Genomic DNA, 144,179 nt, shown 5'->3' on the forward strand with positions numbered 1-144,179 from the left:
TTCTAAAACACCATCAGACTCATGAGCAGGAATTCAAAGATATCTGATTTATTAAAGAATAGTATACAGGATCACAGAGAAAGCTGAGAATGATGAAAGTGTGCCAAATTCAAAACTAAAAACCCTCAGTGCAAATGAAATCCCTCCCCATGTAGAGTCTTCTCAAGTTCACAATCCCAGGTGCTCCTAGCGGTTTCTGATGGTCTGTGGGAAAAGGCCTTGAACAGATAACATAACCCAAACACATTCCATTGTACTGATTTCACATACAGAGCTTGGCACAAGGTCTCACAGCAGCTCCCTCCCAAACAGAAACGCGCGTCAGCACCATGGCATGTGAAACATTACGATGTATAAACTACATTGAATCAGTGAACATGACAAAAACAAAATATCTAAAAGGGATTTTTAAAAATGTAATTTTATAGTCACTGGTATGGCATGTGGAAAACATTTAGAAATTGGAATTTACTATGATTTCAGCATAAAATCATTTCATTGCTACTTTTCTGAAGTTTTTATAAATATGGCAGAGAAAAAATGAGGCAGACCCATACATGAAAACTTGTTTTGAATATATCAGGAGTCAGATATTCAAATATTTATTTATTTGAAAATCAGAAACAAGAGAAAACCTGCTTTGAAGAATGTAGTTTTAAAAAAAAATTGATTCATTTCAAAGATATTATAGCAGATCCCATCCGAAATCTCAGTGTCCTCAATAACAGCAAATGCTGGTAACTGAAATGCAAAAAGGACAGAGCAACTGAGCTATTTATAAGCTAAGCATTCATGAACAGGTTTTTTTTTTTTTCTGCAGAAAAAAATGGCTTGGTAGAATACATTTTCGGTTACCATAGCATTTATAGAACACAGGTGAGATTCATACTAGCTGGCGAGAATGAATTCTCTTCCCTGTGATCTATGTGACACTTATTAATGCAGCTAATGGAATGGCAATTAAAGTACGGTCCAGGTACAGACAAATTTCCCATCACCTTGCATTTTCCAAGTGTGTACTTTTATGTGCAAGAAAGCACATCATTTTGATGTTAGCTTTTCAAAGGTTCAGCACATGAATTGAAATAAAGGAACAATTTGTCCCAAATGAACCTTCCATTTTATATTTAATCTTTGATCAGTTTTGGAATACCTCTGTTAAATTTCAAGGAACATACTCACTGTATTGATAAAGTGTTTCAGCTAAGGAAGCAAGTCTCCATTAAGGCTGTTTCCCCTGTCATAATGCCCCATAATATGGATGAACAGCTTTCATCTACAGAAACAGCCTGAACAAATGAGCAGAGAGAGCTGGACTAGTATTTTGATTTTGGCAGGGACAGCTCATCATCAGCATGAATAAATGGTTAGAGCAGTGTTTCTCAACCTTGGCAACTTCAAGCAGCATGGCTGGCTGGAGAATTCTGGGAGTTGAAGTCCACACAGTTTGAAGGTTGCCAAGGTTGAGAAACACTGGGCTAGAGGAGAGTATGTAAACAGATGAAAAATGAGGAAAATGTGGTGGATTTCAGTGCTGCTGCTGATTCTCAGGAAGGAGGGAGTGCATGCCAAGGAGATAAGAGGACTCACAGTCCAGACAGCATTGGTGGGAAAGTGAAGAAGTTCAGGGTGGCCCCACACTAGAGTCTCCCAGGTTATTTCCCCCTAGGTCAGTTAGAGTAGCTTTAGTCTGGCAAGATTCTGTCTGTATGGTGAGAGCAAATAAAGAACTGGAGTTTAGAATACACTGACTCATCATTGTTCCTGGGCTGGCCCTGACAGAAAATTATGAGAGTTTTCCATATTCCTGAAAAGGAAAATAGAAGAAATCTGAAAGGAAGGAGGTACCTGGGAATAGTTTAATAAAGCAAGCCTGGAAGACTTATGCTGGAGAAAAGATTTAAAAAATAACACCCTATCAAAAAAGGAGAGGAGGACAATAGGGGAGGATATAGGGGAAAAATGGCCAGCAAAATCCAATAAATAAATAATAAAAGAAAATAATAAATAAACTCAGTAAGTAAGACCGAGTTAAATGGGATTTACTCCAAGGTTATGACTATAGATACAACTTGTAGCTGAAGACCCCTTGTATTCAACAGAATAAGTTTGCCTCTCTCTTATCCTTCTCCTTCTCCTTCTCCTTCTCCTTCTCCTTCTCCTTCTTCCTGGAACAGAAAAGAAAAGTCTGGAGTGAGTGTGAAAATGCTGTGGATGTTGTTCCATGAGAATGAGGATGAGCTAACTTGAATAAAAGAGAGCTGCCCCCCACATGTTCTTTGCATCAACCTACAGATCTGTTCCAATGCAACACTGTGGGGGACTTATTTTAATCCTCTATTTCCCAATAAAAATAATTGCAAAGCAGCTTTCAAGGCTTAATGTTGAATCCTTGTCCTGATTCTTTGATTAGCTAAGTAGAAGTCAAGGCTCCTTTACTCTTCAAACTGCAAAATGTCTCCTCTTCATTCAGGTATATAGGGGCAAATAAGAAAAACATGCATGGAGGTAGAAGGAAAAAGTGATAGATGTTATGAAAAATGGTGTCCATGTACATGAGAGAGAGAGGAACAGAACTAAACAGGATATCCAACCATGTCAGGATGATGTGGAAAGCAAATATTAGCTTACATGGTACAGAAAATATTTAAGAAAAATGTAACGTGGTCAGAATTATTTAGACCTAGTTAAGATGTGTTATAAGAAGATTGACTGTCTGCATTTGAAAGTACTAATTAAGTTTCTGCTACCATTTATCTACTATTAGTGGATGTCTGAATGTCCAGCTTCCTGCATCCAGAATTCATTGCCAACGGCCACCTATTCATCAGCACCTCATGACCTCCAAGTCTAGTTTGGCAAGAAAAGGCATCTCCTTCAAGAGGGACTGCAGTGAAAGTGTTTTCAATAAGTTCATTGCCTTAAACCAAGAGTGCTGAAATACAAACTTCCCAGAGTGGCTGGGGCCAGAATTTTTTTTTAACAATTGTGAGTGTGTGTGTGTAGGTGTGCACACTTATGTTTGAAGGTGCATGTTTGTTTGAAGGTATTAGAGGAAAGGGATGAAATTATTTCCTTAAATCTTGTAGAAGGATTCATTGCTCCCCTTGAATCTCTCTATAGGGTTTTGTTTGTTTTAGTATGTTATTATTGTTAAAATTTATATGCCACTTAACGCCCAATTATTTTTATGTTATATGGGACAAATGGGTACTTTAAATCTCCAATTTTAAAGTTAAATTGTTTGGGGGGGAAAGCTAAGTCTTATTTCAGATAAATACAGTATCACATGTTTTTGCTTGACTTGGATATTTTACCAAGCTTAATAATTTATCAGAGTTGATTTTGTATAGTATGGATGTATGGATGTATTCTTGCTGTAATTATTCTAATAATTTTTTTAAAGAATAGTCTGAAGGATGCTTTAAATTATTGTCAATGTAAGTTGCTTTCAAAGTCATGGCAGATAATTATAAATCATTGTATAAAACATGCTAAATAAATGAACTCATGCAGACATGCAGCTGAAATGTAGTCTAAGTCCATGGACCAAAGTCATGTTCAGTCAAGGGTTGGGCGATATAATATTTCGGTCTATTGACCTATGCTTTATTGTGCTTTACAAAAAAAACCTACTGTAGTCTGTTTAAATACATTCATTTTCACAATGTTTTATGTGGTTATGGCTCCCTAATAAAGCTAATGAGCAGATCTTCTCTTATTCTGGATTATATACACACAGATATCCCCTCTCCTAGTGACAAGTGAAGGGTCTTTTTTCCCCCATTCCATGCTCTAAAACAGTTTATCTCAAGCTTGTCTATCCTCCGTGTCTCCATTTGTATTTCATAATAGAGAGTGACCATACTCATATCTCATCAGGTTCTACATTTGCCATCACAGTTCTCTTAAAGGACTTGATTGATTGTTTATATACATCCATTATGCATAGTAGGATTAAAATGTCAAAGCTTCTTTAATTTAGAAGATTCCCAATTTGCTGTTTTAAATTAGCCCAGTTGTCTACACTCAGACTTGAATTATGAATCCTATGACTTGCCTGGACTTGCTAAACTGGCATCTGAGAAATTATCTTGATCATGAAGCAGTCTTCAATCAGATTACCTAGAAACATTATTAATAAGTCAGTGTAGACAATGATATATACACTATCTGATAATGAAACACCAGTTACAAATGGGAACAAATAGTACACCTTTTAGGACATTTCTCAGATTTCTTACTTTAGGAAGTCAGTTATTGGATTCTAGTAGAACTTATTTACACTGCTATCATATTTAAAATTCTGCAGACAGTCTCTCAACTGATGGCTATTTTATAGTTTATATTACTGTCTGCATCCTTTTCAGATGTGTGTGTCTACTTTTAAAAAGAATCAAAGATACCAACCATGAGATATATAAGAGAAACTAAAAAAGTTATTACTATCTGCTATATTTTTCATCTGGTTTCAAAATGACCTTTCTCATATATGATGAATATGCAATATTATGTAGTGAGTATTAAGAAGGAAACAAATGTCTGATTTATTTTGTACCCAAACCCAGAGAAAGTTATGCCTGGTGCTGAATATCCATGAATATTTTCTGATGGATAAGTGAATATATGAACTGACTTAGTAAAACATTTTGCATACTGGTGTGAGTTAAAATTCTATCTTGTACTTTATATGATGGTCTGTTTGTCAATACAAGATAGTAACTACATTAATGTATGATGAATATTTATGCACAGTGATTCTTTGCAAAATGAAATAGAAGAGAGGCAGACTCGGCCAGGATATGATATGGCTGCAAAAAAGGCATAGAAATATAATTTCCATATCATGGAGAGTAATCATTCTACTTCATTCCATTTTGGTCAGATCATCACCTGAAATTCTGTGTCCAGTTCTAGGTATCACAATTAGAAGAAAAACTATTCCAAAGGTCAGAACAGGTTCAGAGAAGGGCAACAAGGGTGGTCAGGGGACTAAGACCTACTGGTCTACTTCTTATACCTGAAACAATGTCAGATAAAAGACCAAGGCCTGTTCCCTCTCTTTCCAGACTGCAGGTCACAGCACAATGAATTTAAAGTACAGGAAGGCAGATTCCAATGAAATCTTAGAAAAACCTTCTTAACAATAAAAACAGATTGGCAATTGAATTAATTATCCAGAAGGTATCCCTTCATTAGATGTGTTCAGCTGGAGGTTAGATAAGGCATTTGTCTGGGATGTCTTCATCTGGCCTCCCGTACTGAGCTGAATGTTGGACTTGATGACCTAAATGGCCCCTTTCATAACCATGATTCTATGGATGAAAGAATATTCATTACATTATGCTGTAACAATAATATAGTAGCATGCTTTCAAAACACCTATGATTTAATTATATTAACATAAGATTAATGACTTCTTCATCCTTCTGATTTCTTTTCATATAGTTTAATTCTTTTATCTGAATTGTTTGAAATACGGTATTCATGAAGAGGAATGATATCTGACTCCAAGTAATGAACAAAAGATGTTCCCTTGCAAAATCTATCCAGGGCTATTGCCCTATCAGAGGCTCAGTGCCTTTACCCAGACTTTAGAAAATCAGAGGTCAGAATCAACTTAATTCATCTAGAAATAAAGTTAGGTAATCCAGCTAGGAGATGCAGATGAAATCAGGAGCCAAAGACAAATTGGGCTGTGGGTAACAGAGCAGGAGCAATTTTGCAGTGCAAAATGTAGTTAGAAGAGTAATGCACAATTTGAAGAGCCATGGAGTCAAATTAACATGTCACAGTTTGGATCTGTATCATGACATGTTGGTCTTAGTCATGAGAGGAACACAAGCAGATATTTTTCCACTTACATTTTCTCTGGCCACTGGACTTTCTCCTCCTTTTCAACTGGTTCCAGATTAGCCAGTATTTCAAGAAGTTTGTTTACATTTGATTCCGTCTTGAAAGCCCAGACTGCAATTTTGTTCTTCGGCGCAGTTTCCTGATTTCACAAGGACATAGCATCATAGCTTCCTTTTGTAGCTTTTAGGCATGCTTGTCTGTCTAAATACTTTCCTCCTCATCAACTATTCCTCTAATTGTATGACAGTGTTTCCAGAGCCATCTTTTCTTCCTCTGAAAAGTGTAACAGTTACATTTCCAAGGGATCTAATTTACACAATTCTAGATTTCTTAAGGTTGAGTTTACCATGTTCTTGTAACTCCTCAGATGTCATCCTATTCTGCCAACAGACCGTGAGAGCTAACAATACCATACAGGCTAATATTAAAGGCAAGACTGCACAAAGAGCAACCACAGGGAATAAAGTATGTGTATATGCAGATAAATATGGGAAAAGTAGCAAATCTGTTACCATACGTGAGCTGGTACAGCTGTACTGTGCTTCAGATGTAAAGGAGAAAATGTGCTTCAGAGTCATGTTGGGTGTGCACAGAGCAGTTGCCAAAAGCAGTGCTCTTGTTTTAGACTTCACGTGGCAGGTATTTCTGCATGAGCTAGCTCTTATTCATTCCTAATGCTCATTAAGATCAAAGGCTTACATCCAAAGATAAATTGGCTTAAAGAAGCTTGTGTAAGAAAAAAAAAATCTTGTTCCTTTTTTTCTCCTTGACAACTACCACGAAATTCTCTCCACAGGATGAATAGATCCCCCTGACCAGAATAGGATGGGGTCCAACAGGAGGGAATGAGAAACTTTATATACTGGAACTTCCTTAAGCTAATATATCTCATGATTCAAGCCCAATCTCCCCTCTCCCAGCATTGACTGGGGCCCCACTGCGCATTAAAAGGAGGGCTGCAAAGAAGCTTCCAGGAAGCAACGAACACGCAAAGGGGATGACAAGCTTTCCTTCTCTTAATAACCTTGTGCTTATCTGTTTTAGGATCCAAGCCAATGGCACTTACGTTAACTGCTTTGATTTCAAGATGATTTAGGCCCAACTGCATTTGTTTAGATTAGAGCAGGAACTTTTTAGGCACATTATGACAGCCAACTTAAGCAGTACTTTGAAAAGGCAAGTTTTGAAGGCGCTCATTCATTTTGGTGACTCTGTGCTGATCAAAAGCACCAGCTGAACCCACACAATTGTTATTGTTCCTCTGAACTTCAGTGCCTTCATAGTAAATAACAAAAAATAATTATTATAGTTAAGTGTTTGCATTTTTCCAGTGCTCCCTCTTTTGTGCTGTTGTCATTCTCTGTCTTAGCACACATTGCCAATAGAAAACAGCCTCCCCTTGAGACATGAAACTTTTTAAACAGCCCTGGCATCAAGCAAATCTTACTTTGTTGAATTGTGCTTGTTGCTATGCAATGTTACATAGACCAACCTGGTTCCACAGTGAATATTCATTCTTGTTAAGCCTTTATAGCATGCTTGCAGCTCTATGCAGCTCGGAAATGTATTGTCTGGAATAAAACGAGCCATTATTTCTTCAGATTTTGTGGCATAATATCCTAGGAAACCAGCAATTATGGAATCAGAGAGGCATCAAATTGTGTAGAAAAGCGTTAGCACGTGTTATTTCTTAAATAGCAGTTACATGTACTCATAATCAAAGGGTATTATTAAATGGTAAATGTATCACAAGTAACACTTAACAATGGAGTTAGGTGAACAGTACAGGCAAAAGTTGCCACTGTGCTTATTTGTGAGCACAGCATTTGAGCAGGATAATGAATTTTGAACCTGATAGGAATCACTGGGGACATTATGTCAAAAGACAATTTATGCAAGTCAAAAAGAAAAAGGATAGAATATTAACCTGAATCCCTGTCTTCTCTTCTAAATTTCAAGCTTGTACTTGAAACTTTCGCCACTTTGTGATATGGGGAGTTTTATCCAATACTTTGGTGAAAATACTATTTAGAGTATAGACCAAATCTATACCTTAGATCAGACATATTTCTTGTTCTTTCTCTATCTCCATCTCTACTTCTACCACTATAACTATGATCTACAGCATCTATGACTACTGTATATATACAATGACAGTATATGAACATTCTGAGTTGTTTTTTCACCCAATTAACAATCACAGAGGATATGACTTCCATTTGCGCAACAAATTACAGGTTAAAGTCCTCCTCATTCCCTTTCACTATGGATAAGTTAAAATTTAAACTGTGAATAAAATTGTATTTTTACAAAATATACTTGAGTATACATATGAATGTGTGTATGTATATAAACATGCCTATATGACTGGGTACATTTGTGTTCATCTGTATACAGGCATACACATAAAATATATACATATAAAGTGAAATTTAAATTGTATAAGCCCAAATGTTTCTGTCAGATTTCAAAGCAGCAACCTACTATTTACAGGCAAGCATTACGACCATTGTGCTAATACAACATTCCTGGTAAAGCTCTAAAAGCTCTAAAAGATACTACAGTCCTTGGGCAACTACTGATTCCTGCCCCAGTGAAGTAGCCATTGAATTTGGGATCCACCCACAACAAACTCAAGTGCATTATACAAAAGAGAAAGGGGCACTCAAGGAGATATGGAAAAGTGTACTTTGGAAGTGGAGCAGAAAAATGAGTCCAGAGATTGCTTTGATGGTGCATGGGGGTTTAATTAAGAGTGACATTCTCTGTTTTTACCCTCCAAAGAGATAATAGAATTCATCTCCTCCTCCTGATTTTGTCCAATGTAGAACAGGATTAAAGCCCCTTTAATCTGCTGTTTCAGCCCCTGAAAATCTGCTGTTGTTTCATCCAGCACTGCAGAGATAATCTGTGTCTGCTACAAGCAGTGCTGAATCCAGATTGTAAACCGACAGAATCCAAGACAAAATATTTAGGGGCATGTGAAGCTTTGATTTAGGAATTTGCTTAGAAAGTAATATTTCTGGAATGATACGACTTTCTGAAATAAAGTGACCATTTGAAACATTAAACAGAACACCTCCAAATGATATTTATTCTCTGAACTGGTTAATTCAAGTCACCTCACATCACAGAAAAGAGGAGCATGCATCTAGCCTACTTCCTTCCTACCTATTTCTGCTATAAACCTAAAACATACAATTCAGGTTCTCTGTATTCTGTTTTCCTTAATAAGGCTAGGTCTGAACGTAAATGCAGGTTAAATATGTAATGTTGTGGTGAAATGTTGGCGATGAATACCTTTAAAAGCAACTTAAAAAGCAAAGACAGTGATGCTGGCCATGAGAGAGTGGGTTTCCAAAGAAGGTGTAAGCTTTCAAGTTTCCAAATATTATTCTCAAAAACATTCATGCAGTTTTGTAAACAATTATTTGACCATATAATACTATTGCATTAAAAGAAAAAGAATACACACAAAAATAATAATAACAGAAGGAAGGAAGGAAGGAAGGAAGGAAGGAAGGAAGGAAGGAAGGAAGGAAGGAAAGAAGGAAGGCCTGGAAAATCATGTTATAAGCAGAAAAACTCCCCCCAAATGTGACTATATTGCTTGGAAGTCTTCTTCCTTGCCCTCCTTTTGCAATCAGAAGTAAAAACAAACTAAATCAAATCTTGTCAAACAACTTGTATCAATAATACATTGCTGTAAATCAAATGTAGATTTCTTCTTCCAGTGTTATATGATACTCACTCATCCTAATCCTATCCCTTTAGCCAACCTTCATGACTGAAAAAGCCAGAATTTTCAATGTCTTGATAGATTACAGATATTAGGAATATAGCCAAGAGGAACATTTGAATTTTTAACATTTACCAATCAGTCCAGTATCATATTTGCACTCTTGACATCCAGAAGGATGAAGTTATCATTTTTGCAAAGGCTTTAAGTTACCAAGAAAGTTCTGTCTATTCCTCTTGATGGAGTTGTACTTTCACTGAAAGAACTGCTGTGCTATGTGAGGGTTCTCCTGAACCTGCAGCTGTTACTAGAGCAACAGATGCAGGTTGTGGCCAGGAGAGCCTTTGGCCAGTTTTAGTTGGTCCACTCATTGCAATCTCTCCTGGGTCAGGAGGGGCTGGTGACTGTGACTCATGCCTATCATCTAGCTATTCTACTGTAATTTGCTTTACATGGGGCTTCCCTTGAAGACAACCCAGAAGCTACAGCTGGTGAAGAATCTAGCTGCCTATTTACTTATTGGTAGAAATGTGTTGAGCAGAATAATACCTATGTTACACTGGTTGCCAGAGGGCTTGTGGGCACAGTTCAAGGTGTTGGTTATCACTTATAAAGCTTTTTATGGCTCAGGCTCTCATTTGTAAAAGGGAGGATGCATTTTCACTTGGCCATTCCAGGAAACATTATCAGAAAGGAAACTTTCATGAGGAAAGCCATGAATGAATGGAACTCTTCTAATGTTGGTAAACTTTTCCCCCTGTTTTCATGTGAATTTTCACAAAATTCTCCAGAAAATAGTAAATAAATTTATTCGGCCAATGACCAGCAAAATTAAAAAAAACAACAAAGTACAATCAGGAAATACAATAATAAACTACAAACTAACAAAATATATCACATAATAATATAGCATTCACTCTGCTATTACTGTATTAGTATATTTGTTACCTTATGGGGTGAGCCTAAAACATTAGAAATTATATGGTAAGAACTTATAAAATAAAAGTAAAAATATATATCCACTGACAATTTATCAATTAAAATATTTCAAATTTAAAAGTACTTTTTAAAATAGGGAGTTAGTTCTTTGTCTGGATTTGTCTTATTTTCATTGCAGCAACACAGAATTTGGCAACTGTACACATAATGTAAGGTTTTAAATCCTGAAGTAGATAGTTCATGTAAAAATTATCTGGATACCCAGGGAGTTTTTCTATTAGGGGCAAAATGTAAGTTGACCTGATATCCGTATAAAATTTACAGTACATCTAAAATGGTTTCTACTTCCTCTTCACTACATGGGCAGATCTGCTCAGCTGTGGGGACTTTGTTGTATCTGCCTTGGAGTAGTGCAGAGGGGAGAATATTGAATCTGGCTTCAAAGAATGTGATTCTCAACTTAGGAAATGTTGAATTTAGGAGATATCTTGCTGGTTCTCATACGCCCCTGTTTATCCAAATTCTGTTATGTTGTGGGAGCCTATTGAGTTCATTCTGGAACTCCATGTCCTTTATTCTTTGGATGACTATTTGTTTGGCTTGATCATAGCCTAATGATATTAAGAATAGAGGAGAGAGTCTGTACGAAGCCAGCTTATATTCTACCACCTGCTTCCAGGGTAAAGAGAAATTATCTTCTAGGACTAAAGGAGTTAAACCAACTGGGAAAAAATGGATTTTTAGCCAATAATTTGTCATCAGCTTCCAGGCCCTCACTTGGATTGACGGCATTCCTGTCTTGAGCCTTAACTGGGCATGATGTACCTTTGGGTGCAGCCAAAATTGATCGCAGGAATTTTGTTTGGACTGTTTCCTGCGGCACCTTCTTCATAGAAATTCCTATTTGTGCCCCATAAAGAATTTGAGCCAATGTTTTGGCCTCAAAAGGTTTTAGAGCTGCAGGTGCTAATTGTCCTCTACCAGTGTAAAAAAAAAGTTTAATGGCATTCATTGACCTGAGGACTGATTGCACTACATAGTTCTGATGTGCATTCCAAATACCTTTCTGGTGGAAGACCACCCCAAGGTATTTAAATACATTGACCTGTTCTAATTTATGCCCTTCAACTTTCCAGGAATGCTGCTAGCTCTCTTGGCAAAAACTAGAATTTTTGATTTGTCAAAGTTGAGAACCAAATGGTTTTGTCTGCAGTACCTTAGTGTTGCTGCAATTGCTCTTTTCAATCCAGTAGGGGTTTGCGAAATTAAAGCAGCATTGTCAGCATATAGGAGAATCGGAATTTCCAGAAAATAAAATTCCTCTTTCATGGGAAGTGAAGTATGGCTCAGATGTAAAGGATATGTTTCAGTATAGTACTATTTCTATGGACTATTTCCAATTTCAGTGAATGAAGAATTCAGCCACCAAGCTATATACCCAGAAGTACAAGAATGAAAACTTGAAGTGTGATAAGACATCTCTTAAATGAATGTTACTTCGGAGTGGGTAGTTGGGAACTGATTCTTTCACCATACCCTCCCTGCATCCCCTGTAGACTGACATTTTCTGGAGATGTCCTTTTAACCAATGTGGGAAAAGAATATAACAGAAATGTCTGCATTTTCTGCCTGGAGAAGCATCAGCAATGGTTGCATGATTGTGAAGAGAATATTTACAAGCTTCCTTTACCATTTGCTTCCTCGTAGTTTGCTTTGTTAATGCTCTCTGGATTAACGTCTGTAGGCAATCTTGCTTTTAGCAATTTGGAGCTCAACAGCAACGCAAAGATAATACATGGAGACTATAACAAAAGGTTGGGTATATAAGAATTTAAAGAATCTCCACATACTGTGGATAAAGTGTTTAAAGAGCCTGCACACAAGCCACAAAGATAAGGAATTCCCTGTGTTATAATCAAAAAGGCTTTGCAGTTCTCACACTTGATTGCAGTGCAGTGAAAGCCTGGGTATTTGCAGAGAGTGCTGTGTGAATTCCTGCATTACCTTTTTTCATTTTCTCTGGCACCAGTATTAATCATTCTTAACCTTAAAAAGGTGAAAACTCTGTAGTTGCCTCTGATGTTATCAAACTGTGCTTGCCATCAAATTTTAGAACTTTCTCTTTCTCTCTTTCTTATTCTGTTCTTGTTACAGCATCATTAATGCATATTGCACTTTAAAAACAAAGAGGAAGAAAAAGCAAAAATAGAGTCCTTGCCTAAGAGGCTCACACCATTTACATTTAGGGCATTTCACCTGGCTTGAATCTATTACTCCTATACTGTTCTTGGGATTAGAATAAGGAAACATTATCCTTCTTCAAATGTTTTTGAAATATTTAGATTCTAAAGGATGCTGATCCAGTTTCAATTACTTTCTTGCTTCTCAAATCCAAATGGGGGGGCTTTCCCCCCTTTTTACGCAGTAGCTCTATATGTATGAGGAATTAGTATATAAATAATAAAAAGAGATCAGAGAGACAATCAGAGAGAGAGAAATGTTGAATGGGAATTTGGACAATTACCTCCTATGCAATGGATTATCACAGATGTCTGGCCCCAACACCGTATGTATGTATGTATGTATGTATGTATGTATGTATGTACATATATAGTTAACCATAAGCAAAATGTGGTCAAACAGGCCCCTGAGTGCAAACATTGCTTATTGTCACTACTTTGCTTCCAATGGAAAGAGTATTTAGATGAGCAAGTCAGAACTGAAGGTAAGTCAAAATAAAGAGGCAATCTGGGATACAGGATTTTTAAAAAGGTTGGATGTTGGGCCTAATTATTAACCAAGGATACAGGAACAAACCAGGTTCAGGGGGAACTAAAAGAGAAAGAGCTCTTATATTCCTCTTCTAGCCACCAAATCCACTGGATAACATGGTTATGTGAAACACCCCAGGGCTTGAAGCTTCTTTGTTTCAAAACTGCTCCTGGCATTTCAGCTTCATATTTCCGTATGTATCCAGGAGATCCTGCGAAATATAAAATGACCATCCCGATGACTGTATTGTTTGGGGCACAGCTCATTTACCAATCACAGGATGCCAGATTAGCAGAATAATACCACATACCTTCTAACCTTGCGTTTTCCACATGTCTTGAGACCAGACTTTCAGAACTCCCAGTCCATGGGGATGCAGACATAAACTTTGCCTTTCAGGTTACCCTTTGGCTCAGGTGCTATCTATTCCTAAGTGACAGCCCACGTTAAAGGGAGGCACAGATCCCTGTCTGTAGGAATTCAGCTTGACAAAAGGGCTGTGTTCGAAATAACACACAATACAGTTCAGAGAAGAGGAAAAAGTTGTCTTCAGAGGTTTATTAGCCATACATTGAGCTCTTTTTATATAAACACTGAACATGTTTTTAAGGCTGTTAGTTGTTGCACAGATTTTACAACTTACTTTTTTCAAAAGAAGCTACACTGAGAATGAAGCTAGATGAAACAAGTCTCTGTTGAGGGAAATAAAGCAATAAATCTACCATCGGTCAGAATTCTTTAATAATTAGTACTGACAAAGAAGAGGAAGCCTATTTTTCAGCTAAACAGATTACATAATGTCTACTGTGGTGGAAATTCACAATGCTCTTAGCCTATAGGCTCAGTAAAACAAACATGTGTATTAGCTAATTAAGTAATTCCAATCTGGCATGTCATTTCTATCAAGAATGCTTACAAGATCTTTGTGTTTGGTTGTCCTTGTGGTTCACAGATGTAAAAGTGATTCTCAGCAGGTTTTTTGAGGTGAAAATCTATGATGTCTCTTCAAGGAATGAGAGGAGAATCATGCCATTGCGGATACATTCATATCTATCCAATTTAACTGCTTGTGGTCATGGCCAAGAATAAATAATGATTTTTTAGCTAGGTATTTAATTATGTGTCTTTCAGTTCACTGTCAGGATTTTATTTCTTTGATGAAGCTGGAGAGAAGTTTAACAAGTGCAAAGCATTATGAGAAAATGACAATTTGGGAATAGGGTAACTTTATATATGATGTTCTATTTAATGGAAAGATAGAACATCTCAAAAATGACAACCATTTCACATTATCAGAAAAAAGATGTGTTTTTTCACAGCCTGTATGAATAAGTTTCTTATGAGCTTGTTATTGTTAAATTTTCTGTTTTGTAGCACAGATTTTTTTTTTCAGTTAACTATTCCTGCTATCTTCCTGTCATGCCCATGGGCTAAAATATTGCCCTCAAAGAAGTTTATATTGGGAATTATAATCCCCTGTGGTAACACTTCCCGTTCTATTTTATAGACCTTTGGGAGAAAATGTAGCTGAGCTAGGAGGGAGGGCTTCAGCAAAGGATCATTACCTTGCCATGGTGCTGGAGCTTGAGCACCTCAATGATGCCATGAGCTAAACTGTGAAGGGCCACCCAAGATGGGAAGGTCATGACAGAGAGGTCAGACTAAATGTGATCCCGGGGGAAGGTAATGGCAACCCACCCCAGTATTCTTGCCTTGAAAACTAAATGGATCAGTACAACCAGAGATATGTCAGTATACCATCTGAAGATGAGACTGCCAGGTCAGAAGATGGTCAAAATGCTACTGGGGAGGAACAGAGGATGAGTTCAACTAGCCCCAGATGTGATGACGCAGCCAGCTCAAAGCCGAAAGGACGGGGAGCAGCCAACGGTGCTGGTGGTGAACGGCGAATTTGATGTTCTAAGGATCAACACACCATTGGAACCTGGAATGTAAGATCTATGAGCCAGGGCAAATTGGATGTGGTTATTGGTGAGATGTCAAGATTAAAGATAGACATTCTGGGCGTCAGTGAACTGAAATGGACTGGAATGGGCCACTTCACATCAAATGACCACCAGATCTACTACTGTGGACAAGAGGACCACAGAAGAAATGGAGTAGCCTTCATAATTAATAGTAAAGTGGCTAAAGCAGTGCTTGGGTACAATCCAAAAAACCATAGAATGACCTCAATTCGAATTCAGGGCAAGCCATCTAACATCACAGTGATCCAAATATACACCCCAACCACAGATGCTGAAGAAGCTGAAGTAGAGCAGTTCTATGAGGATCTGCAGCACCTACTGGACAACACACCTAAAAGAGATGTTATTTTCATCACAGGAGACTGGAATGCTAAGGCGGGCAATCAAATAAAACCTGGAATTACAGGTAAGCATGGCCTTGGAGAAGAAAACGTAGAAGGACATAGGCTGATAGGATTTTGCCAAGACAACTCACTTTGCATAACAAACACTCTCTTCCAACAACCTAAGAGACAGCTTTATACATGGACTTCCCCAGATGGACAACACTGAAATCAGATTGACTACATCCTTTGCAGCCAAAGGTGGCAGACATCTATACAGTCAGTAAAAACAAGACCTGGAGCTGACTGCAGTTCAGATCACGAACTTCTTCTTGCACAATTTAGGATCAGACTAAAGAGATTAGGGAAGACCCACAGATCAGCTAGATAAGAGCTCACTAATATTCCTAAGGAATATGCAGTGGAGGTGAAGAATAGATTTAAGGGACTGGACTTAGTAGATAGGGTCCCGGAAGAACTATGGACAGAAGTTCACAACGTTGTTCAGGAGGCTGCAACAAAATACATCCCAAAGAAAGAGAAAACCAAGAAGGCAAAATGGCTGTCTGCTGAGACACTAGAAGTAGCCCAAGAAAGAAGGAAAGCAGAAGGCAACAGGATAGGGGGATATGCCCAATTAAATGCAAAATCCCAAAGGTTAGCCAGAAGAGATAAGGAATTATTTTTAAACAAGCAATGCGTGGAAGTGGAAGAAGACAATAGAATAGGAAGGACAAGAGACCTCTTCCAGAAAATTAGAAACATCGGAGGTAAATTCCAGGCAAAAATGGGCATGATCAAAAACAAAGATGGCAAGGACCTAACAGAAGAAGAAGAGATCAAGAAAAGGTGGCAAGAATATACAGAAGACCTGTATAGGAAGGATAACAATATCGGGGATAGCTTTGACAGTGTGGTCAGTGAGCTAGAGCCAGACATCCTGAAGAGTGAGGTTGAATGGGCCTTAAGAAGCATTGCTAATAACAAGGCAGCAGGAGATGACGGCATCCCAGCTGAACTGTTCAAAATCTTACAAGATGATGCTGTCAAGGTAATGCATGCTATATGCCAGCAAATTTGGAAAACACAAGAATGGCCATCAGATTGGAAAAAATCAACTTATATCCCCATACCAAAAAAGGGGAACACTAAAGAATGTTCAAACTATCGAACAGTGGCACTCATTTCACATGCCAGTAAGGTAATGCTCAAGATCCTGCAAGGTAGACTTCAGCAATTCATGGAGCGAGAATTGCCAGATGCACAAGCTGGGTTTAGAACAGGCAGAGGAACTAGGGACCAAATTGCCAATATCCAATGGATAATGGAAAAAGCCAGGGAGTTTCAGAAAAACATCTATTTCTGTTTTATTGACTATTCTAAAGCCTTTGACTGTGTGGACCATAACAAATTGTGGCAAGTCCTTAGTGGTATGGGGATACCAAGTCATCTTGTCTGCCTCCTGAAGAATCTGTATAAAGACCAAGTAGCAACAGTAAGAACAGACCATGGAACAACAGACTGGTTTAAGATTGGGAAAGGAGTATGGCAGGGTTGTATACTCTCACCCTACCTATTCAACTTGTATGCAGAACACAACATGCGATGTGCTGGGCTTGAGGAATCCAAGGCTGGAGTTAAAATCTCTGGAAGAAACATTAACAATCTCAGATATGCAGATGATAACACTTGGATGGCTGAAAGTGAAGAGGAACTGAGGAGCCTTATGATGAAGGTGAAAGAAGAAAGTGCAAAAGCTGGCTTGCAGCTAAACCTCAAAAAAACCAAGATTATGGCAACCAGCTTGATTGATAACTGGCAAATAGAGGGAGAAAATGTAGAAGCAGTGAAAGACTTTGTATTTCTAGGTGCAAAGATTACTGCAGATGCTGACTGCAGTCAGGAAATCAGAAGACGCTTAATCCTTGGGAGAAGAGCAATGACAAAGCTTGATAAAATAGTGAAGAGCAGAGACATCACACTGACAACAAAGGTCCGCATAGTTAAAGCAATGGTGTTCCCTGTAGTAACATATGGCTGCGAGAGCTGGACCATAGGGAAGGCTGAGAGAAGGAAGAGAGATGCTTTTGAACTGTGGTGTTGGAGGAAAATTCTGAGAGTGCCTTGGACTGCAAGAAGATCAAACCAGTCCATCCTCCAGGAAATAAAGCCAGACTGCTCACTTGAGGGAATATTAAAGGCAAAACTGAAATACTTTGGCCATATAATGAGAAGACAGGACACCCTGTAGAAGATGCTGATGCTAGGGAGAGTGGAGGGCAAAAGGAAGAGGGGCCGACCAAGGGCAAGATGGATGGATGATATTCTAGAGGTGACGGACTCATCCCTGAGGGAGCTGGGGGTGTTGACGACCGACAGGAAGCTCTGGCGTGGGCTGGTCCACGAAGTCACGAAGAGTCGGAAGCGACTAAACGAATAAACAACAAAGGAGGGAGGGAATGGAAACACTCCCCTTTATCACAATTTAAGTGGCTTAGGAAAAAACAGTCAAAATGATGAACTGCAATCTGCAGGAAGAAGAAAAAGAAATTTCACTGGACAAACAGAAAGATTTGAACATGAATTTTCCTCATGAAATAAGAGCTGCATTCTAGCCAGCACTGGTTGAAGCTTTACTATTTAGTAAATAAGTTATCTAGCTAAACGCTTGTTAGGAATTAGGCCATCATAATTAATGATGGCCCTTTAATTCACATTAGCTTTATTTACTTTACTGATATTAAGTACTTCACTTTTTTCATCTTTGCAATTTGTACATGCCTGTTTGTGTGAGAAAGGGAGTAAAATGGATCTAATGATGAGGCACTGAAATTCCAGGAATATCCATTGAACATGTCCCTGAGATGTTTTGAAACATGCTTCATCCTTCAAAATCTAGTATTACCCACTAAATATTACTAATTTAGTGTGCCACAGATAAATACCATAAAGTGTTTTGCTAGTGCTTGTCTCTTCTTCTCCTTTCTCCCTTCCTTCCCACCAAGAACACTTTGAAGTAAAGAAGAAATTCTAGTTTTCCTGCCATCTTTATTCAATTCCTTTTACTGAATGAAATATGGCATGACATTGAAAGCTAGAATTTGCTTCAAGCTTCACTCATTTACATGGGTCCTATGATAATTTTTCAAAATTACAAAAAAAGATTGGGGACCCAATAACAGGCCATCATCTGCAACACTTCAATTGTTACAATAATGTAAGAGAGATGGTGTCCATATACATATCTGCTCAAATAAATGGTATAATTAACTATCTTCATGAAGCCCCAAGTTAGCATAGAGCATTCCTTTAAATGTTAGAAGACAAGCTTATGGAAAGTGGAGTCAAAAATGTATGCACAGATACCCAGGCACCCCTGCCATTTAATTATTATGCATTTTATACATAAAATTTATATATTCCATTTAATGCTCATATACTAAGGAGTCCTCTAATCACCGAGAGATATTTGAGAAAGTTACTTTGAGTTATGCTGAGCAAGAATCATTTAAAAGGAAGAGAACATTTTTAATGTGGCTTTAGTGCTCCCACTTGTATTTTACTTCTGTTTTGTAGCCACAATGTTGTCAGGTCATCAGCACAAGCCATATAGATCAATACAGTTCACATAGGTCTTGTACACAGTACTTGCATTGATTCAACCTCATCAACATTCTCAGCCCCTTCTGTCTGCAGGAAGCACTGCACTCAAAGTATACTTTCTCCCAAGTGTGGTATCCACAAATGTCTCACAGCCACATTTCAACTAGTACAAAATCTCATAAAACTTTCTTCAGTATTGTTAGCAATATTTTCTCACTATGTACATTTCTATCCTTGCTATAGTTTTCCCTTCATAATTATGCTGAAATAATAAAGCTTACTGTAATACAGAATGGATTTTTCTGTAAAGTCTCCTGTCTACTAGAATTATTTAATTTCATTTCCCATGAACCAGCTGACACCATCATTGATGTTTACTAGTGGGGCACCAAGATATGCAGGCTTCATATCTCTAAATTTGATTCTATCTGAATTTTAATTTATTTCTTCATTCGATTCTGTTGGTGGGAAGTCCAAGGTTCAATAGAGATGCTCACTGTTTGATCCTGTGCAGATCTACTTAAAAGTAAGACCTATCGAGTTCACTGAAACATAAAATTGCAGTCTTAGGAGGCTGCAAATTCAAAGCATACTTTTCTGAGAGTAGGCTCTGCGTAACTCAGTTGGATTTACTTCCAAATAAAAATATAAAAGTGCTGTGTTCATCATATCTCATTAACTTCAGCAGAAGTTTGCCTTCTTTTATTAAAAAGTCCTTCATTTGGGGAAAGCAGCAATTCAGTTTTAAACAACCATGAAATTGCCAGTTGAGGTGAAATGCTTTCATTAGAAACTTTATCTACTCAGTTTTGGTTTGCTGATTTTTCAGGACACTGGCTCAGAAGTATGTCCCATCATAAGTTCAGGGTTGCACTATTTATCGTGTCTGCTTACTGTTACAAATGTAATTAGCATATGCTGCTTCAAATAAAGCACCTTTGGGTTTTTTGAGACATTATTTGTTTCTCATCTGTGAATAGAGAAATAAACAAACAATAAATTAAAACAACCCATTTTTATGTAAATGAAGCAGCTTTGAAATTATCATTGTCACTTCAAACTGCCATTACATCAAACTGAATTTTAAACAATTGTTGGATATACACTTTCCGAAATCTCTTTGAAGTATTGTGTTCTGGTCAAATGCATGGGGAAAAATTAATTGCTTTTAGAAAATGATTCCTCCATGAATTCCAAGTAGGCTGCTGTTTTCAAGATAGAACAGAAAACTGGATCTTAAAATTCCATGAAACATGAATAAGAATGAATCAAGTCATTTGCTAATTTTTAAAAAAACCATACTATCTCAAATAAGAAGTAAAAGAAAAACTGGGGGACAAGGAACCAAGAAACTTTGTAACCAAAATTAAACAGAAGTAACAACAAACGTGAATATATTGATAGTCAAGGATTCCTATTTGCATTGTTGACAAATGACTATTTCTAACTGTGGATTTTGATATAGAGCTCACCCGTTCGCCTGCTGGCCTTGGTGCAAAAATACTCTACTCACATTTCTGGATGACAGGACTTCACAATGCCTCATGCATCTCATCACCAGCTCACTGCAGAAGTAAGCTAAAAATGGACCAAGGTATTCCAGGAGGAAAGTAATGTTTGCCCAGCTATTGTGGTTTGGGGTTTTGTGGGGCTTGGGTCATGCTTGGTATATTAGGCTACAAGATTACTTAGAAAATATGCGGTCAATTGAGTGGGACCCAAGAAGTAAAAATATGTAAGCAAGACCCTCAACGTGTTTGGTACCTCATGCAGATCTTCTCCAATAAACAATCTCATAATAATCTTTTTTTGAAGGATATTGTATGCTTTTCCTTGGAAAGGTCATTTGATCCCTTCAGTGGAAGAATGGCTAACTAAGCTGTGAGTGTATGCTTTGATGTCTACAAAAACTTTGCATCTTAAAAGCAAATCTTCCTAGATTACTACTAATGCATAGATTTGTACCATGTCCAAACTGTTTGTTTCTCTATGCATAGAGTCTATATTTTAACTTCACAGGATATAAAAAGCAGAAAAGATTTTTATTAATATGGATTGAATTTATTGTAGTCTATAATCTTCCTTGATGATTAATGCCATGTTGACCATCGTTTTTGATATTCTTTCTTGGTTGAGAGTTTAACAGTAATGTTTTACTTTACTCTGTTAAGGCAATATAATGCTTTCATTACTCTGTTAAGGCAATATAAAGCTTTCAGTTATTTATAGCTATGTTCTAATGGAAAATTATAACCTCCATGAATTTCTAAATACTTATTCATTCATTTGTATTTAGCTTTTTACTCCTTTTATATTTGTTTATATATCTTATATATAAAATATTTGTTTATATATATTCTTTACTGTTCAATAAAAATACCAAAAAAAAAAAGAGGGAAGACACAATCATGCAGTTTGCTACTGAAATCGCTGGCCATCCTAGTTCATAACAAGTCATTTTCCATGTACATTAGAGGGAAATTTAGGAACCATGCTATGAAGCTATTGTGCAAATATGTATTGGGTATATCAGGCCAGAAGTCAAAGTCTCCAACAAAAAGGCTGTATTTTGTTTTTCTGTTGTTGGGGGAGCTTTTATTTTCAGAACCTCTTTTATAAAATTTCAAAAGTACTCACAACAAATTCCTAGAAGTGGTCTTTTTAGGCAGTCTTTGTGTTGAGTACTTTTCAGACAGTGGCAATTCTCACTAGCAGAATCTCATTATGAGCCTGAACCATATTTCTATTTTACAGAAGGATGCTTCAAACACATGAATCCATTCAACAAAAGATTTTCACTTCTGGAATGAGCTTATTAAGGGGAAGAATAAAAGCTGGCAAGATACTAGAAGAAAAGAAATGCTACTAGTCTAACACAGCTGTGCAAAGTTTAATGAAGAGCTAATTTCCATAATTGTTTTGTTAACTATTATTCTTCCTTCCCCAATCCTGATAATGAAGTGACACTAACGGAAATTGTGATTTGCTATATTCTCTGCTACTGTATTGTGCAACTCTTAAGAGAAAGATCTTTAAATGAAATATTGTTAAGGACCTCAACTATTTCAAAATCTGTAGATAAGTTAAAATGTTCTTTTTCATAGGAAATACACAATCTGAAGAGACAAGCCACTTTTACCCTCAGCTGAAATTTGTCCCTTTGATGGAGAAGCTGGGTGCTGTAATTTGCTATAAGTATGACAGAGGAGATTTGCCTTAGTTAAATGGATAAGATAGAGTGACAAATGAACTTATTGATTACTAGTATTCTGAGGGAAAAAAGGGACATGGTGGCGCTGCGGGTTAAACTGCTGAGCTGCTGAGCTTGCCGATCGGAAGGTCAGCGGTTCGAATCCGCATGATGGGGTTAGCTCCCATTGCTAGTCCCAGCTCCTGCCAACCTAGCAGTTTGAAAACATGCAAATGTGAGTAGATTAATAGGTACCGCTTCGGCGGGCAGGTAACAGTGTTCCATTTAGTCATGCCGGCCACATGACCATGGAAGTGTCTACAGACAAACACCGGCTCTTCGGCTTTGAAATGGAGATGAGCACCGCCCCCTAGAGTCAGACACAACTGGACTTAATGTCAAGGGAAACCTTTACCTTTACCTATTCTGAGGGAAGTTTGAATTTTTGAATGCAGTGATGAGATTGCAAAAATAGGAACTGAAACAAAAATGGAAAATGCACACCTTCAGGTAGAGCATGACTATATTTAATTTTGGAATGTAAGATAAAAAAAGTGAATAGTTATATTTTGTAAATAAGAGGAATATACTGACATATTTGTATTACTGTAATGTATGTTGGTTAACTAAATGTGAGTTGATTCTAATATCAGAAGAAAAATTAAATCTTATAGATTTCTGGGTGATTTTGCAAAAGTGTCTGACTCCTATTTTATTTAAGTAGCAATAATAGAAAAGCTGGAATATAATGCTCACTTACCTAATTCATGTCCAGATTACATAATTCTGTTTCTCAGTGACCTTCAGAAATATAGTAAGGGCCTCTGTGATGGATAATGACTTTCTCTTCTGTAGTAATCAAGACATAAATCTCTATTTGGGACTGCTGATCAGTAGAAAGTGGAAGAAGTGTTTTATTAAGTATACAAATATACTGGTTATCCCAGTAAGAGATGGAGACAAACATCAAAATGAAAATTGAAATTCTCTGAAAGTTGCATTTCTCTACATTTATAGATACAGTACTTAGTTAAACCTAGTGACCTTAGTGAAAGTAAATATAAATTGGATTAGATTAGTCCATATTGTGTACAAAAATGTGAAAATTAAAAGAAATGTGAAAAAGTGTATGTGTTTTATATGAACTATTTTAATTTACAAATTAAAACTGAAGGTCAAACTAAAGTAAAGGAATGGGGGGATGAGAGACTGCCAGAAACCAAATATCAATCAATCAATCATTATCAATCAGTTATCATTATTTTTATTTTTTCTTCCCCAACCCTAATAATGAAGTGGCACTAATGGGAATTGTGATTTGCTATATTCTCTGCCACTGCTATTTTATCAATCAATTCATCATCATCAATCATCCATCATTAAACCCACCAGATGACTCAAAGAGTGGGCTAAGTTATTATCATCATCCTAGTGAGCATCCATGTTATAGCTATCTCCACTCATTATTACCATCCATCTTCTAGTGAATACTGGGACTAATTAAAAAAGCCAGAAACCTTATAAACTTGATTCTGCCCACTTCTGGTTTATTATTCGTACTACTAACTGTTTGTTTATCTCACCCAGTAGCAATGGTTCTTACATTTACACAATCTCTGATAAGTCAGAAAACAATGTATTAGTTCTATGGTTCTTCTCACAGACAGACTATCATGGCAGGTGATCACCAGATGCATTCAAATCTAAATGTGGGCAATTGCATTTCCTTTTTGTACTCCTGAATCTATTTTAATGGGTAGGCCCAATGGTGGATGAGGGAAAAGGTCTTCACACACAGTCCCTGTGACTGTCTCTCACCTGGTCTATTGTTTGCTAAATGAATCTCTGTTTCTCTCTTGAGCTCCCTCTCTTCAAGTTATTGTTTGTCTTTCTTAATAAATCCAGCTTTTACAATGAATGTCTGCTAACATTCACTGATAGCTGGGCTAAGCCCCTACACTGGATCTAAGACAAGTATATTAGGAACCTTTTTTTAATGAGATGTTCTACTACTTAATTACTCAACATTCTTTCAACATTCTGCTTTTATTCAGGAACATATATTTTTAATTCCTGCAGAATTAAAAATCTCCAATATTGAATAGGCTAAAGTATAAATAAATAGAGTTCATATCTTAATTCGATGTATAATTTACAGCACTTATTTAATGTATTGTTTACTATCTACTTCTTAAAATAACTTGAACAGTGTTAACCAAGCACTTTTAGTGTAATGTCCAACAGGGACACTTGAGTTGATTAGAAAATGGATATGAAATTTCTTATAATATCATAAGCTTCTAATGATGCATTAAAATATATTAGTTTTATAATATTTCAGATTTGTTGTTTATCTGCCTGCATTTCACAACCTGTACCTGATTCTTCTGTTTGTGTAATCTATTTCTTATATTCTTTAAAAATATATATAACAATAAAATGGGGGGAAAAAAGTTTGAATAGAACATGCATTTTTTTTTTTTTAAGAAAACATGATTGGCATAACTACTGCTGCAGTTAGAATAAAGCTGGAGTGCATCAGTCAGATGTGTTAACTATGTTACAGTTAATTGCAATGTTAATATGCCTGTCTCTGTTTCTAGAAAGAAGTCTATAAAGGATTATGACTTGACTGTTTTGTTTTGTCCTTGTTACACCGCTTCCTATTACCCAGAAGCAAATCTCATTGAGTTTAGTGGGACTTATACTAATGTTCATAGGACTGCAGCTTCAGTATGTTTTAATGCCCCTGTTTCTGAAGCATTCTATTCACTAAGAACTGAGGTTGAAAAAAAGCACACATTTTTCAGTCCTCTTACTGTCATTTTAGAAAAGCTTCATGTACTGCTTGATTGAACACAAAAGGCTTAGAGGGAGGGGAAAAAAGCAAAAAAGGGAACAGTTTGAAATATGTGAGTTAATAATGCCATTACTAATGCTTGAGATTTTTAAAAATTCTCTTTAGCTTTTCAGAGAAAAGCAGAGCTTCATGACTTTTCATCATTAAAAAAAAAAAAGAAGAAGAAGAAGTAATATGGCTTAGAAATCTGGGCTAAGCATTCTCTTATTTGGGGTGGAGGGGCCATCCCAGTTCAAAACATAATTAACGGGAAGGGAGTTTTCAGTGAGCTGATGTGCAAGAAGTGATGGTCATAACCAGATCCTACGAGCCACTACTGCAACTCAAGCTTCTCTGAGATGAATATATTTTATCAGCATGTTTGTTACATTTCAGGAATTTAAAACTTCCCTGTGAGCTGTATGGCATCCAGTGCCATTCATGTAGCAAGCAAATAACAAGCAAGCAAATGCAATAAGGTAAGGGTAAAAATGTTAAATATTTTGAACAGGCATCAACTTAGTACAGCTGATCTTCCACATTCTGGTCTAATTACACCTCAGCGGACATGGTGAAAGTGTTCCACAGAGGTCAGTGTTGCTGCAGAGGGATATTTTACAAGAAAAAAAGTACCACTCTTAAATGTTTCTTTTTGGTTTTCTTCTAATCTTTTTAAATAACATTCCTTGCAATGAAATTCATATATATTAGGGTAAAAGGCTCTAACTTTGCATGTTTCTTGCTGTGCTAATTTTCAACAGGCTTGAAAAGAGTTATTTATTAATGTGAGAAACTATTAAAATGTGATTTTCTACCAATAGCTTGAAGTGGTATAAATCCATTAAGCTATTAAGCCAATGGATTTCTCAGTCTGTGGCATGCGTAACGTTCAGCTAAGACAGAGGTGAGGCATATTACTAATTCTGTATGTATTTATTCAAGAGTGAGCCCCACTCTATTTAAAACACATAAATGATATATGATTGAAAACAAGGATGTTTGCTTTCTCCACAATTTTAGGGATTTCACCCAATAATGAATCACGACCTGATCTGAAACAGGGGAAATCATCACTTCAAGATTCCTTGCATCACTTACATTTAAGTTACCATGGTTGCAATAGTTAATATTTTGAAGTTACTCAGATTTTATACCAGAGCTAAGGTCACATAAATACCACATAGCAGAACTGTACTCAAGAAATCAGCATCCCGTGCTCTTTAGGGTAAACCAAATAATTATCAAAGTCCAGGACTGCATCTGGAGAAATGCTGGACAGCTGCTGAAGTTGCATCCAAATCCTGGGTGCATTCAGTCCTACATTGTTTCCTGTCTAGCACAGGATGCCTCCTTCTCAGTGTACATGCACAGCATTTCATTCATTGTCCCTTGTGTTTCGTGTTGCATCAGCTGTTTTGTTTATAAGAAAGCTTATGCAGCATGGAATGGAAATCTGTATGTCACTGTTGTAGTGCTGTTTCTTTCGCCACCCAAAGAAAGGGTATTTTCTTCCACAGATGGGCAAAGATGTGCATAAAAGGAAGCTTAACCATGGATTTGATCTTTGAACTTTCAGTGGATAAACTGTGAATACTACACTGAGCACACGTTGTACTCACAGTGGAGGACCAATGTTGGTAAATTTCTCTCAAGACCCATGATTAATTGGATCGTTTTGCAGGTTCTGATTTTTCTGCTGACTGTAGCGCTTTGTACTTCTTTAAATCAAATGTCCTCCGTGTCACTTATCCAGAATAAATTTCTTAGGGCCACTTGGGAAATCAGGCTAGCTGAGCTGAATGATGGATCATGAAATTCAAGTTTCTTCTTTCCCCTTCTACAAATAAATGAAACATTTATGCAATATGCCACCAAGACTTCAATTCTTGAACTACTTACTTTAAAATGCCCCCCTAAATTTCAGCTAAAGTCTCATTAGGCTGCATAAAAGCACTCAGCTGGAGAACTTCAGTGTTCTTAATTTCTTGGATGTTGATGTAGGAAAATAAAACCTTTGAGAGGAAACCAAAGGTACCTAAGATGTCATGACTTTTAATATTTTCCCAAATTCTGCAAAACTTACTGTGATTAAATATAATCTTGTAGGAATTAATGTTACAGGAATATCTATCTATCTATCTATCTATCTATCTATCTATCCATCCATCCATCCATCCATCCATCCATCCATCCATCCATCCATTCTCATCTGAAAACAATCCACAGCGGCTAACTGTACATACTATAGAAATAGCAATACAATAAACTGTTTCAGTATCTTTTATACTTGTACTTATATTATGCTTAAATCAGAACTGGTCCTGAGTTCCTAAGGCAAGGATTCATTACATATTTACAGTAAGGAAAAATGCATGTTACTTATGTGGTTTCTCAAGCTATCCACTAACTGCATTGGGCAAAAATCATCCATGTAAAAATAAGTGGTGTGCACTAATCCCAAGACTTTGTTCAGGCATGGTTTGGAGAAGCAAGGTTCAGTAATAAAAGGTTTTGTGCCTTCTATTGGCGAGCCAGTTTGGTGTAGTGGTTAAGGCATCAGGCTAGAAACCAGGACACCATGAGTTTTAGTCCCGCTTTAAGCATGAAACCAACTGGATGACCTTGGGCCAGTTTATTTATTTAATTATTGTTTATCCCGCCTTTATTTTTTTTTTATAAACAACTCAAGGCAGCGTACATACCAAATACCCCTTCCTCCTTCTATTTTCCCCACAACAACCCTGTGAGGTGAGTTGGGCTGAGAGACAGTGTCTGGCCTGAGGTCACCAGCTGGCTTTCGTGCCTAAGGCAGCACTAGAACTTGCAGTCTCCTGGTTTCTAGCCCAGCACCTTAACCACTGGACCTAACTGTTGCTCTCTATAAGCCCTAGGAAGCAGGCAAGGGCAAATCACTTCTGAAAAACCTTGCCAAGAAAACTGCAGGGACTTTTCCAGGCAGTCACCAGGAGTCAAAACTGACTCAAAGGCACCCTGCCCCCCCAAAACAACCCTTTTATTGATTGGTTAAGTATGGGAATCCACAAATGGCTGAAAACATTTTTCACGTTAACCCAATAAAATATGCAACCACAATAGGATAGGCATGTCAAAAAAGATAGCCTCTCCAGCTTCAGAGAAAGACGTACAAGGGGTTTAGCGTTGGTTTCCTCCACATGCTGCTTTTACTTTTTTCAGAAGGAAAACCAGGTGGAGGCAGCCCACCTTGAAATACCACTGTAGCCAGAGTCTGTTTCTAGTAAATTGCATACTGGAAATATATATTTTTAAAAATACCATTTTCCTGAACAATAGATTTCTGTGAAATTCTGCCCCTTGCTTTGAAAGTCAGATGACTTTGGTGACATGGCCATTTTTCACTCTTGTCAGTTCCATTGCTATTTGTAGCGTGAGCATACTGTTGGCCTGTTCCCAAAGAATGATCCCAGGCAAATTTATTAAAAGCTTGGTGGAGTTCACAGTGGCAACTAGAAATGTTAGACCCAGCTCTGAACTGCAAAAATTCTGAAAGTTAGAAAATATTGCAGCATGCTTAGTTAACATCAATAACAGCAGAACTGAATATATTAGAGACTAATTATTGGTGAATTATAGCTAATGCTTATAAGCACGAAACTAATGCATAGAAAGCCAGTACTAAGTCTGCTTTCATGAATTTCAATATTGATGCTTTTTGGGGCAGGGGGAGTTCCATTTCATGGGGAAAAAAGGGGGGAAATAGAACTCCTTTCAATTTCTAATACTGCAGTGAAAATCTGGCTCCCTGTGTTGTGACAACAAACAAAGCGTTGCAAAACCTCTTCAGCCTGATTATGCAGATGGTCTTTTGTGAGAGATACATGCAGATGGTGCAAGTGTTGGGTAAAGACATAAAAGACAGGCCACTGTTAATCAGTTAGGAGGAATTTAGCCGTGACTATACTTTGTGCCTTCAGCAAAGGATCGTTACCTTGTCGTGGTGCTGGAGCTTGAGCACCTCAATGATGCCATGAGCTAAACCGTGAAGGGCCACCCAAGACGGGAAGGTCATGACAGAGAAGCCAGACTAAATGCGATCCCTGGGGAAGGTAATGGCAACCCACCTCAGTATTCTTGCCGTGAAAACTAAATGGATCAGTACAACCAGAGATATGTCGGTATACCATCGGAAGATGAGACCCCCAGGTCGGAAGATGGTCAAAATGCTACTGGGGAGGAACAGAGGATGAGTTCAACTAGCCCCAGACGTGATGACGCAGCTAGCTCAAAGCCGAAAGGACGGCTAGCGGCCGACGGTGCTGGCGGTGAACGGCGAATCCTATGTTCTAAGGATCAACACACCATTGGAACCTGGAATGTAAGATCTATGAGCCAGGGCAAATTGGATGTGGTTATTGGTGAGATGTCCAGATTAAAGATAGACATTTTGGGAGTCAGTGAACTGAAATGGACTGGAATGGGCCACTTCACATCAAATGACCACCAGATCTACTACTGTGGACAAGAGGACCACAGAAGAAATGGAGTAGCCTTCATAATTAATAGTAAAGTGGCTAAAGCAGTGCTTGGATACAATCCAAAAAACGACAGAATGATCTCAATTCGAATTCAGGGCAAGCCATCTAACATCACAGTGATCCAAATATACGCCCCAACCACAAATGCTGAAGAAGCTGAAGTAGAGCAGTTCTATGAGGATCTGCAGCACCTACTGGACAACACACCTAAAAGAGATGTTATTTTCATCACAGGAGACTGGAATGCTAAGGTGGGCAGTCAAATGACACCTGGAATTACAGGTAAGCATGGCCTGGGAGAACAAAATGAAGCAGGACATAGGTTGATAGAATTTTGCCAAGACAATTCACTCTGCATAACAAACACTCTCTTCCAACAACCTAAGAGACGGCTTTATACATGGACTTCCCCAGATGGACAACACCGAAATCAGATTGACTACATCCTTTGTAGCCAAAGGTGGCAGATATCTGTACAGTCAGTAAAAACAAGACCTGGAGCTGACTGTAGTTCAGATCACGAACTTCTTCTTGCACAATTTAGGATCAGACTAAAGAGATTAGGGAAGACCCACAGATCAGCTAGATATGAGCTCACTAATATTCCTAAGGAATATGCAGTGGAGGTGAAGAATAGATTTAAGGGACTGGACTTAGTAGATAGGGTCCCAGAAGAACTCTGGACAGAAGTTGGCAGCATTGTTCAGGAGGCGGCAACAAAATACATCCCAAAGAAAGAGAAAACCAAGAAGGCAAAATGGCTGTCTGCTGAGACACTAGAAGTAGCCCAAGAAAGAAGGAAAGCAAAAGGCAACAGTGATAGGGGGAGATATGCCCAATTAAATGCAAAATTCCAGAGGTTAGCCAGAAGAGATAAGGAATTATTTTTAAACAAGCAATGCGCGGAAGTGGAAGAAGACAATAGAATAGGAAGGACAAGAGACTTCTTCCAAAAAATTAGAAACATCGGAGGTAAATTCCAGGCCAAAATGGGTATGATCAAAAACAAAGATGGCAAGGACCTAACAGAAGAAGAAGAGATCAAGAAAAGGTGGCAAGAATATATAGAAGACCTGTATAGGAAGGATAACAATATTGGGGATAGCTTTGACGGTGTGGTCAGTGAGCTAGAGCCAGACATCCTGAAGAGTGAGGTTGAGTGGGCCTTAAGAAGCATTGCTAATAAGAAGGCAGCAGGAGACAACAGCATCCCAGCTGAACTGTTCAAAATCTTACAAGATGATGCTGTCAAGGTAATGCATGCTATATGGCAGCAAATTTGGAAAACACAAGAATGGCCATCAGATTGGAAAAAATCAACTTATATCCCCATACCAAAAAAGGGAAACACTAAAGAATGTTCAAACTATCGAACAGTGGCACTCATTTCACATGCCAGTAAGGTAATGCTCAAGATCCTGCAAGGTAGACTTCAGCAGTTCATGGAGCGAGAATTGCCAGATGTACAAGCTGGCTTTAGAAAAGGCAGAGGAACTAGAGACCAAATTGCCAATATCCGCTGGATAATGGAAAAAGCCAGGGAGTTTCAGAAAAACATCTATTTCTGTTCCATTGACTATTCTAAAGCCTTTGACTGTGTGGGCCATAACAAATTGTGGCAAGTTCTTAGTGGTATGGGGACACCAAGTCATCTTGTATGCCTCCTGAAGAATCTGTATAACGACCAAGTAGCAACAGTAAGAACAGACCATGGAACAACGGACTGGTTTAAGATTGGGAAAGGAGTACGGCAGGGCTGTATACTCTCACCCTACCTATTCAACTTGTATGCAGAACACATCATGCGACAAGCTGGGCTTGAGGAATCCAAGGCTGGAGTTAAAATCTCTGGAAGAAACATTAAGAATCTCAGATATGCAGATGATACCACTTTGATGGCTGAAAGCCAAGAGGAACTGAGGAGCCTTATGATGAAGGTGAAAGAAGAAAGTGCAAAAGCTGGCTTGCAGTTAAACCTCAAAACAACCAAGATTATGGCAACCAACTTGATTGATAACTGGCAAATAGAGGGAGAAAATGTAGAAGCAGTGAAAGACTTTGTATTCCTAGGTGCAAAGATTACTGCAGATGCTGACTGCAGTCAGGAAATCAGAAGACGCTTAATCCTTGGGAGAAGAGCAATGACAAATCTCAATAAAATAGTTAAGAGCAGAGACATCACACTGACAACAAAGGCCTGCATAGTTAAAGCAATGGTGTTCCCCATAGTAACATATGGCTGTGAGAGCTGGACCATAAGGAAGGCTGAGAGGAGGAAGATAGATCCTTTTGAACTGTGGTGTTGGAGGAAAATTCTGAGAGTGCCTTGGACTGCCAGAAGATCAAACCAGTCCATCCTCCAGGAAATAAAGCCAGACTGCTCACTTGAGGGAATGATATTAAAGGCAAAACTGAAATACTTTGGCCACATAATGAGAAGACAGGACACCCTGGAGAAGATGCTGATGCTGGGTAGAGTGGAAGGCAAAAGGAAGAGGGGCCGACCAAAGGCAAGATGGATGGATGATATTCTAGAGGTGACGGACCTGTCCCTGGGGGAGCTGGGGGTGTTGACGACCGACAGGAAGCTCTGGCGTGGGCTGGTCCATGAAGTCACGAAGAGTCGGAAGTGACTAAACGAATAAACAACAACAATACTTTGTGCTGTTTTGACCCCAGCCCTGATCAGGAATGCTCTGAGTGCTAGTCACTGATCAGGAACGGCAATCTCAGAGCCAAGATTAGGTTTGCTCAGCCCTTCCCCAACATAATTCTCTATGTAGTCTTTGAAAATCTTATTGAGATCAGTCACCCAAGGAATATGCGACAATGGATGTGCTGCAACTCCTATTTGTTAAATGTGACAATGGATGTGCTGCAACTCCTATTTGTTCTCTGAAAATACCAACTTTCTAGGGATTTATCCCTATGACCAGATGTTGGAACATCCACTTCAGTGACAGCGTTCATAACTTCATCTCAAAATTTTGGTTTCTTCTTCTCAGTAAGGATATGGTGCTATGTTGCCCCTTTATCTGAGTCTAGGATATCATTATCAGGAGTAGGCACTACCTTATGTGTCATGATTGTCCCAGATTGAAATGTCCTGATGCCCCTTCATTTCATTAAGCAAAATTTCAGCATTTTTCCTGTAATGTGTACTTATGATCTCCTGCACTGTTGTGTTGTTGTAGAGGTGATGGTTATGCTGGAGACGTCAGAGGTAGTTGATGCTCCTTGTGTGGGTGGGGGTAGGTATAAATGAGATTCTGGTATAAATGAGAAGTGAGGTATAAATGAGATTCACTGTGTCCTTTTCAGACACATTTAGTTTTAGGAACCTCTGCAGCACAAGACTGAGGAGTTTAATCTTGTTGTCCTCAGACAAATCTGCTCTTTGAAGAATGGCACACATCTCACCATCTAGTCACTTAACAATTATAGTCCAAATAGTAGTATTTGGACTACAATTGTTAACTGACTGGATGGTGGGATGTGTGCCATTCTTCAAAGAGCAGATTTGGCATTCCATCCCACAGTTACTTTATTAGTAGACATGGCACCAGATACATTTTCTCAGCATGGTCCATGGTTTACTTGGCAAACAGACTGCTCAGCAGTGCAAATAGCTGCATCTAGTAAGGGCTCAATAAAGCTTCCTGACTGCTTAATGATCTGCATCTTCTGTTGGGGTGAGACCTTTCTGTCACTCAACTTTTCAATGACCCCTTTCCTCTCTAAGGTTCATAATTATGACAGTTTCAGAGGAAGATTTATTTTTAAGATGTTCAGGGCTATTTCTGCTATTGTCCCCACCAGATTGTTATTAGCACTGCAGAAGATAGCCTTCCTATGTTTTGGTCTGGCCTTTACTAAGACTTTAAAAACCTCTGGTTTCTGTGCACACACACTCACCCCATGACTTTCTGGTAGAACTAGTATTATGCAGCTGAGCTTCTTCTTTTCCATAGTGTAAACACTGGACAATCAGGAAGAAAGAAGCCCATTCTCAGGCTGTAGTCTTCCAGGGCTGCCAAATCTACCAAACTATAACAGTGAGGGTTGCAGGTGGCATCTTGCCAAGCTTCTAACATTATTGTGTGTTAATGGGGTACTACTTGGTTCCTCAAACAGTTACAAGTGCCTCCCTCAACATCTCTACATCTAGTCTGCAGTATTGAGTCAGGGTTTATTTCAGTTTAAACAGCATACCTGGGTTAGCAGCACACCACTTCAGAAAACCCTCTCTCTTATCAGGCTTCATGTTTCAGGTTTGTAATACTTGATGTCAGGAAATGGTCCTGTGTAATCCCTTCCCTCTGGCGACTCTCCGTCTGTTGACACAGGTTTGATGAAGATGGATGCAAATCTGATCAGGATGTTCTGAGAACATTGTGATCAGGGAGTATGACATTGTGACCAGATGTGGTGTCCCATCCATCCATCCATCCATCCATCCATACCTCTATACAATAGAGACTAAAAAATCAGGAGAAAAACATAAAAAGAGCAATGGTTGTCTCGAGGAAACAAGTGAAACATACTCCCTCCATTATGCCAATCTAAAGAGCCCATCAAACACTCTTTTTTCATTACAACTTGGCCAAACAACATATAACTTAGCTTCCTAAGACTGTTCCCCTCTCTGTTCCTAGCAATGTAACCACTAACTGTAAATCATCACCCCACAACACATCCACATTGCTTTGTAACCTGGTTCAGGAACATTGCTTTGTAACCTGGTTCATTTATATTACCTCTATGTCTCCTAATATAAAAAAGCAGATGATTCAGCCCATCTGCATCCATTCTGAGTTGCACAAAATCATTTTGTCCAATGTCCCTAGAATTCAAAACATTCTGTATCTTCTTATGAATCACTCTATGGCATGTGTGAATGACTGGATAAGATTGAAGGTTACAAATCTCTAGCTCTGATAGTATTCCATAGCACTGTAACTCTTAATAGGTCTCCTCTACACTTATTTCTTTCTGGTTTTCAGAGCACCAGAATCTGTGTGCTCACTGAGTTTGGGCCCTCTGATTGTTGCACAGAATTGTTTATATCCTCTGCAGGGTGACTTCTGGCATAGACTCGTCTGAGCTGCTTACACTGCCTGAGGAAGCCCCACAAAATCCACTGCCTTAGGTTTTTGCTGTTTTGCATGGTGGTTCTGGATAAAACAGCAGAAACAACTTCAGCAAAATCACAGTAACATGTTTACATACCTGACCCCTTAAACCTGTCTGCATCTGGATCAAACTCAGCAGATACTTTAACCTTCTAATCTTCCTTTTGCTGCATAGGATACAGAAGGCTGGGGATCTCTCAGAATCTACTGGTGCCAGTGTGTATCAGTAGACATTGGCAAAGCTGCAGGGATTTGATCCTCTGCCCCCTATACAGAAGAGGAAAAACTGGCCCAATAGAACTTCAGCAACATCCACAATAACACATTTACGCTCCTGGTTCCTTAAATCTTATGGAAGCATATGGGATATTAGAAGGCAAAAATATCTCCTGTCTTCTATTCAAGGCAGGAGATATTTTTGCCTTTTAATCTTCCATATCCTTCATAACAGCTGAAAGGCTAAGGCTGTCCCATAACATACTGGTGCCACTGTACATCAGTAGAGATTGGCAAGGCCACAAAGAAGTGTCACAGCATGGGTCAGATTTGCTGCACAAATGCTTAAAAGGAACCTGAAATCCTATCTATTTATTTCTGTGAAAACTGATTACCTTCATAAGCTTTCAGACATTGTGAGTCTCGTATTTCATTCTTAAAGGAAAAAAGAGAAAGCTCACAAACCCTATTTTGTCTCTAATAAGGTTGCTTCTCCCCAAAATAGTCATAAAATCTACTTATATTAGTTTTGTTCATTCTCGAAAAAGCTCTTCTTAGCCATGAAATAGCACAAGCAGTGGATCAGACAGAAAACCTCATGCTGAAACTGTTGCATATTCTCCTGCCTTTATACCTAATCATGATGTTGCAAATTAATTGCATCAGAACCTCAGTTTTTAGCACCTTTGCAAAACCAATCAGATTCAGGAAGACTGATCTGGATAATATATTGCTTCAATGTGATTAAATTGTATCTGCCATAGTTAAACAGCATTAGCAAAAAAAGTAAAATGGATTTTGTTTTATTATTAAGTTAAATATATTTTATTATTAAGTTCAGTGGGAGAATGTTGACATCTTCTTGTACTTGAAAGGCAGGCTAACAGGCAGTTTGGACCCAATATTTGACAATACTGAAAGCCAATTAGTATCCTCCTCAAAGAAACATACAAAGAGTGCTACTTCAACAACATAATTTCTCCAGATTGGTGGAAACATTACTGATCACCCAAAGGACCTCAGGCCTGGAAAGTCTACAGCAAAAACTTTTAATGAACTCTGTTTCAGTGCAGTCGTCAACTTGTTCTTCTTGGTTCCATAGCCAACCCATCATACAACGATGAAGGATGTTTATATAACAGGCTTTCAGAATTTGTGTCATGCTAACATCTTGAGACCTCATAGTTTCTAAAAATAACACAAAATAAAATAAAATAAAATCTGAGTGCTGGCTTTAGAACTAACCTGACATACATTTTTTTAAATACACATAGTCGTCATTTAGCTACCACAATTGTCAGCAGCCCCTTGAACTTCCTCACAATCCCAGAGAACTGGAAAACTTTTTAAAGCAGAGTTTTGAAGTTTTTCAGGAGGAAAGGAAGGAGTACTGTAGATAGTTCCAATGCAGAAAGGGATTTCATTGGAGTCCTCTCGTGGTGCAATCACCACAAAGATTTTTACATGCTGATTTCATATGATAGGAGTTTCTTCTGAATTTTTTCTCATGTAGGACCATCTTTTAACTGCCATGCTAGCCATCATCACTTGTGTCTGTGCACCCTTAACTCACAACATAAAGAACATCACACCATTCAAAAAACAGTACATGAATCATCCTTAATTTTGGTGTGCCAGGTCACCAATGCGCATTTCTGATCCTTTCCAAATATGGACTTTGGCTCTATTCAACCAATTTAGTAAAACTTTGTTACTTGATTGCAATGTTTTCCTTGAATGTTTCCAAAAGATTTTATCCATGCTGTTCCTGTGAGAGAATGGGGTTATAACTTCGGTGGACTTTTTTTAGAAAGGAGCATTGTTTTAGAACATGTGCTTCTTCATATGGTTGTTGCTAACCAACACTTGGACAGCTCTTTTCAGTCAAGTTGCTGGAGGCTAATAATAATCATATTCATAGCGATAATAATAATAATAATAATAATAATGTAATTATCACTGCATGACAATTTTATTGTTTCACAAAGGACATAAAGCATGTCTATGGAAGACATCTGGAATCCTTGGGGGGAGCAGTCAATGGCATAATTAGAAAATACTATAATAATAATGTATCTCCTTCTCTGTACCAAGTCTCTCTGTGTATTCATTTCCATCCCATCTTTTTGCCCAGAGGACACTCAAGTCACGACATGTTTGAAGACTGGGGAAATTGTTCCCTTCTTTAAAAAGGGGCAAAAGCTGTTTTATGAATCAGACTAAGAAAACTCAGAGACAAAAATATTCAGAGGCACATTAGCTGAAGGGGGAGGTGCTCAGGAGGCTATTGGCTGACCACCAGAAAGCCAAGGGAAGAGGAAGATCTTGCCATTATTCAATTCCTCTTCTCGCCACATTTTCTTCAGCTGAGTCGCTCCCCATCTCTTAGGTTAGGGAAGGTAAGAGAAACTGGAGAAAACAACCTGAAAGACGGGGAGAAGGTGCAGCAGTCACCATGATCTCCAATTTGCCACCACACCAGGCAGTTTGGGTCTCTACAGCAGGAGCAAATTATGTCCCATGTCGATCATAACATCATGATGCAAATAATGCAGCTTATGCACTAGCATAAGACATCATTATGTTTATTCCATAATGGCACCGTTTGTGCAATGACTTTATTTATTTATTTATTTAATTTATGTCACCACCCATCTCCCCCAATGGGGGACTCTGGGCGGTTTACAATAAAATGACACTAAAAACATATCCACCTAATTTACCATTAAAATATGAATAGAGGCACGTGTCATCATTTTGATGTCAGCATATGGATGCCTATTCCAGCAAAGGCACTGGTAGGCACAGCTACTTCATCTATTGTATGAATCTACTCAGATTGCTCTATATTTCCCCTTCCCTTTGTTCCAGTTCATCTGCCAGATGTACTTCATGCCAGATATACTTTATTCCCAAAAACAAGAAAATGAAATTGAAAAAAAAAAAGAACCATCTTTTTGCTGGAGGTGAGGATGTATTGACCAAAGTGAAGATTAAAAGGTAGATTGCAAGAACAGATGGGACTTGAGACCCCTGGCTACTATTGCGGGCAGAGAACTGTGCTTAGGTAGCAGGGGCATGCAGTCCTTTGAAAGGGCTCTTTACTCACTGTGGAAGCTTTGATCGGTTTCCGCATGAACCAGGAAGGGCAGGCAGACAGTCCGAATAGCCTGGAGAAGTTTGTTCTCCAAAGCTAAATAAAGTAGAACTTGCTTATAACTTAATTATAGGGACTACATCCATTAAAACACATATAAAAGTGTTCAGTAGCTTCTTGAGCTGCCTTTGCATGTTCATCTGCACCCAGAATCAGCTCAGCCTCAGCAAATTGTTAATTAAGATACTTATCTAGAGATAAGCGTGAGTTGTTGAAAAGTGAGACAGGGCTCATCTGTAAATTGATCGTTCTATATTTGACGCTCTGTGCCATTTCATTGCCGCATTCTGTAAAATTCAAAATCAAAATATAGTCAGACTGTACACATCTTGGCTTTTTCAGGAAGATTTTCGAAAGAGGTTAAAATTGGGAAGGGGTTATTAAAATGCAGCCTCCAAGAGTCAACAATAAAATTTGTCAAAGAAGGACTTAAGGGTAAAATATGTGCTCCTGCTAATGTCTAGTGATAAACAAGAGAAGGTGAAGTTAGCTAGAAGCCAGATCTGTGATTCAGCCACTGTGATGGTTTTCAGCCTACTTCAAATGAACAATTCCAGGCAAACATATGCTCCAAGAAGGAACTAAGGATACTAGTAAATAGATGAAAGTGGCTTTGCACATGAATCAGTGTTCCCAAATGCCATATGTATTTGGAAAGAGATTTATGCCTTGGTAAACTTGCCACCGGAAAGATATTGTTCCAGCTATATCTGAGACAAACTACTTATGAGAAAATTCTTTACAAAGTAATGCTTTCCTCAAACCTCAAGATAAATATCAATCAATCAATCAATCAATTTAATTTCAGTCACAGACCAGCATCAAGAGAAATATTACCTTGGAATATAGATGCACATATGCATCTGGAGATTCCCGTGCATCTGGATACCCTGACACAATTAGGCTTTTCAAATATGCAGAAGCAGGATGGATTGGACACCAGTCTTCCATTTGTTTCTTGAACCAATCAAGGCATCCAACCTATATGCAATCTTCTTTTTAAAATATGCATTAAAATCATATTTGAATCCATATTTTGAACATATTTTCTCATAAAAATAACTATATTTGTGGTATATATTTATATTAATATATTTTTGAGGGAAGAAAAAAATATCCTGTGCTATAAAATTCTGAGAAGATAAAAATCCAGAGGTCTGGGAATAGGGAGATCTGAGTATGTCAGGTCAGCCTCCCCAACAGCAGTAGTGCCCTTATTCAAAGTATATGGGGCACAGGGAGATATGGTGGAAGAGAAAGGCAGATCTGAGTGGAAAAATAAATCCCGACAAATCATAACAGTTCCTCCTTCTGCCAGTTCTTCCAAGTAATCTGGAAAGGCAAGTTGAATGGCCACATATGTTAATGCTGCTCCTGTTGAATGTTAGGCTGTTCTCTAGTAAAAAGAAAATATTATTTCTGATCTTACAGTGCATTAAGGGACTGATCTGGTATGCATTACAGAGATCCTTTCAAGGTCCCCTCTCTAGGACTTTGTCATTTTTAAATATATGTACCTTTTGCTGATGGATATGTTGGTCTAACACCAGTGTAGAAATAGCAGACTTTATTCTAGCACGGAGTGTTATTAATTAATTAAATAAATTAATTAATAATAAATAAATAAATAAATAATTAAATCCATTATTTAATAAACAAATTATTTATTTATTTTGTAAATCATTAATTCCAATGAATGCCTAGTCAGACATCTACTATACTGAGCTCAATGGGATTTACATCTTTGTAACTGCGTGGATTATTAGAACCCAGAGGAACAATCTGACTATCATAACTGTAGGCACAGCATCCTGAATAGCAAAAGGAGATCCATATTTGGCTTTTTGTTTCCTTTTGATCCCACCCCACCGTCCTTCACTGTTAGTCACACATTTTCTATTTTTTTTTAAAAGGCTACAATTTATATGATAAAAACAAATTCACTACAATACATAAAAGACTATTCAAAGGCTACAGCATTAACATTGACCAACACTTGAAATACATAGAGATTTCAAAACCTCAGATATTTAGATATGGTATGCATTTAAAATTCAGGGCAAAAGGATAGCAAGGAACTTATCCATTTGGCAAATATATTAAGTCGGCAAGATATAACAAGGATAAACTCAATCTCACTAAACTTTATGCTGTTTCTGTGAGTCGAAACTCTTTGGAAGCCCAATTTTACTGCTTCATTGCTCTTCAAAACGTTTCCTTAATCTTAATTATAACTCAGGAGTCACGACCAATGAGCAGTTAATTAAGTATTGTACAGGAGGAGGTGGGGTGGTTTGGAATTAACATAAGAAAAAAAATCAAGCCACTTCCCGCTGCAGTCCTTGCTGAAACTCATTAGTAAAGATTTTACCAAGTAACTTTGTAATTCTTGACTGCATTGCAGCGAACTCTAGGAAATAAGCCTGTCTTTTCTTCTTAATTATGGAAATAGGACTTCTGGAGAAAAAAAAAAAGAGCAAATGATGCCCTACTGTAAACATTCAGGTATATATTGAATCTTCATTTGAAGCATAAGAACCTGGCCCAATCCAATAAGGCAGTGTTTCTGAACCTTGGCAACTTTAAGATGTGTCTACTTCAGCCCCAGAATTCTGTAGCCAGCCTGCTGGTGGGGAAATTCTGGGAGTTGAAATCCATACATCTTAATGTTGCCAAGGTTCAGAAACACTGCAATAAGGCATGGGTGGTTTTGGTTTCCAAGGACCTTCCTTCACATTTATGAGGGTTCCAGACCATAACATGGATGGACATTTATCACTTACATTAGATGAGGTGATCCTGAGTTTTTGCAGGAGTTTCAAGATTCTCTTGGCTTTTTTTTTAAAAAAAACTCTGTAATAATCTGTTTTAGGTCTTATACTACAACTGCCTCTCACCTCAAAATGTCAGGAGACAGTGTTCTTAGGTTTCAACAATCATATGTTTGTTTGTTTTATATGTCAGTGATTCTGGGCAATGTACAAATTGTTCATTGTTGTCAAATGAATAATTTAAACAATCCAAACCATAACATTTGAGATCACAAACAACAGTCTTAAAGAAAACAGCATCAACTGGCAGAGCTTGCCTAATTTCCTGGTACAAACACCTGGGAGAATAGTCAGGCCTTTAAATGGCCATCTGGATCTCTGGAGGGACGTTGTTCCATGGGGCAGGTGATGCCACAGAGAAGGCACAACTCCTGGGACCAACAAGATGACATTGTTTAAAAAAAAGACAATGGGATGAATCAAGAAGATGTAAGTAGCTTATCATGTTCAGAAGGGGTCCATGAACAGTAAAAGGGGGCTCTGGGGCTGCAGATGGTCCATCCATGCAATAAGGCATTATTTACGATCTTTTTGATTGTTTGTTTATTAGATTTCCAGGTACAATCGAATTAAAAATAAGGGAAAACAGACAGAAGGGAGATTGACAAGCAGCATAAATGTAAGTTTAAAAGTTTCAAAATGGCATTGATTTAAACCTACATATTAGACTATCATATCAATTTAAAGTTTTAAGTCAATATTAAAATAAGTCAGTATTAAAACTGGGTTTTAATTAAGCAATAATAAACAACTGTGACCAGTATGACTCAAATTATAAGTCAAAATAAGAAATGCAATTAATAAATACAAATACAAATAAGAAGGGCAATGAGTTCTGACTAATCTAAGGAATTTGACAAATTTAACAAATCATAAAGAGATTAGGCAATTCTTATGATCTGACATGTTGGTGCTGTCCAATGATCAAGGACATAATTTAATCGCTAGTGTTTCCAAGCAGGGCTAGGAAAGAATTCCATCTGATACCTAGAACTACTACATTTTTTTATATAAGGCCAAGCTAAATATTTTACAGCAACATCCTATATGGTTATGGTTCAGGAAGGCCGCAGCTTTACAGCATATTTCCCTATGGGCTGGGACGCTAGAATTCTAACTCCAGAATTCCCAGCCATTACTGACAGTATTGCAGCACTTACCGAAGGGACCAGGTTGAGGAAGACTGCTTCTTTCTAACCCCATCACTTGGTGTTAACCTGGAGATCTTTAGGAAGTGTAACAAGCAACTAGATACTACACACACTTATAACAAAAAGGAGAGTCACAGATAGGGCTATGCAGATTTTCAAGAGGGTCTTTTATATCAATGAGGGCTTAAGCAAAACACCCCTCCAGAGTGGCTTTGCAGACATGTCCTCCCCCCTTACGTCTAAGAATGAAGAAAGTAAGTCATGTTGCTTTCTCTAGTTTGCCTCAGCTGACATTTGCAGTAGCTAGAAGAGGCTTCCCATCATCAGCTAGCAATACTGGAAGATGTTTCCATGCAGGCACCTGCCCAGAAACCTCTTCTGACTCTTACAAGTGTGAGTGAAGAAGTGATGTGATGTAAAACATCTCATTGAGGCAAATTTCACTGATTCCTGCCTTTGATGGGGTGACTCCAAGATTTATCTATTTGTTTGTTTATTCAATTTATGTAGCATTTCACAGGGCTAGTCCCAAACAATACAAAATAAAATGGAAGAAAAAAGACAGGATCTCACAAATGAGAAATGGAAAATTCCAGGGGAGGAGGGAAACAAGAAGGAAGTAAGGTACAATTAAAACTAAAATCCATGAAAAACATCATGCAGTTTGGTGAGATAAATATAGACCTACAATATAGTCTTGTAGAACATTCTCATTTGTACAGTAAGAAGCTGTGATTTGGATTCAGACTGAGTGATAGCAGAGCCAGTTGTTGTGGCAAAAATAAAATGAAAGTCTACATCCAGGACATCTTCTCTTGTCAAGGACTAGGTCCAGTTACATAGTGTAATCTTGTCATGCCTAAAGCGACTACTCCTGTCCTAAACAAAGCACCCCCCTCCGATCCTTTCTGGCTGAAAAGAAAAGAGTATTATTCCCCTGAACAAAAGTACTTTATTTTGAACTTTACTACTCAGTTCTGTTTGGATGGTGATGATGATGGTGGTGATGATGACAATGATGAAAAACAGTTTCCCTTGTTCTTCCACAACATATTCCAAGTGTCTTATGCCTTACTGTGTGATATGTTACATATACGGGAACCATCCCTGCCTGAATTTGGCTAGACTTCTGCTGTGAATATATACAGTCATTTTTTAAAATATATTCTTCAATTTTAGTTTCCCAATCCTGTATTGATGGGAAGGTTTCTCTTTTCCAAAGTTGTGCCAGATTGATTCTTGCCACTGTGAATATATGCCCTGTAGGTTTTTGTTTATTTTTTTAGCTTTCTCTTTTCCTTTGTAATTTTGTGTATTCTTTTACTTTTGTTCTTTTTGTATTTAGTTAACCACCCCACCCGCAAAAAGGAGGATGAAACTGGCAAAGTCAGTAGAGACTCAGCCCATGCCATTGCCTGAAGCAAACCTAATAAAGGAAGAGGCTATAATGTAACTAGGTGAAACCACAGACAAACTATACCAATTAAGGACAGGTGCCTAATCCTACCCACGTCCCACCACTTGTGAACAAAGAGACAATGGCTGTCCCCAGTGCCACTGCTGCTTCAGAAAAGGGCTTTTTTTTTCAGCAAGAAAACTGCTCCATTTATATAGACAGAGAATAATCGGATTTCCTTCCCATGGTCACAAAACCCTGACAGCAAATCAGAGCCCTAGAATTTCCTGCTCCATGGTTCCTAAACCCTATAAAAGACCTAACTTTTCTGTTTGCCCCATTCCTCTTTTCTGTAAGCTGGATCCCACCAAATTGTTACTTCCATAAACTATGCAATTTTCCTCCTCAGAGTTGTGCTCCATTTTGCACCATTCACAACACAGTGAATTCAAAAGAGCTAACTTTTCTTTGACCGATTTAAACATTGCTTTCAATGGACCTGTTTTTAAGGAGGACCAGCTATGAATTTGTTCCTATTTTTTGAGCATACTTCTCTTGATTCATGTTTGTGTGTGTGTGTATGTATGTGTGTGTGTATGTATGTGTATATATATATATGTATACATGTGTGAGTGTATGTGTATCTGTGTGTGTGTGTGTGTGTGTGTATAAATATGTATGAATAAACCCATTGTTATATAAATCTTTCTTGCAGCATACACCTGGAGTATATTGATGAAGATTCTCAGTCATCCAGGTGGAATTGTCTGTAGGTTGAGTCATGGCAACTGGATTTCTTTTCTTTTTTTGGTAGAAACGTTTCGCTGCTTGTCCAAGCAGCTTCTTCAGTCTGGGCAAAGGTTGGTAAGGGAACCCCGTGTATGTCTTCCAGGATGGCTGCATTGTCCCTACACCTGAATGGCTTGTTAATTGGGCAATGGAAGTGTGGATTTCCTTTGGGATGTCTTACTCCTAAATCCCTTGCTCATCCCCAAGTGGATCATTAAGAGTGGCCTTCCTGGTGGTCACTTAATCTTCCTGGGGACTGATGAAAGAGCAGCATGAAAAATGGAGGACAGAGAAGATAAGTGGTTTGAGAGAGGGGTTAACGAATTCATTCATGCCAGAGTGGAAAATCCTTCCCTCAACAGAGACGGAGGCCTCGGACACAACTTGTCTGCCATTTTTCATGCTGCTCTTTCATCAGTCCCTAGCCAAGATCCTTATCCTAACTTTGCTTCCAGAGCCATCAGGTTGAAATGGGAGGCTATGGAAATGGAAATCAATCAATAAATGGGGGGGGGGGGGAGGTTTCAAAACCCATTTTTTTAAAAAGTAGCTCACTCTGTTCTGCTTGTTTTTCTGGCATGCCAAGCTTGCTGTGACATTGAAGAGTGCCTAGTGACTCATCTTTACAGAGCAGTAAAGTTTTCCTATATCTGGGTTTTGCAGGGTGATAGGAAAATCAGCACAGCGAGTTGTCAAGCTTGGCTCCACTTTTGAAGGACTCCGTCATTAGTGGCAAGATCACGTTATGTTAGAATTATGCTTGCTGGGAATACTTGATGTTAGTTATGGCTAGATAATTAATACAGGCAGCTGCAACTGACCGGCAGGGAAAAACAAGGCCACAGAGAAAGAAGCCAGCCCAGAGTGAATGACGTTCATTGAGGCAGCTCCCATTCACTCATTGCTGAGAGACTTAAGCCTGCCCCAATCCTGCAGAATTTAAAAAAGCATTTGATCCCAGAGTATATGACAGACCAATCAGCCTTAACCCCATATTTAGAGTGCTAAGAGCTGGACTGAATTTGCAGTTTTGTTGGCAGGTCTAGCAGAGAAATATGATGTCCCCTGGCCCAAGAGAGAGCAAACCTAATGCTTGTGACTACCCTTTTTAAGAAATTGAGAGTTGAGAAAGTGAAGAAAGCTCAACGCACTATCAACCTTGTCTCCCCAGAAGAGTTCTGAGAGCTGAATGTTCAATGAGGTGATCCAAATAGTTTGCCAGCTACTTATGCTGGGGTATCAGAAAACCCGCCACACCTTTAACTTACTTTGGCATTCTTCATATGTAGAAGTGATATTGCAAGATTATATACCTGGAGCAATCCCAGAAGAGTCACTGAATCTATGAAGCACTCTGAAAAACCACAAAGCACTTTGAAGCCTCTGGATTTGACAAGCTGTTTCAAAGCAGGTACCCACTTCAATACACAAGCTTCCTTTGATAGGGTGATTTGATTGAAGCTTTATTGAATTGAGGCATTCCTCTGAAACTTTGCCAGCCATATTGAACTTGTCCATGTAGTTTTCTTGGCAATGGTAGTGAAGTAGTTTGCCATTGTCTTTTTTGTAGGGGGGATATTTTTCAACTTTCCAGTTCAACCTTAAGCTCTGGGATTTCCTGGAAGTCACCCTCCCAAGTACTAACCATTTCTGACCCTGCTGAGCTTTTCAAGAGGGTATGATGCTACCACTCTTGTGACAAGTAGAACAGCGTATACTGAGATTACTAATTACCGATATGCTATCCTCCAATTTCCTGAATCTCCTTCTAAAATCAGCTAATCTTGTGCTGGCTTAGCTACCCCTGCAGTAGTGAAAATGTATTCCATCGCTCAAATAGGCAGTCTGTGGAAACAGCATCTCCTTGCTGTAAATTGAATTTTTTATAGAAATGTGGTATCCAAATATAATAAACAGCACCCAAAATATTATTTTCTTTGAACATTACTTTGACAGTGTTAGCTTTCCATTTACTCATAGCTGTTTCTGAATGGGTTCTGACATTCAGCTTTACAATCTCACCACCTAGTGGAAGTATCTGATTTCTTTCAAACATTACATTAGAATAGAGAGGGCTTGGTGATGGTTTATCTGATTGCTAGAATGAAGATGCTCTTTTTCCTTCTCTTTCTCTGTGGTCGAGTGAATACTTCAAGGAAGCCTTAGCAGTTCAGTGCCTTTCTTGTGAAATGCATCTGCAGGCAACATGACTTGGGATGTAATTGTGGGGGGAGGACAGACTGATAATCACAATTGTTTTAAACTTGTTTGTTTACAGGACCATTTTTGTCACAGGGATGCTTATAACCAAATCCGAATGAGTTCAGTTAGAATTATTTGCAATTACTGTTTGAGTGCATAATGAAACAAAATCCTACAATATATTGTCTTTGTGAAGTTAATCCTACAAAGATCTTGTTCCTATTCCAGAGATTGCTGAATTTAGAGCAGAATTACTTGGAATCAAATTCCTGTAAAGTTGACATAAATTCCTTTTATGGTTGTGCGTACTCTGAAGATGATTTAGAAAAGATGCTTTGGACTTTGCCCCCCAGTAAATTTGAGCCTGAGAAAAAGGAAGGTTGAAAAATGTCAGGCTGCTTTAAGAAATAACAGAGAGGTGTGATCCCTGAAGCACTTCTGAAATTCTTTTATGAAGCTTACACAGACCTCTCACTTACTGTATCTCACAAGATTGTTCTGATGATAATATGTGGAAAAATATATATCTGGAGAAGAAACAATTATCACACAGCTGTTGTTAAATCCTCTAGATGTTGTTGCATAAAACTATGTGTACATCCTTAAGGAACCACATCCATATTTCCACAAGTTATCCATACAAAACATTGTTGTCTTGCCTACTGACTAACATAGGATTGCAAGAGAATTTAGAATCTAAGTAATGCTATGGAAAAATAGATTTCATTCTCTAGTGTTTTCCAATATAGTACATCTGAATTCTTAATCTATGAAATATATTCTCCCTTTATGATTTAGGCATAACATTGATCCTTCAATATCTCATTATACTTTGGGTTTAAAAGAGACTCCACTGCTGCTTGGTTTATGTGAAATGCCTTGTGTGGCTGATCAGGAAATAAATGCAGTTGTCAGGTGGAACAATTCATGTGAAACCTACAACAGCCTGTAAATTATTTGCCTGGTGGTGAAGAATAATTTTAGTGCCAGCAAATGATATCTTAGTAGCTGTTCTGTGATTTATTCCCATGTGATCCTGCTCCCCATTTCTGTCTTTTACCCTTCTTCAGTTTACCTCCGTGATGAAGAGGTATCAGCTGGACTTAAACAGTGCTACAAAGAGAAGAGGTCTGTATTATTTGAAGCCCAGATCAATGGCAGCACTTAATCAGCCTTGGCTGATTTCAGAACTCAAAGCAATGTTACACTGGTTGGCATGTGCATGAGAGACCTTCAGGAAATACCAAGACTATAGGCTAGAGTACTAGTAATTCAAAATAAAAAACTGAGAAACCAAAGGCAAACCAATTCTGCCTTGTTGCCCAGAAAGCCACACTGATGGGTCATAAAGTCTCCAGGAGAACTTAAAGGAGAGTTTTATGTTTGGTATAATTTAAATCTTCAGCAAAGGATCGTTACCTTGTCATGGTGCTGGAGCTTGAGCACCTCAATGATGCCATGAGCTAAACTGTGAAGGGCCACCCAAGACGGGAAGGTCATGACAGAGAGGTCAGACTAAATGCAATCCCTGGGGAAGGTAATGGCAACCCACCCCAGTATTCTTGCCATGAAAACTAAAGGCAAAATGGCTGTCTACTGAGGCACTAGAAGTAGCCCAGGAAAGAAGGAAAGCAAAAGGCAACAGTGATAGGGGGAGATATGCCCAATTAAATGCAAAATTCCAGACGTTAGCCAGAAGAGATAAGGAATTATTTTTAAACAAGCAATGCGCGGAAGTGGAAGAAGACAATAGAATAGGAAGGACAAGAGACCTCTTCCAGAAAATTAGAAACATTGGAGGTAAATTCCAGGCAAAAATGGGTATGATCAAAAACAAAGACGGCAAGGACCTAACAGAAGAAGAAGAGATCAAGAAAAGGTGGCAAGAATATACGGAAGACCTGTATAGGAAGGATAACAATATCGGGGATAGCTTTGATGGTGTGGTCAGTAAGCTAGAGCCAGACATCCTGAAGAGTGAGGTTGAATAGGCCTTAAGACACATTGCTAATAACAAGGCAGCAGGAGACGATGGCATCCCAGCTGAACTGTTCAAAATCTTGCAAGATGATGCTGTCAAGATAATACATGCTATATGCCAGCAAATTTGGAAAACACAAGAATGGTCATCTGATTGGAAAAAATCAACTTATATCCCCATACCAAAAAAAGGGAAACACTAAAGAATGTTCAAACTATCAAACACTCATTTCACATGCCAGTAAGGTAATGCTCAAGATCCTGCAAGGTAGACTTCAGCAATTCATGGAGCGAGAATTGCCAGATGTACAAGCTGGGTTTAGAAAGGGCAGAGGAACTAGGGACCAAATTGCCAATATCCGCTGGATAATGGAAAAAGCCAGGGAGTTTCAGAAAAACATCTATTTCTGTTCCATTGACTATTCTAAAGCCTTTGACTGTGTGGACCATAACAAATTGTGGCAAGTTCTTAGCAGTATGGGGATACCAACTCATCTTGTCTGCCTCCTGAGGAATCTGTATAACGACCAAGTAGCAACAGTAAGAACAGACCATGGAACAACGGACTAGTTTAAGATTGGGAAAGGAGTATAGCAGGGTTGTATACTCTCACCCTACCTATTCAACTTCACAGAACACATCATGCTACATGCTGGGCTTGAGGAATCCAAGGCTGGAGTTTAAATCGCTGGAAGAAACATTAACAATCTCAGATATGCAGATGATACCACTTTGATGGCTGAAAGCGAAGAGGAACTGAGGAGCCTTATGATGAAGGTGAAAGAAGAAAGTGCAAAAGCTGGCTTGCAGCTAAACCTCAAAAAACCCAAGATTATGGCAACCAGCTTGATTGATAACTGGCAAATAGAGGGAGAAAACGTAGAGGCAGTGAAAGACTTTGTATTTCTAGGTGCAAAGATTACCGCAGATGCTGACTGCAGCCAGGAAATCAGAAGATGCTTAATCCTTGGGAGAAGAGCAATGACAAATCTCGATAAAATAGTTAAGAGCAGAGACATCACACTGACAACAAAGGCCTGCATAGTTAAAGCAATGGTATTCCCAGTAGTAACATATGGCTGCGAAAGCTGGACCATAAGGAAGGCTGAGAGAAGGAAGATAGATGCTTTGGAACTGTGGTGTTGGAGGAAAATTCTGAGAGTGCCTTGGACTGCAAGAAGATCAAACCAGTCCATCCTCCAGGAAATAAAGCCAGACTGCTCACTTGAGGGAATGATATTAAAGGCAAAACTGAAATACTTTGGCCACATAATGAGAAGACAGGACACCCTGGAGAAGATGCTGATGCTAGGGAGAGTGGAGGGCAAAAGGAAGAGGGGCCCACCAAGGGCAAGGTGGATGGATGATATTCTAGAGGTGACAGACTCATCCCTGAGGGAGCTGGGGGTGTTGACGACCGACAGGAAGCTCTGGCGTGGGCTGGTCCATGAAGTCAGGAAGAGTCGGAAGCAACTGAATGAATAAACAACAACAAATAATTTAAATAAGGAGTTCTCCTGAAGATAAAAATAATACTGCATCCTTGCCATTTCATCTATTGGGTAACAAATATCCAGCTGAGCTATGTCATTGGATTTGTAGGTTTTCCGCATGGTAATTCATTTCTCATCATTTCTTTCCTTTTCAGTCCACATTTTCCTCACCAGAATGTAAGTAATAATGACATGTGAGAGGGATCATTTGTCTTTATATGCTTTCTGGAACCAATTTAGCTATTCAGTGCTAAATTATAAAATTTACTGTATAATACTCATAGATCATCTCATCAATAACCATTATCCACTAACATTGTTGAATAATGGATTGCAGAGCAGACAGTGAGAAGAAATACCTTCTGAAAACCTAGGAGTGTGGAACCAAAGGATCACTAGTAGCAGTTCAGCACAAACATTAGTTGTCTACCCCTTGCCTAGGTGCAATTCACCCAGGATAAGCTATTGACTATTTATCTGTGCCATTTAATGACTCTGTTAAGAGCCACCTTGATGCAAAGCCTTGGCCGTGGTCTCAAGTCATGGGAAATCACTCCTTCAGTGTTCATATGACATCCTGCATCCAGTGCAACATTTTTGTTGCTGCCTTCAGTTGGGCTTCCCTATTTTCCCTATTGGATTATAACTTTCTCTGGCATAAGCCAATATAACCAATGTCACAAAGTATGAGAATTGTAGTCCAAAAACATCTGGGGACCTAAGTTCCATTTCTAAGCTTTTCATGGGCTTTTTTCTCTTCTTGATACTCAAGATATCTCTGCCCATACTGGCAAAGGTCTACTGCTCCTATACACTGTTTCACTCATTCTCTCTCCATTCCTGGAAGTCTTTCCCAATCCACTGAGCCAGTTCCTGTGCCATTTTGAAGATTAAAAAAAATCAGTTCCTTTATCTCAGGAGTTCTTGGACAAGGAGTCTCAGTTGGTTATCCTCAGCTTGGGTAATCCAGATGACTTCTTTTCCTTGCAGAGGAACAGGAAGGATTCAGTTGAACATCCAGGAAATCAGAAGTGGGATGTCATCTTTGTCAGCTAGGTCATGCTGTTGCTGTTTGCTTGCTTTATTTTCATGTTTGGGAACAAAAGAACAGCAACTGGTTGTTGTAAAAGTGAGGGAGAAAGCAGCAGAACATGAGGAAGAGCACAGGTTGAGTAGGAACAGTTTCAGCATCAGAAAAAGCAAATGGTCCCTCTTTTCTTTGGAGGGAGGGAGGGAGGGAGAGAGCAGAGAGATGCTCTCCCTGAATCTCTTCCTTATTTTTACTGCCATCCACCATTGTACTACAGTCAATCATTTTCCTGAGTTCCTTTCTCTTTCTTCCATATCCCATGCAGAAATTCAGTTCAGGATCCAGTTCTTTTTCAGAAGTAATCATAATAAGCAATAATGATCCAGTGCATTTGCTTTCAGCAGCTTTGTATTCCTTTGATACAGTCTGCATAGATCTCTCCAAGTGGGAATCAAATATCTGTGAAGTATCTTGCAAACAAATACAAATTACAGAACATTCATAAAGGCAATGCAGAGTCTTGAAGAAGAGACCAGGTGCATGAAAAGATCACACACTTTGCTAAATGAAAATTAACTCAGTTATGGGAAATGTCTTTCTTCTCTGAATTGGTGTTCATGCAAGTCAGTATGATTCACTGTGCCAGCTAAGTAATTCAAGTAATTCAAGATTGATGATGGCATTTTCTTTCCTTCAATATATTTTAAGAACTTCAGGAAGGCTCTTCTTTTCAAAGATTCTTGAAGGGTCACTTCATGACAATCAACTGAGGAAAGAAATACTTTTTTTTTCCTGAGACTCAAATATTCTGAGAAGGCAGGTTGTGCTTGGTTATCTGAAGAGTTTGCAGGTGAATCCATTTACTTAAAAAAGAGATTGGTAGAGGAACATTATACTTAGCATGGGAAAAGTCTTTCCTAGATTTGTCCTTGACTACCTCAAATTCTCATCTTAAAGAGTTTACAAAATCCTCAAAGCCCATGAAACATCAGAAGTTATTTCACTGGCCTCCATTCTGTTTGTTTGTCTGTCTATCTATGGCTCCAAAGGGCCAATAAATAATTAGCATCCCTCGCTCTCCTTTTTTTTTTACATGTAGTTTAAGCTGGGCACTTTAATTTTGAGAGGAAAAAATTTTAGGGGCTCACACCAAGAAACATTTCAGATCTAAATCAGGGTTCCATATATATTCCCTTCCTTTTACTTTAACTTTTAAAAAATAAAATTTAAAAACAGGAAGGAAGGAAGGAAGGAAGAAGGAAGGAAGGAAGGAAGGAAGGAAGGAAGGAAGGAAGGAAGGAAGGAAGGAAGGAAGGAAGGAAGGAAGGAAGGAAGGAAATTTGTTTCCTAAATGTTAGACTGCCAGACATTCCAAGTAACATACACAGGAGTATCCGATTAGAGCTGCTGCTATGAATAAATATATTTTGTAGGGCCCATTGACTGAATGATTATATGCCATCAAGTTGGAATCAATGTTTAACAACCACACAGACCTTTTCCAGGATGATCTGTCCACAACCTGGCCCTCCAGGTCTTCCAACCATGCATTCATAGCCACTGTAAATGAGTCCATCCACTTTTTTGCTGGTTGCTTCTTCTTCTCTTTCATCCCACCTTCCCCTGCATTACTGTATATGCTACTCCAGAGAGCTAGGTCTTTGCATAATGTGTCCAAAATATGATTTTGTGCCTGGTTATTTTGTGCCTCAAGTGAAAACTCTTGATTTGTTGATTGATTCATTTGATGATCCACTTGTTTCTTTTTCTTGGCTATCCATGGTATTCTCAAAAGTTGTTCTGACATCAAAGTTTAAAAGCATCAATACTCTTCCTATCCTGCTTCTTCAGCATCCAACTTCCACTCCCATGCAGTGTCACAGGGAAAACCATTCCCTGCACAATTCTTATCTTTGTACCTATAGATACATCACAGCATCTGAATATCTTTTCCAAGGCTTTCATAGCTACCCTGCCAAGCACTAGTCTGGGGCCTATTTGTTGACTGCTTGTTTATTATTTATTTATTTATTATTCAAATTTAGTTACCGCCCATCTCCCCCAAAGGAGGGACTCTGGGCAACTCTTGTTCCTTTACAGTTAATAGTTGATCCTAAAACAACAGAAGCTGTCTACTACTTCAGTATCCACCTTGCCAAGCAGCACCCATAGATGATAGATAATTAAATAAAGAGTTGGTCTGACCTATTGCTCTGAGGAGCTTAAAATAATGAAAGTATATTTAATGTGCAATTGTATATGATCAGTTCATTACCTCCCCATATACATGGCATGTAGATTTGGGGTGGTACTAATAGTATGCTAAAATCTGTTTTTCTCTTGCCTCTAAGATTTCTTCCCCTGAAAAACATAGTTCTGTTTTTGTACCTCATCCACAGGGTCTTTAAGATTTGTTTTTCAGATAATTTTATTATGACGAGGAGAAAGAGACTGCTTTTTTTTTTTTTTAATTCTGCTGAATATCCCTCCATCATTTTATTATTTCCCTAGTTGCCTGTGTTTTGTAACCTGAACATTTCTTATGGAGGGGTTTCTTTCTGATGTCTTCCCCTAGAAATTAATTGAAATGTGGGAAGCTAGGGAGGTGGCTGGATAATGATTTACAAGACACATCTACATTACCTCTCAGCTACCCTTGAGCACTGCACCTCTTTCTTCTGTTCCTTGTGTATATAGGGAGGTGGGGGTGGGGTGTGAAAGCAACTTATTTTCTATCAAATTAAAAGGCAATGGTTGAAAAAATGCAAAATAAATTTCCTGAAGATAATTTCACACTAAATAGGACTGTTGTTGATTGTGAAGCGTATTTCATGTTGTCACGCAAATAAGTAACTATGATTAGGCTTGCATCAAGGAAGAAATGGTAGCCAGCCATCTTAAGAAAGAGGAGAGGCCAGTAGGAATTCATGACCAGAATGGGGGGACAGGAAGGCAAACAGAAAGTTGTCTTTGCTAGGTAGATGAGCTGGGGACAGAACGCTGATCTCTGTTCCAAAAACTAAACATCAAGGTCAGTTTAGCAACTGTATGAGAGAACTCCAAACATTGTAAAAGTACAAAATATAGGCTAACTTTTCTGGAAAACTATTTCTAGAGAAGAAGAAACTTACCAATAAAAGCTGTTATGAAGATGAAAAGTGAGCAAGGTGCTTTCCCCTTTACTGCATGGTGTTCAGTGTATGATATGACTACCTAAGTACCGGGCATAGGCCATGGGTTTGCGTTCATGGCTGTCAGGGAATAACTGTTCTCTTGAAAATGAACTGGCTGAACTGGTGATGCTTAGAGAAGCAGAGAGATATATAGATGAAATTTTCTGGAATGTAAATTTCTGCAATGAGCTTCGTGAGGTGCAGAGAGGTAGGCAGTAGCATTGCAACCAAAACTCTCCCCACGACCCAAGTTCGATCCCAGTGGAAGCTGGATTCTTGGGTAGCCGGCTCAGGTCGACTCAGCCTTCTATCCTTCCGAGGTTGGTAAAATGAGTACCCAGCTTGCTGGGGAAGGTGACCACTGGGGAAGGCAATGGCAAACCACCCTGCTCTATAGTCTGCCAAGAAAACATCGCAAAAGCGGCATCCCCCCAAAGGGTCAGACATGACTCAGTGCTTGCCCAGGGGACCTTTTACCTTTTTCGCATCAAGTTTCTGCAAAGGCTAAAACTGGCAAGGTGGAAGTGGAGAACCTGGGACCAGATGTGACCATTTTGTAAACACAGGACAGATGCCACCAACCAGCCAGTGTGAGAAGAAGACTGCAAGCAGTCCATTACAATAAAAGAGTAGGAGAAAGAAACTCAGGGTTTAACTCTTGAAACAAAAATACCCATCAAAAGGGAGGCAACCCTAGATTTAATTCTGGAAGATGGGGACTAAATTAATTGGTCATCCCCTAGGAGTTCTACAGACAGTGCATTCTTGGGTTCCAGTACATCTGAGAAACTAGAAAAAAATTAACATCTCTTTATTCTGCCTACTAACTCACTTCCAATGATGATGTACAATGCCAAGTGATATTCACCTGCCTTGTCTCCTAGGACAAGGCTTAGTGCCATAGTGGTTAACAGACTGGACTTGGACTGAAGCAACTCAAGTAAAGTCAGGCATGAAAACTCACTGGGTAACTTTGGGGCAGTCATTCTCTCCCAGCCCAATGATCCCAGAGAGTTGCTGTAGCTGGAAAAAACTGGAGGAAGAAATGCTAACCAGGACCCCTTCTGTTTCTAAAGGAGGGACAGAATATAACCCTGTGTCCAAGGCACACTGACACCACAGAAGACACTGCTTTTGCAAACAGAGATATAAGAGATTGATAGAACAATCCTCTGCACATTTACTCAGAAGTGAGTCCTATTGTTCAATGGAATATAATTCCAGTTAAAGGTGCTTCGGATGCCAACCTAAGTGAGAGCAGAAGAGTGCTAAAATGATGGAAAAGAGCAGCTCTTGAGAAAGGAACAGCAAAGATCATTTGATGTTAACCATGGGTTCTGATTTGAATGGCTTGATTATTTTAATCAAAGATTATCTCTTTGGGGACATCCTATTTGTGTATATCTGATGCGCAGAGAATCTGGTTTGGAAATAATCACAGATGTCTTCTTAAGTGCTGCAGGAAGTGCCATCTTTCCACTTTACCTCACACTAGTCTCTTATGACCGGTTGCCAAAGGTAATCTAGAAACTAAGTGATTCTGGATTTATTTCAGCCTGTCAAACAACAAAAGCAAGGTCTACATCTCCAGGGTACTCTTCACAGCAGGAAACCAGAGTCAGAGGACAGAGGGCAGTAAAGACAAGAGTTTCACCATATGGCTCTCAATGATCAACAGAGGAGACAGTACTTGACAGACTGAAGAGATCCTGTTTCTTTCAAATATGTATCTATCACGCATTGTCCCTACGTACACACCTAATAGTGTGCAGAGTCATCGGAGGGACATGCTGCAGGGATTTTTAACCCAGGTGCAAGATACATGAAACAGCAGGGTCAGAAGGAGGGATGGGGGAAGCACCAGTGCAGCTCTCAAAGTAGCTGTGTCTCATGCGTGAAATATGCTGCATCCATAACTAACTGAGCTGCCATGTTCTGGACCAACTTGTCCCTCAAGCACAATTTTAGGAACTGAGCTTCCTATCTGTGGAACAGTACCTCTGGTCACCTGCAGAACCTTCCATATGACTGTGGCTACCCCTCTTTCCCTACCACGGGCTCATGGCTAACGCCAAATGGGCACATTTTTAACAGGGGAATCCCTTCCCTCTGCACTCACACAGATCACAGTAATAGAGGCCAGCTCTGCCCTCTCATTCATAAGATCATGGATGAGGTAAGATTATAGTCAGAACTAGCACTTAAAAGTAGCAGGTCAAGCTTTTAGCTCCTACAGTAGAATAACCTGGGTTCCAAGATGAGACCAGAGGGCTGAAAGAAAGGATCAGTCTTAGATATCTAGTCCTTCCCTATGTGCATCCTGTCCCCCTGCCCCTCACCTCTTTTATTTTTTTTATTTTTATCCCACCTTTATTATTTTTTATAAATAATTCAAGGTGGGGAACATACCTATTATTCCTTCCTCCTCCTATTTTCCCCACAACAGCAACCCTGTGAGGTGAGTTGGGCTGAGAGAGAGTGACTGGCCCAAGGTCACCCAGCCAGCTTTCACACCTATTTATTTCCAAGTCTCTGGGTCCTACATATACCCCCAAAGACATTCTCAGAAATTAAAAATAGTGACTGACTTCAGCCGGTACTTTATTTGGATAGGTCCCCATATGCTAGAAAAAAGTAAACTAAGATGGTAGGGAGTATCCACTAGAGGGAGAAGCAAGAAGTAACCTCACCAGTTTGCCTTCTGGTAAACAACATTATCTGGTAAACAGTAATAATTTTGTGAGATTTCCCAGAACAGTCAAAATTCCCAATGGATTTGCAGGCTCCAGAATATTGAAGACCTCTGCTTTAAGGAAACACATTGCAAAGGGTGTTGATCAATCCTTTAAAAAGCTATATTAAAATCAATCCCAAATGCTGGTGTTTCTACATTGCTTCATTATTTTTTTAAAAAATCTTTCAGCTCACCAGATCACAGCCACTGAGAAGTTAGGCAGTTGCCAGCCTTGGTGTCATCATTGTAGATGATGATCAGGTTCCTGCTTTATTGCTTATAATATTTAATTAGCATGAAGTGCATTCAGGGTGAAAGGAAGAGGAGGAAGTGAAATGAGATCCTTTGATTTCATTATTGTCATGTTTTTGTGAATTCTGAGTGTTAATAAATTATCTTCCTTCAGATTAAAGAGCAACTACTTTTTTGATCTAAATTTAATGTGAGGTCTGTATAAATGCGAAGAAGCAACTGCTTATCTGCAAAGTTGATCTCTACTTTTCCTCCCTCTCAAGATGATCTTTTGGAATGGGGGGAAACAGACTAGGGGCATCAAAATATTCCCAGCCCCTGTCCTAATATATCTATATCTATCTATATCTATATCTAATTATATCTATATCTATCATCTTTATCTATGTCTATATCATCTATATCTATCTATCTCTATCTCTATCTCTATCTCTATCATCTCTATCTGTATCTATATCGATATCCTGTATCTATCATCAACTGCTAGCTGCCTGAGAGAGGACAATGAAGGAGTTAAGTTTGAAATTGGATTATGCTTCTCATACAACACATTAAAATGACCCTGATTCAGTTAAATGGGTCTTATAAAAAGAGCCAGTAAATGCAATAGGCCTGTTAAACCTCTGGCAACTTAACAAAACTTTGTTACTTTAACCCTACCATCCCCAAAATGAAAAAGGATCAACAATTCTAACTCGCTTTTCCCTTGCCCCATTTGACCAGAATTAAAGTAAAAAGCATTTTACTCCAATTAAAAGAATGTCAACAATTTCAAATTTACCTCTTTTGAGATAGAGGTACAGAGAGATAAACTCTGCTGTATCCTCACCTTAATAGCCCTGGTTTAAGGAATGCTGGTCATCTTTTTCTACAGTGTTATCTTACTAATGTTAGCAGATTCTATATCCATTCCAGAATGGATCATACACAGCTGAACTTTTTTGGTAATGTTCAGTATACTAGCATTTTAAGAGAGGAGTTATATTTGAAATATTGTGTCAATGGTTAATTAGCATTCACACAGACTCCCTCCTAATGGCCTCTGTTATTTGGAGCATGTAATAAAGTCAACTTTTTGATGTCATGACACAAGTAGAAAGCAACAATACTGAACATGTTGGGGGGAAATTCAAAGTCTCATTTTATCCCTTCCTAAGATCTATACAAACTTCCTGTAAGTATAAGGCACAGCTCTACATATGGGAGATTTATTGATAGGGAAGCACTAATTTATCTTTCAATGGATTTATAGGTTGCTTTCTCAAAACATTTTACCATTATGTATAACTTTTAAAAGCCAGTATTTGACAGTTCAAACACAAATTATGATATGTCAAACAGCTCTATAGATCACTGTTTTACTCCCATAAAAGGCATGTCAAATGGTGAGGAAGAGAAGAGAAGAGAAGAGGGTAATATCACCTCTTCCTAGCTTCCTTTCTGTTTATGTCGAGAGCCTTCTCAAAATTTAGCCCCTTTTGTCAGAAGTACGAAACATATCCAGATGATAGGCATTTCTTCATCTTTTCTGTTCAGCTTGCAAATATGGTTCCTCCATCTGCTTCATCTCCCATTGTCATTTATCTGCTTCATGATCCTTGCAAACTCGGCTCTAATCTTAGATGATCATGATTATCTGCTATGATAATCATAATTCATGTCAACGTATGGATTAAGACTCATTGAACTTAATGAGACTTACTACCAGTAAACATGGATAGGACTGTGCCTAAATATGCTGGGTGCTACTGGGTGCTACTGTAGCTGGATCTCAGGACTAATGGCCAGGTCTGTACAGCAAGTTCCATTTTATTCCTGTGATCATAATGGTGCTAAGATTTCAATAGTTAAAATGCAAAATTGCATATGCTCAGAGTGTTTCTTTTTCTCTTTCTATCTGGCCTTTGATGGTTCCTATAAGCAGAGAATCAGAGTTGGAAGGTGCCATTCAAGCCTCTGAACCCAGCATCTTAATCAGTGCAAGGATCACAACTAATACCACTGCAACAGAAAACTCTCTAGCCTTTGCTTGGCCTCATCTACTGGTACACAGGACAGCCTACCACCTCTCTGGGAAATTGTACCTGCTTCTGACCATTCTTTCCATTAGGAGAAACCAGCAGGTTGTTTGGGGGTTTTGCTTCTTTGTATGATGATGGCCATGTGGGAGAACAGCTGAGAAGCAGGGAAGAGAACATTTTTAGTAAGCCTGTGCAAGGTGGCTATTGTTTATCTCAGTTCAAACGTGGTGCTTCGCACTACAAGGGCAACACTGTTTGCTTCCTTGAGGCTCTGCGATTGTGCAGCTCACCTCAGTTGCTCTGTATTGCTTTGACAGATCATTGAAAGCACCAGAAAAGTTTTCTTGCAAAAGTACCACCTGGAGAAGACTTTCTTGGGCACTAGAAGTGCCAGAAAGTGATCTTTCAAATACAAAGATCCAAATACAAGGATCCAAATTGCTTGGAGCTTTACAGAGATGTCAAATAGCTACAAAGTGAAGCTCTTCAAAGCCTAACTGTTAAGATTCTGCTTTGCAACTCAAGTAAGATACCTGACTATCCAAAGATTGGAAGACTGTTGCATAGTCTCAAATTACCTTACTATATCTGTCCATGTGTGTCATGGGACTCTTGTTTTTGCAGCAAGGGTAACAAGAATGTGCAGCTACCCATGGAGGTTTAAAAATGGAAACAAAACATGTTTGTGCCATTAAAAAAATCCTCCTGTCTGCTGCACATGTTTCTATAGGGTAGAGACTTATCTCTCACCATCAGCCATTCCAGGTGGTGGTCACTGTAACGGTATATGGCAATGTCCTTCAAGACAGGAGGAAGAGCTGCAAACCAGACAATGGTGAGACAAGCAGCAGCTGAGTTGGCAGAAGGGATGGGGACATGGCAGATATCTCAGAAGGGACCCTCCCTAGATTACTTTCAGACTTGCAAGATTCTGCTAAAGTAACCTTACTGTCCTGTTCAGACTATGAGATGGCTAGGCAGAGCTACTAATAACATTCTTTACTGAACAAACTATTTACAGTCATAAAAGTTCTTGCAATAGATTAGAACATGTAATTTAATCAAGTCCACCCAGGTGGCAAAGGACACCCAGGGTCAGATTGAGGCAAGTCAGCAAGGCAGAACTTGAACAATTCTTGGTTCAAAGCTGTGAGACTGGAAGGAGCTATTGTCATGAGTGAGGATGGCGAACAGGGGGCTCCCATCCAGGCTGTAAAGCACATGCGTAGTACTGAAGAATTAGGTGGCCATTCAAAGAGACACAGATCGGGCCCGCCTTAGTCTTTGGGGTTTATATGTCTGGGTTTTTCCCACGCTTCTTCAGTTTGTTAGGATTCTCTGTTATGTAGCAGTAAAAAAACACTAGAGACCTACTCCTTGTCTCAGCGTGGTTCCTGGCTGTTAGGACAGCTATGGTGCGAGGCAAAGGAGATATGGCACACTCAGATAGGTGCCCTGGCACACAGGCTGGATCAGGCTGGCACACAAAGGCTAGAAAATGTTTGGCTGAAGTATCTAGACAGAGCTTGGTTCTGGAAGCAAGACTGGACTGGACTGGAGCATTCAGGCTAGGCTGCAATCTAGAGGCAAGGCTAGACTGCATTGGAGCGTTCAAGCAAGGCTGAGGTCTGAAGGCATGCCCAGATCACTCTGGAGTGAAGTGACGAGGCTTGGAGCTGGATGCAAGGCTGTGCTCAGCAGGGACAGCAGAGAGAGGCTCTACTGGAGCGACCCATGCAGACAGAGGTTCTGCAAAGGCAGAAGGCTCTGGCACTGGTTCCATGCTGGCTACAGGCAAGGCACCAATCGAAGTGAAAATCTGTAGCTCAGGGTTGAACTGTGGAGTCCTTGGTGGTCTCTGAGCCTTGTTGTTTTCTTCGGAACGTTTCATTGCCAGGCTAGGCAACATCTTCAGTGCAAAGAGGGAGTGGGCCTTGCTCTCTGTTTATATACTGTCCAGCTTGTGTTGGTGGAGGTGTTGTTCTCTCCTTGGGAGTTCCTTGATTGGGCTGTTGTTGCTTGGTTGGTTGACTGAGTTAATAGTTCCTTGATTAGGGTATATTGTGCTGTTTGATTGTTCATCTGGTGTTAATCCTAGTGTTAATCTCTGCATACTGTATGTGGGCATTGATTGTTGGCGAGGATGAGTTCTGGTCTTTTGGCTTTTATGTTGTCTCTTTTGAATGGTATGTAACTGTTGTTTACCTCTATGTATCTGTTGATGACTGCTTTGTCTGAGTGCCAGGCTTCCAGGAATTCTCTAGCATTTTTGGGATTTGGCTTGGTCTAGGATGCTCACAGTTCCCCAGAGGAAACTATGGTTGAGTCTGTCCATGTGTTGTGAGATTAAGGAGTTTTCATTGTGTCTTCTGACTGCTAGTTGGTGTTCGTGGATGCGCTCTGCTAGTCTTCTGCCTGTTTGTCCTACATAGTGGCTGTTATAGTCCTTGCACTGTATGTTGTAAATAACTCCTGTTTTTTTCTTCTTGGGCTACTGGGTCTTTTGGGTTACTTAAGATGTTTTGAAGAGTTTTAGTTGGTTTATGTGCTACAGTGATGCCACGTGGTTGTAACGGTCTGTTGGTGGTTTCTGAGATGTTTCTGATGTATGTCAGTGTTATCCTTTTCATGGCTTCTGTTGTTTGGGTTGTAGTGGGTTGGGTGGTCAAGCACTTTTTGATGAAGTTGAGGGGCTATCCATTTTGCTGGAAGATCTGTATCCCCTCTCTGGTGTTCTGGGTTACTGCAGTGTACAGTATAAGTGCCCGTCTGAATAATTCTTACACATCTCCTCTTGTGGGAGGTTGGGTTGTTATGTTGGTAATGGAGCACTTGGTTAGTATGGGTAGCTTTCCTGTAGACTTGTGTTTCTAACTTGCCATCATTTCCTGTCCTAACAGTCAGAAATCACGCTGAGATGAGGAGTAGGTCTCTAGTGTTTATTACTGCTACATAAGACAGAATCCTAACAAACTGAAGAAGCGTGGGAAAAACCCAGACAGATAAACCCCGAAAGTTAAGGTGGGTCTGATCTGTGTCTCTTTGAATGGCTGCTTAATTCCTCAGTACTATGCATGCGTTTTCCCCCCTGGATAGAGGCCCCTTCCAGCTTGCCATCAGTACTCATGACATTTCCTCTGCTGATGAGGATGTCCAAGAAGGGTAGGTTCCAGTTGTTCCTTTTTTATTATGATGAAAGTGTCACCCACGTACCGGATCCATACCTTGGGTTGTATGTGTGGGAGTGTTATCCTTTCCAGATGCTGCATTAGAGTCTCTGCTATGAGTCCTGAAATCGGTGATCCCATGGGTGTTCCTTTGATTTGTTGGTATATTTGTCCATCAGACTGAAAGTAGGTTGTGAGGCAGAGGTTGATAAGGTTTATTATTCTAGCTATTTCTATTCTGGTGTATTTGGCTAAGTTGGGTGTGTTGCATAGAACTGCTGCCATGGATTCTTTTGCTAGTGCCAGGTCTATGGATGTAAAGAGAGCTGTGACATTGAATGACACCATAATTTCATCTTCTTCTATTTTTAGGTCTTTGATTTTCTGGAGGCACTGTAGTGGGGAGTTGATAGAATATTCACTCCCCTCTGTGAGATGTCCATGCTTTTTTGTAAGTTTTTTGGCTATGTTTTATTTTGGGGTCCCTGCTAACGATATAATTGGATGAAGAGGTATGTCCAGCTTGTGTATTTTGGGGCATCCGTAGAAGTGTAGGAGGATGGGTCCACTGCTTTTCATCTGCCTCTGTTCTTCTTTTGTAATTTGACCTTTCTTAGTGAGATTGTTGAGAGTTCCTTCGACCTGGTTTCCAGTTTCTCTATGGGATTGGTGCTCACTAGGGTGTAGGTTTCTTTGTCCTCGAGTAATTCTTTGGCCTTTTGTATATATTGTGATCTGTCCATAATGACAAGCAAGGCTGGACTGTACTGGACTGTACTGGAGTGTTCAGGCAAGGCTGAGGTCTGGAGGCACACCTGGATCACTGTGGAGCGAAGTGATAAGGCTTGGAGCTGGACATGAGAAAGGCTCTACTGGGACGGCAGAGAGAGGCTCTACTGGAGTGACCCGTGCAGAAGGCGGTTCCGCGAGGTCAGAAGGCGCTGGCGCCGGTTCCATGCTGGCTACAGGCAAGGCTTCTGATGCTGGTTAGGATTCTCCCGCAGGTGCTGTGAGCTCAAAGGAGCAGTTGTCTCCGGCAGCTTCCTCTTGGTGCACCTGCCTTTTTATTTGCTCGTTTTCATGCCGTTTCCCCTTACTGGCCAATTACGCTTCTTTTTCTTTCATGCACTTCTCTGCTCTTCTCTCTCAAGCACTGATCGGAGGCTTCAAATCCCCCTCCCGAGTTTGTCCAGTCCTCTCCTGCAATGTCTCCCACTCTGCTGAGTCACTTCCTGGATTAGATTCCTCAAGTCCTTGCTGATAGGTTTCATTTTCCCCTTCTGACTCCGAGTAAGTTTTGTTTTGAGAGTCAGAAGCAGGCTGAAACCTCACATTTACAATAAAGTTAGAGCTTTTACTTCTCAGTGTGCTTCTTGTCTGGACTACTGCCCAAGGCTGACAGTCACTCAGTGGCTTCTTAATGGCTTCTCAATATGCTAGAGATGGCAGAGACAGTCGGCCACTGCATATTTTCATATTGCACTTCAGAACCCAGAAACACACATAATGCCCTAATAGGTCAATATCAGCAATTTTTCAAAAGTAGTTATACAGTCACAACTCAAAAAATACCTACCAAAATGTCTATTTGGGGAAAGTGTACATATATATATTGCACAGAGTAAATGCATTCCCTTAATGGAGTGGCTTGCCAAAAGGGCATATATTATGAAACATGCATACAAAGGTGTATTTGCACAGAGCTGCTAGTGCATATAAGAATAGTTATATGGAAATAAGTTGTCCATGGAAGTTTTTATATAGGCTTTAAAAAACTAATTTCAACCTAGTGAAAGTTAAGGTTTGGAAAAGGGTACTGAGTGAGACTGAACTTGACAGAGATGGTAACTATTGCTGCTCTGACCCCCGTTTAAGCCCTTGTGCCATTGTTTAGCTCTTCCCCCAAGTTTTTCTAGCCCCCTTTCATCTCCTGGAGCTCAGCGCTTGCTTGCTTGCTTGCTTTATTTATTTATTTGTATAATTTATATGGCTGCCCATCTCACAGCAGTGACTCTGGGCAGCATTCAAAGATTAAAAACAATAGCTCATGATAAATAATACATTCCAATTTCCTTACATGAGGACTGTAACCTGGGGGTCATTTTACAGGAAAGCCAGAACTACAATGATGAGCAATTAAAATGTACATTTTAAGCAGATCTGATTTTTAAAAAATCACCCTCTTAAAATTTGTAAAACACATGCATCTGAGACGTTTGGGTCAGTATAACTTCAATTCAGCTAATTACTGGCAATTTTCTTCCTTCTTTTAAATCACCTAATGAAAAAGGTCAATCACAAAGCCTTATTAGACTTTGCTTGTAACTCCACAACTACAAAGATAAAGAGATTGAAGTGCCAATCAAGTGAAAAGAAGCTGTCTGGCCAATAAATCAAAAAGAGAGTCACAGACTATACTTTTATTGAGACAGATGGGAAAGCAATTGATCGTAGACTGGTGCTCTGTCAGACTACAGAGGCAGAAAAGTTTTATCATCGTGAACCTTGCTGTGACCTTGTCTATCAATAAGACTGGAGTTTGTTGCTTAACACGGCCAAGAGAGACAGGAGTTTTAAAACTCCAGTCCAGTCACGCATACCTGGCAGCTGAACTGGCCCCCAGAAAGCTTCTCTCTTTTATTCAACCCTCAACTATACATTCTGGATTAGAAGAAGCAGCCAAGGGTTCCATCATAAATAGGACAGACTATATTCTCTTCTGTAGAAAGCCAGTTTGGTCAAGTGGTTAAGGCTCCATGCTAGAAACCAGGAGACTGTGCGTTCTAGTCCTGCCTTAGGCATGAAAGCCGGCTGGGTGACTTTGGGCCAGTCACCCTCTCTCAGCCCACAATGTCAGGCTTGGGCAAGAAGCTGGTCAGTCAATTCCTGTCACAACCAATGATCAGCATTTGGTTGATCAGAAAGCGGATCCTCCACCTGTGGGAAAACGCTAGGATGAAAAAAAATATCTCTTCTGTACCAGAAGTATTTTCTCAGCACAAAATCTTGCAGTTAAATTAACTATTTCCCCACCTGTTTGACTATTGCTTTTTTATTTAAATATTAACAATAATTAATTTAGATAGTAACTGCTGTCTAAGCCCTAGATACACAATTTGCAGCCAACATATGACCCTCCAGGAAGTCATAGACTGTTCCTTTTTTCTTCCTAGTATCTATTTTGTACCAGCAACATACCTGCCCAATAATGCTATCCCTTCCTGGTGTCTTCTGTTGCCTCCTCTTTCCATGAGACCTGGGTTTGTGCATGTACAGGAGAACATGCTTATATGAAGATAGGAGGGGGCTGTTTAGACATTTCTTAATGTATTTGAAACTTGAGAAAGAGTGGAGATGTAGGGGAATCGGGATCACGCCAAGTGCATGTGCCTGTTAAAATTTAGCCTTTGAATAATTACATTAATTACACATAGCATTTAATTTACATCCACTACTTTTGAGGTATTTTGAAATGGCCCTGCCTCATTTTTCAGGGCAGCTCTGAACATGCTGTTTAAAGACAGGTGCAACACTCAGCTCAAGAAAAAACAAAAAAAGTAAACCACGCAATACCACACTGTGTATTTTCTTGATGAACTGTAACTGTGGAGGTATTAGGTTTCAAATGCAATTTCCTCGGGTAGATATATCACTGTATGTGTGTTCTTCTCACTCTGGTTTCTTGCTTTGCCGTTTCAATAAAATAAGTGTTTATGGGAACACTCCCAACCTGCTTCTACTCAAACGTCTTTGGGATGTCTCTGTTGCTGAAAAGTCAGGTACCTGCAAAGAAAATTGGTGGTGACAAGGCCACAAAAATCAGGTCAATTCATTCTGCTTTATGGAGTATGTAAGAGCCAGGAGTAATAAAGACAGTAATAAAAGAAGGAACAGGAGGCAGTTTCAGAGAATCAGCTCAAAGCAGGAACAGAAAAAACTTGTTCCAGTTAAGTGTAATTGTGAACAGCAGAATTAAAACAATATTGAACATTATTACAGTACAATAAACTGTGTTTATTTTGCTAATTCTTGAATGGTAATCATGATGGAGCTGTAATCAGGATTAGCAGAGAAAAAAAAAGATCCATTCCCCTGCATAAAAGTTACTGTTGGCATCATAGTAATTACCATGGGGAAGACAAATAAAGCTAAATGTCAGGTCATGTTTGAGGATATTTATGACATGTATTTATGTGTTTTTTTGATCTAGGTTGTATGAGTTTTTGTGGAGACAAAACCAATTCAAGAGTAGAACTAACATCTTTCTGAACAATAAATTCCTGTTCCAGATTGTTCTCTAAATAACAGAGATGCTGTGCTTGTGGGATTCCCTCTTAAATAATTCTTGGTCCCAGATTTTTTTTTTTTTTATGCATAGGCCAAATGAAGAGGCAGCTGGTGAGACAAACAAAATGCCAGAATCATCAGGACCTACAATCCCAAAGACAGTGGGAGCCAATGCTGCTGGTAGAATTTTCAGGCCCAACATATTTGCATTTGGACCAATATGAAGTTCACACAATAAATATATTTGCGACATACTATCATGTCTAACAATAAGTGCAACTTCCTTCTATGGGACAAAATAAACTTCCTAAATATTTTGTTTGTGAGAAGTTACCTTGGTTAAAAAAAAATTGAGGAACAAATTCATTATTTGCAATAAACAAAGGAAAAGATGAAAAAGAAGAGCTTTAAAATGTATGCTAAAATGTTTGGAGACATGCCAAGCCATTAGAATAAGAAAAGAAATCAACACATTGACCGGTTAATTCTCCTATTCAATAAATTACCACACACAGTCAGCAAAATTAGGAGGAGGAAAGATTAAGTGGGACAAAAAGAGGTTTGCTGGGAACAATCTTCAGAAATTTCAGAATGGGCATTGGTGCAATTTCAGAAGTGTGGACAATTTAAAATTGATTCGTGAGGTCATATTTTGGATGAATGTGATGAGCCCTGAAGCCCCTTCTTACCAAGTTCCTACAGACAGACTGAGAAACAAGTTGTCCTCATGATTTTTCTGAACAGGCAAACTAAATGACTCCTAAAAAACAGGAAGTCAGACCCAGAGACACTGAAAACTCCTCATGTCTTCTCTTAAAGCCTGCGGTACTCTGTCATATTTCTTCTGGAGTCCTTTGAGAGATTATAGCACTGGTGTTCCTTCCAAATCAAGACCATGTGATTCTAGCTGACTCTATTTGTTCCAGTTCTGGTCACCTCATTCCCTGATGATCACACAATACAGAATGCACTGTGGGCAGAATTTCATTCTCGGTCACCTTTGAGCTGTTGATGCTGTTAGTTCTTTTTTTCCCCTTTATGCTGCTTTTTGCTTAATGTAGTGTTACTGATTTAATATTTTTAATGTTGGCTTTATTGTCATTTCACCGTTTCTTGTGGTAAAATATCTTGTTAGCTTCTGGAACACCACTGTTGGAGGAGAAAGAGGGATGGAGATCTTATGATAACTAGACACAGACACATATTATGTGTACATGTATAAAACGTACAGTCACACAATGAACACACAGCAAAGAAGACAGACACAGACCACTCACAGGGTTTCAGATCCAGTAAATTACTGCATTGGGAAAGGCAGTAGTTATAACCAGGATACAAGACAGAAACAAGGCAAACAACAGCAAGCATTTTTAAGAGCAATGTCTGCTAGGCACTTTTAGAAGAACATTGGCCAGAGTTCCAATGAAAAGACATTGTAGTTGTAATAAAGAGACAAGCAAAAATGTATTTGGTAACAGCTCTGTCTTCAGCAAAGGATCGTTACCTTGTCGTGGTGCTGGAGCTTGAGCACCTCAATGATGCCATGAGCTAAACCGTGAAGGGCCACCCAAGACAGGAAGATCATGACAGAGAGGTCAGACTAAATGCGATCCCTGGGGAAGGTAATGGCAACCCACCCCAGTATTCTTGCCGTGAAAACTAAATGGATCAGTACAACCAGAGATATGTTGGTATACCATATGAAGATGAGACCCCCAGGTCGGAAGATGGTGAAAATGCTACTGGGGAGGAACAGAGGATGAGTTCAACTAGCCCCAGACGTGATGATGCAGCTAGCTCAAGGCCGAAAGGACGGCTAGTGGCCGACGGTGCTGGTGGTGAACGGCGAATCTGATGTTCTAAGGATCAACACACCATTGGAACCTGGAATGTAAGATCTATGAGCCAGGGCAAATTGGATGTGGTTATTGGTGAGATGTCAAGATTAAAGATAGACATTTTGGGCATCAGTGAACTGAAATCGACTAGAATGGGCCACTTCACATCAGATGACCACCAGATCTACTACTGTGGACAAGAGGACGACAGAAGAAATGGAGTAGCCTTCATAATTAATAGTAAAGTGGCTAAAGCAGTGCTTGGATACAATCCAAAAAACCATAGAATGACCTCAATTCGAATTCAGGGCAAGCCATCTAACATCACAGTGATCCAAATATACGCCCCAACCACAGATGCTGAAGAAGCTGAAGTAGAGCAGTTCTATGAGGATCTGCAGCACCTACTGGACAACACACCTAAAAGAGATGTTATTTTCATCACGGGAGACTGGAATGCTAAGGTGGGCAGTCAAATGACACCTCGAATTACAGGTAAGCATGGCCTGGGAGAACAAAACGAAGCAGGACATAGGCTGATAGGATTTTGCCAAGACAACTCACTCTGCATAACAAACACTATCTTCCAACAACCTAAGAGATGGCTTTATACATGGACTTCACCAGATGGACAACACCGAAATCAGATTGACTACATCCTTTGCAGCCAAAGGTGGCGGACATCTATACAGTCAGTAAAAACAAGACCTGGAGCTGACTGTAGTTCAGATCACGAACTTCTTCTTGCACAATTTAGGATCAGACTAAAGAGTTTAGGGAAGACCCACAGATCAGCTAGATATGAGCTAACTAATATTCCTAAGGAATATGCAGTGGAGGTGAAGAATAGATTTAAGGGACTGGACTTAGGAGATAGAGTCCCGGAAGAACTATGGACAGAAGTTGGCAGCATTGTTCAGGAGGCGGCAACAAAATACATCCCAAAGAAAGAGAAAACCAAGAAGGCAAAATGGCTGTCTGCTGAGACACTAGAAGTAGCCCAAGAAAGAAGGAAAGCAAAAGGCAACAGTGATAGGGGGAGATATGCCCAATAAAATGCAAAATTCCAGAGGTTAGCAAGAAGAGATAAGGAATTATTTTTGAAAAAGCAATGCGTGGAAGTGGAAGAAGACAATAGAATAGGAAGGACAAGAGACCTCTTCCAGAAAATTAGAAACATCGGAGGTAAATTCCAGGCCAAAATGGGTATGATCAAAAACAAAGATGGCAAGGACCTAACAGAAGAAGACGAGATCAAGAAAAGGTGGCAAGAATATACGGAAGACCTGTATAGGAAGGATAACAATATAAGGGATAGCTTTGATGGTGTGGTCAGTGAACTAGAGCCAGACATCCTGAAGAGTGAGGTTGAGTGGGCCTTAAGAAGCATTGCTACTAACAAGGCAGCAGGAAACGACAGCATCCCAGCTGAACTGTTCAAAATCTTGCAAGATGATGCTGTCAAGGTAATGCATGCTATATGCCAGCAAATTTGGTAAACACAAGAATGGCCATCAGATTGGAAAAAATCAACTTATATCCCCATACCAAAAAAGGGAAACACTAAAGAATGTTCAAACTATCAAACAGTGGCACTCATTTCACATGCCAGTAAGGTAATGCTCAAGATCCTGCAAGGTAGACTTCAGCAATTCATGGAGCAAGAATTGCCAGATGTACAAGCTGGGTTTAGAAAGGGTAGAGGAACTAGGGACCAAATTGCCAATATCTGCTGGATAATGGAAAAAGCCAGGGAGTTTCAGAAAAACATCTATTTCTGTTCCATTGACTATTCTAAAGCCTTTGACTGTGTGGACAATAACAAATTGTGGCAAGTTCTTAGCAGTATGGGGATACCAACTCATCTTGCCTGCCTCCTGAGGAATCTGTATAACGACCAAGTAGCAACAGTAAGAACAGACCATGGAACAACAGACTGGTTTAAGATTGGGAAAGGAGTACAGCAGGGTTGTATACTCTCACCCTACCTATTCAACTTCTACACAGAACACATCATGCGATGTGCTGGACTTGAGGAATCCAAGGCTGGAGTTTAAATTGCTGGAAGAAACATTAACAATCTCAGATATGCAGATGATACCACTTTGATGGCTGAAAGCGAAGAGGAACTGAGGAGCCTTATGATGAAGGTGAAAGAAGAAAGTGCAAAAGCTGGCTTGCAGCTAAACTTCAAAAAACCCAAGATTATGGCAACCAGCTTGATTGATAACTGGCAAATAGAGGGAGAAAACGTAGAGTCAGTGAAAGACTTTGTATTTCTAGGTGCAAAGATTACCGCAGATGCTTACTGTGGTCAGGAAATCAGAAGACGTTTAATCCTTGGGAGAAGAGCAATGACAAAGCTTGATAAAATAGTTAAGAGCAGAGACATCACACTGACAACAAAGGTCCGCATAGTTAAAGCAATGGTGTTCCCCGTAGTAACATATGGCTGTGAGAGCTGGACCATAAGGAAGGCTGAGAGAAGGAAGAGAGATGCTTTTGAACTGTGGTGTTGGAGGAAAATTCTGAGAGTGCCTTGGACTGCCAGAAGATCAAACCAGTCCATCCTCCAGGAAATAAAGCCAGACTGCTCACTTGAGGGAATGATATTAAAGGCAAAACTGAAATACGTTGGCCACATAATGAGAAGACAGGACACCCTGGAGAAGATGCTGATGCTAGGGAGAGTGGAAGGCAAAAGGAAGAGGGCCGACCAAGGGCAAGATGGACGGATGACATTCTAGAGGGGATGGACTCGTCCCTGTGGGAGCTGGGGGTGTTGACGGCCGACAGGAAGCTCTGGCGCGGGCTGGTCCATGAAGTCACAAAGAGTCAGAAGCGACTAAATGAATAAACAACAACAAAAAACAGCTCTGTACAATCTTTAAAGATAGCTGCTTCTGAAAGAACCAACTTGCAAAAACCTGAGCTATGTTGCTTCAGCACCCTCCTCAAAACAATGTTATTTGCAGAACTCTGGTAAAAGTCTTTTTCTGGTTAGAACCTAGAGCTGTCATTTGCCAAGCTGCACCTATTTCTGCTCCTCCTTTCCAGCATAGTGGGAAGATTAAAGTGTAAAAGCATAGAGTCATTAAGCAGGAAAGGACTACTTAGGCCATAGGGTCAAATCCCCTGTCAGGGCCAGGAATCCAGATTATGCCGTCTGTGACAGATGGCTCTCCACCTTCCACTTCAAAACATCCAATAAAGGGGAGCCTACAGTATCTCTTCTCTGAGGGATTGGTCCCACTGTTGAATTATTCTTATTTTCAGGAACTGTCATGCACTGCCTACCGCAGAGTAAAACACAGACGCTGATTCAAAGGAGAGCAGGTTCCGGTTTATTTCATACGTAGTGTCAGTTGTGACAAAAGCTGAGAGTGAGGGGAGCGCACCGGTGCGGGGTTTAAATATCCCGCGCCAGTCAGCGCCCCCTTACCCTGGGTTACGTCATCCCCCCTTTGTCCTGCATGCTGTTGTGCTGGTAGGTGAAGGGTTGCGAGGCCCCAGCTGGTGCCCTGGGATCGCCCATCATCGGTTTCCTCTTTCAGCCGGTGATTGCTGTCAGCTGGGCGATCTCCGTTGCGCTTTTGCTAACAGCTTGGGTGTGCCTCGCAATCCGCCTAGTCTTTGTCTTTCCCTTTTGTGTTCTGATGGCTGCATCCTCCGGCCAGGGTCTGTGTCTGTTGTTGTGCGTGCTATGCTTATCTTGAATCCCTTCCTCTGCTTCTTCGTTATTGTCATGTGTGCCGTTGTGCTGATGTCTTCAGCTCAACGGCACTCATGACATACTGCCCCCTGTCCGAATAGAGCCCCCCCCCGGCCTTCCAGTTTTTACCAGGAGAGCTGTCAAAAATGGTTTTTTTTTTTTTTTAAATTTCCCGCCGGAGTGTTTTCGCCCCTCCCTTTGTTCCGCCTTCTACCTCGTGTCCATCTAGGGTGTGTTCCCAGTGCGCATGCCCCGACCACACCCTGGGCGTGTGCATGCTCTGGCCACACCCTGCTTGTTTGGCTCAGTTCGTCGAGGAAAGAGGCGTGGCTGGTCGGGTGCTTTTCAGCTCCAGGTAGGACCCTTATCTTTTTGCAAGTGCGTCGTCATTGTTATGTGTGCATCCTGGGCGTTGCCCCCAGGCATGCACTGGTGACCAATGTCACTCCCTCGTGGGCCCGGGGCGGGGGGAGGGTGAGTCCCGGGGGGGGAGGTCTACCCAAGTCGCGGGCTTGGGGGGCCCTTTCCCCTGGGGGCGCGGCTGGTGGGGGGGGGCCCACGGGGAAAAGGGTGTTCAGGGGCCGGTTCGGCTTGTCGCCCCTTTGGCTTGTCGGGGTACGTCCGGTGGAATGCCCGGGTCAGGTCTGGCGCCTTGACGTGTTGCGCCGCCACCCATTCTGGGTGGGGGAAGTGTTTCCACCTTACTAAGTAGTGTAATGTTCCCTGTTGACGGCGAGAGTCGAGTATGTCTCTTACTTCGAAATGTTGTTGGCCGTCGATCATCACTGGGGAGGGCAGTGGCGTGCTTGGGTGCCATCGAGAGGTGGTTGCAGGTTTCAGGAGGCTGGTGTGAAATACCGGGTGGAGTCTCCGTAGATTGTGCGGCAGGTCCAGGCGTATTGCCACCGGGTTCACTATCTGGGTTACTCGAAGCGGCCCGATATACTTAGGCCCCAGTTTTTTCGAGGGTTGAGGTGACTTCAGGAATTTAGTGGATAGGTAGACCATATCCCCTGCCTGGAACGTCGGTTGCTGGCGCCGGTGCTTGTCGGCCTGCTCTTTGTAGGCCGCCTGTGCTTCCTTCAGTGCTGCCGTGATTATTGGCCACGATTCCGCAATCTTCTGTCCCCAGTCACTAGCATCCACTTGGGGTCCCGGGGGTTGTGGTAGCTCCGGTATGGGTATGAAGTCGCGCCCCGAGACTACTTCGAATGGGGTTTTCCCTGTGCTCGTGTGGACGGCGTTATTATATGCGACTTCTGCAAACGGGAGCAGTTCGACCCAGTCGTCTTGGTGGTAGTTTGTGTATGAGCGGATGAATTGTTCTAGGGTGGCATTGAGGACCTCTGTGGCTCCGTCCGTCTGGGGGTGCCAGGCCGTGGATAGGGCTTGTTGGGTCCCCGTCAGCTTTAGGAAGGCCTGCCAGAATTTCGAAGTGAATTGTGTGCCCCTGTCGGTCACCACGCATGCGGGACATCCGTGTAACCTGTACACGTGTATAAGGAAGAGTTTGGCTAGTTGTTGGGCGGACGGGACCGATGAGCAGGGGATGAAGTGGGCCTGTTTCGAAAAGTAGTCTTTCACCACCCAAATGGCCATTTTCTTCTGGCTGGGTGGGAGATCTACTATGAAATCCATGGAGATTTCCTCCCATGGGCGGGAGGGCTCCGCCACCTTTTGTAAAAGTCCCGGGGGCTTACCTGGTGCCCGTTTGGCCCTGGCGCATGTCGGGCAGGACGCTACATAGGCTTTCACGTCCCGTCTCAGCGCGGGCCACCAGAATTGGCGTCGTGTTAGGTGCAGGGTCTTTAGGAACCCGAAGTGTCCCGCTTTCTTGGTGTCATGGGATCTGCGCAAGATCGCCTGGCGTTGCGAGTCCGGGACATATATTCTGCCTTCCCCCCATGCCAGGTCCTGTGCCATCGTCACCTTGTCGGGGTTTGCTAGGAGCCAAGGGTCGGTTTTGAGGGCGGCGGTGAGGTCTGCGCGTATCCCCCCTGGCAGTTGTGGTTGGCGCCGTCTGGTCACTGGTTGCCCCACCGTCGGTTGCGCCGTGGGGTTGGGCTGCCTCTGAGCGCCGCTCCGGGTGGTCACCGCCATCCCCAGCTGGGAAGCGGATAGGACTGTCCCGATCATGTCTGGGGCGGGCTCCTCATCTTGGGGCAGTCGGGAGAGGGCGTCAGCCAGGAAGTTCTTTTTGCCCGGCATGAACTTCAGCTGAAAGTTGAAGCAGCTGAAGAATTGGGCCCATCTGACCTGTTTTGAGCTGAGGCGTCTGGGCGTTCGGAGGGCCTCGAGGGTCCGGTGGTCTGTCCAGACCTCGAATGGTTGGGTGGCTCCTTCCAGTAGGTGCCTCCATGTTTCCAACGCCGATTTCACCGCGAAGGCTTCCTTCTCCCAGACGTGCCAGCGCCTTTCTGTCTCAGAGAATTTCCTTGACAGGTAGGCGCATGGTTTCAGGACTCCTGTGGGGTCCTTTTGGAGTAGGATGGCCCCCAGGGAGAAGTCTGAGGCGTCGGCTTGGACCACGAACGGCCGTTCTGGGTCCGGGTGCGCGAGGATTGGCTCCGTGGTGAACAGCGCTTTCAGCCTGTTGAATGCGGTTTGGCACGCGGGAGTCCAATTTAGTACTGTGCCCGGGTTCTTGGCGCGTTGTGTGTCCCCCACCCCTTTAGTCTTGAGGAGGTCTGTTAGGGGGAGGGCTATCTCCGCGAACCCCCGTGTGAATGACCTGTAAAAATTCGCGAAGCCGAGGAAGCTCTGGAGTTGGCGCCTGTTACGGGGGCGTTCCCAGTTCACCACCGCCTCGACTTTTGCGGGGTCCATCTCTATGCCTTCTCCGGAGATTCGGTACCCCAGGTAGTCTAGGCGTGCTTTATGGAATTCGCACTTTGAGGGTTTGGCATAGAGTTTCGCCCTTTTTAGCTTGTCGAGGACTTGTCTGACTAGGGTCACGTGTTCCTCGTGCGTTTTGGAGTAGATAAGGACGTCGTCTATGTAGACCAGGACCCCTTTGAACAGGTGCTCATGCAGAACCTCATTATGAGCTGCATGAACACCCCCGGGGCCCCTGCTAGTCCGAATGGCAGCACTTTGTACTGAAAGGCGCCTAGGGGGCAGTTGAACGCAGTTTTCCATTCGTCCCCCTCCCTGATTCGGATTCGGTAGTATGCCTCGCGAAGGTCCAGCTTGGAGAAGACTCTGCCCGTGGACAGGTGGGCGAGCATGTCTTTCACGAGGGGTAAGGGGTATTTATTGGATAGGGAAGCTGCATTGAGGCCCCGGTAGTCGGTGCAGAGCCGTAGGGTGCCGTCTTTTTTCTCTTGGAATAAGACGGGCGTTCCGACCGGTGAGCATGCCGGCTCTATGAATCCCCTCTCTAGGTTTTTGTCGATGAACTCCCGGAGGGTTGCCATCTCCTTCGGGGTCATCGAGTAGATCTTCGGCCTAGGTAAGGGGACATCGGGTAGCAGGTCAATCCTGCAGTCCATCTTGCGGTGGGGGGGTAGTTGATCAGCTTCCGCCTCTCTGAAGACCTCTGAGAAGTCAGTGTATCGCTCCGGTAGGTCTTCTGGGGTAGCTGTGTTGTCCTGGGTTGCCGCCTCTGCTCGTCCCACCGTGGGGTTGGTCCTGCCCTCCGGAACTGGCGCCCGGTACTCGCCGTCGTCGAATCGGAAGGTGCGGGTCTCCCAGTCGATGCGCGGGTTGTTTGTTGTGAGCCATGGTATTCCCAAGACTACGATGGGCCGTCCTATGTGGGTTACCATGAACGATGTTCGTTCGGTGTGGGTACCCATTTGTAGGGTAACCGGCTCGGTCTGCATCGTGGCTGGTGTCCCTCCCGCTGTTGAGCCGTCCAGCTGGTGAAATGCCAGCGGCGTGGGGAGGGGGAGGCAGCGTAGGGCGAGTTTGGCGACTATGTCGGGGTGGATCAGGTTTTTCGAGCACCCCGAGTCCACTAGTGCCGCGGCCATGGTGGCTCCATTGCCCACAGAGAGCTTGATTGCCGCCATTATTACGGAGCTTTCGCCGCTCTGTCGAAGTGATCCGTGCCTCTGTCCCACCACCTGCCTCGCGGCGCGTTTTAAGGCAGGCGGGGAGTGTTTCCCGCCGGCTGGTCTGGGTCTACAGCATCCTCTCCCCCCCAGTAAGCGTCCCAGCCTTCGTCCGGTGTCGCTGTGGCTCCGGTCATTCGGCGGTGGGGGGGTGGCGGCGGGTTAGTTGGTTTGAGGTTAGGTTTCAGTGCGGGTTTAGGAGTGCTCGCTGGGGTTTGGTTGGAGAAGCAATCTGCCGTTTTGTGCCCCATTTTTCCACACCTCCTGCAGGGCCCGCGAGTGAATTTCTTCCTTGGATATGTGGGACCGGCCATCCCCACGTGTGGCGCGGGTACCTTTGGGTAGGTGTTGGTTTTGTCTTCCGTCGTTGCCATTAGGAAGGTGCGGTGCGCGTGTTCTGCTCTCCCCGCGAGGTGGATCCAGCCGTGCAGAGTCTCCGGATCGTCCCAGTAGAGGGCCCATTGAAGTACTTCGCGGTTGAGCCCCCTTTTGAACATTTCTAGCAGGGTGGTCTCGGACCAGTCATTGATCTTCCCTGCTAGGGCTTTAAATTCGAGGGCGTAGTCCGGGACAGTGCGTGCGCCCTGTTTGAGGCTTTGGAGTGCGCTTTTAGCCCTCTCTTTGGCTAGTGGGTCCTCAAAGTAGCGCTTCATCTTGGTGATGAAAGCATGGAAGTCAGAGAGGGCGGGGGAGTTGGACTCGTACATTTGGATGTACCAGTCCGCCGCCCGGTCTTGTAGTTTGATCGCTACGGCTGCGATCTTGTCCGCTTCGGAGTTAAAGGAGTGTCCGTGCCGCCCCATGAACTCCCTGGCATTCGTAATGAAGAACGACAGTTTCGCGGGGTTCCCGTCGAAGAAAATGGGGAAGTCCTTTGGGGCCTGGGCGTTCTGTGAGTCCCCTCCTCTCGCTTCCCGACTCACGGCTTCGTCCGCTTGGGCCGCTTGTTGATTCGCATTTGGCCCATGGGGGTGCGACGACCCGCTCGGGGTGTGGACCTGCACGGGAACGTCGTTGGGCGGCGCAGGGGACATCAGCGATTGTAGCATGGTCCTGAGGTCCTTTAGCTGGGCCTCCATGGCTGCGAGTCTGGCTTGAGTTTCCCCGTCCGGGATCCGTGCCGCAGCTGGGGTCGGGTCTATCGGTGTGTCCGCAGGGTTGAGCCGCTGGTGGGGTTCAGGCATTCCCGTCCGCTGGTCAGCTTCCTCCGTTTGGGAGTGCGTCGGCTGGGTTGCCTCTCCGTCCTCCTCCGTGCTTGCCGCAGTTGGGCTGACACTCCACGCCCGTGGCTGGGGTGCGATGTGGGGTGGGGGGGTCTCCGCTGGTCTCGGGAGGTATGTTGCTCCCTCCCGTGGCCGGGTCGCCTCCGCCTCCGTCTCCCTCTGGGGTTGGAGCTGAGGCTCGGGGTGGGCCAGGCGGGTGTCCGTGGCTCCTGGGGTCCGCGGTGCCTCTGGCCTCAATCGGTCCTCCTCCGCTTCTTGCCATGTGGTTCGCCCGCCTTGGCCGCAACGCGTCGGCCTCATCGCTCGTGGTCTTCTCGCCGTCTATTCCTCCCGCGGCTCGTTGTCCGGTGGGGCTCGGCGAGGCTGAGTTTGTGACTCTCAGCTTTATGTCATGCACTGCCTACCGCAGAGTAAAACACAGACGCTGATTCAAAGGAGAGCAGGTTCCGGTTTATTTCATACATAGTGTCAGTTGCGAAAAAAGCTGAGAGTGAGGGGAGCGTGCCGGTGCGGGGTTTAAATACCCCGCGCCGGTCAGCGCCCCCTTACCCTGGGTTACGTCATCCCCCCTTTGTCCTGCATGCTGTCGTGCCAGTAGGTGAAGGGTTGCGAGGCCCCAGCTGGTGCCCCGGGATCGCCCATCATTGGTTTCCTCTTTCAGCCGGTGATTGCTGTCAGCTGGGCAATCTCCGTTGCGCTTTTGCTAACAGCTTGGGTGTGCCTCGCGATCCGCCTAGTCTTTGTCTTTCCCTTTTGTGTTCTGATGGCTGCATCCTCCGGCCAGGGTCTGTGTCTGTTGTTGTGCGTGCTATGCTTATCTTGAATCCCTTCCTCTGCTTCTTCGTTAATGTCATGTGTGCCGTTGTGCTGATGTCTTCAGCTCAATGGCACTCATGACAGGAACGTTTTTGCTGACCTTCCAGTGGAATCAGCCATTATTCCACATCCTGCACTCTGGAGTGATAAAGAACAGGCCTTGACCTTCTTTTGTGAGCCAGTCTTTCAGTAACTGGAAGAGTGCCATTGTGTTTCCCCCATCCCCAGGTTTTCCTTTCTCAGAATAAGCATGCTTAGTTCCTACAATGTTTCTTCAAAGGAAAGTATTTCTAGTTTTCTGAACCTGTTACACTTCCTCTGAATCCTTCTTAAAATGCAGTACTGTATCCAGAACCAGACATAATGCTCAAAATGCAGATTGATCAAGATGGTATAAAGTGGATTTGGAACTTCCCATGATTTGGAACAATATTCTGGTAATGCCACTTAAAATTGCGTTTACCATTTTTGGAACAACAGCACAATGCTGCTTCATAGTCCAACGCAAGTTAAATCAGTTTTGACCTTACAAATCTGAAAGCAGGAAAGCATCATCCCAAGTGCCAGGATCAGCCAGCACTGTGCCGCTTTGCAAGCAGAGCCACTTAAATTCAGAAGCACTATTTATGTTTCCAATGAACCTCTATTTCTTGCTTAGCAGCCCTTCACGGTTACTGTCCAGTCAAATGCACATTCAGGTGGCTGCATTACAGTAAGAGTGAGATGATAAAGATGGTAGAGATAGAGATGAACCTACACATCTTTAAGACACTGCTGCCCTGTTTCTCATGTAATTGGGAGCAGAGGTAAGTCCTTTGAAGTTCCCCTGCAGAGAAGGAATAATTTAAAGGCTGTAACATAGAGATGCATTCCGGGAAGCCATATTTACACATAGTCAAGGTCTTGTCTTATAGTGGTTTATTTCTTACATTCCACTCACTAGCCCTAACCTTGATCCCACCCTTAATAGCTGCTGTTCCAGTGACAAATACAGTATGAAGACATGTTTTCTTTTTTATGTAACGTAAGTTTCACCTTGGAAAGAGCAGTGATGAAGGGGGGATATTTCTAAATATTTCCAGTCACTCCAAAGAAGTTGAAAACAATTTATGAAAGTTCTCTCCCCCCATTTAGATCCCATGGATGCTTTTAAAGCAACTGTCAATTTCTCAAAGCAAGCATGAACTCTTCCACCTCCTGTAGGTTAAAATGATGAGCAAGATCTGCAAGGCTAATGCTATGCAAATTGTCTTGGAGAAAGCCTGCTTCATTAGCAATCTTTTTACTAAGGCACCTGTTTTGCTCAGATCATGAAAAGGGGGGCTTTCCCTTCTTCCCCATCGCTTTGCTAATTAAATGGCTTCATTTTCATGTTAATATCCAAATTTTTATTCCTCCTCCATATCTCCCAAGCATATTCAGTGCAAATTGGTTCATCTACTGAAAGCAATTTGCTAATTGACTTGGTAAAAGTTACATTGTCAGACTACTTTAATAAATCAGATTGCCTTGTTAAAAGTTCTTTGTCAGTGATTTCTGAAGACATCCAGAACACAGAAAATTGCCACAGCGTTCGTGAAGAAGTGCTAAAGCATAAGCTCTGGTACTGAACAAACTAGAGCAAGCTGGCAATCACGTGAACAAAAGATATGGAGAACATTAATGTCCTCTCCTTAGACCAATGGTGTTGTACTCCATCCTTCCAAACCATATTTTCCTCCTGGACAATGCTTCACTTTTGAATCATTCTTTACTCTCTTTTTGTGTATCTCCCCAGGATATTTTCAGATAATCACATCTACCTTTCTGGTTCTTGTTGCTTTCTACAGGACTAGTGCTGTCATATCACCTTGAAAAGAAAAATATAATTAGGGTGCACTTATACAAACAGAGTTAGAAAAACATCAGTACAGGCTCTTCCTATGGCTACCACTGCTGCAGTCGTAGAAATGGCTGGCCACCAAGTTCAGCCTAGTTCACATACCAAACCAGCAGGCTATGTTGCTAGCAGAATGGCCAGTCCAACAAGGCTATTGCTGCTTCTCAGCAGAAAGTTCTGCTGTGCTGCTGGCAGCTGTAATGGGCAAATTCTTATGAACCACTTCTGAGACACATCCAAGATCCGAATAAAGGGTTTCTAAGACTTAATCTAAACAAATAATATATGAGTTTAACCTATTGCTAAATTGTTTCAGATTACCAGTAGGGGTTCACTGGTTATGCTCTTCTTGGCATGCATGGATATTTAGAGAGAGAGAGAGAGAGAGATAAAGAGATCTGGAGGAGTTTTGTCTTCCTTTTTTTCATTTTTCTTTTAGATATGGTAGCAGGTTTTCCATAGTCAGATCACTCTCTGATTGCCTTTCAACTTGCTAGTGTGGCCCTACTTCACAGGGAGATTAGATCAGCCCACTCCAGGTGACATATGGACCCTGCTGAGTCCCAGAAGGAATTTGGGATTTTCCTGGAGGATCTAGTGGGCAGTTCAGCTGAGGCCTTAGCTGCAGCTTAGAATTAGTGGGTGGCTGAAGCTTTGAATTGGATTGCCCCTACGAGGCCTCTCCCTTGGTTTTCGGAGAAGTTCCAAGAAATGAAGCAACAGAAGAGATTCACGGAGAGCCACTGGAGGAAGATGAAGAATGAGTCTGACCCAACGCAAGAGCCCATATTTAGGATTACATTTTGGTGACACAGGTGGCAAGATGTTATTTTCTCTGTCCTTATTGTGTCTGCAAGTAACTATCTGGCATTATTCTTCAAAATGACTGATTCCTTGCTGGGGAGGAATGATTCATAGGAATATATTCTGGGCCACTGTGAAGAATATTCTAGCTATCTGGTAGATGAAGTCACTCAGATTTTCTCAGAGTTGGACTCCAACTGGACAAGTCCAAATGAGTGTCTGGGGCTCAGTCTTGTGAGTTTACATGGAATCAGCTTGAGTCTGTGACTCCTGATGAAGTGGACAGGATCTTTCAGATTGTGAGCAGGTGGCAGCTGTGGCCAAGAGGGCTTTCACACAGATCCATCTAGTTTGCCAGTTGTGTCCATTCCTTAATCAGGAGGCTCTCCAAACAGCCACTCAGGCTCTAGTCACCCCACAAATGGACAATTGCAATGCACTCCAAATGGAGCTGCCCTTGAAAAGCTTATGGAAGATTCAGTGGGTCCAGAATGCAGCTGCATGAGTAATAATGGATATGCCATGGTCTGCCCATGTGACACCTCTGCTTTGGTTGTTAATTGGCTTCTGGGGACAATTCACAGTGCTGGTTACCATCTGTAAAATCCTTCATGGCACAGAGTGTGGCTGTTTGAGGGTCTGCCTACATACAATAGTTTCTGCATGCCCAATAAAATCCAGCAGAGTAGGTGTGCTTCTTCTTTTTTAATCTGTTCAATTGCATCCAATTCTCAGAGACTGCCTGGACAAGTCCCTGAAGTTTTCTTGGCAAGGTTTTTCAGAAGTGGTTTGCCATTGCCTCCTTCCTAGGGCTGAGAGAAAGTGACTGGCCCAGGGTCATCCAGCTGGCTTTGTGCCTCAGGTGGGACTAGAACTCATGGTCTCCTAGTTTCTAGCTTGATGCCTTAACCAATACACCAGACTGGCTCTCAGGTGTGCTTTGGGTCCCCTCAATTAAACAATGTCATCTATTGGGTCCATGGCGGTGTGCCTTTTCTGTTGCAGCACCTGTCCTCTGGAACAATATTTCTCCAGAGATCCCTAATTCTCCCATCCTGATGATGTTCTAGCAGGCGCTGAAGGCCTGGCTATTTTCCCTGACCTTGGGCAAGGTAGTTAGTGAGCCCCTATAAGATTTTTTTCTGTTCTATATGTTTTTTTCTGTATGTATATAATCTGTTTCTCTATTTTATTCTGGCTTTTTGTTATGTAAAGCACCTAGAGTGGTTGGTTCTTTAAAATCTATGTATATAAATAATTATTTTTTTTAAAAAAATGCAAATACAGATTAAATTTCATGCACTAGAACAGTTCAATTTTAATAGAATATTAAATAGAATATTGTTAAGTGTCCATTGCTACTGTTATATCAGCTGTCAAATGTGGGCTATTATATACCAGATTTACGACAGTCCTGACTGCTACTGGATGCAGCTATAGGACATCATCAGATATTGACAGTATGTCTGATATTTCTAAAAGTTAATTATTACCCTAGTGAGAGATAATCACTGGATGTTAAAAAGTGCTATTACATTCAAAATTTTGTCAAACACTTGTGAAATCTTCAGGAAATTTGGCATAATAGTTCATGAGGAGGCATTGATATATAAGCTAGTTAGAATATATTGTTCTGTCCAGAGCCAAAACAAACTTTTCATGTTCAATCCATTTTAGTGGTTTTATTATTATTTTTTTGAAAGGTAAATTGGAAGAAACTAGGTAATTTATAATCTAATAGCCCTCCCTGTTTTGCTGGCTTGTGATGTCAAACCTATAAATATAATCAATAACAAAGTAGAAATTGGAACTGTCACCCATGGTTCGGTAGACAATCCACAAATACCTCTCCCTGGAATCAATAAACTTTGAGCTAACTCCTCATTTACTTTTCAGTAGATTGCAATTTTGCAGGTGTGGTACCATCTAGTGGCCATTTTTTATTTTAGTTTTGCATTTACGGGTAGCTATAAACATGAGGAAAAGGGCTTTCGTTGTCCAAATGACACGTTTCATTCCCGCAGAAGTTCAGATGACTGTCCTTTAGTAGCTTTTGTCCCTAGTTTTCCCAACACTTCTACTTTTTTCCCCCTTACTGCAGAAAATCTGTTTCAGAAGAGCAGGTGAACAGTATCTTCAGTGCTGTACTCGAAACCATCTTTACTGACAAGTCAGCTTAGCTGCAAGCAGTCCTCCCACGCAGTGAGGCAGGTAGTTTTTGTTGTTGTTGTTCTGTTTTGACACAATAGGTGCTAAAGTGACACAGAGTAGCAAACATTTCAAAGTAGATGTGTGTGTGCGTGCACGCAATGAATAATGTGTTGACACAATAAGAAGAAAAATGTCTCTTAAGGTACACTGAACGTAGGTCATATTTGTCCCTCATCAATAGCATGAATTATCCCAGGAGTATATTTGGACAACAGTCCAAAAGGTTGGCACCAATAAATTCAGCACCCCCAAAAGAGTTGTAAAATGAATGGTTAATCTAAGCATGATGTTTTATTTTGTTACAGTCTTTCCTTCCAACAATTTGCTGTCAAAGTATAGTAGTATTTGTTTTTCTGAGGGCTCTTCCACAGAAGGGCTTTGCACCACGTTAGGATTAGGGCTGGCCTTCCTACAAGGCAAACTATAAGGGCTGCCTCAGACGCCAGACAGTGTGTCGGGGAGGCCGGGGGTATCGCTAGGAGAATGTTCCTGCTGCTGGCCCAAATCTCTTCTCTGTACCATAGATGCACAGAGATGGTAGAGTGCTGTACTGGAGGTAGGAGGCACAAGAGACATGACAGGCAGGAGAGGAGGTGAGAGAGAAGAACAGGAAGCAGCAGACGCTGCAGGAACAGAGCTAAAAGGAGTCTCTTATGAGCCTGGACTGAGAAACTCCAGTTTCACAGGGAGCGTCTTATTTCCTGCTGCTTCTCTGAATCCATTGACTTCTAGGAGTTAATTGCTCAGAGGCAGAGGAGAAGTTACTACTAGGAGCCAGTTCAACCTTTAAGATGTCATACCTACCTGCTATCTCCTATGTATTTGTCCCCTTCATTCGTTGTGAGCCATTATACCTGGACCAGAACAGCAGCCATGAGTAAAAGAAAAAAACGCCCTCTCCAGGGCAGCAATCAAAAAGAAGGAAGGGTTTTTTTCCCTATCTTAAAAGCAGAAAGGATGGGTCCTGAGATGCACAGACACTGATGTTGAAGCCTTTTGAGGATGTATGGAGAATTGAAGGAAATATTTGTAGCTCAGGGTTGAACTGTGGAGTCCTTGGTGCTCTCTGAGCCTTGTTCTTTTATTGCAGACGTTTCATTGCCAGACTAGGCAACATCTTCAGTGCAAAGAGGGAGAGGGCCTTGCTCTCAGTTTATATACTGTGGCTTGCCCTGCTTGTGTTGGTGGAGGTATTGTTTTCTCCTTGGGAGTTCCTTGATTGGGCTGTTGTTTGCTGCTTGGTTGATTGATCGAGTTAATAGTTCCTTGATTGGGGTGTATTGTGCTGTTTGATTATTCATCCGGTGTTAATCCTAGTGTGGGTTTTTCCATATCTGGGTGTTGCAAGGGAGTGTACAGGTCTTTTGGCTTTTTTTTTTTTTTTTGTCTCTTTTGAATGGTATGTAACTGTTTGTAGGTTGAGTCATGGCAATTATATTCCACCTGGATGACCGAGAATCTTCATTGATGTATGTAACTGTTGTTTACCTCTATGTGTCCATTGATGGCTGCTTGGTCTGAGTGCCAGGCTTCCAGGAATTCTCTAGCATTTTTGGACTTGGCTTGGTTTAGGATGCTCACAGTTTCCCAGTTGAAACTATGGTTGAGTCTGTCCATATGTTGTGAGATTAAGGAGTTTTCATTGTGTCTTCTGACTGCTAGTTGGTGTTCATGGATGCACTCTGCTAGTCTTCTGCCTGTCTGTCCTACATAGTGGCTGTTACAGTCCTTGCAGTGTATGTTGTAAATAACTCCTGTTTTTTTCTTCTTGGACTGTTGGGTCTTTTGGGTTACTTAATATGTTTTGAAGAGTTTTAGTTGGTTTATGCGCTACGGTGATGCCATGTGGTTGTAACAGTCTGTTGGTGGTTTCTGAAATGTTTCTGATGTATGGCAGTGTTATCCTTTTCATAGCTTCTGTTGGTTGGGTTGTAGTGGGTTGAGTGGTCAAGCACTTTTTGATAAAGTTGAGGGCGTATCCATTTTGCTGGAAGATATTGTATAGATGATCTGTTTCAACCAACCAAGCAGGAAACAACAGCCCAGTCAAGGAACTCCCCAATCAAATCAACAGCCCAATCAAGGAACTCCCAAGGAGAGAACAACACCTCCACCAACACAAACTGGACATTATACAATCACTGGCAACAAACGTCAAAGAGAAGATTGTGGCAGATCTGAGGCCAGCAAGATATTACTGTTATTTTGGACTTTGCTCTTGATATCAGTTCTATGGAACAAATGGCATTAATGATGCATTTCTAACATAATCAACCGGGGAAGGCAATGGCAAACCACCCCACTATAATAGAACTTTGTGAAAACATCCCTAGAATTGTGACTGTCAATTGAATTGTGACTTGCCTCGCACTGAAGATGTTGCCTAGTCTGGCAATGAAACGTCTGCAAGAAAACAACAAGGCTTAGAGAGCACCAAAGACTCCACTGTCAACATTTCTAGAATGTATTGACATTAATACTACAGGAGTTGGTAGGACAAAGGTACTTCTGAAAAAGCTGGAAGATACATGAATTGCAATAGCTGACCTAAGAAATGGGAAGTGCAGTGATGAAACCAAATGTAGACATCAGTCCAAAAGCTAAACCTTCAAGATGTTTTTGTCCCATGCAGTTCTCATTCACTGAGCTCAGTGGTCAATGGTGCTGTATATCAGATTCCAGTGAAGCTGCTGAATTTTAAATAGAATTCAAAACATCTATGGTTTTTCCTTCACATCAACTCATTGATAGAAATTGTCAAGGAACATCTGGGATCATCCTCTCTGACACTGAAACCACTAAGGGTCACACAATGGGAAGGACAAATGAAGGTGATAAAGCTCTCAAACACCAAACTAAAAGATAGATTATGCTTTAGTTGCCATTAAAATAAGGTTTGGGCAGGAAGTATTCATTTATAACTTCACATTTCTGTGTGGCATAGTATGATGGCCTGACATACTGTTTGAAATAAATGTGGTAAGCAAAATACTCCAAGGTGTTGATTTTGATGTATCTGGAGCAATAGAACAACTAAAAAATGGCAAAGATTATCAATAGTCTTACCAGTCAGATGAGGATGATGCAAAAGTGCTTTGATAATGCCATTTGCCAATGATGGCAATCCATTTAGCTTCAGATGGTCTTTCTGTCTGTCTGTCTCTGTCTCTATCTCTACCTGTCTCTAGCTCTCTACTTTAAAATATGTATTTGCTATAATCTGATATATTTTTCGCTGTTTTAATCAAGCTTTATATTTTATTTTATTTTAAATTTATATACTATGGGAAGCAACATACAAAGCAATAGACCAATAAATAAAACATTAGCAACCTTTAGAACTTATAACTAGGCTTGGGAGAAGTATCACCAAGAGTGGTATTGGCATTGATTCTACTCACTTATTTTAAAGCATTGCATGAAACTAAAACAATTATAAAACAAAGCTCTACAAGCAAAAGTAGCGTTCATAACCATCTCAACTGCATAATGAAATTAAGAGGGTGTTTGTAATATGATCAAGTAATAGAATAGCCAGCATCATCTCTGACTGTAAAGTCAGAATTATTATCCAGAATCCCTAAGTAATTGGATGCAGGAGATATTTCAAATGATTCTGAGTCTGATACAAAACAAGGTGTTATTTCAGTAATCATACATGAATGCTAACACTGTTTCTTATATTTAATGAAGCTAGTGGGGCCTGCAACAAAAGAAAATATAAAGTCTGTGCTTCTGTTTGGGTTCCACCCAGTCAGTTATGCTCTTTTGAGGATAAGTGTAATGGTATGTGGGAATTACCTTGGGAGACAGGAGGAAGAGCCACAGCCTAGACTGTGGACTGATAAACAAAATCTGAGTGTGAAGGAGGCGTGGTGGTGGAGAAAGCTTCTCAGAAGGGATCCTCTGTCAGCCTCCCAAGTAGACTAGACAGGAAACACAACAAGAGGAACTAATTCTACTTTATTATAAGGCTACATTAACAGAATCTTGCAGGTCTAAAAGCACGAATCTCACGCTGTCTCTTTTTACTGCCTGCCAAGTTAGGGCAGATCCTTTCTAAGTTTCTTTCTCTCCCCATTACTCAGTTGTGGGCTCCTCCTCCTTTTATCTGATCATTCCCTAGGCAGCATCTCTTTCTTCTCCCCCTCCCCCATCTTCCAAGGTCATTTTCACATTTCATTACACCCTCCTTAGTTCTGGGGAGAGTAAAAGTAAGGGAGGGGAGGGTTTTTTCAGATTCTGTTACTGTAACCTTACAATAAAGGTAGTGTTTGTATTCATGGCTGGTGCTTCTTGTCTGGACTACCTTGAAAGGCTGACAATATTCCATGTTCAATCCTTCTTCTTAATTTCTCCTCTCATTCCTCCCACACCGTGCCAGAATTCTATGACCACTAACTGTGTTCACAGTATGATTTGGGAGTATTTTCCATCTTTAGGATTTTCCCCCTAAAGCGTTTATGCTTGGGTGAGTGGAGACTGATAATTCCATGACTTCAAAACTTGCATTGATTGAGTTTTGGCTATAAGCATCCATATTCAGAAAATGTTAATTATTAATATATAGAATGAAAGCTCCTAACTGGCTGAAGAGAAAAGAAAAAAAAAACTGGGAAAGGCAATACTTCTATCCAGATAATAGTACATACCATTTATGTTTTGTTTCTATTTTTTAAAAAAGAAAGAAAACAAAATGCTTGGCTTGAAAATGGGGAGCTGGAAAAAGGCAAATGCTTTGAAGCCTCCCGACTGATCCCAAATGAGGCTCATTTCATAAAGTTCTAGTGTTTTGTTTGACAGCAATGACCTTGAAATGCAATGCTAATTGCTCCAAGCTTCAGGATGGAGAAAGCTTCCCTTGCAGTATTGAGGTTCACTTCCAGACTTCCTTTTGTGATCCCCAAAGCTGAGCCAACAAGGCAACAATGCTTAATGTGTCCTAGCTTCTTTAGCACCAAATTACCAGGATCATTTTCCTCCACTGACAAGAAAAGAAAATATGAAAGGGTAATTATGACATCTTTCCCATTGTTTTCATGGAATCTAAGCCCCTAATTATCCAAACTATTTATGGGGAGGGTTTAGGAGCTAACAGATATAATGCCTGCCTCTTTATTTCCCAGAGGCTCCATAGTTACAAGGTTCATTTCAGTAATCCCAGATTATTGTCTCATTTTCCCCTGATGAGTCCTTCCATTAACCTGCTTGTACTCAGAGTCCTTTTGAAAGAAAGCCATGACATTTATCTTGGCACAATGCTGCTGAAGCAAAGAACATGCTAAAGAAGGTTGCTTCCAGACAAGCAGCTGTGGGCAAGGAGAACAAAAATTATCCATCTTACTCAACAGTTCAGCATGCACTTTATGCTGATCCTCAATGTCTATGAACCACAGAATAGCTTTCACAGTCTCCTGCCAGGTGATGGCAGTAGTTTGGCAAAACGTCTAGAAACCTGAACCATGGGTTGCTTAAAAATGATTAAATCAATATTTGGATTTGCTGCTCTTCTCTGTAGGAGTTAGAATATATAAGAAAGTAACAGATTCAAGGTCAACCATTGAGTTTTCCCATTCAGTGACTATTTGAATTTGTTCTTTCTTTTGTTTTGTTTTGTTATTTTCTATTGCACCATGCTTTCTTTTTTTTAGCATGGGTAACACAGTCGAGAACTTTAGAAGAAGCTGAGGATAAAAAGACACTAAGGTATATGGGTAAACAAACAAAGGGGAAAAAATATAGTATTTAAAAATAGTGTGGGTGTTTTTGTTCCATTTATTATTAAAATCTATTTGTTTCATCATTCATTTGCTTCAGTTATTTTTTTACTTATTTATGTATTACAAGTGCATTCATTTTAATTTTTTGTATTGGGATTTCATTGCAACGTTTGAGACAGTAGTGGAGCTGGTTCTATTTTCTCAGCCAATGTAGCTGATTCAATAGTTCTAAAACATCCCAGAAGGATGAAATATCTGGGGCATTCTAGAAAAATAAAATAGCCATCACCAACCAGGAGTTGCCAAACTCAGCTCTACTGTTGTTGAGGAAAGGTGACACACACAATGAAAAGAAGTGCATAGACTAATGATTAATATATAAATATGGCATGATGAAAAATATTACGTAACATGTTTAGTATAGCCAAAAATAAAATAAACTTACCAGATGAACTCCATTTGATTCAGCTGTTCATTTGTTAAGAAGCAATATTCTTCAACTTGGTGTCTTTCATATACAATATATTGGAATATATCTCCCATCTTTCCTACCCAATAACCCTATTTGCTCAGGATGAGGTGAACTGTGATTTATCATCTATGTAATGTCCCACTGTGGACTCCTGCCTTAGACAGCAGTCCCCAAATACTTCTGGATGTCCTCCTTCTATCTGTGGTCCTTGTGCCCTCTGCAGATACTACTCTTGAGACACACTGACCTGATAATTGTGTGTACACACACAAACATAAAGACACTATGAATACATAGGATATTTCTTGACTGACCCTGAAATCACTGTGACTATTTTTGATTCAATGTCCTTTAGAGTAAGTATGAGTGATCTTACAGTCCTGTTTGAGCATTCGGGAGTTGGATCCCTCAGCCCATGAGCCCCCAGATACTCCTGTAATCCCCTCCTAATATTGCTCTGTTTTACATCAACTTTTGTAAATCCACATATTTAGCCTTAGCAGGCTCCTGACTTACATGAAAGTTAACACATGCACAGCTGTATAAACACACTCTCTCTGCTGAAATCTAATTTTTGAACATCTGATTGGAGCTACAACCTCTTAGGTTCATGAATCATTCACCTATTCCAAGTCTCACTTAAACCCTGGCTGGTCAACCTTTGAGCAATTGTGGATGCAACTAAGCCTCCCAACCTTTTGGAGGCTATAGGAGGCCTTCTAGTGACAATATAATGTCACTGAGAGTATGTCTGAATTTTTTTGGCCAGTTTTTGAGCTCACTGGAGTATTAATGATAGGAATGATAGTGAAAGGCCACTGAGAGGCCTCAATCATTTTGGTAGATCAATTTTATGACATTAAGAGGACCACAGATTAAGTCCATGACTTAAACCTATCTACACTGGTGTATCACAGTGATCCACGCCCAGGAAAGAAAAGAAGTATAGGAAGCAAATGATCATTTTTTACTGTAGAGCTTGGCCTACACATTTTAGCTATCTAATCACAGGAAGGAGGGACACAAGGGAAAAAAAGATTGAAATGAGCAAGGCAACATATAAACTGTATGGTGAGTTGATTTCCTCATCATATTCAAATATCAAAATATTTTAGAAAATAATAGCTTTTTTTTAAAGAATGTGTTGGAAAATCAGAACTTTTAAATTCCAGCTTCATCCAACAGATGGCAGAAATGCATCAACCTTTTTAGCAGGTTTTTTTTTTAATGTCATCCTTTTCTTTTAGTAGGACATTTCTTCCTTAAATCTTTTAGACTGATACCTCCCAATAACTTATTACAAAGCAATGACATCAGAGGAATTATTGGAGACTATCTGGCTTGAGGATTAGAAAATTAAGGGCTAATAAGTGTTAGCAAGGCTCTCCATTTTACATTTCTATGAATAAGTTATATAGTCTGCCAAGAAAACGTTGTGAAAGCAGCGCCCCCCAAAGGGTCAGACATGACTCGGTGCTTGCACAGGGGACCTTTCACCACCATATATTAGCTAATAGCCACCACAATATAACCTGCTAGACAAGAAATGAACAGCTTCTAAGGGTGAGTTCATTTGATTTCTCAAAAAATAACCTGATTAGGTGAACTGATTCCACTGAAAAGCATTACATTTGGGGGAGAAAAAAAATTAAGTAGGCTATTTCTTTGAATATACACTACATGATCAGCATAATGTGTGATCACATTTTCTTCATTTTTGAAATTAATTTATTGTCCACCATTTTCTTAGGCACTTCAAAGTACTTTAATTCTGCTATAAAACTAGAATTCCAAATGGCAGCAGTATCTGGGAGAGCCTATCAAGAATGTTGTCAAATATGATCCTTTGGCATAAACCCATGCTGATTTCCTTCCCCTCACTGGACTTAATCAACATCATTTGACAGACCAAGAAAAAAGCTTTGCTGTTTCTTAAAAAGAGTATTGCAATTTTCTCTACCACTCTTCCTGCAATCAGTTTCTATCCTTCCCATCTCTACAATAAGGGTCTTGCTAGTTGTCCTTTGGGAATGGGAATTGAACAGGATTTGGTTGGGGGGTGGGGAATAATTATCAGATTTTCTTAAGCTTATGATTTTTTGCCTACTCCATACTGTAGAGATCAGTTTTCCCCAACCAAAGCATCCTTCAAATGTATAGAACAGCACCTTTTCCTCAGCCGCTATGGCTATTGCTAAGAAGTTTGGGAGTTGAAATCCACACATCCAGAGGATACCATAATTGGGGATAGCTGATAGACCAAACCAAATAAGAACCAGAACAGCCTCTAACTGCCTTTTGATTTTGTCATGTCTTTCAGTTTTGCAGGCCAAATGGAATTATTTCTTGGCAAGTATCTTGAGGAGCCTTCAGGCAAAGAGACACTGGCCTACTACTCAGCATTCAAAGGCAGAAGCCTCCAAGGTCCAAAGATCTGATCAAAGTTACATACAAAAAGGCACATATTTGGGGTAAGTTATAGAGAATCTATGTTTTTAATTTGCTAAATGATGGAAAACCTTGATAGGTCAGAGTAATAACTGGGTATTTTTGCTTCTGGCATAGACTGGACAGAGCCTGAGTCATAGATCCTAAATAGTAATATTAGACATGCCCACCTGTACTACTGTAGGCACATTTGATCAAATTATTTTTTCATTTTTAACAGAAGGACTGTGTTAGTCCATGTACTCCATGCCAGGTTATTACACCACAAGCATAGCATCCATTATGCTAAATTATTTTGAGCAGCTGGTTATTGACTATAAAACTTAAGTGAAAGCAGAAATATCTTACAAATCTGGTCTTAAGTCTTCAGAATGGTCTGATTGTGGGTGAGCCACTGTTGGCTGTATGTTCAATTAAGAATTTATGTCTACTTAATCAGCCGTGATGATACATTTCACTCTTAGCAAGTACAAGATGTGAGATGAGCATGTTGTCCCTATGTAGACAATATTCTCAGATTGACCACAAAAACATACAATCAACCAACTTGGCAAAGACTTCACTGGCTCAGATTCTGAAGACTGCCAAGGCACAAACATGGAAGACATATGTTTTTCAGGATGTAAATTAAAATAAATTACATCATGTTTCTTCCCCTTAGATTCATTATGGAGTCAACTTGTACTGCATTTTCCTTCTTGGTTGAACAGCACAACACTGGATCATCCCCATCAAAGAAACACAAAAGCTAGAATGAATTAGCAGTTAGTATAGATTTCCCTAACCAAGCTGGGCAGTGGGAATTGTAGTGTAATATTATAAGTCTCAGGAGACATTGAAGCAAACAGTATGAGGAGCAAAGAAAGACAAAATGAAGAATTCTGAGAGTGCTCTGCCAAACTTATTAGATAATAAGGATTTCTAAGATGACTTATTCTGAAATCTGTATTAAGAACCTTCTGAAAAACAGAACACAATTGTGGAGGTGGAAATTTCTTGTTTTCAATGTAGGTTATTTCACCATTCCAGAGAACAAAATACTGCACTGAACACTAATGCTGATATTGTAAAAAAAGGAAAACAATGGACATTTAACTCCATTTGGTTACAAGAAATCCAGGGATGCATGTCATAATCAAGACATAAACAGCTTAAAAATTTATAACAGCTGTTTGGAGAACAGAAGGTAAAGATGAGGAGGAAGAGTTAGTTTATTTGGTAAATTCTGAGGGAACAAAAAAAATGTTACTATTACTGGGAAGCAACTAGAAATGGTAATTGATATTGGGACCACAGAACTTCATTTGTAGCAAACTTTATTATTCAGTATTTGCAAGCAATGTTTTAAAGTTATTGCCAACAAAAAGTGGATGATGAGGATGAATTGCCTATGATCAGCCTCATCCATGTGTTCAGGTTACTTCCCAGTGCAGTTCATACCATAATAGAAATTATGAATGCTGAATTAGACAAAATAAGTGAGAATGTTATTATTAAAAACATGTTGATAGTATCAAAAACAAAAAACAAAACCCCACACTGTAATCATTTGTATTTGTAACTATCTGAGAGTTGTAAGCAAGGAGTGTCATGGTCTATAGATAATCGATATAGATAATACAGAAAATAGAGAAAATTTTTTTGCATGTTATGCAAGGTGCATTGTTTTTTGCTAAAGTAGATGCCGCCAAAGGTTCTTGCCAAATAGAATTGGCACTATAAACTCTCAATTTGATAACTTTATAATACATCATGGCTAATACAGGTTTCTAAAGTTTCATTGGGACTCTCAAGTACCCCCAAAGCTTATATATCTGCCGAGTCTTCCTGCTGTTGGCATATGACATCATTGTCTCTGCAGCGATTGATGAAGATATTGTGTTAGACAGGGTTTTCTGAGAGATTCCATAAAAGAGAACTCAAATGAAACAAAACCAATAACACTTTGGTCTTGGAGATATTGTTATATTAGGACACATCTCAGCTGAAGGAATTAAACCTCATCCAAAGAAGTTAGAAGCTATTCTGCAAGCTTCATCTCCTGAGAATCTGGATTTGCTACATTCTTTCTAGCTACCTGTGGTTATCTTATGAAATGTATTCCTAATTATGTGGATATTTTAGAACCACTGCACCTGCTGACTAGAAAAGGAACCACTTGGCACTGGTCTGAAGCAGCTGACACTGCATTTCAAGCAACTGAAAGATGCATTAACTAAGGATTTTGACTGGCTTATTATAATTATTATTATAATGTGAATGCGCCAACTTGTATGGTAACTGAAGTCAGTGCTGTGGAACTTGGTGCCATCTTGTTACAGACTCAGAAAGAAGCATCAAAGAAGCCTGTTACATATGCCAGCTATTCATCTTCTTTTCCTGAGCAGAAGTATTCACGGATTGAGCATGAAATTTTGGATCATTTCAATATTTATCTGTAGGGATGTCCATTTTTTCTGTTAGCAGATCACAAATCGTTCATGCCATTGCTTCAAGTACATGAAACCACAATTTTTCAACCTCACATCCAGCATCTCTGTTGGGGATGGCAGCCATATTCATTTCTGGAAAAATGAATGTATCTGGTTCCTCATTGCATGTTCCATTGCCTTTCTGAGAATCAAACTCAGTGAGGGAGGAGATTATTTGGCAGGTTGTCGATTTATATACAGTATGCTGGGGTCGGAGGCATTATCATTAAAAGAATCCTGCCTTGCTTCTCAGCAGGATGCTTTGCTCAGAAGGCTTTAACATATTGTATAATCCCAGAAATGGTTACATACAATTCCTGCTCTGCTGTGACCATTTAAGCATGTTGCTGCTGAACATTCTGTACACAATGACATGTAATTATTGTTGTACCTCAGTCTAAAGTGTTACATTGTTTAAAGTGAGTTTATGAGATGCACTAATGCATGAAACAAACCAGACAGCTGGCCAAATAGAGACTCGGGTGTGGAAGATTGATCAACAGTGCAAACTAAAACTTTACATGATGATCAGTCACTATACCATCTTCCACTATCATCTCATTATTGGGCCAAATTGAGCACTGATGTTGTTGGACCCAGAGAACAAATATATGTGCTTACAGTCATTCTTCTTACCTGAAGACCATTTTGTGGCCACATATTTTGGCAGATGTCATTGTCCATGCACTGCAGATATTTGTGCTTGTTTGGTCTGTCCTTATGAAGTGATCATTGATTATGCTCAATAATTTGTGGATCACCTTGCTTCAACTTCTTTTCTAGTTTTGTGGCATTAAACATAATCATGCTTCTCCTTACTGTCCCAAGCATAATGGGAAGAGAGAATGCTTTCATTGCTGCACACTGGGAAGGAAAGAACTGGGAAGAGGAGTCACCAGAGACTGTAATAATGTATCATTCTACTCCACTCAGAGCTTTAAAGGAGGCATCTGTCAAGTAGCTTCTTTCTCAGGACATTTGTACTAAACTTTCTGTCTCTGTCCTGAAGTGGATGATACAACTGTTGGAGAACATCATCAGAAATACTGGGACAAAACAAATCATTTGCTGACACTACATATACTGTTAAACAATGCAGTTTTAAGTTGGGGTGTATGCTGGTAACAATCTGATAACAAAGAACGTTCACTATGTTGTGTTTTGGAGCATTTCTGAGTGTTCCTTTGAATCAAACAACCAAAGATGGTAGTATTTAAATTAGAAATGTCAATCATCTAAGAAACATCAAGCATCTACTCTTATGTCATGACTGCTGCATCCAGGATGCAGAGACTCCTGCACTGCAGGAATCCAGGGTCAGCAAGAGCAGCTCAGTGAAAAAAGTGAATTTCCTGAGGTGAATTTCTCCCAGGAACAACAATTAGAAGTGGCAGACTTGTTAGAAGTCCTTCATGATATACTCAAGTAATTTTGGGAGAGTTGTGTGTGTGTGTGTGTGAGAGAGAGAGAGACAGAGAAAGAGAGAGAGATAGACAGAGACAGAGACAGAAAGAGAGTCAGTTAGTCAGTCAGTCTTAGGAATTGTGCTATTTTTAATTTACAAAAGTTAGTTTATCACTGTTTCCAGGGGTGTCCACAGGTTATCAAAAAGATCAAGATGGTTTTGATCCTATGGTCACAGTGCCATCTTGACTTTTTTGAGACCCTCTCCACATAGGCACCCCTGTTTGTTTCTATCTATCAAAGGGACAGATGTAGTGTAACACCCCAAGCCCAAAGAATAATTGCACTAGACAGGAAGGTTATAGGAGAAGAGTGGAAAAGGAGAATAGATCGAGTACTATGTCTAAATCTATTATGTGACAGAGTATTAAGTTACAACTTTCTCTAGAGTGAGTGTTAAAAGCCTCTAAAAATGAACACAACAGCAATTGTAGTCAAATCAAAGAAGAGGATTAAAATAGGGTGTGGGAAAAAATTCTTTAAAAACATTCATGGTTTTAGATATAAATTTAATTCTTGTGGACTGAAGTATTTATATTTGGGCTTAGCTTAGATAAGGCTGTCAGCTTCTAGGTTAGAATTTTTACAACTAAGCATTATGAAATACTCTAAGCATCACAGCTTGAAAATTACATATAGCTGAATAGGTAATAACAGTCTTATCCAAAACTGATAAAGATCTGTAATACAGGCCAGACAGCTAGTCTTTTATTATCCAATGTATACATAACTCCTTGCCAATTCTGCCATTTTTCATAGAAGAGTAATTCCTCAAAACTTCTGCTGTAATATTTTATTTTTCAAACAGTGGAAGCTTTTAGCCACGTGCTGCTATAAATTTGTTTTAAAATGTGTGAGCAATATCTGCAAAATATTCTGTCTTAGACAGCATTTTCCAAATATTTTCTCTCTTTCAAGTATTCCACTTACAATCACTGCATACACGTCTACTGGCCTTACAGAACTTAATGATTTGGTTACTGCAGAAAATACAAAATAAACATTCTACAAACACATACACATGCACATGCACATACTTATACACAGACAGAGGCATGAAAGAAAATAGGCAAAATTATTTCTTCAAAATAATCATGTTTAAAACATGTGGCTTGTGAAATGTATTTCAAATACTGAATTTGGTTGATCTAGTGTCGACTTTGATTTACCTGGAATGCCAATTCTATGACCCAACATCCCTATGTTAATCCTGAACATATGGTCAGCCACAATTTCCTTAGTCAGATCCCTGAAAAAGCTGCTGCCATCACGGGCACAATGCGAAGATCCTTACCTCTCCTATCCTGATGATGCTCAGGAAGGCAATGAAAATTTGACTATTTTCCAAGCCATTGGAAGAGGGTGGTTGTTGACCACCTCTGAGCATTATCAGTCCAATGAAGTAAGATTAGTTTTAGAGGATGTAACCCAGAGATATGGATATAAACTACTTGAAGAGTTCACCCAGTCATTAATTCATGTCCATCCTGCATGTGGGAGTTGACTGAGTAGAAACAAAAGGAATGCCAAAAGAAGAAGGCTCCCAACCTCCTTGAGAGAGATGGCTGGGCATTGACTCCTTAAGAAATCATATTTGGACCCATACATTTACTACCAGGGATGGGTAAAATATTTAGAATTTTAAGCAGTTATTTCAAGTATGAAATTGGCTGTTTTGACTATTTTGAAAGTGTTCTGAGCTCAAAATGACCCTCTTTCAAGCTTTCTTGAAATGCTTCAAGAATGGTTGGAACAATCCATTTGAACCTGAGATGTTTAAAATTCAAAACCTTGTTATATATTCCTAGTTGCTAAGACATCTTTCAAAGGTCATGATGGTGATCATTCACTAGCTGAAACAGCTGGAACTACAAATATTTTGATTTTGCCTTTGTCATCCTAATGGATGATTTTTATTAAAAGGAGAGGTGAGGAGGGATTGCAAGTTTTTTGATTTGCCTTATTTCTCAGTGGTTTTGACACTATCAACCATGGATCAGCTCTGCAATAAGATATTAAAAATTCTAGTTCTACTTCCAGACTTGATTTCAGAAAATAGTATTGGGGGTCATCAGGCCTGATGTTTTTGAACTGGTTCACAAATAATATGGAGTTAGATGACTAAGTTTGCTGATGACACAGTATTACTTAGGGGGACTAAATTTGTTTTAGGAAAACTAAAAGAAAAAGGAATAATGAATAGTTCAAAAAGGCCCTTTGAAATTGGAGGCATGGGCTTTATTAAAAGATAAATGCAATTTAAAGTAAGCAGATGTAAGTAATAACTGGGATTGTAAGTTTCCCTATATGCTACTAGGATCTGAAGTAATGAAGACTGATTAGGAAAGGCAACTTCTGGCAGTCATGAACCCGTAGTTCAATAAAACACTTAGTGCAAGGAGATTCCATGATGGAGATTAAAGAAAAAGAAAAATAATTAATTCTGTAATGTAATTAAACAAACTATGGTGCAACATACAGCTCAAAATGGACATTGTAGAGCACAAAAAGCAACCCTAACGATCAAGGAGCAGGAGCAACTCCCATATGATGAAAGTTTAGTGCTTATGGGACTTTTTAGCTTAGAAAAAGGGTAAGTGAAACAAGACATGATCGAGATGTATAAAATACACCTTGTGTAAAGAAAACCGATTGGGTGATTTCTTTATCTAGCAGTTGAGTAGGCGGTCTGTTATAGATGGGGCTGCACTGCCCCTGAAAGAAGACTTTTAGCTTGGAGATCTTCCTTGATCTACTTTTCTGTAATGACGATCTCTGAGTCTGAGAACAAAAGCAGACATTGAAAAAACAATCCAGAACATGAACTGATGAACATTCCATTCATATATGGCCACCACCACCACCCCAGTCAAGAAATGATGAGAAGGAGAATAAGAGGCATCAAACAGGGCCAACTTTAATGGACTCACTACCAAAACAGATCTCTAGTTTCCAAGATTCTGTAACCTAACCCATTTTTCCTTGCAATAAATCTGGCTGAAACAATGAGAGACTCTAACTTTCTTGGTTACTGCTGGTGGGGAAGGGGGGGCAGTGACCTTTTCTTTTTGGAGGCTCACCTGGCTTTGGTGACAAGGAATGTCTTTTCATAGCTTCTGTTAAATTGCCAACTACAATCCCTGATTAAGGATAATTTCATCTCAGTGGTCCAGTAAGCTGGGTCCAGTTCAAGATTCTGGTTTTATCCTGTAATCCTAACCCTAAACAACTGAGACCCAAATGCTTCAAAATAGCAGACTGTCTATATCTTAAGATGAGTCTATTGGAAAGTTTTTCAGCTTCCTTCTATACAATGTTATTAATAGAAATATATTCTCTATTTTAGTCTCTTATTTGCCAAACAAAGATAGTTGACACCAATTTTACTCTTTTTTTTTTAGTGCTATTTTAAAAACTCTTGTTTGGCTTGGCATTTCAGCTGATTAGTCTCTCCTTTTATTTCTTCTTCCCTTTCTTCTCCTTCTCCTACACCTCCTAGACGTAGGGATTACCTGAAAAAACAAAGTCCAGCTAGTGTTCATAAAACAATCAACTGTGGGCACAGTTAGTTTTACTTTTTGGGAATGTACAAAAGAGCTGAGCTGATATACTCCATGACTTCTGTTACTTAACAATAAAATAATGTGCACACTATGGTTGAAAGACTTCTTTTTCTGTTGCACTTCCTGAAAGAACCGTATGAGCTTCTGCAGGTAGTCATGTGGGTCATCAGTCATTCTAGGAGATGTTAGAAAAAAAAATGAACCTCTTGAATTTTTATAAGTGTATGGGACAGTTTTATAGATAAATACAAAAAATGGAAGATCCTTTGACACTTTGCATATTTAACACCACTTTTCATTCTCTAAAAAACTGATTATATTTTTGCATGGATTTTTAAATTTAATTGAGTCTGATTGCTAGGAAAGACTTCCTCTGGGTCACTCATCTCTGTTGATCATACTTTTGTCCTAAATGACCAAAATAATAATCAAAAACTCAATTCACAAGGATATTGTTAAATGTTCAGATCCAGAAAAAAAAGAAACTTCCTTCCACTCAACTACCTCAACCCTACACTAAGTACACAGCCACTTTATCTTCTTTTTAAAGAGCTGTTTGAAAGACATCATTTATAAAGTGTCAGCAAAGAGAGGATTAAATCAGAGATTTACAAGGGAGCGTGACTTTCATTGATGATGATACCAAGTACACTCAGCACATAAATTCCATGTTTGGAATGGCCTTGGAGATTTTCAGTAATTTACATAAGTATCTTGGAGACTTCACTAAGTTTTGGAAATGGGACAAGTAAATTTTAAAAATAAATATCATCAGGATTCTGCCTCAAATCTATCATTTATTTTAAATGGAATCTCAGAGGTTTTTGAACTTCGTATTTACATCGTGATTAAAAAATGCAACATTCAATAAACAGAAAGTCCTGAAAATGGTCCCACAGATAAATCAACAGGCTGCATTGCTATCTCTGTTCTCTGAGATCAATCCCTTTTTTCTACACTGTTATGTAAGAAATAAAGATCTCTATAATGGAAGGAGGTGACACAGTTTGGACTGATTCTATAAAAAGGCTTCTCTACCTAAAATGGCATGAAACATAGAATTTCATAAATTGATTTCCCCCCCCATACACATAAAGAGATGTAGTAAAGAAAATATGCACAGAGCTCTCTCTCTCTCCCTCTCTCTATATATACACAGTGTGTGTGTGTGTGTGTGTATGTATGTATACACACACACACTCACTCACACACACACAGTATATTCATTCATTCTTCATTCTTCATTCTATGGCTGCCATCTCATAACACTGAGTCTGGGTGGCATACAAGGATTAAAACAACAACTACAGCATCTGCATATAATCTATGCCCGAGGTTAAAACAAAAAAACCCACATTGGAAAAACCACAACAGACCTTGTCTAACCACCTGGTCAATACACCTGGGAAAACAGCCAGGTTCTAAAAGCCTTGTGAACTGCTAACAGGATCAGGGCCATCGGGATTTCCAGAGGGATGCTATTACTCAGGGCAGGGGGCATGATGCCTGGGTTCAACAAGGTGGCCTGGTTTGATGGAAGGGATCCCAAGCATGTTCTATCTAATAGGCTGAGCAGAAACCATGGGAGAAAGGCAGTCCCACAAATAGCCTGGTCTTATGCCATGTAGGGTTTCAAGGTGATAACCAGCACCTTGAATTGCATCTGGAAGCCTAATGAGAGTCAGTGCAGCTCACAAACCAATGTGTTATAAGTTCCTTCCTGTGCAGAATGTATAGGTGTGGACCTATAAATGCGTCAACTACTATATCCAAGACTGAATACAGGTTCTCTGTCACCCAAAGAGACCAAACACACAATGCCAATATATAGGATATGAACATTAAACTTTAAATTGCACTTCCTAGCCTAAGATATGCTTAGCTGTGATTCATGCACTTAAACCAGATTAACTGTTGTTTATATATAAACCAAATATCCTTCAGCATGAATCTATATGTGAGTTGAATGGTTTACAGTATCCAAAATTTACAGTGCTTCAGGGGTATAACAAAAAATAAATAAAAATTCATACTCATGCATTTTGTAAGAGCTTAAAACTCCTTTCAGATGATGAAAAGCTGTTTACAATTATTTCCATCTGCAGTTTTGGCTAGAACATTATAAAGTGGCTTCTGTAATTTTCAGATCTTATTAAATTGTTTGTTTCCTTTGGAAACAACACTTGCCAAGTTGAGGATCTCCCTGTAGTATGAAGTAAAATATGCTTATTCTATAGAAAGAAGCATAAAATATGTATGGTATTTCTATACAAATAAACCTAAAAAGTTCATGCAGTGGAACAAAAATAAATAATAAACAAGTGACAGAATGACCTTGGCTGATCTGACTACAAAATGTGGTTGGGAATAATTCTTCCAAATTGTCTGTAGGTTGAGTCATGGCAACTGGATTTCTTTCTTTTTGGTAGAAAAAGAAAGAAATCCAATTGCCATGACTCAACCTACAGACAATTCCACCTGGATGACTGAGAATCTTCATTGACAATTCTTCCAAATCTTCCCCAGGAGCATGTCTGTTAGTTTTACATGAGTTTTGATAGAATCCCAAATCTGTAACACAATCGAGCTGCCCCCTACCATAAAGAAAATTGTCTCAACGTCAAATGTGCTAAAACAAAATTGTAGTTTTGTTAAAATCTTCTAGCTGGGCTGCACCAGGTCTCCACATCTGGATAACTGATAGAGCAGTATAAGTCATTTAAATATTTCAAGTTTGTTTTGGGGCATCAGCATCCTGAAAAGATCAAACAGTGATGGCATCCATGAAAGTCCAAAGTCTCACAAGTGCCATTTTGTGTTTTGTGAGACAAAACAGCAACAATTACACTACAATATAGATATAAAAAGCAAAAACAATGAATCACCTAAGTCAAGATATTCAGTGTTTTTCAGGCTACAGAATCTTTTTTTTAAAATCTTGGAACCAAGAAACAAAACCGTAGTGATAGAAAATTAGCTGCTTTTTTGAGTGAACTCTCTCCTGCCCTTAGTCTCTCATGGAATCCTATCAAGGTCTCATGGAACCCTTGGGTGCCATGGAAGATGGTTTGAAAGCTTCACAGCTCAGGTCTGTAAATAAGACTCTGAGGTCCTCTTGAAAGGGTTCCCTCTAAATTCCCAAGGGTCTTGGCATGCATTTGGTCTGATATTCACAGAGGTCTGTGCATGGTTTAGCCACTTCAGCTACTGACTTTAATTAATTTATTTTGAGAGCACTTTGGTTTTCCTGACCCCCCATGACACTTTCACATCTACATGGCCTAAGGGAGTACTTGTAAACATTAAGTCTTGTGGCTTCTCCTCACAATATCTGTGTATGTTGTGCTTTAGCAAAGCCCAATCAGGGATAAAAGAGTGAATCTTTGACATAGGCTTCCTGAGACCCCTCTGCTATAATCCAACTGTATATAGCCCAAACTTTTTCCCTAAGCCTTTTTTGGCAGCCTCTTTTCACATATCCTTTGTCAATTAGATATAACATGCTACCTTCTCCACTTCTAGAAGATTTAAGAGCGGTCCTCTACAAGACCATCTCTGCCCCTGCCTGCTGAAACAAATTGGATCATGCACCCATAGCTTCCTAGGCTGTCCCTTTTACTATCTGTGATACACAGACCTAGCCTTCCTTGACTTGTCAATCCATTGTGTACATGGAAAATAACAGATAAGGAAGAGGGCAAACAGAAACATACAGCTCAGTGTATTTCAAATGCTACAAGATGGGAAAATAATTACTACAAACTTAAAATATCATGCATTAATGAGAAAAGAAAGTGGTGGGGAGGAAGAGAAAGTGTTTGAAAATATATTAGTTGCTAAATAGTTGAATAACTGCCTGAAAATTCTCCCTCTTGTATCTCTGTAGAAAACTAATTAATTCAAGTATTGACTATGAGCACATATCAATAATGCACTGCCAGAAATCAGGTGAATATCTATCCTTGCAATATTGTAGAAATAATTCTCTTAGTGGCTGCTCATGCACAAATTATCCATTACTCTTAATAAATTGATAAATTCCATACACAACGATATAGAGTAGGACAATATAAGTATCCTTCATAGACATTAATAATTGTAAAATCATGTAAATAATTCTTCTATTAATTTCAAGCCAAAATGTAATAGGACAAGACCAAACCAAATTAGTTGGCATTTCAACTTCCAAATTGTATCTCCAGGCCACAATGATGCTATTATTAAATATTATTATTAAACATCCTCTTAGGTGTTTGGTAAGTGTGAAATGTTTGGGTTTTTTTCTGTTGTAATAAGCTCATTTTAATATCACGGACATCTTGTTCCATGGTTTCAAAAGAAATCTGTCAATGAGTAAAAGATGAGAGATGTATTGTTTGTTAAGTCTTCATGATTGTTCTGCAAATATGCTTTGTTCTCTTTCTCATTTCTGCCTCCTTTGAATAGAAATGTTGGGAAATATTTGGTAATGTCAGAGAGAGATATTTTTGACTTGTGTACCAAGCAGATTTCTTAGCTTTTCTCTCAACCTTTATTTCTTTTTTTTCCAAGAATTTTATTAAGTTTAAAACAAAGATAAAAACTACAAAAAAGAAGAAAAAACTACAAAAAGGAAAAGAAAAAAATTAAAGTGTGAAACACAAGAAAAAAGAATTGTAAAGATTACATAAAGAAGTGACTTCCGACTCTCAACGACAAGAATATACAGCAAATTTCATAATCAATCCCTTACTCTATATCAAACCAAGATCACATTTCTATAAATTATTCCATTAGCACACTATAATAATCACTAAACACAATTGCTCCTTCCCCTTACATTAAAAGAAATATATATGTGTGTGTAAACCTCCAAATCAACTTCCCCCCTCAAAAACAACATTTATTTAATTATTTCCTTCCTAGTCTATATATTTCTGTCCACTATAGAAGAAATCCTTCAGCAAAGGATCGTTACCTTGTCGTGGTGCTGGAGCTTGAGCACCTCAATGATGCCATGAGCTAAACCATGAAGGGCCACCCAAGACGGGAAGGTCATGACAGAGAGGTCAGACTAAATGCGATCCCTGGGGAAGGTAATGGCAACCCACCTCAGTATTCTTGCCGTGAAAACTAAATGGATCAGTACAACCAGAGATATGTCGGTATACCATCGGAAGATGAGACCCCCAGGTCGGAAGATGGTCAAAATGCTACTGGGGAGGAACAGAGGATGAGCTCAACTAGCCCCAGACGTGATGACGCAGCTAGCTCAAAGCCGAAAGGACGGCTAGCGGCCGACGGTGCTGGTGGTGAACGGCGAATCCGATGTTCTAAGGATCAACACACCATTGGAACCTGGAATGTAAGATCTATGAGCCAGGGCAAATTGGATGTGGTTATTGGTGAGATGTCAAGATTAAAGATAGACATTCTGGGCGTCAGTGAACTGAAATGGACTGGAATGGGCCACTTCACATCAAATGACCACCAGATCTACTACTGCGGACAAGAGGACCACAGAAGAAATGGAGTAGCCTTCATAATTAATCGTAAAGTGGCTAAAGCAGTGCTTGGATACAACCCAAAAAACGACAGAATGATCTCAATTCGAATTCAGGGCAAGCCATCTAACATCACAGTGATCCAAATATACGCCCCAACCACAAATGCTGAAGAAGCTGAAGTAGAGCAGTTCTATGAGGATCTGCAGCAACTACTGGACAACACGCCTAAAAGAGATGTTATTTTCATCACAGGAGACTGGAATGCTAAGGTGGGCAGTCAAATGACACCTCGAATTACAGGTAAGTATGGCCTGGGAGAACAAAACGAAGCAGGACACAGGCTGATAGAATTTTGCCAGGACAATTCACTCTGCATAACAAACACTCTCTTCCAACAACCTAAGAGATGGCTTTATACATGGACTTCACCAGATGGACAACACCGAAATCAGATTGATTACATCCTTTGCAGCCAAAGGTGGCGGACATCTGTACAGTCGGTAAAAACAAGGCCTGGAGCTGACTGTAGTTCAGATCACGAACTTCTTCTTGCACAATTTAGGATCAGACTAAAGAGATTAGGGAAGACCCACAGATCAGCTAGATATGAGCTCACTAATATTCCTAAGGAATATGCAGTGGAGGTGAAGAATAGATTTAAGGGACTGGACTTAGTAGATAGGGTCCCGGAAGAACTATGGACAGAAGTTGGCAGCATTGTTCAGGAGGCGGCAACAAAATACATCCCAAAGAAAGAGAAAACCAAGAAGGCAAAATGGCTGTCTGCTGAGACACTAGAAGTAGCCCAAGAAAGAAGGAAAGCAAAAGGCAACAGTGATAGGGGGAGATATGCCCAATTAAATGCAAAATTCCAGAGGTTAGCCAGAAGAGATAAGGAATTATTTTTAAACAAGCAATGCGCGGAAGTGGAAGAAGACAATAGAATAGGAAGGACAAGAGACCTCTTCCAGAAAATTAGAAACATTGGAGGTAAATTCCAGGCCAAAATGGGTATGATCAAAAACAAAGATGGCAAGGACCTAACAGAAGAAGAAGAGATCAAGAAAAGGTGGCAAGAATATACAGAAGACCTGTATAGGAAGGATAACAATATCGGGGATAGCTTTGACGGTGTGGTCCGTGAGCTAGAGCCAGACATCCTGAAGAGTGAGGTTGAGTGGGCCTTAAGAAGCATTGCTAATAACAAGGCAACAGGAGACGACGGCATCCCAGCTGAACTGTTCAAAATCTTGCAAGATGATGCTGTCAAGGTAATGCATGCTATATGCCAGCAAATTTGGAAAACACAAGAATGGCCATCAGACTGGAAAAAATCAACTTATATCCCCATACCAAAAAAGGGAAACACTAAAGAATGTTCAAACTATCGAACAGTGGCACTCATTTCACATGCCAGTAAGGTAATGCTCAAGATCCTGCAAGGTAGACTTCAGCAATTCATGGAGCGAGAATTGCCAGATGTACAAGCTGGGTTTAGAAAAGGCAGAGGAACTAGAGACCAAATTGCCAATATCCGCTGGATAATGGAAAAAGCCAGGGAGTTTCAGAAAAACATCTATTTCTGTTTTATTGACTATTCTAAAGCCTTTGACTGTGTGGACCATAACAAATTGTGGCAAGTTCTTAGTGGTTTGGGGATACCAAGTCATCTTGTATGCCTCCTGAAGAATCTGTATAACGACCAAGTAGCAACAGTAAGAACAGACCATGGAACAACGGACTGGTTTAAGATTGGGAAAGGAGTACGGCAGGGCTGTATACTCTCACCCTACCTATTCAACTTGTATGCAGAACACATCATGCGACAAGCTGGCCTTGAGGAATCCAAGGCTGGAGTTAAAATCTCTGGAAGAAACATTAACAATCTCAGATATGCAGATGATACCACTTTGATGGCTGAAAGTGAAGAGGAACTGAGGAGCCTTATGATGAAGGTGAAAGAAGAAAGTGCAAAAGCTGGTTTGCAGCTAAACCTCAAAAAAACCAAGATTATGGCAACCAGCTTGATTGATAACTGGCAAATAGAGGGAGAAAATGTAGAAGCAGTGAAAGACTTTGTATTCCTAGGTGCAAAGATTACTGCAGATGCTGACTGCAGTCAGGAAATCAGAAGACGCTTAATCCTTGGAAGAAGAGCAATGACAAATCTCGATAAAATAGTGAAGAGCAGAGACATCACACTGACAACAAAGGCCCGCATAGTTAAAGCAATGGTGTTCCCTGTAGTAACATATGGCTGCGAGAGCTGGACCATAAGGAAGGCTGAGCGAAGGAAGATCGATGCTTTTGAACTGTGGTGTTGGAGGAAAATTCTGAGAGTGCCTTGGACTGCAAGAAGATCAAACCAGTCCATCCTCCAGGAAATAAAGCCAGACTGCTCACTTGAGGGAATGGTATTAAAGGCAAAACTGAAGTACTTTGGCCACATAATGAGAAGACAGGACACCCTGGAGAAGATGCTGATGCTAGGGAGAGTGGAGGGCAAAAGAAAGAGGGGCCGACCAAGGGCAAGATGGATGGATGATATTCTAGAGGTGACGGACTCGTCCCTGGGGGAGCTGGGGGTGTTGACGACCGACAGGAAGCTCTGGCGTGGGCTGGTCCATGAAGTCACGAAGAGTCGGAAGCGACTAAACGAATAAACAACAACAAACATAGAAGATATCAAATTATAAAACCATTTAAATTGTTTACTTTTATAATTAACAATACTATAACCATCTTGATTAAACCTAAAACCAAGCAATTATTATTATAAATCTTAAAATTCAAACCTTAAAAACAATCCAATAAATCTTAATCCAAATCATTAAAGATGAAATCATTCAAGCCTTAATATCAATCCAAATAAACATTCTTAATTCTCTACCCCACCTCAAAATAAATCAAAACATTTACATATCTCTATATTACACACAAGGCATTTCTCATACAGAAATCAAACAGCTCAACTGCCCCCCTTGGAAACTCAGACTTCTCAGTAAAAAACCTCCCACAGAACAGAGCCTCTTCTTTCCCATAACATTCCATCAAAAAAACAACTGCATTTGTGATTTGCAATTCAGTCTGTTATTTTAACTCCTTCAACATCAAAATCTGGTCATCTGGCACAACAAGAGCTTCAGTTTTGCTGTCAGTAGAAACATCTTTATCTTCACTAGAATCAACTTCTTCCACAACCTCCTCAGCCAGATTAAACATTTTAAAGCTGATATTTTCTGCAATGTCCCGAATATCTTGCAGAATAGCTTGACAGGTATCATTCAAGATCTGTTTAAACTCACAACAGAACTCTGAGAAAGTCTCCTTGAAATCCTCCATGTTTCAGGCAGTAGATTATGGCACCCCCAGATACTTGACTGGCAAGCGTAGGAGTTAATGAGTTAATGAAAGATCTCCAAAAGTTGTTCACACAAGGAAAATATGCTAACAAGCAGCTCTCAGAGAAATTGGACCAAAAACTAAACTTTCAAAACAACTGATTCAATGTGCAGGGAAATGTTAAATCATTCAAATTCAATACAAAAATAATAGCAGGGAGACAAGTGTTTATTCTAAATCCTCCTTAATATCCAAATAGGAAAACAAGCCAAAACTTTAAAAGTGTCATGAGTACTGATGGCGAGCAGGAGGGGGCCTCTATCCAGGCAGGAAAATGCATGTGTAGTACTGAGGAATTAAGCAGCCATTCAAAGAGACACAGATCAGACCCACCTAAACTTTTGGGGTTTATCTGTCTGGGTTTTTCCATGCTTCTTCAGTTTGTTAGGATTTTCGGTCTTATGCAGCAGTAATAAAGACTAAAGACCTACTCCTCATCTCAGCGTGATTCCTGGCTGTTAGGACATCAATCCTAACAAACTCTTACTCTCATTGAAAGAGGGAGGAACATGGAAAAATAAAGGAGAGACATTTGGAAAATGTCTTCGGAAAACCAGGAAATTCGGCAAGCCATCCAACAATTGGCAGCAGCCCTGCAACAACACCAACAACAAGTAGATCTCCAGATCAACACATTACAAGCAGCCATGCTACAGCAGATATAACAACCAGTTCCAATTAACCCACAACCGGTGCCAGCAGCAGCAGCAGCAGCTCCGCCAATAGTCTTGAGATCCCAGGGCAGTCTACCAGAGAAGTTTGGAGGAGAAGCAGGGCAGTTGAGAACCTTCCTCACACAGTGCACAATGTTTTTCGACAGCAGACCGGCAGAGTTTCCCACAGACAGAACCAGAGTCACCTTCATTCTAAGTCTGCTAAAGGGCCCAGCAGCCAAATGGGCTATTCCCATGGTGGAGAACAACGACACAATTCTCAACGACTACCAGAATTTTCTGGCAGGGTTCTGAGCACACGTTGACAACCCGATCAGAGAGGTCACTGCCAGCCAGGAAATTCGGAAGCTCAAGCAAGGCAACAAGAGAGTGGGAATCTACATTGCTGATTTCAAGCTGTTAGCAGGAGGTCTGGACTGGAATGAGAGTACCTTGAAAGACCAATTCAAACAGGGGCTGGATGAAGAAATGAAAAATGAATTAGTGCACCAGGGAACACCAGCTACCCTAGAAGGTTTATATCAACTGTCTGTGGTCGTAGACACCAGGCTAGAAGACCTCAGACAGATGCAGCCGGGGAGAGGCAGGGGCCTCAGAGTGCTTCCAGGATTTCCAGCTCTCTCTGCAGCATCTCCTTACTCAGGACCAGAGGAGCCGATGCAGATCGGGGCAAGCAGGAGGCTTATTTCCGAGGCTGAGAGACAGAGAAGGAGAGAGAGAGCCCTCTGTTTCTACTGTGGAGTCCAGGGGCACATGGTGAGAGCTTGCCCAGCGAGAAGCCAAGCAAATTCAGCCCCAGGGCAAGCAGCTGAACCAAGAGCCACCTCTGCCTCTACCTCCAACCAGGGAAACTCCGTTGATCTCCCTCCACAGAGCTCAGCAGGGAGACCATCAATCAATTAAGAAGGGCTCATTCCGAGGATTCCAGGCAATCCTTTTACTACTTAGCAGTAATAATGCATGTAAACCCAGAGCACCAGGTCAAGCTAGAGGCCCTCGTGGATTCCAGAGCTTCAACCAATTTTATTGATCTACAGACCGTACAAGACTTCAACATCCTGACCATAGAATTGCCACGTCCCATAGAAGTGGAGACCATTGACAACAAGCCCCTCAAGCCAGGGCCGATTAGAAGGTTCACAGAACCTGTGCAACTAACAACGGGAGACCACACTGAGTGGATCCAACTTTATGTTACGGCATCACTTAATGTGCCTATAGTCCTGGGCACACCTTGGCTGAAGATCCACAACCCATTGTTGAACTGGACTATGGGAGCAATCTCCTTCCCAGCTAAGGAATGCCAGCACCACAAGATTCAAGCTGCTCTCCTCTCTCCAGCAACCAATGCAGCCACAGAAGCAGGGGGGGGGGGGGGGTCCAGTTGCCGGCCAAGTATGCAGATTTTGCAGATGTTTTCAGCGAACAAGAGGCCACAGCACTACCCCCCCCCCCCATAGGGACTGTGATTGCACCATTGAGTTGATACCAGGAGCCAAGATTCCAGCCAGGAAACAATATCCCATGTCCCCCAAGGAACTAGCCACCTTAAAGGATTACTTGGATTCTAATTTCCAAAAGGGTTTCATCCGACCATCTACATCCCCAGCGTCTGCTCCTACCTTCTTCGTACCAAAGAAGCCTGACCCGTTGGCACCGGCAAACCAGGAGGCACCCATGAGAGTGGTCCACGATTTCAGTTCCCTCAATAAACTCACGATAAAAGAAAATTATCCCTTGCCGCTAATATCTGATCTGCTGGATTGCTTACAGAAAGCATGCATTTTTACTAGGTTGAACCTCAGGAATGCGTACAATCTGATCTGGATGAAAGAGGGGCATGAAGATCTGACTGCCTTCGACACCAGGTTTGGTAAATTTGAGTACCTTGTTTTACCCTTTGGCTTGTCTAATGCAGGAGCCATATTTTCCCAATTTATGAATCAAATTTTCTCTGATTTACTAGATAAGTATCTAGTCATTTATCTAAATGACATATTAATATTCTCTGAGGATGCTACAACTAATGTAACCCATGTACGTAATGTCTTACAAAGACTGAGAGAGAACAAGCTGTTCGCCAAGCTAGATAAGTGTGCCTTCAATTTAACTGAATTACATTTCCTGGGCTATAAAATATCAACAGAAGGCATATCCATGGATCCTCCTAAGGTCCAGGCAATTCTTTCTTGGCCACCCCCATGAAATGTGAAAGATGTACAAAGGTTCCTAGGGTTCTGCAATTTTTACAGGAGGTTCATAAAGAAATTTAATGACAGGGCCAAGCCCCTCACACAGCTTTTGAAGAAAGGATCAAAATTCATTTGGAGGGAGAGGGAGCAAGCAGCCTTCCAAGAATTTAAGCAACTCTTTGCATCCCAGCAGCTGTTAAAGCACCCTGATCCCATGAAGCAATTCATAATGCATTCAGATGCTTCCGATATTGCCATTGGGGTGATGTTATTGCAATATATGAACAAAACCGAGAATACATTGCTTCCTTGTGCCTTTTTTGGTGGTGCCTTTTTGGGTGGCCACGCATTCTCACACCAGCAGAGAGAAACTATGATGTTTTTAACAAGGAGTTGCTAGCAATTAAAGCAGCATTCCAAGAGTGGAGGCACTGGCTAGAAGGTGCAGCCTTTCCTGTGAAAGTTTGCACCGATCACAAGAATTTACAGCTTCTACAAAACGCCAGATCCCTCACCCCACGCCAAATCAGATGGAGCCAGTTTTTCTCCCGTTTCAATTTTGTTATTTCTTATGTGCCCGGGGCGCAAAACTGCTTGGCAGACGCCCTGTCTCGATCCTTTCAGGCAACCCCCACCACTCACCAGGAGGTACAGGCTACTATATTACAACCTCACAACTTTGATCAGTCTATGAGGGGGAGCCAAACAGAGATTTTAGCAGCAGGCAGACAAGCAGAGGACCTATTTACAAGAGCCAGAGCTCAGCAGCAACAGGACCCGTATGCCAGGGCCAGGATGGATGACCTCCAGAGGGGCCCGCAAGACACTGCCTCCCCATTTAATGTGGAGGCAGGAATCCTCTGGCATAGTGGGCGATTATACATTCCCCCCTCATCGAGGGAAGAAGTACTGAGACTTTGCCATGACCGTCAAACGGCAGGCCACGGAGGTATTTTCAAAACTCTCCATAGAGCTCTGAGAGACTATTGGTGGCCTAAGATGACTGCAGACATAAAGGGCTATGTGGCATCTTGTCATACCTGTAGATGAGCCAAGCCTCTCCCAGGGAAGCCCACAGGACTCTTGCAACCCCTACCCACCCCCAGTCAGCCTTGGGATACAATCTCCATGGATTTCATCACTGATTTACCCCCGGTCCAGGGGCTGACTTCCATACTAGTGGTGGTGGACCTTTTCACTAAAATGGTGCATTTTATTCCTTGCAAGGGCCTCTCATCTGCGCAAGCCACAGCACTGTTGTTCATGGACCATGTTTTTCGGTATAGAGGCATGATAAATCACTTGGTGAGTGACAGAGGCCCTCAGTTCACTTCCAGGTTCTGGAGGGCCCTTTTCCAGTCATTAGGGGTCCAGATCCACCTATCATCATCACATCATCCAGCTAGTAATGGGCAAGCTGAGAAAATTAACCAATGGTTACAGCAGTATCTCAGGTGTTACACCACTTATCAACAAGACAGTTGGCCAGCCCTGCTCCCCATGGCAGAATTTACCTATAACAACTTTGTTCAATCCTCTACCAAGATGTCTCCTTTCCAAGCACTCTATGGGGTTAACCCTCGGGTGTTGCCCACCTCCTCCCAGCAGGGAGCTGTTCCAGCTGTGGCTGATTTTCTTAAAGAGCAACAGGCCGCACAGGAGTTGTTAAAGGAGCAGCTGAACAGGGCAAAGAGTGCTTACAAGAGAGCTGCAGATGCTCACAGACAAGAGGGGCCAGCGATTGCGGTAGGAGACAAAGTGTGGCTCTCTACCAAGTTTTTGACCTCTACCAGGCCCTCCAAGAATTTGGACTCTCAGTTTGTGAGCCCTTTCACTGTGGTACAGCAGATAAATCCAGTGGCTTATTGCTTAAAGTTGCCAGCATCCATGAAAATTCATCCAGTCTTTCACAGAGCCTTGCTAGCCAAAGACCCTCCCGCAAGTACCTTGTGATCGCAAATGCCCCCCCACTCCAGTAATTGTGGAGGGGGAGGAGGAATACGAAGTCGAGGAAATTCTGGACTCTAGGAGGAGGGGAAGGGGCATCCAATATTTCATACACTGGAAAGGGTACCCTGAGGAAGAGCGCACGTGGGAGAATGCCAGAGATGTGCATGCACCAATGCTGGTTCATCGATTCCATCAGCTTTTCCCTCACAAACGCCAGCCTCGCACTCTACCAGAGATTCCTCACTTGACTGAGCAATCAGAGGAATTCCAAGCAGAGGAGTTCGTAAGTTTGCAGTTTCGACCCCCGCCTGAAGCCTTGACACCAGCAACAGAGGAGGGGGGAGAGCCACAGCCCTCCACCTCGGGCTTGCATTTCCCAGGGGGGAGGGGGGACGACTCTTCTAATTATCTAGCTATTTTCCAGCAGCAGCCACCTGGGCCAGAAGCGTTATCAGACCTGGAGAGCAACAATGATTCGTCCTTGGAGGAGTTTTCCTTTGAAGAATTTCCATCGTTGCCCAGTTCCCATGGGAGCTTAGAAGGAGACATGGACTCTTATCAAACCTCTGGAAGGGAGGGGGCTGAAATGGAATGTGAATCTGGAGGGGAGGGCAATGTCATGAGTACTGATGGCGAGCAGGAGGGGGCCTCTGTCCAGGGGGGAAAATGCATGCGTAGTACTGAGGAATTAAGCAGCCATTCAAAGAGACACAGATCAGACCCACCTTAACTTTTGGGGTTTATCTGTCTGGGTTCTCCCACACTTCTTCAGTTTGTTAGAATTTTCGGTCTTATATAGCAGTTCTGTCCACAGAGCTCACAAACACAGCTGTTCAGTCAGCCATGTCCCCACCAGAAGTCTCTCAGCCTTTATTTCAACCTCCCAGTCCTTTTCCTAATATTCTTTCTTTTTCATTCTAACCATATTCATTCATCTTCTTCTTCTTTCTCTAGATATTATGTGTCATTTATTTTTGCTATTATTTTTTAGTCCCTCCTGTGTCTTGTTTGAACTTAGTGGTAGAAGTTATATAGACTACTTGTCTCAAAAAGCTAATTTTCAGATACTTGGAAGAGGTGGTATTTATTTATTTGTTTGTTTGTTTTCTACCCCTCCTTTATTATTTTTATAAATAACTCAAGGCGGCGAACATACCTAATACTCCTTCTTCCTCCTATTTTCCCCACAACAACCCTGTGAGGTGAGTTGGGCTAAGAGAGTGACTGGCCCAAGGTCACCCAGCTGGCTTTCATGCCTAATGTGGGACTAGAACTCTCAGTCTCCTGGTTTCTAGCCTGTTGCCTCAACCACTAGACCAACTGGCTAAATGCTCAGCACTGACTAATGACTGGAAGAAGGTGTGGATGGCCTGCTAGAACTCTGAACAGGAATGGGTAGCTGTGGGTAGCTGAAGGTTGTACTGGGCTGTTCTACTTTCTGTGCAACTCTTAAAATATTAATGGCTCTTCATGGGTCAGACACAGTGCCCACACATCCTCCTAGATTTTGTCACCCATCAGCAACAAATCCACGCACCAACACCTCTGTTTTATCCTGTTACTTTTTCTATTTTTCGATATACAAACATTTGGGGGAGAGGGGAGATGTGTGTGTGTGTATGAGAGAGAGAGAGAGAGAGAGAGAGAGAGACTGTAGGTATGATAGAACAACTGTTTTTTGGTCATGTGCTTGTTAGTTTACTTTAAACCTGGGAATAGTTGAGAGGTGCCAGAATATAAGTGGGTGTATGTTAAGAATTCAATCTGGGCACCACAATTCAATCAGGACCATGACATTGAAACAAGATCAGAGGAGAGCTACCAAGAAGGGGATGGTCTTTCAGTCCCTTCACATTTTATAGCCTCAGATAGATCCTAAAATCTATTTACCAAGCTCCTTCTTCATCAATGAGGACTGTCAAACTGCTCAAGATTTTCTCTAGAATACAGTCCTATGGTAACTTTGATGTAGTATTCAATGGTCCAGCATATATTGGTATGTATGCTGTAATACAGGGGACTCTAAATATTCTTACATATAGTTTATTTGTCATTCTGGTCCATTTTGGAAATGTAGTCTGTGATTTAAATTATTGTACAACTTTTTCTCAAGGGTTAGAATTTGGGGCTAATATTTTAATAACTGAATACTCCAATTACTAGAATCTCCTGTCTGGCCAAAATGTGAAGCTCTGGATATGAAGTTATATTGTCTGTCATTTTTTAAAAAAAATCTTTGGAATTTCAGAACGTTTGGAAAACATACAAATATCACATAAAGCAGTTTCTATTTCTGAAAAGAAAGATGCAGTACTTTATTGTGGCCACACGAGAGAGCATGGATCTTGCTGGCACAAATGTTTTTTCCAAAGTCCAATTCCTTTAGATTCCAAGACATCCTGATTTCTAAAAAACTGAAACGGGTGTTTGTTTGTTTCAGTAATTATATGTATACAATATATAAATAATTGTATACATTTAACGAATAATTCCAATAAATTAACAAAATAGACAAACATTATGAGGAATGTCCTTAAGACTTATAAAATGTGATGCAAGTTTATTGGAAGTACAACTGATTAGATGCTTAGTTCCAAGTAAATTTGCAAAAAATTGTAACCCTCAACTTACAGCAAGAGACCATTTATCCTCTAATAATCCTCTAATTCAGGGCCAGCAGCTAGGATCCCTTGTACCAAATACAGTCCCTTAAGACATGCCACCAACCTATACATTGCCAGTTTAAAGGTGACTGCTTCATAGAGAGAATGGTGATTGTGGCACTAGTGTTGCACTGAGAAATCTAGGAACTCTTCATTTTGTAAATTTAATGAATTTAAAAAATAAATTTAAATAAATATTGACAGGATAATAAAACAGAGTTATATTACGTAAAACCTGTATATGTGTTTACATTTTTTGAAAAAAAAGCTGAGGAAAATTCACTTTTTCCATTGTTTTTTGAACAATAGGGTTATTTTCTGACCTTTTTCCTAACTCGTCACATCTCTAACCTTGAGGCTGCTCTTGGATGGTGTCAGAATAAGGGGAGAAGTTTTAATTTAACATTCATGGGCTGGTGATGAGATTAAGTCAATGGCCCGGGGAACCAGCAGGGAAAAGAAAAAGATTGCCAGGCATGTTTGTGTTGTGGAGAAAGGCCCTTGGTGTTATATGTGAACATAACACTGTGCTCAGGGGTATAACTCAGAGAACCATTTGGTGTAGTGGTGAAGGCGCTGGTCTAGAACCCAGGAGACTCGGAGTTCTAGGCCTCCCTTAGGCATGAAGGCCACCAGGTGGCTTTGGGCCAGTCACTTCCTCTCAGCCCAACCCACCTCACAGGGTGGTTGTTGTGGTGGAGAAAATAGGAAGCAGGAGAATTAAGTATGTTTGCCACCTTGAACTGAGCAAATTTAAAGAAAAAAAGCAGGATACAACAACAACTCCCTGCTAAGGTTGCATTCTTGTATCATTTCTATTTAGAAATGAAAGCTAAAGACATTCATAGCACATCTATAATGGCACAGTCTTTAAGGTCCTACTCAAGACACTTGATGTTTCTACTGCAAGAAACAAATATGGCTACCTCCTGAAAAATTATTTATTTATCACATTTGTATAGCTGCCCATCTCCCATAGTGACTCTGGGCGGTGTACATAATAAAGCAAAATACATACATAAAAACCATTAAAACCCACAATTAAAATTAAAATTAAAAAACAAGATAAAAACTTGTTTAGAAGACAGAATGGCAGCAAATCTTAAAGAGCACGTCAGTTAACTATCATACAGCCATCTAACAGGCTCTGCTCTATCATGGGATCCCCAAGCTTGTTGGCAAAATTATGGTTTGAGGGCCTTCCGGAAAGCCAACCGGTTGAGGCCGGTCTCTCCTCAGGGAAGAAGAATGTTCCACAGGGTGGGGGCTAGGGCAGAACAGGCTTTCTTCCTAGGTCCTGCCCAATGAAACTCCCTAGCCAATGGTATGTTTGCAGAATTAATTTTTCCTAGAGTGGACCCATCAAAATAAATGAAACTTAAGTTGGTTGTGTTAGCTTATGTCCCATCTGAGTACACTATTCAGGAGTCAACCCAACATGTCTTAAAAGCAAGATAAAATGTCTTCCTTGAAGCAATCTATTTCTTATTGCAAGGAACCCATTTTTATTTTGATCTCATGCTCCATATAATGACAGCAAACACAACAGAATAACAATGCCAGGGAGTCTTCTGGGCTATCAGCCACTACACTCTTGGTAGTCAGACTATGTAATAACTTTGAAGACATTCTCTTTCCAGGGTGTAAATTTCAGGGTAATCTAGTCTGTATACTTTTGTGAGGAAACATAAACTTAGAGTGCTGTTTGAAACAACTTTTCAAGCCACCTGTGGTTTCCTATTTCTCTCCTGTACAGACCAGTAAGGCTGTATTTTTATTTCAAGCTACCTATCATCTCCTTTTTTCTTTCCTAATATTTATTTATATATTGTATGTTCTTTCTAAAGACTATTAATTATGTAGCCCTAACTATGTTTCTGTGTTTGAGGGAAAGAGATTGAGGCCAATTGTTCATGAAACATGAACATTCTTAAAATAACTTTTAAGATCTAATGAATTTTACTTTGAGTTTAGGTGACCAGCTAAATCATTATCCTACAACAGAGATTAAGCTAGAAATTTATTCTCTACCCAATGAAGCTTCAAAATAATTACCATGAGAACATCAGATAAAAAGTCTTCTTAAATCTTCCTGGATATATATTCATGTGGGATTAAATAATCATAATAATATCCTTAGACACTACCTTAATAATTCTTAGGTCCTTGGTTAGGATTTGAATTATTAAGTTTTAACCAGTCTGTGAATCTAATTGTAGATTACCCGTATGATTATGGCAATGATGAAGATCATATACTCAGCTCATGTAAGAAGATCACACAAACTGACTATAAACAACAACATAACACAGTCGCCAAAATGATTCACTGGAACATCTGTAAAAATTACCATCTGCCAGTAATGAAAATTTGGTGGGAACATATAGTTGAAAAAGTAGTAAAATGAGGTTAAAATATTGTGGGATTTCCAAATACAGACTGATAAAGTTCTGGCACATAACACACCAGATTTAACTGTGGTCGAAGAGAAGAAAGTGTGAATAATTGATGTGGCAATACCAGAGGATAGTAGTATAGAAGACAAAGACTGTGAGAAGATAATAAACTATCAAGATCTGAAAACCAAAGTTGAAAGATTATGGCATAAACTGGCCATGGTGGTTCCAGTGGTTATCAGCACACTGGGTGCCATACCAAAAAGCCTTGGACGGTACTTGGAAAATCTGCACATTGACAAAATTTCCATCTGCAATTACAAAAGGCACGCTGCTTGGATCTGCACATATACCACACCAAAACATTACAACATCCTAGGCTCTTGGGAAAAACTTGATATGAATGAAGGCCAGCACCAACTAAAGAACTGGCAGATGTGATTTCATGTTGTTGTGTATACAATAATAATAACATGAGCTTGGAAAGGAACATAGGTGGGCATGGAATGTTCCAAGTACACCAGACAGTTGAAGAAGAAGAAGAAAGGGCATTGGAAGACTATCTGAAGGACAGTGAAGAAGATGCACTGAAGCTAGTACACTTGAAAACTTACTTTGAATACCAAAGAGATCAAACTGGCCTACAAGAAAGAGCAAATGAAGAATAGAAAAGAGACATGGCAAGGCAAAGTATTACATGGCCAGTACACACACACACACACACACACACACACACAACTAGCAGGCAGAGCAGATAACAGCAAGACCTGGCAATGGCTAAGAGCAGGAAAGTTGAAGAAAGAGATAGAGGGTCTAATTCTGGCTGCACAAGACCAAGCCTTAAGAACAAATGCATACAAAGCCAGAATTGAGAAGACAGCAACAGACAGTAAATGCCATCTCTTCAAAGAAGCTGAAGAAACAGTGGACCACCTAGTTAGCTGCTGCAAGAAGATCGCACAGACTGACTACAAACAATGGCATGACAAAGTAGCAACAACGGTGCATTGGAATATCTGCAAGAAATACCACTTGCCTCACAAAATAGACAAAGTAATAGAAAATGAAGAAGCTAAAGTGCTCTGGGACTTTAGAATTCAAACAGACAAGCATCTGCTGCACAACACCCCAGACCTAACAAGTGCTGATAAGAAAGACAAAAAAGTCTGGACAGTGGACATTGCAAAACCTGGAGACAGCAGAAGAGAAGAGAAAGAACTGGAGAAAATCACAAAACATAAAGACCTGCAAATAGATGTAGAACAGCTGTGGCAAAAGAAAGCAAGGATAGTACCACTACTAATAGGCACCTTGGGTGCAATTCCAAAACATCTGGAGCACCACTTGAACACCATCAGCATTGACAAAATCACCATCAGTCAAAAGCAAAAAGCAGCTTTACTTGGAACAGCTTACATCTTGTGACAATACCTTTAACACTATCAAACAACAACATCTGCCTATCTTAGGTCCTTGGGAAGGACTCAATAGGTGGATAAAAGTGACAAAACCATTCTAAACATCTGGCTGACTGTGCGACCAATAATGATGATGATGATGATGTAGTTTTCTTAGTTCCAGTATGAAAATGGTTTGCCATTATCTTAAGTGCTAATCAGGTCTAAACTTGCTTAGTTGTTTTCAAGATCAGCCAGGGTCAGCTAAGTTGCTGTTATTATCTGCTACAAACAAAAATGCTAGATAAATGACAATAATGTTAGAGAATTAGGCCAGTTTCCATCAGTACTGACAGTTCTGACCAAAAGTAACTTTCTAGAGTCGTAGAGACAATGCTCTTTTCTGACATGAGTCAATCACAGTAGGAAACAAACCAGCACCTTGTGTATCCAGTCATTTGATCTGCTTCTATTGGTAAGAATGTGGATGCCATTATCCACAAAGCCAACATTGCACCACCCATGCACAGGAGGAGTGGCTGACAGGCCATCGGGCTGCAGGCATATTTAAAGGAAAGAAAAAAAAAATCCTCCCTCAATAGCTAATGAGAACTGAACATGCTCAAAGGGCTTAGAATGACATCTGTTCTTGGGGAAAGTGGGGAGGAAAGGGAAATACAACAGGGTTCCTAGAATTCTGAAAAGGAACATTCCATGCTACACTATTGTGTTATCAGATTCTACTTGTGCCTAGATAATGAAGATGTTCCCATTAAACATTCTAATTTTGCCTAGAGAATCATTTTCTGGTAGACACTTGGGCACTTCCCACTAGTGAATGATACAACCATTCGCAATGCTTTGAGTCCCAACGTGCGCATGGGAAACTTATTGTTGGAAAGTGTTCTGCCAGAAACTATAGCTTTCTCCTATACAGAAAAAAAGGTCAGAAAAACCAGCAAACCCTTAAAATATTTTACAGCCTGCAGGCATTAGACCATGTGGGCAATTCTGCTTTAACTGTTTCAAGGAGAGGAGAGGAGAGGTCACAGCTAGAAAGTTTTGCAAATGTGTTTTCTACTGCGGCCTAATGCTGTAGTATTCACAGTTTATGGAAGTTTGGGAATTATGTGACTATTTTGCAAAGTGACATTGATATTTCCTTCTAAAGTTATCATTTTTATTTTTCACGCTAAAGGAAATAATTTAAAGCTAACCTTCTTCTCAGTGTATATGTTAAGCTTTTTAACTGGAGACTGCTCTTTACATTCTAGAAGATTTTTCAGAGAAGCTTCACCTGCCATGTGGATGCTAAGACAATAAGTCATGCCACAGAAGTCACACTGCCTCCGATTTGGTGGCTCATCCAAACAAGGAGCTTCTTACAAGAATGCTGTATTGGCTCAGTTTCACCAAAGGACTATACTATACTACATCAGTTAATGAGGGTTTGAAAACAGGCCTAAGAGGCCTTACAAATCCTTGGAGCTCACGAGTGGAAACTGCGAAGAAAGGTATGGCTGTAACTTACAGACCATAACATTTTGTAGGTTTTATTCACCTCACTGGCCTGGTGTTTAAACAACATATTGAAGCTCCAAGTGCCTTGACTGTTGGCTTATTCCTGTATTATATCTCCCTCAGGATGTTAGTCTGACTTTTGAAACTAACATTTGAGAGGGTACCAGGAAGGTTGTTGATGGAAGGGAAATAAGAAGTGAAGGTGCGTAACATAAACTAATGTGTATTTATACTAAAGTCGAACCCGACACAAAAAAGGTGCCATAAATAGATGAATGGGTACCCTGTCAAAACAACCTGACAAGTATAAATTATTTCAATAAGATCAAAGAAATAGTAGACATCATATATACACAATACATAAAAAACAAGTTCCATATACTTTCCTGCTGCATGGAGGTGGGGATATCAAGAGGGATCTCTGGGGTATAGCCAATTACAAAACAAGATCATGGAGTTATGTCTCTGTGTATTTTACAGGGGGGTTAATTATGTGGTGAGGGTGTATCCCAATCTTTTTGCAGTCTTCATCAAAAATCTTAAACCTCAGTAATCCAGCAAAGGCTGGATAAAGTAGAATCTGAAGTGTCTATGTATTTCAAAATTTATACAACTTACCATTTTAAAATATACACAACTATAAAACAATCTTACATAATGAATGGTACAAAAATTAAGAGCTGCAATAAGAACAGATGAAAGTGAAATTAAAATTTCATTTCTGGAGTCACTTCAATCAGCTGCTTAGCAAGACAAGACTGGTGTTCATAAAATGGGGAAACAAAGAACAAGGGTTAAGATGCACCTTCTAAGACAGGAACCTCCAAAGCCCAGGTCCAGTCACACAGAAGGCCCTCTTCTACAACCCTACCAGCCATATCTCAGATCTTGGTGGAATGGGAAGAAGTTCTGCAGATGTAAATGGGTGGACAGAAGTGACAGGAGATATATTTCTAATGTATTATAGGCTATACAATTTAGGGCTATAGAGATGATAATAACCAGTATCTGAATATGACAGAGGGGTCCACAGGAGAGGGAAAAAATGTTAAGATGGCAGGTGCATCAATGAGATTGAACCCCAGCCCCATTTTGGCATCTATGCAACACCTGCAATGCACATTAAAAAGAGAGAGGGCTTCAATTGCTTAGTTGTGCCCACCATCTTGATATTTTTCACCCCACCTGCAGATCCCTGGAATATGATAAAGTTTTTAGATATTTTCATAATAAAACAATGCCAAGTATATTGGAGTAATCCAGTCTTCATTTAACTTTGTCATGAGTTACCATTACTGAATAAATGATTCAGTATACTGATTGAGCACAGTCAGCATACTGATTGAAGTTAATAGTACTCCTGGCCTCAGTTATCACCAAAAAAATCCAGGAGCGGGACAGGATCTGGAAAAAAACCCAAACACTGAACCTTAGTTTTCAGACAATAAAACCACTCTCAGGACTCATTCAGGTATGATGGATTATGTGCCATCAAGTCACTGTAAGCTCTTAGCAACTAAATAGATAAAGCTTCTCCAGGATTATCTGTCCCCATTCTGGCCCTTCAAGTCTCCAAGTAGTGCAAATTGTTCCCCTTTTTCTCCCTTCACAGGACCTAGACTGGAAAAGATACAAAAACACGTATGAAAGAGACAGAGGAATAAACCTGTCCTAACAGTCAGAAATCACGCTGAGATGAGGAGTAGGTCTCTAGTGTTTATTACTGCTACATAAGACAGAAAATCCTAACAAACTGAAGAAGTGTGGGAAACACCCAGACAGATAAACCCCAAAAGCTAAGGCGGGTCTGATCTGTGTCTCTTTGAATGGCTGCTTAATTCCTCAGTACTATGCATGTGTTTTTCCCCCTGGATAGGGGCCCCCTCCTGCTCACCATCAGTACTCATGACAAAACCATGATATTCATAAATAATTTTCAAGTAATATGCACAGTATTAACAAATTAAAATGAAGATTAGATCAAAAGCTAGAGTTGTGATCTAAATTAATCTTCTACTGGATAAATATTTCTTTCACCATTTAGTTGGGAATTAGGGTATATGCGCAATAATTCTAATTTTAATCTTTTCCTAACTCTAGATCATATAGTGTGGTTCAGTGAAATTTAAATCTTTGTAAATATTACAGGGATCATACTCTTTTTTATCAGGAAAGAAATCCAAGCCAGATAGTTCTTCTTCATTTAATATATTTTGTTTTGCTTTATGCCATAGTTCTTTCCATCTGTGTGCACATACACTTGTATCATAACTTCAAATGGCAATAACCTTAATGCATGTTGGTTGGAACAGTATTAATTTCAGTAGAATTATACCTAATATGAATTTGTCCTTATAGTCAAAAGTCTGGAGGGTATGTGAATGGGGGCAGAGGGGAATGACGTACATAGTGGTTGATCTGGAGAGCAGAGCTGCAAACGGTTGAAGCTATACTCCACTTTTATTAAAAATGCCATTCTAACGAGCCCTAGTGGCCTCAACACATGGAAAATGGCTTGCTGTGTTTTGAATGGCACTAAGTAACACCCCGGGGCCTTAAATCAGTTCAAGATGTGTTGATGGCGTCTGATCTTAGCCATAGAAGGGAAATTCAAAGCAATATAGATTTAACCTATGGACCCTCTTTCTGACTGATGTTTATCAATAATGCAAGGAAAAGTGAATTCAGGAGAAAGTTTTATACTATAGCACACTGTAACATTGAAGTATCCTTACAATTACTGTTTTTCATATGATGCTCAGTGGTTCCAATAAGGAGGTTTGAGACAGGGGCTTCATTTTATATGTTTTTAATTTTCCTTGAATTTGAACTGCCAAGGCTTTCTTTGCTGATCTTCCTTCTGCAGCAAGGAAATACTGGGAAACTTTTAGCCAGCAAAAGGTGGCATAATTTTCTGCTCCAGTGGGGAAACAATTTCTACGGCACCAATAATCTGTACTTCCATAAAGTCCCACTATTAATAAACAATAAAGTCAAAGTCTCCAGGTAACTTCAAGGATGCATCCAGGTAATTGTCCTGGAAACAATAAAGGAAATACTTGCCATTCTTCATTGTTTTTACTTTCCAATCTATCCCACAGTCCTGGGGTTTCCTGGTGATCTCCCATCCAAGTACTGACTAGGTCTGACCCTGATTAGTTTTTAGAGTCAAAGATCGGCTAAATGCTGCCACCTATCTAGGCTTAATACTGATATTTAGCATTTAGATACAGCATTTTATGTATACCAAATATTCCACAGTATTCCAAGAATTATCTCAGACAGTGTTAAAGTAGTCCTATAAAACAAGATGTTTTTAAGCCTTCATTGCAAAATGGAAGGGAAGCAAAAGAATAGTTCATTGCAGACCCAAGATTTGTAGCAAAGGTTTCACTTATCATATATTTCACATAGTTCATATATTGGTTGGTTTTTAGCATCAGTTTGGATCAGACCCATGAACTCTGTAGCACAGTTTAACTTATCTAGCCCATTATTGTCTGACATTAAAAATAGACACCTGTAGCTCTTTGCTTTGAGATCTTTTTAGCTGGAAGATGGTAGAGATTGAACCTGTAATCTTATAAATATAGAGGTGGAGATGGATTCTACTACTAAGCAGTGGCTTCCTTATTTCAGCAAAATCATCATTACAAATGAGATAGAACCACTAGAGCCAGTTTGGTCTAATGGTTAAGGTGCTGGGCTAGAAACCAGGAGACTGTGAGTTCTGTTTATGGCCCTCACCTGCACATCCAGTGATATGATAGCTGGCAGTCTGGGAGAACCCCAGGGATTTCACTCAGGAAGCAACACAGGAACTGAAACGGAACTATGGTGAACAAACAGCAATTCTGCTTGCTTAAATTCAGCTTTGCCTATTTTGTCCCAGCCAGATCCCAAGAGCCTCCAGACACTGAAACAAGATTTCAACAAGCATTTCTGGCCAGGCCTGCAGTTGGTTATATCATAGTTTGGTCTAGTGGTTAAGGCAACAGGCTAGAAACCGGGAGACTGAGCGTTCTAGTTCCGCCTTAGGCATGAAAGCCGGCTGGGGCACCTTGGGCCAGTCACTCTCTCTCAGCCCAACTCACCTCACAGGGTTGTTGTTGTGGGGAAAATAGGAGGAGGCAGGTGTATTAGGTATGTTCACCACCTTGAGTTATTTATAAAAATAATAAAGGCAAAATAAAAATAAAAATAAAATAAATAAATCCTGAGGAACATTGGACCAAGTGTGCTGTGCTACAACTTCTGGCAGCCTCAGCTAGCATGGTGAAAAGTACTAGAAACTGTAATTCAGTAGAGGTGTCCTGTAGAATCCTCATCCCTGATACAAAAGAGTACTATACATAATAGCTACTACTGTTGTATATTTTTATTAATTCTCACTGGTAATAGAAAAACATTCTACGTATGCATTTATTATAGTTTAACAAGAAAACCCCATTTTCTATTACCAATATCTCATAATCCAATATAGAGTTGCAACCCATGGGCCTCACATTCTAAACAAACTCCACTAATCTACATTTTATACTCATTATTAGCAGTGGCAAAATTAAAGGAAAATATTGAGCTGTCTAATTATAAAATTCAGCACTTAGACCAAGGTTTACATGCTTATTTGATTATTTTACACTAATAAATACTTTCAAATTCCTAGGCTGAAATCTCAATCACTTCCATTAAAACTTACCTCTGAGTAGAAATACACAGGATTGTATTGCTAATATCCAGATTTCAAGTGGCCATAACTTTGTGCTTCCTTTTCCTCTGCAGTGCTGGAATAGCTCTTTGTCATTAGTTCTGAGGGAAAGATGCATGAGTTCTTTCTGCACTGGGAAAAACTGGAATACTTATGTGGAAGAAGATAGCGCATCTTTCCTTCTGTCATATGCTTAATGGAGTTCGCTGCAAGAGAATTGGAATACAAGTGGTCCTCGCTTAACAACCCCTCATTAAGCCACTGTTCAAACTTGTGACAGCGCTGAATGTGTGATATTTATGATCACTCCTCATACTTACAATGGTTGCGGCATCCCCACAGTCATGTGATTGTGATCCAGGTGCTCACCAACTGGCTCATAATTATGACATTGCAGTGTCCCGTGATCACGCGATCACCATTTGCAACCTTCTTTGCTGGCTGCTTTCAAGCAAAGTCAATGGGGAAGCTGGCTGGAGAATTCTGGGAGTTGAAGTCCACACATCTTAAAGTTGTCAAGGTTGAGAAACACTGTATTATACCAATGGATTCTCTACATTAATTTCATGCATGAACTGGGCAACATGTGACTATTCAAAAATACTTTGTGCAGTGTGAAAGGAGGATTGAAAAAGAGAAAGTCTGCCATGCAGATTTTGAAAACCTCAAAAGGTGCTTCAGGATATGCTTGCCCACATTTGGCTGAGAAGGTATGACATCCCTACCTATCACTATTTTAAGTCATTCAGTAGACTAAATCATTTTTTTCCAATATTGCAGCACTTTTGCCCTACATCATTTCAAAAATTCCTTAAGGTAGCTAGCAGAAACAAGAAATTCCAGTTCTAGTTCCAGTTTAGCAAGGTGCTGAGGACCTTCGAAGCAAATGGTGTCAGCCAAAGGTACATTCTTGAAAGCAGAGTATATGTTGCTGCTGAGCTTTTTTTTCCTCTTCAGCTTCCATAATGGAAAAAAAAAAATCAGTATGGAAGCCTTTGGCTAAACAACAGGGCTGTGAATTTCTTCTGGCTCATTCTGTAAAACGTTGGTGAAGCACACCTGTGTGAAATCTGTTGAAACAGTGCTATGAATTTGATATTTCCTCGTCCTTTTTTCTTTTTTCTTTTTGCCCCTGCTTCTTCTGATGTCTAATCAGGATTAGCAGGGGCAGACAAGCCTTGCAGGAATGGCTTCTGGTTGTTAACAAGGGTGAGCACAACTAGAAAGCTACAGGGGGAGATGAAATTGGTTGATGAAAGGCCTGTTTCACAAGGGATACCACCCACGGCTGAGACAATAGGGAAATAAATAATCTGTTATTCTATCACCATGATCATTACTAGTTTCCTTCCCGCACTGACATATTTAGCCAGAGTGTGACTACAGTGCCCAATTATAGGATAATGACTGTTATTGTGTTTATGACAATGAGTTAGTGGGAGTTAGGACTCTGGTGGAGGTAAGGAAGAAGAAACAGGAAGTGGAAGGAAAGTTGGAGAATTGTTGGCTGTCCTTCAGAAAAGGTTTGGCATTGCTTTGTCCTGTAAATAAACCATATATGATGAAGGGACATGCTAATGCATGTTCTCAGTACAGTCCTATGCATGTTTAAGCATGCACTAAAGAAACCTAAAGTGAATTTAAGGTTGCAGTAAGTGAATTTGGGAGCCTTAAACCCCACTGAATTCAATGGTACTTACTCACAAGTAAATGATTATAGCCTTGATATTTATAAATTAATGTCTAAGGATAGCAATAGACTTTTAAACATTTCCAAGGTTTTCCAATGATCTGAAATAATTTAAAACAAAGCAATGAAGCTGAAGTTTAACAGCTTTTTGTATCAAACTGCTGGGGTTTGGAAAAGAAATAATATTTTGTCCTAGTAAAGGATTGGTTTTTGCTTTATTTTGTAAAACTGATAGTTTCTTCATATCTGGGCTTCATATAGGCTTTAATATTTCAACAAAGAACCATTTAATTGATGCTCTGTTCAGATTTTTATGTTAATCTGCTAGGACTTCCAGAGGTTAACAAACGAATATATATTGCATAAAATGCCCATGGTAAGTATAAATAAAATATCCATAAATAAACAACTACTCCCAAACCAACAACAAAACAGAAACCTGGATAACAGTTGCTCACTCCACAAAAGCACATTGGAAGAGGTCCAACAACCTAAAATTGTAATAATGTGGGACATTCAAAATGCAATCTGTATATATTTATGCATATATGTATTTATTTATTTAATCAATGTATATGCTGTTCAACTACACATTGCAACTCTGGATAGCTAACACAGGATTAAAATCAGAACAACACCAATGAGATTTAAACACACACACACAAGCATAAGTAACCGAGGCCAACCCACAATCATTCAGTTCCTATCCACTATAGATGGGCTGATTCACCACCTTGGTACAATATCTGGGAGCAAAGGCCAACAGGCCTGGAGCTATCTGAATCTTGGGGAAATGCTAATCCAGAGCACAGGCACTGTGACAGAGAAGGCACTCCTCCTGGGTCCTGCCAACTTTATAGAGGGGACGTACCCTATCGGATCTCATGGGATAGGCAGACTCAATTGAACATAGACAGCCCCTCAAATAATCTGGCCCTGTGCTACGAAGGGCTTTAAAATGGTAATCCACACCTTGAAATGCACTTGGGATATAATACAGTACAGTAGTATTGCATGGGCATACCTCTGTTGCTGCAATCTGGACCAGTTGCAGCCCCATGTAGAATACATTGCAACAATCCAGGGCATGAAGGACTGTGAGACCTCCTGATCCTGGAAATGATTTATTTATCCAAATCTCAAAAAACTGTGGGTGGTTTACAATACACACAAAGAAAAAGGAAAAGATGCAGTTGGCACACAAGATTGATGTGTGCAAAGGCCCACCTGGCCACAGGCTGCCCCCTGCCCTTCAAGGAGGAGCCAAAAGAAACTGGGTTGCTCTCTTGCTTTTATTGTGTGCTGCATATTGTTTATTTAGCAATGTTTTTCTCAAGGCTAATCTTAGGTATTTGACTTGAAGACCTGAGTCCATTATTGCTGTTTTACCTCTGAACCAACTAAAGTTTCCTAATCTCTTAACTGACTGGACTCTTTGCTAATTAAGGAATACAAATCACTCACAGAATGAAGGAAACTGAAGATATCCTTTTGCCTTTATCTTCATTAACCTCCATAACTGGGAGGCAAATATCCATTGTGGGAGACACGGCTACCTGTAAAACCCTAAAGAACATAAGCTTTCGCTGGATCAGATCAAAAGCTTCTCTATTTTTTTCCCCCCCTTCTATAGTAGCCAACCAAAAGCCCATGGGAACCTCTACAGCAAGACATGAGTACAACAGAACACTCTCTCTTATGTTGATCTGTAAATAGTGTTGTAAAACAGTTTGTTGCCAGAAGTGCAAATAATACAGAGCCAGTGTGACAAATTGCCACCGATAGCTTTATCACCAATTCTTTTCAGGGTTCTACATTTCACAAGCAGCTTTCCCAAGTAATGGTGCTCCCATATGGAGGCTGCAGAAATCCAAAGAAACTATTATCTTCACTACCATCTTTACCATCATTTAAAGATGGTGCTTTTGTGCAGCCTGGATACAGTAGCTGTATAAGTAAAGAAAGCTTACCAATAAAGATTTTAGCCTTCAACTTGTAGAAGATAGGAGGAAAACCACAGAGGAAAGGAGTGCTAGCACATTTATTGCCATTTTGCCTTAGTGTATATGTGGAGTTCTCAGCAATTAGCAATACATTAACTCTAATAAATTTTTTAAAAATGCTTAATGCTGTTTATTCATTGCTACTACACCAGCATGTAGCAACTATCACTCAAGCTGAGAAGAAAAAATGTATAACCACTACTCTAACTTCCTCATTATAGCTGATGCAATTTCTGAAGAACTTGTATTATAAACTGTCAGGAATTTATTTTGATTTGGCAATATATAAGCTTGATTGATAAATAAGCAAACTTACCTTGGCGCTCCTGGAGGATCTCTCCTTTCCATTGTCTTATCCTCAGTATGCACTTACTGAAGAGAAATGTCTGAAAGACATTTCTATATATCCTCTTGATACAAAATGCTAATCATACAATTATGAGCTTGATCCTCAGCTTGAAAAGTAACCAGACCAATTTGTCAGAGCTCCTGTTCCATTCTAAAGCATGTGAAAAACATAGTTTTGTTTTGCTTTAAATCTAAATGGAATGAAATTTTCAAGAAATTTAAATCATAGGGTTTTTTAAAGATGGTGAGTGGATAATATAATGGTGAGACTAGGGCTTGATTTTTTGAAAGTAAATTCTGAAGGTTGAGTTATTGATTATTGGGAAGATGGAGTAGGGGAAGTGTAGTCAAAGACAAGGAAGGGAAGTGAGCTGATTGGATAGCTGTGGAGGATGTTAAGGGATAGAGTAGACTAAAAAAGAGAGATGAATGGGATGTATAAGAAGAAAATGTTAACTAAGATCACTGTATTTCAGAGCCAGGAGAAACCATGACTCAGGAGCAGAGAATGCAGTTTCTGGATGGCTGATATTGCAATTGCAATTTTGTCCAGAGGGTTTGAGCCAGCTCCATGGTGGCTACCACTGGAAGTTAGTAGCCTGAGAACATGAAATGATCAGCATCTGTGAGGGGAAAGCCTTGACAAAGTTAGAGATGGAGTTGGAGGTGCCTAGAAGGTCATCAGACGGCTGGGTAGAGATGTTAAACAACCAATGGTAGGACAATGGTGTCCTGGGAGATCAACAGTATTAAGATGGTTGTATCAGTGAATTCTGAAACTGGAATTTTGCTTGCAAGATCATCAGAGAGCCACTCAAGGATTAATGAGGAGCCTGTACTGAGATCCTTGGAGTGTCTTTCTAAATGGTTACAGTTGATGGCTGGAATGCAAGATTGTTCAGGGAGACTGGCAGTGGAAAAAGACCTGGTCTTGGAGGCTACTAGCTGGACCAGGAAGCCACAAGACTTTGATTGTTGCCACAACCATCTTAATACTGTTGACCTCCCAGGACACCATTGTCCTACCATTGGTTGTCTAACATCTCAGGTAAGTTGGAATTAGATGACTGCCATGTGGAAGGCAGAGAGTCAGGAGGAAAGTATCCCACAGTGAGAGTATGGGAGGCTCTGTGCCCCATAAATAAGATCTCCAGTGAGAGAGAGAGACTCTTGGTTGGGGGGCGGGCTGGGTTGGTATTTACTGAAAAATTTGGTGGAGTAAGGGTAATACTAACTTCCACCTCCAGTTGAGGTGGAAGATATGGCATGTGGGGTAGTGTAGTGTGATTGATGGAGTCACTGATAGGCTAGCTAGGCTTGACCAAATAGTTTTTTCCAGATAGCGGGAATGTCAGACCTGGAGTGGATGGGAATGAGTTATGTCAAGCTTCAGCATTGGAGTTAGATTGTTGTTGGTAGATAGGTGGGAAGGAGATACAGATTGTAACCATGATTTTGATGGTGGAAGCACAATAAACCCAGTGGAGATGGATTGGAAGAGATATGGCAGGGGATACCAGGTGTGCCATTACAGGGAAAAGAGATCAACAACTTGGTATCAATCTCTGCTTCCAGGGTTGGGTAGCCAGATTACTGGGGAGCCTGGTTTCAAGTTGCTGATAGTAAATGCCAGATCCATTTGCAATAAGAATACTTCATCCCTAACTTGGTGAATGATATAACCAACCCCAGGCCTGGCCAGAAATGCTTGTTGAAATCTTGTCTCAGTGTCTGGAGGCTGTTGGGATCTGGCTGGGACAAAATAGGCAAAAGTTGAATGTAAGCAAGCAGAACTGCTGTTTGTTCACCACAGTTCTCTTTCAGTTCTAGTGTTGCTTCCTGAGTGAAATCCCTGGGGTTCTCCCAGACTGCCAGCTATCACTGGATGTGCAGGTGAGGGCCATAAACAAGTGTGCTACTTGTGGCTCTACATGGAGCAGGAGGACCTTGCTACAGTGGCTCACACCCTTATCACCACTTGGTTGGACAACTGCAAGGTGCTCAACATGAGCTACCTTTGAAGACCCACTACTGGTTCTGAATGCAGCAGCCCACTTGCTGCCTGGCACCCATTGCTAGGAACATTTTGTATTGCAGGCCCTTCTTTGAGTGCCGGTAGGTTTCTAGGTACAATTCAAAATGCTGATTTTAATCTATGAAGTTCTTTATGACATACAAATCTGCAGGACCACCTTTTTCCAGCCAGGATCAAATTATCAGATTTGCTCATCATGAGAGAGACTACTGGTGGTTGTGAGGTGAGGAGGACTGAGACAAGATGACGTGGCCTCTCGGTTATGGCACCAATACTTTGGAACAGCCTCCTGCTGGAAACTGGATTAGCCTGTTCTGTGGTAGCCTCCTGGAAGCTGGTTAAGATAGAATTCTTTCAGAAGTTGGGGATTCATGGGATGTAGCCCTCTGTGGGCACTCTTTTGTTGTTGCTCTGTTTTATTGTCTGTTTTCCTCATAATTATTTTTTTACCACAGATGTTTTATTCTGTTGACATCCAGGAGTTCTGGGAGATTTCAGTGATGAACAAATATAATTAATAATGAATAGTGATTATAGAAACCAGTAGGACTGTGCAAATCCCCATGAAGTGACTGCATTCACGTGCAAGTAGAAATAGCTGAGAACAGCTTCCAAAGCATTTGCACAAGCCTGGGAAAATATGTGGTTGCTTTATCAATTAAGAAAAAGTGTTTTAAATGCATTCTTGCATATTCCAAAACAGCTCTTTCAAGGAGATTTACAGAGACCTAGAAATCAGTATTGGGGCTTTTAAGTAGCACATCTGCATAATCTGTCTTTAAGGTGTTCTCATTATTTGTGTCTAGTGACAGCAAAAATAAATTCCTTAGTGAGAAATATCTGACAAATTTCAAGAGGTTGGGAGGACTGTACAAAAGGAATGAATAGTCACAATAAAAATATAGAACATCTGAACAGGATTGGAAGGTTTTCAGTAGGACATTCAGTTGGAAAAGATTGCTCTGCATTACTTTATATCATCATGGGAGTCCTGCTGAAAGATACCCTTCTACTGACTTTTCCCACGTCTGAAGATTTCCTGCTGAGGCTGAATATCTCTTCTGGATTCCTAAATTCATTCTTGGTATTTTACCAAAGGATTTTCTATAATATAATGTTCTTCTGCATTTTAACAGCAAATGGGAGATCTCTGAAATAAGATACTAACTAACCCAAACCAAATATGCTAGACTACCTCATGTGGTATCACCAACCAGCAAATTGGCTATATTGGCCTGGGATGAAGATAGTTGTAATCCAAAACATCCAAAAAGTGCTCTATAATATTATCTCATTTCATGTAAAACATCTGAGTCTTGTGGCTTCAGCAGACCCACCCTATATAATTCTGGGACTTCTAAATTGGCTATTTAAGCATCGCATTATTTTATATGACAAATTCATCTATACAGCCATTGATCTACCTGTGCTGCACTTCTAGTAGGATATATCTTATTTATTATTTGTTACATTTTAATCCCACCCTTCCTGAAAGATGCTCATGGCAAGATTTCTATACATGATGTATAGATATAGATATGTCTTATCAATACAAAATGTTGGAACCTAGCTCCTGATCAGTATACTTTTCAGAAATAGACACCATCTTCCAGTTCTTCTTTGTTACTTCCCAATTAGTTCAGTGTTTCTGTCTCTCAACCCACAGAGATAATGGGTAGATAATATATGGCCCTCTAAAAATCATTAGACAGTGACACCCATCAGTTCTTGTAATTGGCCGTGCTTGGCAAGAGGTGATGAGAGTTAAAGATCAATAAATCTGGAGATCCACATATTGTTTATCTTTCACAAGCCTTGCTGGCTGGGGAATTCTGGGAGTTGAAGTCCACACATCTTAAAATTGCCAGGGTTGAGAAATACTGACCTAAAGAGTTCATAGGCTACAAAAACTGAAGAAGAAGACTGGTGATGGATAGGGTTACAAATGAGAAATGAAGAAGGGTGGGATTAAAATGTAACAAATAATAAATAGTAGAAGTGTACAGATTCAGAGAATTTTTAGTTTAAAAGCCACTTCTCCCCACTTTTCTTGCCATCCAGTTAAAAGCTGCCAACCACCTCCATATATCAGAGACTGTAGCTAATCACTGAACACATTTTTTAAAAATGAACCCATTCCTACCTCTGTGGATCAGACGGGCAGTTAAAAGTTACTTTCCCCCTTCTCTTGTCTCCCCCTTCTCTTCTTCACACCCTCCCACCCAAGCTCCACCAACCCCCCTCATAAACCTGGTATCTGGAGAGCATGGCAGGATTTTTACATGTCTTTACATGACTTCCAGAAGACCACTGAAGATATTTTAAAACACTTATCCTCCCAAGAGATTAGGTGTTGTAGCATCTGATTCATGGAGGTGGGTTGGCAGCTTTATCTTGATGGCAAGAGAAAGTGGAAGGGACATGGGAAAGTCAATAGTCCTCAAATCTCAAGGATCGGTTCTGTGGAACTGGAGAGCTGGCAGCCCCCCTCCATGTTTTTTTTTTTTTTTGCTGTTCTTCCAAGCTTGACAACCTGGGGATCTGATACTGAGACTTACACACTTGATGACATGGACTGGGACTTATGAAAGCTTACATGACATTACATGTGCCAGTCTTTAAGGTGTTTGAACTCTCTTGTTTTCTGCTGCAATAGATAAATACAACTGCTGCTTTAGAAACTTGCAGGAAAGGTGAATTATAAATTTCTGTAACACTTTTCAAGAATTGTAATGAAAAAACATACAAGTTGCTACACCAAGGAGCAAAACTTTGTTCCAGTGAAGCACGGATGTATAATTCCAATATACATGTTTCTTTAAGAGGGTCAAGCCATTTTAATTTGTTGTTGTAACAGTAAGATCAGTGAAGTCATCTTTGTAGCACACCCCTCCAAGTAATTAAATTGTGCCTCCAAAAGTACACTAGCACCATAAATGTAAGCACGTTTGAATCAGTGTGGTGGTCATGGCTTCCCTCAAAAAGTGGAACAAAAATATTTCCAAATGGCAGGTTTGGATGGGAAAGAATTCAGTGGGATGTTGCCTGCTCCTCTCTGCATAAACCACAATCCCTGGAATACCTTAGTTACAGTGGAGCCACAAGGGATAAACAGGCTTGAAATTTGTTTGCCTTTCCAGTGCAGACATGCCTTTGGGCTGATCCTGGTTTCCTCAGTCCAGTTTTATGTCTTAGTAATGTAGGCAAAATAAAGATAAACCTTCATTTATTGCTATCAGTCTCAGCAGAAAACTTAGCTACAGCTGATCAAACCTGGCCTGGTGAGCTATCGGCTGTCAGTATTTGGACTAAAAGTCTGCTTTTTTCCTTTTTTTTCCTTTCCAGATTCCTTTCCTGTCACTCCAACTCAGATGATTCATAAAAGCAACATGCTGTATTGGTTATTCAGTAATGCAGGCCTAATAAAAGCATGCTTACAACCATTTTCCTTTTAAGATCTTAGGAGAATTTGTTCTTCACAGAACCCAACCTGTGTTCTTAATAAAGGAAGATTGAATAAAACAAGCCCTGTGAAGCAGGAGGACTAATTTAACAGCTCACTGATGAAAATCGGAGCTTAGCTTCAAGGGTCCCTCTGTGTCCATCCCCCCCCAACCTTGGACCAGAACAATTCATTGTAGGAGAACAGATGGTTCAATACTGAGTGCTGAATGTGGCATTAACTTATTTTTGCCCTGCCCCTTTTTTAATCCTTAGCCTAGCTAAAAAATATTTAAGGCTATTGAAGAATAGAAGCATTCCTATCTAATATAAGATTATGTGAAAATATACTCCTATATATTTTATAGTTCTGAAATTAAATATCAGTGGCAAATTAGCTATTACAAGCTTCCTTTGGAAAAAGAAATTCAGGGAGTCGATGGAAAAGTTCCCCTTAAGAATAATATTTGATGTTAAACCTAGAGCTAATTATGTTTATCCATTTCTGAACTGTTGAAACAAAGCTCTGTAAAGAAAACCAAGCATATGCAGCTTTGGAATGCTCCTGTTGTTTTCCAGTGCAGGCATATAAATTTTTATTCAGAAATAAGTTTCCCTATGCTCACTAGCATTTTCTTCCTGGAAAGTGTGTTTAGGACTGCAGCCCATTGTTTCATGATAAAAGCAACCCTTGATTAAAGGACTTGATAGAGATTTAGAAAATTATGCATGCCGTGGAAGAAGAGGAAATCAAGAGGGTTTTTTCCCCCTTCTTACATAAAAACTGGAACTGGAGGTCATCCATTTAAATTATTTGGCAGTAGATTCAAGATAGACCATTAAAGCACATCATCACATAACTTGTTGATTAAATGGAATAATTTGCTGCCAGAAGATTGGCTGGTACCCACGAGCTTAGATGGTATAAGTAGTCCCCCCTCAGGATCTTTTGTCATTCTAAGACTCTCCTCTTTTATCATTGCCAAAATTTGCCAATTTGCCACCAGTGTTCAGTAGGGTGTCTTCTTCAACATTTGATTAGTTGTGGTGTTAACTTTCAGTTCAATTTAAACTTAATATTTGTAAAAAATCAACCATTTCATTACTAAAAAAAAAAAATTAAAGGAGTCTGTGCTTGTTTGGAGTTTGCCCACTTTTTGTTTTGAGCTGAGCTCTGCTCACTTGTACAACACAAGCATCAAGTGTGGCTCTCAGACCCACCCCTAGTCTTAAAGGTAGGTTAGACAATTGTAGAGTGGACAAATCTGTCCATGGCTATTGCGTATAACAGCTAAATTATACACCTATATTCTGAAGCACCAGGCCACTGATTACCCATTTACAAGATGCAATAGCAATTGCTACCTTTATACTGTTTTCAGGGGGGATCTAGAGGCATTTGGTGAAACTTTTACCCTTTTAAAAAATATATATATATATTATGATAAACTAATCAAAGTACAGATGACATGCAGTAGCATTAAAGCAGTAACAAAATCTCAAATTTTATATGCATTATTTTTGTATAAAGAAAAAAATGAAAGGCCTAGAGAATATGCTATAAACTGAAACAACTCCAAAAACATAGTCCATATTGCTCAAAAGTCTTCTTCCTTGCACTTTTGTTTAAAAAATGTTAATCTTAAAATGTTAATGTTGACCAATATTTCATATGAACAGTCCACTGCTGAAATATAGATATAGTCTTTTCCAGTGTTATATCTATCTAAGCTGATTCCAATGCCTGAAAAATCCACAATTTTTGATATCTTGATATATTCCAAATACTGGGAATGTAAAGAGCATACGTGTCTTTGAAATACAGCAATTGATCCAGAATCCTGCTGATGTCACCCCAAATACAACAATAACTGGACAAGATGAAACAATATGGGATAATGTTCCAACTTCTGAGTTACATTTCCAAGAAGAGAGTGATTATAATCAAGCCTTACTGAATATTCTCTTGAGGAGACAAACATACCTATGTCGAGCAATATTTGTTATTATATTAACTTCATTTTAAGATCATACAAAATTAATTTCATTTCATTTAATTCAACTTTCCATTGATGTAGAAGTACAAGACATTCAAGCTTGCTATTCTAGGTAAAAGGTAAAGGTTTCCCTTGACGTAAAGTCCAGTCGAGTCCGACTCTAGGGGGCGGTGCTCATCTCCGTTTCTAAGCCTTGGAGCCGGCGTTGTCATAGACACTTCCGGGTCATGTGGCCAGCATGACGACTCAGAACGCCATTACCTTCCCGCCGAAGCGGTACCTATTGATCTACTCACATTGGCATGTTTAAAGGTTGCATAAATAGCAGATTTAATCCATGTTCTTCAACCTTCTGTAAAGATGGGTTATCACAGTAATTTCTCCAGAACATCTGACTGTTGCAGAACTTCAGAAGCAATGATCGCATTTGGATGAAATCACAAATATTTAAGTTGATTTTACTACTAAGAAGCATTCAGAGGTAAATCAAACTCCTGTTTAATGCTGAAAAGTTTTAAAATGTCTTCCTTGGAACTGAGCTGATCCAACTAATGATATTTGAGAGGACCAATTTATTTAAAAAAAAAATATTTAGGTTGTATTTTCAAACTGGGATTATCCTTTTCACTGATAAAGGGGTTAGAATTACATTTTCCATATATGACTTGCAGCATTAAGTGCAGGTATTGAAACTGATCCCTGCACAAACAAAGGTCACAATACTTGGCAGGATTTTAATGGAGTTAGAGATTAATTCTCAAGCTGAGCCCAAAGAGGATCTGAATTTTGACGTTTCAGAGTGTAACTGAAGCTAGAATAAATGTCCAGTGATAAACAAAGTGAAAATTATATCCACCTTTCTCAACAGGTAATTGTAATTTGCACAATGAAAATATTGTAGCCTGTCCTTGAGGGTGAGCCAGACACCTAGTCTGGGTTCTTGAACTGAATGGATTTTATTATGAAATTACGATTACAACTATGGAGACATCAGTTTAGCAGTGATGTTACAGCTAAGCAGGAGGAGTAATGATAAGCAGAAAAAAATCTATGGAAATGACTTTGCTCACCTTCATTAATTTGATATGAAATGTGCAAAAGAGTCTAACCCAATATAATATCCTTTGCTACATTAAGATCTTCTGCTTTATTCTGATTCATTTGAATCTGGGGAATGGAAATTAACATTGGTAATTATACAGATACTTCATTGACTCTCTCCAGTCTGACCCACTCAAACAGCTAGCCTTGACTTTTAAACCCCTCCAAACTTTGACTGAAATGTTTAAAAGTCACCTGTCCAATTCTTCTCATTTCCTTACAATCTGCAGTGCAGTGGATCGTTTCTGGAGCAAGTGGCTTTTCAGTAATGATCCTCCAACTTTGAAACACTCTTTATGGAGTGTTCACTTTCTGGGGCCAAGTGGACTTATTTTATTGTTTCTCAACGTTTTTAATTCTTCTTGAACTATTGATTCTAGCTCATTTGTGTTTGTGTGCTTTTACGGGTTAAAACCTATTTTTATGTATTACTTACTTTATGATATTTTACATGTTTTATTGTGAGCTGCCCTGATAGCATGCTCCAAGATGAGATATGATACACTTATTTCTTTATGATATCACTTAACACAAATTTTGTTTTAAGGCCTAATTATCTTATTAGGAAATGTAAGTATACTTCTAAGTGCCTTCAATTAGGAATAAATCTCAGCAATAAAGAGTTGGGCTGAAGCAGTTAACCAGCATTCTAGTTCAGCAGATGTCATTACAATTGTGAGCTGAAGTTTTTCCGTGTTCATTGTTTTCCAAGACGCAAATTATTGCTGGCCTTTAAAGAGCCAAGGCAATTAGTCAGGTCAACTTGGATTACTAAGCAAAGCAGAATAAATATGTCCAGAAGATGATGGGCTTTAAAATACTGCCAATAATGCTCTAGCCCTCCAGCACAGGTGGAGCTGCTGCTGCTGCAGAGATTTTCTTTGATAAACATCAAAGCCAATAAGAGTTAGTGTCATCATCTATTCTTTCATCATAGGAATCAATTACTTGCTATGATCACTCAGTGTGGCTGCCTTAATTATTATAACAGGGCTGAAATAACCATTATCATAAGTATACAACAGAGTAAGAAGAACTCATGAAAATAGTCTGCCCTACTGTAAATAATTAGCTATGGAGCCTATACATGGAGAAAGAAATAGATTCTTTAAAATTCAGCACAGTTCATTACAAACTGGCTGTTCTCTATTTATGTAAGAGTAGAATAGAGAGGATCCAGCTGGTCAGTGATCAGAAATGTTGGTGGGCACTCCCTCCAGAGGAAACTTACTACTCAATTGGAGGACTATGTCAGATTACATTCCATAAACATACTGAGAATGAGAAGGGGAGTTTATTTATGAAAACAGAAATAATATCCTCCTGTCTATCCATAATACTCTATAAAGTTTTATTTTTTTCATATTCATGGAAGCTTCTGTATCTAATATGCAGAGCAGGATTATTTGGTGTCTATGTACGTACAGTATGTGTGCATGTGTAGTTGTGTGAATTCCTTCTTAAGGTGATCCTAGCTAGTCAGAGATCATGTAGAAATACATTTTCAATTAATAAAACAACTAGAAATGTGATACCAACATGAGATTCAGAGAGGTTTGGTTATGTGATGCTATCAGACAGCCAGATTAAAATGAGGCCATTGCTCTAGCTCTAAATAGGCCACATTGTAGTCAGTCAAATTTAAGTAGACGAATCAACATTAATAAATATATAATAAAGCTGTGTTAAAGTGAGAACAGTACAATCCATTTCCTTTGTGAATAAGTAGCATAAGGGAAAAGTGGCCTTTTGAAATCCCTTTTGGCCCAGCTTTAGGGAACAAATTCTTTATATTTCACATTCCCCATTCAGTCACCCAATGCAAATGTTCAGTTACTTGGGTGGTAAACTTTTATTCTGCAACTGTACTGTCTTGAATTTTGAAGCCTATTGGTCTTTGTTGCTGCAGTGGATCACTTTCAGTTATGCTCTCCAGCCAAAAGAGGTTAATACGGTGGTGTAGGTAGGCTTTATCAGAACAGCTGAATCAGCTCGGTATGAGCATAAACCCACTGGCATTGGTGCAACTGTTGCTGAACTTTGGGATTGAAGACCAGGATCTCCCAGCCTCAAATAATGATTCAGGGGGCCTCTAATGACTGCACAGGGAGTGGAAAGTGATGAGTGCAGTAGCAGATTGGCTGACCTGGGCCTACATAAAAAGTTGCATGCTGATCACCATAGTGCCCTTTTCTTTTTATTTCTGAAAAATATTTTGAAGTCTGAGGGCAACCCGCTGAACATGTGCAGTTACAGGTTTATGTTAAATGTTTCTCTATAACAAAATGGTACTTATCCCCAAATACTATGCATTCCTTTGCCAAGGAGGTCAATCCTTCCCCACCCCACTCTGGTAAGACTAGTAAATCCAGAGTCTAACTTTGTTTAGCTGCACAACTGTTTGTAAGAAAGAGATAGCCCCAGAGTATGTTGTCATATGTTTAACATTTTTTAAAGAAAGGCTGTAGAACCAAGAGAGTCTCATTAACCAAACTCATTCTAATCCAGACATAAGAAAAGGAAGTAGAACAGGAAAGGAACATTGACAGCTATTCTACTGATTTATTGAATCATAAAAAACAATGACAACAACCAAGATAATAACAATCTATTTATTAGACAGAATGGTGGCAAGATCATACTTGTGGACTAGTCCAGATATAGATGGCGTCGTCTGAGAGCTCAGCCATTGAGGCATTAATCTAACAGCTGCTTGTGCATCCTTACAGACTAAAGTCACCAAGAAAGCAGACCGGCCTCCTTCTATTCCTTCAACTACGACCTGATCTGGAAGTGAATCTCTCCAAGTACTAGAAACAAATGCTTTGACCTGCTAATGTCTGCTGACCAAATTGTTGTTTCAGTGCAGAAGCAGAGATAGCTTGCAATGTTAACTCCAGTAAATTATCACCTACCTCACATGTAGATATAATCTCTGTATAAAAGCTCCCTCTGAATTCTTGACAAGTAGTCGCACATATGAAACCACCTCTATGGTGGTTAATTTCTGACTGCTTCCCTAACCTGTTAGACTACATCTCCTGGAATTCCTAGGCAGCATGGACCAATGCACATGGATAGCCCAAGGCTGGGCTGCAGTCTTATACGAATTCATGTGGTAGAACACCCAATTTAACTGGTTGGGCTTTACTTCTGAGTCATAAATTAAACTTATTTAATACTCAGCTTTATCTGTAGAGCTCCTTGTGGTCCCTAGGGACTATTCCACTGCATGCACCATTTTGCTTTGTTTTAAAAATTTATACGCCACTCTTCAAAACACTTTTTCTCCTCAAATATAGCGATCATATAAACCTACTGATCAAAGCAATCCCGATGTAAGGTCTGTCTGCTGGGTGGAAAGTGCTTACTCCATTTGCAAATGCACTGAGATCCTGGATCCTTGCAGCATTTTGCAATTTTGTTTGGCCTGTAATTTTCAAGCACTTTTGGAAATTATTATGAATCACAACATTTCAAGATCTCAGAGAAAAGAGGAAAACAGAGAGGTCCCAGTAGTGTTCTTTTCTTAGTTAAATATATGTTTGCAGTGTGGCATGAAGTGCTGGGTTTAATGAGCAGCTACAATTTACTTATCTTTCAAATGGATCATTTTAAATACATGTTGGAGAATGCTGTTTTCCAAAGTGCCCATTAGAGGTGAAGTACAAAGTAAGTGAATTGTATCTGGGAAACAGTTCTTATCTTGTGACCCTAATATGCAAACTGCTAGGGGGCAAAGTGCTCGATAAAAGCTTCTTAGGGATGGCAGCTCTGTACTGAGATGTGTTTTAAAAATCTTTCTTTTCCCTTTGTCCATTGATGAAAAGTCATGTTTTAATGGTGCAATTTAAATAATGGACATCGTCATGGAGGAAAGGAAACAAAAACAAAAATTGATCAGACTGGAACAGTAAAACAAATGGAAACAGGTAATTAAAACCTGTTATTCATGAACACCGCCAATAGGACAGCTTTCCTCAAACTAGTTCCCTCCAGATGTTTTTATCTAACATTCCCTAAATTGGCCAGGCTCATGGGAATTAATGGGAGTGATCATCCAAAAAAGTCTGGAAGACCCTGGATGCTTTCATAGTTTGCGGCAAGTGTATGGACTTTAATCCTCCCATTTTTTTTTTTAAACTATCAAGGATAACTCAGCCCTCAGAACAGCAGCAGTGACTAATAGGAAGAAAGATACAGAAGTGAATCAGACTGCAATTCTGTCTACTGGAATGGGCAGCCTACATCCTGAAGCCAAGAGAGTTCCCAGGAATCTTCTTGATGCCCAGCACAGCATCACAAAAACATGACATTGCTGTTTTCCTACTGCTCATGGCAATGAGAAGCAGTGGTCTTCAGCCACATAACAGGATCATCCTTCCTCCCAGTGACACACAGTAGGATTGCTGCATTCCCATTCCCCTTGGCACCAAGAAACCTGAGATCCTGAACACAGAGTCTGGCAGGAAGTAGGAAATTTCAGAGGGAGAGAGAGGAATTCCATATGTGTGGGTGCATGCGCAAATCCCTACTCAACTGTGGGCAGTTCTGATCCCTAACTTCACACCAGACTTTGCTCTTAAAGTCAAAAAGATTGTTTACCTATGCAATGTTTTTACCTTATTTAGGGCTGATAGACTTAATTCTGAGCAGATATAGGACTGTGCCATGTAGGAGCCTTCTCTACTGACATAGTTCCATGAGTAGCCCTCCAGAGTAGAAATAGGAAATACATTCATCTGGTTTCATTTTAAAGCATTCTTTAAAAATCACACTTCTCCAATTAGTACATGACCTGAAATGCAGTTGCTCTTCTATATTGATCCTTTTCTGAATTTTGCATGCAGTTCTCTAATCAAAACACAGCTAGGAAAACACAAGTGGCAAAGATGTGGCTGCCCCTATCCATATAATAAGAGAAAACCTCATTCAGTCTGGACATATATAATGCAAATGGATGCAGAAATAGGACAAAAAAGGAAAAAGAGTGAGGTCAAATTTATTTATCCCTACCTGGGAGAAATAAAGAAAGGAGGGGAATGAAGCTGCTTGAGAATCTATAATACTTCTATAGCTTGCTATAATGTAAGAAACTATTCTGCCTTTTCTACAGCTTGCAGAAGCCCAGTCTCCATCTTGTTTCACATCAAGTAGCAGTTATAAGCTTTCAGATTGTTCAAAATATTTTATCAAGCTGTGATATAAAGTTAAACATAGGAGTGGAAAGAGAAACACTGCAAAGTCTGTAAATTAGTAATAGTTCAAATAGTGATGACCAAACTGGTTCAGAGTCACATGCAGCACATTTCAAAAATATCTTTGGATGCTTCCCCTAGAAACTTGCAAACCTGATAGCAATCTGTAATTAATAATGTAACAGAAAAGGCAGTTAAATATGTGACTGGTATAATTATATTACATATTATATTCAAATGGAAATGAAATGAAATTTGGGTTTTGTCTGGCCTCACCACTATTTTGGAGTTCTGCTTTCAGCTTGTCATTCAAAAGCCACAATGCACTGCTGGTCTAGAATATTAGCTCAGATAAGATGTGCAGATCTAATGGCAGTAGATTTTGTTAATACTGAAAAGTGTTAAGTTGCTTATGTACCAAGGATACATACAGGTGAAGAGATGAGGAGAGATGGAGGGAGGGAGTTGTTCCACAGATCTGTCCTGTGAGCTAAAGGATATACAGCTATCTTATGAGGCAAGAAACA

The sequence above is a fragment of the Candoia aspera genome, chromosome 2 (genome assembly GCF_035149785.1).
Source record: "Candoia aspera isolate rCanAsp1 chromosome 2, rCanAsp1.hap2, whole genome shotgun sequence".
NCBI classification, from domain to species: Eukaryota; Metazoa; Chordata; class Lepidosauria; order Squamata; family Boidae; genus Candoia; species Candoia aspera.